The 120102-nt window shown below is 44.2% G+C and overlaps 5 protein-coding genes, 1 long non-coding RNA gene and 2 pseudogenes across 8 annotated transcripts; all 8 read left to right on the forward strand.

Annotated features, from left to right (window-relative positions):
• The first annotated feature begins 5742 nt into the window (after positions 1–5742).
• LOC101129681 (vomeronasal type-1 receptor 4-like) lies at positions 5743–6650 on the forward strand. The gene is given in 2 exon segments (XM_031004659.2): positions 5743–6505; positions 6508–6650. Coding segments are annotated over 2 exon segments (906 nt in total).
• A 17326-nt stretch (positions 6651–23976) lies between these two features.
• On the forward strand, positions 23977–44972 carry LOC115931654 (zinc finger protein 845). Of its 3 annotated transcripts, XM_031004624.3 has the most exons (5): positions 23978–24038; positions 31201–31302; positions 31613–31694; positions 35909–36035; positions 41243–44972. In XM_031004624.3, the coding sequence occupies exons 3-5, from the start codon at positions 31680–31682 to the stop codon at positions 44011–44013; spliced, it is 2913 nt and encodes a 970-aa protein (XP_030860484.2). In that variant the 5' UTR covers positions 23978–24038; positions 31201–31302; positions 31613–31679; the 3' UTR covers positions 44014–44972. The 3 variants fall into 3 exon arrangements, with proteins under 3 accessions (XP_055226380.1, XP_030860484.2, XP_055226382.1); XM_055370405.2 differs by lacking the exon at positions 31201–31302 and having other exon boundaries at positions 23977–24038; XM_055370407.2 differs by lacking the exons at positions 23978–24038; positions 31201–31302 and having other exon boundaries at positions 31627–31694; positions 41243–44008; positions 44176–44972.
• A 3042-nt stretch (positions 44973–48014) lies between these two features.
• On the forward strand, positions 48015–49357 carry LOC129528846 (endogenous retrovirus group K member 25 Env polyprotein-like; annotated as a pseudogene).
• An 8208-nt stretch (positions 49358–57565) lies between these two features.
• LOC109024216 (zinc finger protein 813) lies at positions 57566–70068 on the forward strand. Its single transcript, XM_063701888.1, is given in 6 exon segments — positions 57566–57646; positions 61116–61242; positions 66079–67927; positions 67981–68873; positions 68939–69262; positions 69265–70068. Coding segments are annotated over 6 exon segments (3498 nt in total). The 5' UTR covers positions 57566–57631; the 3' UTR covers positions 69555–70068.
• On the forward strand, positions 61172–100496 carry LOC101133546 (zinc finger protein 765). The gene is given in 6 exon segments (XM_055370414.2): positions 61172–61242; positions 86521–86608; positions 90644–90770; positions 96273–97692; positions 97694–97857; positions 97860–100496. Coding segments are annotated over 5 exon segments (2439 nt in total). The 5' UTR covers positions 61172–61242; positions 86521–86593; the 3' UTR covers positions 98573–100496.
• LOC101140029 (large ribosomal subunit protein eL39-like) lies at positions 73784–74613 on the forward strand. The gene is made up of 2 exons (XM_055370437.2): positions 73784–73803; positions 74152–74613. The coding sequence occupies exons 1-2, from the start codon at positions 73784–73786 to the stop codon at positions 74405–74407; spliced, it is 276 nt and encodes a 91-aa protein (XP_055226412.2). The 3' UTR covers positions 74408–74613.
• On the forward strand, positions 98598–100496 carry LOC101134823 (putative zinc finger protein 137; annotated as a pseudogene).
• Positions 100497–110832: 10336 nt separating this feature from the next.
• LOC129528676 (uncharacterized) lies at positions 110833–118143 on the forward strand. Its single transcript, XR_008673956.2, has 7 exons — positions 110833–111857; positions 113439–113515; positions 113700–113821; positions 114491–114676; positions 115129–115577; positions 115728–115860; positions 117740–118143. It is a non-coding gene; the product is annotated as an uncharacterized lncRNA (long non-coding RNA).
• Positions 118144–120102: the final 1959 nt, after the last annotated feature.

A 120102-nucleotide genomic window follows, 5' to 3' on the forward strand; every position in this document is an offset into this window, starting at 1 on the left:
GAACTCATCCTGTTAGCTGTCCCTCTCATCCCCGCCCCTGCAACCTGAGTTTCCCAGATTCCTCACGTCCCGCAATGTCCGAGTTGATGCGCTGAAAGAGCAAAGAGATCAAAAAAAGAAAGGTGGGAGAACCGCGCCACACATTGGTTGGGATATTAGGTTTTACAGCCGTTGGCGAAGGCAATTTAGCAATTATCCAACCATAGAAGCAACGTGCAATCGGCCGGGCACGGTGGCTCACGCCTGTAATCCCAGCACTTTGGGAGGCCGGAGTGGGCGGATCACGAGGTCAGGAGTTCGAGACCAGCCTGGCCAACATGGTGAAACCCCATGTCTACTAAAAACACAAAAATGACCGGTTGCGGTGGCTCTCGCCCGTAATCCCAACACTTTGGGAGGCCAAGGCAGGCGGATCAGGAGGTAAGGAATTCAAGACCAGCATGACCAACATGGTGAAACCCCGTCTCTACTAAAAAATACAAAAATTAGTCAGGCGTGGTGGTGCGCATCTGTAATCCCAGCTACTCAGGAGGCTGAGGCAGAAGAATCGCTTGAACCCAGGAGGCGGAGGTTGCAGTGAGCAGAGGTCGCCCCATTATACTCCAGCCTGGGCGACAGAGCGAGACTCTGTCTCAAAAACAAAAACAAACAAAAAAAATACACACAAAAATTAGCCGGGCATGGTGGTGGGCGCCTGTAGTCCCTGCTACTCAGGAGGCTGAGGCGGGAGAATCACTTGAACCTGGGAGGCAGAGGTTGCAATGAGCCGAGATTGTGCCACTGCACTCCAGCCTGAGCGACAGAGCAAGACTCCGTCTAAAAAAAAAAAAAAGAAAGAAAAGAAAGAAAGAAAGAAACAACGTGCAATCACGGTGGAGCAACAATACACGTGTCAGAACCACCCAATAATCTGCATGTTCGCACATCAGTGTGTTCAGCCACCTACACTCCCTGCAGCGTTTCACAGCAGGAGACAGACAAGCACTTGCGACTCTGTACAGGGGTAAACAGGAGCGATTCAGTGACATGCTTCATTCATACGCACCAGGAAATAGGATGCAGTGTTTCCAAGAAGGAGGTATAGAAACATCTTCCACACTCTTCACTGACTGGGTGAAGCAACACGAACAATGACTCCAACATGAACATATTTATATGAATTTTGAAGGAAGACAAAATGCCTTAATCATGTATATGTGTATGTATATATACAAATAGACCTATGTCTATATGTCCATCTATGCAAACATATATGTGTGTCTACATAGAGATTTGTCTATATTTGTATCTATGTCTATCTCTATAGATCTATGTCTCTGTAACTCTACATTTAGATATAGATATGAAGATATAGATCTATATCTGTCTATATATAAGATCTTTGTACATGTATCTATATAGAGAGATGTATTTATTTATACAGAGATATCAATATATAAAGGAGGATACACCTCAAACTGGTAACAATTGTTATGCCTGGGATCAGCCTTGTATCTTTGCTGGGGTATTTATAGCTCACTTTATTTAACTGTTTAAACATTTTATCATTAAATTGGATCCTGTACATATCTGTTTCCCATGACTCCACCATTACACAACGTCAGCGCCTTACAACAGCACCCATTTATTTTCTCCCCGTAGGTCAGAAGCCCACAGTGCTTGGCTGTGTCCTCCACTCAGGGTCTCACAAGGACCGAATCCCGGGGTCAGCTGCCTGGGCTTTTCTCTCCAAGCTCGGGGGAGAATCTGCTTCCACGATCATTTAGGCGGCTGACAAATCTCCTTTTCTTCTCATGATTTCCACCTGCCTATCCTCTTCACAGCCAGCAGCAGCCTGCGAAATCCCCCTCTTCCCTCTAAGCCATGACTTCCTCTTCTGCGGTGTCTCTAACTTCTTTGTCTGCTTTAAGGGCTCACTTGATTACGTTAGACTCCTGGATCATCCAGGATAATCTCCCGAGTTCATTTCAGCTGATTGTTAATTACATCCACAAAGTCTCTTTTGCCTACGTGGAACTTAACATAACCACACGATAACATCAGGGATTGGAGAACCAACCAATGCATTTTTTTATGGTAAAATATTATTGAAAAAATATTCTCAAAGTATCAGCAAAATGATTACCACTCTTTATCTCTTGTGACGGTTTCTGGCAAGAGAAAAGCAAGGGGAAAGAATACTAGAATGTTGAATTCTGTGTTTTATTTTCTTAATAAAGCATGTGCTATATTTTGGAAATACCACAGTAAGTAAAAGGAGCTCATTCTTTCGAACTTGGGACACAAAATAAACTCCTTTCATTCCATGACCCTGGCACCCCTTGTCCCCACAGCATCTAGTATCCCCCATATGCTTAGCTCCTTGCACGCTTTTCCCCTGTGCACCCTTAAAACCTGCAGCGTACTCTACTGTCTGAAAATTAACCTCCTTGTGCCTTTAAGCCTCTGTGCTCTGTCTCCTGTTCACTATCAGTTCCCTGCATTTACAGGCACTCTGTCTCAACGGCATCCTTTCCATGAGCCCCCAGATTTACCCTATGTCACAAACCCGTGCAATGTCACACTCTCTGTCACACACTCATGCAATGTCAGACCCTCTGTCACACACCCAGGCAATGTCGACCCCAATACTCCAGCTTTTCTACTTAATGCCTTGGGCCAAATTAGCAACGTGCACATTATTTTAGGCATTGCACATGGCGACGTCATCATCATGAGTGGTGCAAAGTGGGAAGAATTATAAAGGCTGAATCACAATAAAGGCATGACCGCCACTATTCTCCAGATAGGAACCTGGTGTCAAGATACAAATACGTGTGCTGACTCTGCGAGTGTGGTGTTTAAAGGTCAGTGGGACTGTGTGAGTCTGTGTGAGTGCAGGGCATAGTGAGTGTGTTTGAATATGAGTGTGGGTTTGTGGTGGGTGTGTGGGTGGGTGTGAGCCTGTGGTGGAATGTGTATGTGAGGGTGAGTGTCCAGTTGTGTATATGTATGTGATGTTCCTTTGATTTGTGCTGCTGTGCATGTATGTATGTGTTTGCACCTGTGTGTGTACATCTGTATGTGAATATATGTGTGTGTGTGTATTATACTGATTGTTAATCTTATGGCTCTAATCCCTGATGTGGAAATTGAGAAGCACTGAATGCCAGACAAGAATAAAATTGACTTTTCTTTGTAGGAAAAAAGAAAGCATTAGTTTGAGCTCATATTTCATATTTCTTATTTTATTACAAAAGCAACCAGTGATCATTGCTGAAAACTTAGCAAAAACCAAGTGCAGAGGACCGTGGCAACCATCCAATGCTCTTGAATCAAGTAAGCAGCATTTGCTTCCCTGGATTGATCAAGAAGTGACTTTTTAGCCACCTGATCCACATCATCTAGATTCCAAATTAATTGGCATTGAGCCATTGGCATCCTGTTTGTCCTTTTACTTGTATCCCTTTGAAAATCCTTCTCAGGCACTCTGTCTGGGTTCACGTCTCTGCACATAATCTAATGATGCTGCAGCTGAGTGGCGTGAAGATTAGGAAAGAGCTCGCCTTGGGGCAGAACCTCCCAGCAAAGCGGAGCATCCAGGGACACTCGTCCCTCACTGTGAGTGTGTCACAGGTCAGAACTCAGGGTTTCCTGCTCCCTCCATGTAAGACTGTGTCTCTCCAGGGGATGGAGATGAAAGAGCCTCTCCCAAACACTCCTCATAGTCTCTGAAGAGATGCTGGCCAGAAACTTGTCATTGCTTTTGGTGATTAGCAATTGGGAAGAAAAGTTGTTCTGAAACGTTCTCAGCTCCCCAAGGCTGCACTGTCGTTGCCACTGCAGGTGAAAAGATAATTGCAGTTCTGAGGGGGAGGTGAGGTCACAGAACCACAAACCCGTATCTCAGGGTCTGGCTGCTTCCCTCCCACACGATCCTGGCTGTGGCAACCTTCGCACTGAGCCCACCGTCCTAGCAGCAAGATGGAGCTGGGGAGAAAGTTTCTGTTTCAGTCTGTAGGGAAGGGTGCCTCCCAGGAGCCAGGGTAAGTTATCCTATTATAATAAGAAATTGTTCTAGATTGAAAACTGGTCTAGTTCCCAAGTCACAGAAAAAAGAGGAATAGTTCGGAGGCATGAGCTGAGCCAGCAAACTGAAATGGCGTCCTAGCCCCACGCCAATCCCCGGGGGGTCCTGATGTGATTTAGGAGAATCCACCCTGACCCACATTGTTGATGTTTCACCAAATAATAGTGAAAGCTGACTACGTTCTTAAGGATTAACGTTCTTAAATCAATCTGTCGTGATAGGGAAACCTGGTTGCATTCTTAAGGACTGTGGTACTAAAATCAATCTGCTGTTCCGCCTACCCAACAGGAATCATAGACTAAAATTTCAGGATTGCTGAGGATGTGACTATAATGTCACCACGCTTGTAATGAATAGATTGACTCTACAGGAGTCATGTAATTCCTTACAGAAACAGTGTATCTAATTAGTAGTTGCTGGAATGAAAATGTTTTCTCTAATTCTGAGAGTGTGCAGGGCTTAATGGGAGCATTAATTGTGTCTCTACTGAAAACTGCCATAGTCTGTTGATTATGGTTGAGACTGTCTTTTCTCTTGATGTTAAGGAGGCAGCATTTAAGGAAAAGGTAACTTTATAATAACAAGCTAAAGAGAGCAGCTATCAGACCCAAATGTGTCCTCTGATGTGTTCTCTGCTTCAAATAGATTCTAACATCACCCAAACTCTCTAATTTCCGTTTATCAAGTATATATAATATACACCCACTAGAGTTTCCAATTTTCATGTTTGTCACACTTTAATTATGCAAATATTGTCCTAAGGATAATAATTTCTTTAACTCAGTTACTAATGGCTCTAGATATGTCATCTAAGATTTGTAAGAATTTGGTTATTACCTTACACTATTTTATCCCATATTGGTGTTTCACATCCTATTGTTTTGGGTAAGACATGATTATGGTAGGTGCCTTTATGCCTTTGTCCTTGGCACAAAAGCAAATGCTCACAATGTTTTTTACTCTCTTTTCATTCTAATATTGATCCGTGCTTGCAGTCATTAAATCCAATTTGTTATGGCACAGGTTTCTATACTATTAAACTGTAATTCATTCATCTACGTTTTTTAAGATCTCTAAGCCTTTATTTATTCAGATATTGACAAATAGAATAAATTTTTGCACATGATATAAAATCATTACAATATACAGTAACCTACTACAAGACTAAAATATAATGACAAGGAATAAAAACAAAGGTCTGTGTATGTGTGTGTCTTATTCAAAGAACACAGCTATGTAGCTTTGTTAGTAAACTATAATGGCTAAATGCACTCTCTGTGCAAAAATACAAGGCAGGTTCAAGTTCGTGCTTGCCTGTAAGTAGGGTGGAAATGTCACTAGCCACTTCACCTCTCTGTGTGTATGTCCTTCTCATATTTACAATGGAAGTAATAGTAATGCCTGCCTCATAGCTTTGTGAAAAAAGAAGTTGCCGCACATATGATCTGCACAGCACCGATTCCCACATTGGAAGTGCTCTTTAAATATTACGCATTCAACTCTCAAAAGCCTCTTAATAGAAGAGCGACTTTAAGTATTTCTAAGGGTAGAGCAATGGGAGGTGGAGAATGCTGGGTTGCAGGTGACACTATAAACGTAGCTCATGCCTCCTATTTCCATGCAGGACCTCCCAGCCCTGAAGACAAACATCAGTGACAGACATCAGTGGCAGAATGGCCTCCCGGTATGTGGCAGTGGGAATGATCTTCTTATCACAGACCGTGGTGGGAGTCCTGGGGAGCTTCTCTCTTCCTCTCCATTATCTCTCCCTTTACTGCACTGGGTGCAGGTTAAGGTCCACAGATTTGATTGTTAAGCACCTGATTGTAGCCAACTTCTTAGCTCTCCTCTGTAAAGGAGTCCCCCAGACAATGGCAGCTTTTGGGGTTAGATATTTTCTCAGTGCTATTGGGTGCAAACTTGTTTTCTATCTCCATAGAGTGGGCAGGGGAGTGTCCATTGGCACCACCTGCCTCTTGAGTGTCTTCCAGGTGATCACGGTCAGCTCCAGGAAATCCAGGTGGGCAAAACTCAAAGAGAAAGCCCCCAAGCATGTTGGCTTTTCTGTTCTCCCGTGCTGGATCGTGTGCATGTTGGTAAACATCATCTTTCCCACGTATGTGACTGGCAAACGGAACTACACAAACATCACAGTGAACAAGGATTTGGGATACTGTTCTGGGGGAGGCAACAACAAAATCGCACAGACACTGCGTGCAATGTTGTTATCATTCCCTGATGTGTTGTGTCTGGGGCTCATGCTCTGGGCCAGAAGCTCCATGGTTTGCATCCTGCACAGGCACAAGCAGCGGGTCCAGCACATTGATAGGAGCAATCTCTCCCCCAGAGCCTCCCCAGAGAACAGAGCTACGCAGAGCATCCTCATCCTGGTGAGCACCTTTGTGTCTTCTTACACTCTCTCCTGCCTTTTCCAAGTTCGATGGCTCTCTTGGATAATCCCAATAGTTTACTGGTGAACACTTCAGCCTTAATGAGTGTATGCTTCCCAACTCTCAGCCCCTTTGTTCTCATGAGCTGTGACCCCAGGGTATACAGGCTTTGCTTTGCTTGGAAAAGATGACAAGATCCCCTAAACTGATCATAAACATGTAAAAACATGTAAGTTGTATATATTTGCTCATTGTTTAATTGATGATTCCCTCTTCCCTGCAGTAATGTACACATGATTATGAACCTGTCACAATTATGAGAAGGTGATGAACAAGACAGGGTGAACTTCCATCCCAATGGTAAACAATATCTAGTAAGAACAATTATAAATGAAACGATGAAATTATTATGTAAATACTCATATTATTAAAGCTTTATTAATACCTGCAGTAGAGTCATTAGAGGTCTATGCAATTTAAATTAGGTCATGAATCATGATGAAATTATTATGTAAATACTCATTATTACAGTTTTATTAATGTCTGCAGTGGAGTCATTAGACGTCTATGCAATTGAAAAAAATTAGGTCCTGAATCAAACTGGAAATTATGGGGATCTTTTTGAGTGTGCAACCTTCAGTCTGATATAATAAATCTATGCAGAAATGAAGTAAGCATGAGATTGCTGAAGAAAGTTACATGGGGAAGTAGCAATGTGTGAGGTGATCATTCAAGAAACTGAAGAAGGAAATGTTCTCGGGTAGTGATGACGTAGCATGGAGATAAGGTTTTGGTCGATACCAGAACTGGGGGCCAAGTTATAAAATCAGACAGATAGTAGTCATTTAAAATATGATTATATGGAAGGAAATTAGTATAGCATATTTAAATCACTTACATGTATAAACAGTTAGACTGATTGACAGTAAGACAAAGGAGAGTACAAAAAATATATTTATGCCAAAATAAAAACATCAGGTGAGTGCTGTCTGTTAAAAAACCAATGCTGGCTGGGTGCAGTGGCTCATGCCTGTAGTCCCAGGACTGTCGGAGGCCAAGGCAGAAGGATGGCTCGAGCTCAGGAGTTTGAGACTAGCCTGGGCAATATGTAGGAACCTCGTCTCTACTGAAAATACAAAAAAAAAAAAAAAAAAAAAATTAGCCAGGCGTGTTAGCACACGCCTGTAGTCCCAGGCACTTGGGAGGCTGAGATGAGAAGATCACTTGAGCCCAGGAAGTGGAGGCTGCAGTGAGCTGTGATCACACCACTGCACTCCAGCCTGGGCTAAGGGAGTGATACCCTGTCTCACAAAAAAAAGAAAAAAAAAGCAGATATTCAGGATCTAAATCAGTAGAGGGTAGTTTTTTTTTTCTTTATCATGTGACGATGCCAATTGATCATGTTAGAAAGAAAGAGATTTTGGGGTGGGTGTCCTCATATCCCTAAGGTGAGCAAGCAAGCACAACCACTCATTTTATTAAAATTTACTTGAAATAACAGAGCACTAAACAAACAAAAGAATTAAGAATGAAATATCTTATAAATACAAGCATTTATTTTAAATAGATGACAACTTATCTAAGATCACAAAAAAGAATAGAAACAAAGAAAAACTGAAAAACATCTTTACACTTGAATTTTATCCCAGCCACTTTTGACTTACGTGCTCTCCATCTATATATTTTTGTATTGCCTAACTCTTAACAGGTTGCTGTAGGTATTACTGTTTTTGATAGACTTGGCCTTTGGGTTTCATGCTAGAGTTATGAGTGGACTGCAAGCCACAATTACAGTATTAGAGTATTCTGGGCTTCCTTTTATACTTCATTTTACCAGTGAGTGTTGTGCCTTCAATTTTTGTGTGTGTGCCAATTGGTGTTTAGTTCATGTTGAATAACTCCTTGTAGCATTTCTTGTCCGCTGGATCTGACGGTGATGAATGCTGTCAACTTTTGTTTGTCTGGGAAAGACAGTTTCCTTTTCCTATTTGAAGGGTAGCTTTGCTGTATAATATTTTTGGATGGCAGCTTTTTTTTTCTTTCAGCACTTTGAAAATGTTGCCCCACTTCCTCTTGGTCTGTACAGTTTTTGTTGAAAAGTCTGTTGTGAGACAATTTGGAGCGCCCTTGAGTGTTATTTGCCTCTTTTCTCTCGCAGGATACTTCTTACATAAGTAAGAATAGTGACTGGTCTGCAGTAATCTCAGATTTAAAAACCTCTTGATTCTAGGAAACCAAATCAAGGCAGATTTCAGACTTTGTCTGCAGTACCCAAAAACAATTTAAATATAATATCACAGTCAAAACCTTGGTAATATAATCAATGTTTTAAATTCTATCCTGTTACAAAGAAAGCAGATTCTTATTGAACTTATGCAAACAACTCTATTGCCATAAAATAAAAATACACATGAAGAGCTTCAAATTTTAGGCAGATCAAATAGGGATCACATTTCCACCTCTGTTCATAAAAGTATATATTACCAAATTGCTGTAAACTTTAGGTAGCTTAAGAGAGAACATTTTCTGAAATCTGGAAAACAAATCTTTTAGGTTAAATAACCAAAACTGTATCCAAAAAGTCATTAAAATATGATCTTCATAAGTTATTCAGTCTCCTGTAATTATTTTTTGTTGTATTTGATCTCAATTAGCAGTTTCATGAAGCCGTTAGTTCCCTTATTAGAGTTCCGAAAATTTTTACTCAGTCCATCGCTTTTAAGGTTATCAGAAACCTGTCTTCAGGAGTATTTGTCAGAGTCTTCTCCATGAATCCGATTGCAAATGCCATTAGAGAAGAATTAAAACAGTGGATGGCAAAGACTTAGACTAGCTACAATGAAGAATCTAGGCTGGGCACGGTGGCTCATGCCTGTAATCCCAGAACTTTGGGAGGCCGAGGCGGGCGGATCACCTGAGCTCGGGAGTGGGACACCAGCCTGACCAACATGGAGAAACCCCCTCTCTACTAAAAATACAAAATTAGCCGAGTGTGCTGGCACATGCCTGTAATCGCAGCTACTCGGGAGGCTGAGGCAGGAGAATCACGTGAACACGGGAGGCAGAGGTTGCCGTGAGCCGAGATAGCGCCATTGCACTCCAGCCTAGGCAACGCAAGCGAAACTCTGTCTCAAAAAAAAAAAGAATCTAATGATATTTAGCCATCGATGAGGAAGTTTAGTTATTTCTATTTCATGCATCATGGATTCACTAGAATCATGAATTATAAGTTGACGCCAAGACCACTAGACTTCTATAAATTTTACATAATTTTTGGAACACTCACATCAATAATAAATTATTCACTTAACCAGCGTGACCATTAAAATATTTAACAAATAAATACAGAAAATTACATGGATGTTAAATTTTTAAAAATACCCTTAACTTTATTTAAAGCTCAACATTGCTGAGTAATTAAAGCATAATGACGATAACAGGAAGTGCACAGGAGATCATCTTGATGAAACACAACATGTTTGTTCTCTAGGCCAGTTACCAAAAGGTAAAGAAAAACTTCCTGCAATGTGATTGCTTCTCCCTATGGGAAGCCTGTTCAGATAACCTGGAATTTGAACCTGAAGAAAAGGTACTTAAATTCAATTAGATACTGGAAGAGTGTCTGTCCAAAGTTATAAGCATACACCCTATTACAGAATAAGTAAACAAAACAACTAGTACCTTGGGCAGGGGAGCATGTGGCTTTTGGAAAAAGTAAAATTATGTGAAATTTGCTGGTTACATGGAAAAAACTCAGACACATTAAGAAAAACCAAGAACATAGAATCAAGTTACACTGGAGGAAGATAAATATTTTCAGTGTCAGGTCAATAGCAGAGTCAGAACTGAAAAAAAAAAAAAAGGCTGTAGAAGCAGATGAAAAGTTGAGAGAGAGAGTTATTTATTTCAACCAAGCAAAAAGTTGTACCCCCTCAAGAAGAAAAGGAGGAAGAGCTGAAGGCAATGATGCATGAGATGCAGCAAAAGTTGTATTTCTGAAATATGAATCTGAAAAGCTTCAAAATCCCTCTATTTTGAGAAATGAAATTACTATTTAAACGGAGAAGATCACATTTTAAATCTGGAATTAAGTAGATTAAATGTAAACTGTAAAACAGGAAAAAACCTTGCAATTCAGACGATGGTTGAAAATGGATAGAAACAGATTTCAGAACTAAAAATCAAATCCTATTGTAATTTTTATTAAGAGCAGGTCAACATTTCAAGAAAACCCCGTTGCTCCACACATAATAGACCAGATTCTGAATTACATCAGTGCACCCCTGACATCAATGCTCAATTCTTAGGAAAACTTATAAACAATTTCCTCTCAATGCCAGCCAACCCCATCACACAAAAATTCTTTCCCAAGACCCATCCTTCAGAAACCCTCCACGTTGCTGGGCGCAGTGGCTCACACCTGTAATCCCAAGACTTTGGGAGGCTGAGGTGTGTGGATCACTTGAGGTCAGGAGTTTGAGACCAGACTGGCCAACATGGTGAAACCCTGTCTCTTACCAAAACCTCAAAAATTACCCAGGCGTGGTGGCACACGCCTGTAATCCCAGCTACTTGGAAGGCCAAGGCACAAGAATTGCTTGAATCCAGGAGGCGGAGGCTGCAGTGAGCCAAGATTGCGCCACTGCACTCCAACCTGGGTGACAGAGTGATACTCCATCTCAAAAAAAAAAAAAAAAGAAGAAGAAGAAGAAAGAAAGAAAGAAAGAAACCCTCCATGTCTTGCTCAGACTTTCCATTATTTTTAAAAACCCCAGACTTTTTCGTACCTTTCTCCTTTTTTATACTGGAACAACCAATCACTCTATTCTGGCACAAAAATTGACTTTCTGTTTTCTGTTATAATTGAGACCACACAAGATACTTTCTCAGACAAAAATACTTTTAGTGTACATTTTGTATTCATAATTACATGTACTAATTAGAACTTTTAATTCTTAGGAACACTAAATTTTAATAAAAACAGTAATTTTGAGCTGCTAAATATTAACATTTTATGAATGTATTTCATAATAGCTGGAAAATATTGTAGGAAACAATTTTTAATGTGGAACTGACATGTAATTGATTGACCTATTTTTCCTGACAACTTACTTGATCTTAGTGCTTCTCTCCCTCTTTAACCCAATAGTGCTTGTTCATCTATTTTGGCAGAAAAATATATATGAATAACATATAGACAGGAAAAAGTACAAACACAAAGACAAACAAAAACAAAGACTTTATAGTTTTTAAAAATTTATTTTGTTCTTACATTATATTTGTACATATTTATGGGATATGTGTGAAATGCTGTTACGTGCATAGATTGTGTAATGATCAAATTGGAATATTTAGAGTATCCATCACCTGAGTATTTATCATTTCTATGGGTTGGGAACATTTCAAGTCTTCTCTAGCTATTTTGAAATATACAATAGAGTGTTGTTAACTATAGCCACTATACTCTGCTATGAAACCTTAGAACTTATTCCTTCTATCTAACGGTGTGGTTGTTCCCATTAACCAACCTCTCTTCATCCCCCACTCCCACACACACCCTTTCCAGTCTCATGTCTATCATTCCACTCTCTACCTCCTTGTGAACAACTTTTTTAGCTCCCACATATGAGTGAGAACATGGGATATTTGTCTTTCTGTCTGGCTTATTTCAATGAACAGAATGACCTCCAGTTCCATTCTCTCTTTGTCTCAAAGAGACAAAGTTTCTTTGTAATACGTCATATGTCATATATGGCATATGACAGTTTGACTATCATATGCTATATAGATGATCTTTGTGGCTTATACCTATATGGAAATCTCTAAGCCTCCTGTATTTCAATGTCTAATTCTCTTGCTAGACTTGGAAAGTTTTCAGCTATTATTTTGTTAGTGTTTTTATGCCTTTGGCCTTCTCATTTTCTAGAATACTCAAAATTTGAAATACTTAGTCGCTTTATGGTGTCCTCTATGTCACATAGGTTTTGTTCATTCTTGTTTTTTTTTTCTTTCTCTCTCTCTCTCTTATCTGGGTTATTTCAAAAGACTTCTGCTTGGTCTAGTCTATTGCTGTGCCTCTCAAGTGTATTTTTTATTTTGTGTATTGAATTCTTCAGTTCCAGAACTTTGCTTTAGTTCTTTTTTATAAAATCTATCTCTTTGATGAATTTCTCATTCACATTTTGAACTGTTTTTCTGATTTCTTTTTGTTGTTTATCTGCATTCTCTTTTACCTCAGTGAAATTTCTTAATATCATAATTTTGAAATCTTTTTCTGGCATTTCATGAATTTATTTTTATTGGAATTTGCTGTTGGAGAATTATTCTGATCCTTTGTCAAATTGCCTTGGTTGTTCACGTTTCTGGTGTCTTTATGTAGATATCCATGCAGCTGGTGTAACGATCACTCCTTTCAATTTTTCATTGACTTTCGTAGAGGAAGACTTTTTCCTGAAGATGTTTCTATGATGATAATTGGGAAGGATACTTTAGCTTTGCACAGACCATGGTGAGGCTTTCCTAGGAATAAGAACGGCAGCTGGGCCAGCCTTAGGCCTCTGTGGTAGCAGCAGCGAGCCATGCATGCTTTCCTTGGGCCCTTAAGAGGCATATGCAGGCACCAACGTTAGTGAGTCCAGGTGGACCAATTCTCAGGCCTTCAGGCAGCTTGCTCAGATGCCGGCAGTGGCAGTGGTAAGCCAGATGGGTAAGTAGAACTTTGAGCTTCCAAGCAGCTGTAAAATCAGTAACCTAAGATTGCACCTTATGGAACTGGGAAAAGAAGACCAAACTAAACTCATAGCTAGCAGAAGGATGGAAATAATAAATATTAAAAGACAGATAAATAGACAACAGAAAAACAGTAGAGGAAAACAATGAAATAAAAATGTCATTCTTTAAAAGATCAGCTAAACATTAATAAATCTCTAGCTAGACTGACTAAAAAATAAAAAATAAGAGAAACATGCAGATAACCCAAATCAGAAATGAAAATGGGAACATTCTACTTACTTTTAAAGATTATTAAGAATAAAGATAAATTCAGCAATTGAAGTAGAAAGTGGTTAAAAAGATCATAAAAGAATATTATGAACAATTGTACAACAAGTTAGATAACCTGGATTAAATGAATAAATTTCTAGAAACACAACTAGCAAACGTGACTCAGAAGAAATACTAATTCTGAATAGACCTATTCTACTATGATCTGTTTCTACTCACAGCACTCCTGATACCAAGTGTGTAGGGGTTTTTCCCACTAACAACAAACTCTCCAACTCTCCAGACACCAACTGCTTGTCCAATTATTCAGTTCAATTTGACATGACCTGCAATTAGGGCAGCTCCATAGGTTAAGGATTCAGTTCCACAAGACTGCCCTGCACATCAGACACCAATCACAAGTCCAGACCACCCATACTTCTGATTAACTGGCTATAAATCAAGGTGCCGTGAAATCCTATAATTTTATGTTGCCTTAGCATCCATTCTAAATACAAGCTATATTTTCCCATACCAGTAGTAGGGCTTAGTCACCCTTGACCCAGTTTCCAGCTCTCTGCCTCCTCACAGTTCCTCAGTGTGGTCAATCCAGACATTTGCTTTATATAATTGCCTGCTGGTCACCACCCCTCTACAGAGGAGCTACATACACCTACTTGCCTCACCCACTGACCCCTCCCCCAACAACTTCTGCACTGGGCATGGACTGTGCAGGTATGCCACAGTGACCACCTCTTGGTCACCGCATGACCCCATAGAACTCATGCTGCCTTGCTTTAAATCCACCAGTTGGCCTAGGCGCCGTGGCTCATGCCTGTAATCCTTCCACTTTGGGAGGCTGAGGTGGGTGGATCACCTGAGGTCAGGAGTTTGAGGCCAGCCTGGCCAACATGGTGAAACCCCGTCTCTACTAAAAATACAAAAATTAGCCGGGCGTGGTGGCACGCACTTGTATTCCCAGCTACTCAGGAGGCTGAGGCAGGAGAATCGCTTGAACCTGTGAGGCGGAGGTTGCAGTGAGCCGAGATCGTGCCATTGCACTCCAGCCTGGGCGACAAGAACAAAACTTCGTCTCAAATAAATAAATAATAAATCCACCAATTAGAATTCCCCTCCAAAATCTGCTTGGGTAATTTCCCAGTCCCTAGTTAAGGCTTTAGGGCCACAAATCCTCTCTCTGTGTCACTCCCCACCCACTGGTTGCACATGCATGTCTTGAATGGCTTCCCACTTCCCACTGGCCCTGCAATGTGTGCTGCTGTCTTCTCTCGGATCTGTAAGTAATAGATGGCTTCTGATGTTTCATACGTATGATTGTGCTGCCTTCTCTGTGTCTTACCTGGCCAACACACTCGAACCTCACTTTTTTCATGGTTAGAGCTTTCCTAGAGAGTGGTTATCAAGAGTTATCTTGTCTGACATCAATCAGACAAGAGCCACAAGGGCATCTGCCAGTATAAACAAGTTTCCTGTTAGCGGAACACCTGGCCACAGGTCACACACTTAGGCATTAGGCAGTCTGCCAGGATAAAGCAGTATCCCACGAAACGCACACTGTAAACATCCACAGTCATCTTCCCTAGAGCCCCATCAGGGCAGGCCTAGAATTTAAGCCACTTTTCAGAGAGAGATCTGAAGACCAAATTAGAAAGAATTTTTACAACATGAGTGTTCTCACAACTCCCTCCTTGGGTTCAATAATTTGCTAGAATGGCTCACACATCTCAGGGAAAACAGTATACTTATTACCAGTTTATGTTGAAGGATATTATAAAGCAGGGGTCCCCAGCCCCCAGGCTGTGGACCGGTACCAGTCTATGGCCTGTTAGGAACTGGGCTGCACAACAGGAGGTGAGCAGCGGGGGAGTGAGCATTACCACCTGAGCACTGCCTTCAGGTGAGTGGCAACATGAGATTCTCATAGAAGCATTAACCCTATTGTGAACTGCACATGCGGGGGATCTAGGTTGCCCATTCCTTAGGAGAATCTAATGCCTGATGATCTGAGGTGGAACAGTTTCATCCTGAAACCATCCCCCTTCTGCCATCCATGGAAAAACTGTCTTCCATGAAACCAGTCCCTGGAGCCAGAATGATTGGGGACCACTTTTATAAAGCATACAAATTTATAGCCAGATGAAGAAGTACGTAGGGTGGGGTCCAAAAGGGTCAGAAGTGCAGGACCTTCTGTTCCATGGAGTTGGATTGCACCACCCTCCTTGCAAATAGGTGCATTCATCAACCCAGAGGCTCCCTGAACCTTGTTTCAGGTTTCCATGAAGGTTCCCTTATGTAGGCATGACTGACTAAGTCACTGGCCATTGGTGATTAACTCAAACTTTTTTGGCCCTTCTTCCTTCCCTGGAGAGGAAAAAGGGGCGTACAGCTGAAAGTTCCAACCCTTTAATCACATGGTTGGTTCCTCTGGCAAGGGGCCCACCAAGCGTCATCTCAACAAAAACTCAGGTATGGTTGAGGCTTAATATAATAACAAAAGACTTACTCCTATCACTCAAGAAGTTTCAACGGTTTTACAGTCTCTCTGCCAGGAACCTGGGACCTAGATCAAACATATATTTTTTATTTTATATCACAATCTATAACAAGAAAAGAGAGGGAATAATTTTAGAACTACTCACAAAGAAAAGGGCAGGACCAGATATCTTCCTTGATGATGTCTATCAAACATTTAAAGAAGAGTTAACACCAATCTTTCCCCAACTCTCCCAAAAAGTAGAAGGGGGGAACATTTCTTAATTTATCCTATGAAGCCAGCATTACCTTTTTTATCAAAGCCAGACAATGAAATAACAAGAAAGGCAAACCACGGGCCAATAGCCCTCATGCATACAGGTGCAAAAATCCTCAGCAGCATACAAGCAAATCCTATGCAGTAGCTTACCAAAAGGATTATACACCATGAACAAGTGAGATTTATCCCAGGAAAACAGGAATGCTTCAACATATGAAAATGAATTATAATGCACCGCATTAATAAGATGAAGCAAACCACATGGTCATTTCGGTTGATGCAGAAAAAGCATTTTACAATATTTTACAGCCTTTCATGATTAAAAAACACGCAACAAACTGGGAATATAAGAGACTTCTTCAACATGATAAAGAGCACTTATGAAAAACCCACACCTAGCATTATACTCAAGGGTGAAAGACTGAAAACTTACCCCCTAAGATCACAAGACAAGCCCAATTTTGACAGTTCTATTCAACACTGTATTAGAAATTCTAGCCAAAGAAATTAGACAAGAAAAAAATTTCAAATTTGAAAAAAGATGAAATCTATCTTTATTAGCAGATGGATATAGAAAATCCTAAAGAATCCACACACAACAAACTATTAAAGCTAAAGAATAAATTCAGCAAAGTTGCTGATACAAGATGGGCACACAAAAATCAGTTGTATTTCTGTGCTAGCAATGAACAATCTAAAGAGGAAATTAAGAAAACAACTTTATAATAGCATAAAAATTATAAAGTACATAATAATAAACAACCAAGAAAATTGCAAGACTTATACATAGAAAACTACAAAACATTGCCTTGACCTCCCTCAGTTACCTTGTGATTCTGTGTGTTGTGTTGCGACAAATGGGGAGGTGACAGAGAGAGGCCAATATGGTGTAACCATGTAACCAGCACTGACATTTCCTCAAGAATATTCCCCCAAAGATAAGCCTTTGAACTGCATAGTTGCTGTGGGTGGTGTCTGCACATTCTTTATTGGGATAATGTGTGCTCCTAAGCCAGGGACCCCAATACCCCTCTTTAGTTGCGCCCAGAGACCCATCCCTAGGAAACCCTCCTCCAGTGAAAACTATCAGTTTCCTGAGTCTTAGCCCCTCACTCTTTACCTTCTGGACTCACACAATCCTGGAAGCTCCATGGGGTCCAATTCACTCTTGAGAGCCCATAATGATTCCCCCATTCTGCTATGAAATCCCACAGCACATTGCAAGCCCTAATAACATATCTATTCATGTTGTAATAACACACATAAATTGACCCATGGACCCAATGATCCAGGAGCCCATATTTCCACTTATAACACCCTCTCCCAAAGTCATACACCTCTGTAATATCCTAATCAAAGAGATATTCCTATGATGGTAAAGTACTTTGAAAGTAATTTAGAAATTATAAAGAAAAATCGAATGAATTCAGGATCCAAGTTAAATTTGTGAATATAGGAATGGAATATAGGCTGCTGGGGAATAGCAATTTCTGGTGGGGAATTGAGACCGCAACACACCACAGTTGTTACCAGTGGAGGGTGTCCAGGTTCTTGGTGTCTTGAACAAAGAATTGGACAAAATGCATAAATTAAGGAAGGAATAAATAGATTTATTGAAAATGAAAGTACACACCACAGTGTGGGAGCTGGCCCAAGCATAGGGTCTCAAGGGCCCTGTTACAGAATTTTCAGGAGTTAAATACCATCTAGAGGATTCCAGTGGTTACTTGGTGTATGCCCTATGTAAATAAAAAGGATGAAGTAAAGTTACAAAGTCATTTACTCGGTGTACGCCCTATGGAGGGGCTATTTCCTGTCACAGCTGAAGTGTGAAGTGGCCTTATGTTCCATGCCTCCAGACCCTATTTGCCTGCCTCACAGCTAACGTATGTGATTCGGGACAGAAGAAACTCATGGTGTCACAGGACAGGAGTCTGTCATCTCCCGAGACCCAGGGGACTCCTGAAGACAACGACCTCGTGTGAAGGGGAGTTCTAGGGAGAGGCAGATGCTGACCCAGGGAGGACTTCAGGATAGGGACTTTCAGGGAAGCAGTAAGGCCTGCAGAATCCTAGGCCCAGGAAGAAGATGCAGCATTCAGGGCTGCACTTGAGAGGCCTAAAACGGTGAGGGAGGCAGAGCTCAAGAGCTTGACTCCATCTCCTGAGTCAGGGATTTATAGGGCATAAGGCAGGGGAGGGAAGACAGTGAAGGGATTGAAGTAGGAAAATGACTCAGCAGTGTGAAGAGGCTTAATTCTCCCTGTTGAAAACGAGATGCCCTACCGTCCTTTTTCTTAGAACATTTACTTTAGAAAACTTGTAAGTACTTCTCTCTTAGACATGCATTTGAATGCCTCTGAAAACTGGGTCGTTCTTTTGCCAGCTTTATGACCCAGTGATGTCTTTCTAAAGAACCTGGGAAACTTCTCTTTGAAATGTAAACATTAAGGAAAATAGCACCCCATCTCCTAGTTTCTGTGGGAGTGTAGGAGCCTCGCATCAGGCTCTTGGAGCCTTAATCCAAGCTGCAAAACGACTTCTTGTCATAAAGTATATGAAGTTTGTGTTTCCTCTGGATAAAGCCAATTAGCGATAACAGATGGTCACCCCAACTACCAGGTGAATCCAGGATGATCTATGTGTGACCAATGGGGCAGTCAAGTCCTCTTACTTGAGAACTAGCTATTATTTGCCTTGAAGACAAGTATGTTCTACTTGGCTACATAAAAGTGCGAGATTTCTTTGCGTCTTTGCAATGGCTTAGCGGCTTGCCTGTGACGCACATCACATTTGGGTTTAATGCTTTTTCAAACTATTTTCTTTCTCTACCATCTTTGTAGAGAGGTTTTCTACACTGGGAAAGGATTTTGTTTTTAATTGTGTCTCTCCAACAGCAGGCAGTGTCTACAGAGCTTCGAGGCACAAAGGTCGTTTCAAGGACCTAGCCTGAGGACGACTTTAAGGGGATACAGATGCGCAGGGGAGCAACTGGATTCCCAGCGTCTCATAATGACGCCGGGACTCTCAAGAGGAATGGGTGTGCAGATTTTAAAGTCTAGAGGAGCCCGGACATCGGTGCGGAACACTGTAGAATAGGAGTGCAAGTTTGAAAGAGGAAGACGGAAACCCTTCTCACTGACGCGTGACCTCTCCATCCGCTTCCGGGTCTGCGGGCAATCCCTCTCATGGCAGGGCGGGGTCGCAGCGTCCCGGACCAGCGCCTAGACCCTGGCTGCTCTCGCAATGGAGAGGGCTGGATCCGAGCTGGGAGCCGAGATAGGGGCGGGTCTGGGAAAGGGGCGGAGCCTGGCCTTCCCTAGTTTCGCCCCGCCCCAGGGAGTTTCCCGGTCTGTGGGTTATTTTTCTGCCCGACTACTTGATGGTCCTCATTTGCAGCCATTTGAATCTCTGTGATGTCTTCCTTTTTCTACATAGACACAGTAACAGTCTGATCTCTCTTTCCACCACAATCTTACAAGTGTAATAAATGTGGCAAATTTTTCAGACATCGTTCATACGTTGCAGTTCATCAGTGAACTCAAACTGGAGAGAAACCTTACAAATGTCATGACTGTGGCAAGGTCTTCAGTCAAGCTCCATCCTATGCAAAACATAGGAGAATTCATACAGGAGAGAAACCTCACAAGTGTGATAATTATGGCAAAGCGTTTACTTCACGTTCACACCTCATTAGACATCAGAGAATCCATACTGGACAGAAATCTTACAAATGTCGTAAAGGTGGCAAGGTCTTCAGTCTGTGGGCACTCCATGCAGAACATCAGAAAATTCTTTTTTTTTTTTTCTTTTTTTTTTGAGACGGAGTCTCGCTCTGTTGCCCAGGCTGGAGTGCAGTGGCACGATCTCAACTCACTGGAACCTCCGCCTCCTGCATTCAAGCAATTCTCCTGCCTCAGTCTCCTGAGTAGCTGGGATTAGTGGTGTGTGCCAACACACCACGCTAATTTTTGTATTTTTATTTATTTTTATTTTGTATTTTATTTTATTTTTGTCTTCAGATGGAGTCTCGCTCTTGTCACCCAGGCTGGAGTACAGTGGTGTGATGTCACTGCAACCTTTGCTTCCTAGGTTCAAGCAATTGTCCTGCCTCAGCCTCCTGAGTAAGCTGGGATTACAGGTGCCTGCCGCCATGCCTGGCTAATTTTTGTATTTTTAGTAGAAAGGGGGTTTCTCCATGTTGGTCAGGCTGGTCTAGAACTCCTGACCCCAGCTGATCCACCCGCCTCAGCCTCCCAAAGTGGAAGGATTACAGGCATGAGCCACTGCGACTGACTTTTTTTTTTTTTTTTTTTTTTTGAGCCTGTTTTGCAGCGTTTACAAATATCAGGGTTTTCCCACGAGATCATGAAGATTTTCACATAAGAGATTTCTGGCCATTTCTGTTGGTGTTGGCAGTAAAGGTCAAGCAGGAATATGTAATAACATTCAAGCTCCCCACCTTTGGCCACATTCCTACATTTATAGTTCCTATCTTGACCAAACTCAGCTACTTGGGAGGCTGAGGCAGGAGAATCGCTGGAACCCAGAAGGTGGAGGTTGCAGTGAGCTGAGATTGCACCATTGCACTCCAGCCTGGGCAAAAAAAAAAAAAAAAAAAGAAAAGAAAAGAAACTTAGTCTAAAAAAAAAGTCATGCCTCTTCTCCTCCTCTTTCCGTCATCGTGGTATGTGCTTGACTCCGCTTCTCGCCATGTCTTCTCACAAGACTTTCAGGATTAAGCGAGTCCTGGCCAAGAAAAGCAAAATTGTCCCATTTCCCAGTGGACTTGCATGAAAACTGGTAATAAGGTCACAATCATGTTACCATATCAAGCTGAAAGTGTCACCACTACCTGGAGAGTTGGACATGTTTTATTGGGAATATATTTTTTAATCTCTGAATCTGTTATGAATGCATTGGTTGGCTGGGTTCAGTAATAAATATGTAAACATTTCATTTCAAAAAAAATGTCAAATGAAGTAATTCAATAGAGTACCTTGATCTTTGTTTTGTTTTTTTGAGCTGGAGACTCCACTGTGTTCAGTGGATCACACCTGTGGTCCCCGCACCTTGGGAGGCTGAGGTGGGAGGATTGCTTGAGACCGAGTCTCCTGGGAATCTTCTCGTCTCTTCTAACCCAGTTTATGACAGACCCTTGGACTTTACTTTGTTATCTACCTGTGACCCGGAAGCCCCCCAATTCCAGTTATTCCACCTTTCCAGACCGAACCAATATATATCTTACATGTTTTGATTGATGTATTATGTCTCCCTGAAATGTGTAAAACCAAACTGCAGCCTGAACACCTTGGGCACACGTCATCAGGACCTCCTGAGGCTGTGTCTTGGGGGCATTTTTAACCTTGGCAAAATAGATTTCTAAATTGAGTGAGACCCAGTAGATACTTTTGGTTCATGAGCTCATGAACACAGAAAAAATCAAGAGAAAAAAATTAAGGGAGAATAGGAAAAAAACTAGATGTAATGGAAAGCACAAAGTCAGGTCCAAAATCTGAACTCTTTCATATGTACTCAACATAAGGAAATGCTCTTCAACTTTGTGTGAAAGATAGATTACGAACATTTGATTAAAATAAAAACCCATTCTATGTGATTTTAGCCAATTTAACCCTGCAAATAATGATCAATTATATACATACATAAAACTTCCTAATATTTCACTTAGTGTTGCTATTTCTATGTTCTTGGGGCAGAAGCTCAGCCTGTCAGATACATTACAAGACAGTGGTGTCTCCATAATTGTGCTCAGGACTCTGTGTTGCATAAGTGGACAAACTGTTAAGCAGGAACCTAGGAGAGCTAGGGTGTCAAAGTTCAAGCCCATTAAAACTAGCAAGACGTAGGCCAGGCGCGGTGGCTCACGCCTATAATCCCAGCACTTTGGGAGGCCGAGGCGGGTGGATCACGAGGTCAGGGGTTCGAGACCAGCCTGATCAATATGGTGAAACCCCGTCTCTACTAAAAATACAAAAAAAATAGTTGGGCATGGTGGCGGGCGCCTATAGTCCCAGCTACTCAGGAGGCTGAGGCAGGAGAATTGCTTGAACCCGGGAGGCGGAGGTTGCAGTGAGCCGAGATCGCGCCACTGCACTCCAGCCTGGGCGACAGAGCAAGACTCTGTCTCAAAAAAAAAAAAAATAAAAAAACCCACTAGCAAGATGTATTCCTTACTGCTCACTCATGAGTCACGGTTATAAGATGTTTACGGTTAAGGAAAGCAGCTTATTGATACCTGCAAGGACAAACTCCTACAGAAAGACAATGTCCAGAAGACCCAATATCTCATGACAGCGTATTCTTTTAAGATAGCAGGCTGGGGTTGAACTCCTGACCTCCAGTGATCCGCCCGCCTCGGCCTTCCAAAGTGGTGGGATTACAGGCGTGAGCCACCGCACCTGGCCTGAAGTGGTATTTTTTAGAAACCACGTAATCCTTTTTTCAGCTTAATAACCCATAGATGTATTTCTGAAGGACTTGGGGTCTCTCTTTGAAAGGCAAAGAACAAGGGAGACAGTACCTGTATCTCGGTAGGAAATTAACTATTTCAAACATCAAATAATTCCAATGTAAATGTATGGATCTTTAAATAATTCTGAGCCTTGAAAGGAATGTGGTCATGCAAGCTGAGTCCAGTGGTATGCAGGCGCAACTTCTAAGAGTTTTCCTGGCCAGACGCGGTGGCTAACGCCTGTAATCCCAACACTTCGGGAGGCCAAAGCAGGTGGATCACTTGACGTCAGGAGTTCGAATCCAGCCTGGCCAACGTGGTGAAACCCAGTCTCTACTAAAAATACAAAACAATTAGCCAGGCTTGGTGGCGCGCGTCTGTAATCCCAGCTAGTTGGGAGGCTGAGGCAAGAGAACTACTTTAACCCGGGAGGTGAAGGTTGCAGTGAGCCGAGATCTCGCCACTGCACTCCAGCCTGGGTGACAGAGAAATACTCTGTCTCAAAAAAGAAAAGAAAAGAAAAGAAAAATGTAAATATAAAAATGAAAGTAATAGATCTCTTCCACAAATGTGCTGGGACAACTAACTGGATATCCACGTGAAAATGAATAATGTTGGATCCCTATCTCACAAAATCAAAAATTTTATTTAAAGAAATTTTAAAAAAGGAGAGAGAGAGAGACGAGGAAGGGAGCGCTGCCGGAGGAGGTGTTACTTTGTCGCCCAGGCTAACTTGGACCCCCCGGCTCAGCGATCCTCCTGCCACTGCTTCCTGAGTAGCTGGGACCTCAGGCTTTTCGCCCCGCGCCCGCATCTCTGCTGTGTTTAAGCAGCAGATGGTGACCTCACTCCTCCCTGGCCTGAGCACTCCGTCCCGCATCCCAGGGGGAGGCCCTAGGGAAGTCTCTGAAGCTGAGGACAGGGTGGACTCTCCTTTCCCAGTGAATGGAGAATAGGAAGGGAGAGGATTTCTATTCTGTTCTGTGGGCCGTCAGCATGAAATCGTATGTTCCGCCCAGGCAGGGCTTTGCATTTCACATTCTAGTTTGCATCCCCGTTTCAGACAATTCCAGGGCTTTTGAATCATGCCTCAGCCTTCCTGTCCGGTCTCGCCTCCAAAGCTCGAAAACAAGAGGCGCTGGGAGCGAAGTTGAGAGACGAACCGGTCCCGCCCCGGCCCCGCCTTCTGCCAATTCTAAAGGGGAAGGTCTCTCCGCCTCGCGCCCCGCCCCTACCTCGCTCAGGCCCCGCCCACCTCCTCGCGGGTCCCTCCCAGGCCTGGCTTCTGTCCTGCGCGCGCAGATTCGCGCAAACCCGGAAGCGGATCGCATGGAGTGATGGTCCCACCGCAGCGGTGAGTTTTGCTCTGTGTTGTGTTAAGTCTGCGCTTCCCAAGTCCCCGGCGCTTCTGTACCTGGGACGTGGGGTCCACATAGACCTGGAAATTCTCACCCGTCTTCCTTCACCTAGAGCAAATTTAGACGTCCTCGTGAGAGTCCAGGGGTCGCTTCCTTTTGGGTTTAAAGTCGCCCTGAGGATGGTCCCTTCCCGGGTCTTTCTGCTATAGGGCAATGTATACACTTCCCATCGCGTAGTTTCCCTGCTCAAAACCTTTTTCTGACTCCTCCCGACCCGCACTTTTTAAAGTCCTTACCGCGAGGCGGATTCCCGCCCTTGGCGCCTCCCAGTCTTGTCTTAAGGCGCCGTCGCCCCCCACCTCTCTCCTCGTTCCAGGCCCTTATGCTCCCCAGGTCTCCCCACCGCAGTCACCGCTTACCCTGAGCCCGCGTTGGGGAGGTGCCCGGGGCTGTCCTATGACACCGGGTGTTCTTGCCTGCCCTGCACCAGCCCCTGGAAAATGCGCTCCTCCGGGATGCAGGCGTCTTACTCCAAAGCCCTCCTGTGATTGTGTTGGCCAAAGGGATCAGGAGACTGAGAGAGAGAGCAGTAGAAAACCTGAGACAGAGAAAAGAAGAATGAGAAAGACAATAACAGATGGCAAAGTAGAGGATGGGTGAGGGATTTGCCAAGAGAGAGCAAAAATGAAAAACAAAACAAAACAAAACAAAAAACAGCAGGAGGAGCAGATCCCAGGGAAAAAGAAAAGAAAACAAGAGCTAGAGAGAGAAGGGGAGAATGAGAGATATGTACAGAATTAGGGAGGGAAGCACAGTAATGAAGAAAGAGGGGCTGGGCGCAGTGGCTCATGCCTGTAATCCCAGCACTTTAGGAGACTGAGGCAGAGGGATTGCTTGAGTCCAGGAGTTCAAGACCGGCCTGGGCAAAATAGTGAGACCCACCCCCATCTCTGTCAAAAAAAAAAAAAAAAAATTTAACCGGGCGTGATGGTGCACACCTGTAATCCCAGCTGCTCTGGAGGCTGAGGCAGGAGGATCACTTGAGCCCAGGAGGTCCAGGCTGCAGTGAGCAGAGATCATGCCACTGCACTCCAGCCTGGACAACAGAGCAGAGCCTGTCTCAAAAGATTAAAAGGGGTTGGGGACTTTGGGTTCAGATGAGTGGGTGAGTTCATTGGATATGATTAGTTGTGACATGTTGACTTCTGTGTATATAATCTAATAACTTAAAACTTGTTTAAATTATACAGATGAGATTGAGAATTTTAAAATTCGTATCTATAAGACACATACATTCTGTAAATCTTGGCATTAGAGGTCAGCTTCCGCTTGGAATCACTATTCAGCCAGAGGGTAGTGACTTAATTCAATTGTGAGAGCCTCTCTTCCCTCTTCCCATGGTGAGGTAGGAAATGGGGCAGTGAAGTGGGAGAAAAAAATCACTTTCTGTTATTATGTAATAATTTTAATTTAATTAATTAATTTATATTTTGAGACAGGGTCTGGCACTGTCACCCAGGCTGGGGTGCAGTGGTGTGATCTCCTCTAACTGCAGCCTCGACCTCCTAGGCTCAAGCGATCCTCCTACCTCAGCCTCCTGAGTAGCTGGGACCACAGGCGTGAGCCACCAAGTCCGGCTAGGTTTTGTATTTTTTTTTTGTAGAAATGGGGTTTCACTGTTTCCCAGGCTGGTCTCAATTCTGGCCTCAAAGGATCGTTCTGCCTTGGCCTCCCAAATTACTGGGATTACAGGTGGAATTACAGAGAGGAGCCACCGTGCCTGGCCTACATAGTCGTTTTTTGTTTTTTGTTTTTGTTTTTGTTTTTGTTTTTGTTTTTTGAAATGGAATCTCACTCTTGTCCAGGGTGGATGGAGTGCAATGGCACAATCTCAGCTCACTGCAATTTCCGCTTCCCAGGTTCAGACTGATTCTACTGCCTCAGCCTCCTGAGTAGCTGGGATTACAGGCATGAGCCACTGCATCCAGCTAATTTTGTGTTTTTAGTAGAGATGGGGTTTCTCCATGTTGGTCAGGCTGGTCTCAAACTCCCAACCTCAGATGATCCACCCGCCTTGGCCCCCCAAATGCTGGGATTACAGGCATGAGCCACCACGCCCGGCCCATAGTACTTTTTAAAAGGGACATCAGGGCGTGGTGGCTCATGCCTGTAATCCCAGCACTTTGGGAGGCGGAGGCGGGTGGATCACAAGGATCACAAGGTCAGGAGTTCAAGACCAGCCTGACCAACATGGTGAAATCCCATTGCTCCTAAAAATTCAAAAATTAGTTGGGCATGGTGGCATGCACCTCTAATTCCAGCTACTTAGGAGGCTGAGGCAGGAGAATCACTTGAACCCAGGAGGCAGAGGTTGCAGTGAGCCAAGATTGCGCCACTGCATTCCATCCTGGGCGAGAGTGAGACTCCATCTCAAAAAAAAAAAAAAAAAAGGAACATCAAAGCTGGGCGTGGTGGCTCATGCCTGTAATCCCAGCACTTTGGGAGCCAATCACCTAAGGTCAGTAGTTTGAGACCATTCTGGCCAACATGGTGAAACCCCGTGTCTAGTAAAAATACTAAAAAAGTAAGCTGGGCGTGGTGGCGTGCATCTGTAGTTCCAGCTGCTCGGGAGGCTGAGGCATGAGAATCACATGAACTTGGGAGGGAGAGGTTGCAGTGAACCGAAATGGTACCACTGCACTGCAGCCTGGGGGGCAGAGCGAGGCTTCATCTCAAAAAAACAAAGAAACACCACCACCAAAAAATGAAAGCAAAAGGGACATCAAAAGTGCTTTTGTTCTCGTTGTGTAACATATTTTCTTTTTTTTCTTTCTGGTTCCTCTTCCTTCCTTTCTTTCTTTTTTATTTTTTTTGCAGTTTTACTTTGAGATAAATCTTAGTTTTAAATTTTTCTTTTTTAATGCATAATCACTTCTGAAAGATGCATTTGCAGCATCCTATAACCAGCTCACATCATTCAGTTATTTTCCCGTTGACATCTGAATTTGTTCGATTTTTTAAAAAACAATTTCCAAATAGTTTCTGTTTGAAATTAGTTGCGTCCGGTTCAGATCGAGGTCTGCATGCTTTCTAGTCTTTATTATTTATTGGAAACCTTTGACATCAAAACGTAGTTTAACCAGTTAGCCTGTTTTTCCGTTTTCTTTCCTTATGTCATTGTTAAAATCTTGAGCTGTGAGCTATTAAGTGCATGTTTCCCTCAAGGCCTTCTGGTCCATGTGGACAAATGTTGAAAGCCCAACTCCTCACTGTGGCTCCACAGCCCTGTGTCCAGGGCCCCTGCCAGTGTGCCACCTCCTCCTGGGAGCTTGCCCTCATCGCATGACTGTCTCTGCCCCAGTCATATTTGCTTTTCTCTTTTCCCAAACACTAAAACCCTTCCTGTCTCAGGTTGCTGTCCCTGCTCTTACCCTGTGTCCCTAAATGATCACGGCCCTGTGCCTTTCTTCTCCTTCAGGTCTAGGCTCAGAGATGTCTCCCGTGCCCTCCCACCCCCATCTGGAGTTCCCTATGCCCGTCAGTCTCTATCACGTTACTCAGATTTTATTATCTCTGCATCAGTCACATCAGAAACACTCTTTTTATTTTATTTTATTTTTTTTAGGCAGAGTCTCACTCTGTCGTCCAGGCTGTGAGTGTAGTCTCGTGACCTTCTCTCCCTGCAACCTCTGTCTTCTAGGTTCAGGCAATTCTTCTGCCTCACCCTTGCAAGCAGCTGAAATTAAATGTGTGTGCCACCACAGCCGGCTAATTTTTGTATTTTAATTTTAATTTAATTTTACTTTTGAGTTTCAATCTGTCTCCCAGGCTGGAGTGCAGTGGCGTAATCATGGTTCACTGCAACCTCCTCCTCCCGGGTTAAAGTGATTCTTCTGCCTCAGCCTCCTGAGTAGCTGGGATTACAGAGTCGCACCAAGCCCAGCTACTTTTTGTATTTTTAGTAGAGATGGAGTTTCACCATCTTGGTCAGGCTGGTCTCGAACTCCAGACCTCAAGTAATCCACCTGCCTTGGCCTCCCAGAATGCTAGGGTTACAGGCATGAGCCACCGCGCCCGCCCCAATTTTTGTATTTTTAGTAGAGACAGGGTTTCACCTTGTTGGCCAGGCTTATCTCAAGCTCATGACCTCAGGTGATCCGTCTGCCTAGGCCTACCCGTGTGCTGGAATTACAGGCAAGAGCCACAGTGCTCGCCCAGAGATGCCTTTCTGCATGGATTATTTTGAGTGTTTTGTGTCTCCCTTCTTTGGAGGATGCACAGTTCTCATCTTGGCCACAGGACAACTGCAGCACCTACTCTGGGGTTGTGGTTCAGATGCTGAGGCGTCCTCAGGGAAGACTCAGGGCCTGGGGCAAGTGCAAGGATGGTCCCATATTTCTTCTGGAAATTTCAACTCTAATTGATCTGAAATTCCTGTGGCTATTTATTTCAGTCAAAATAAGAGGAGAAGGCCTCACTAGGGTCAGAAAAGCCTTACAGACCAGACCCTGTGTCCTCAGGCAGTGCCGAGGCATCCCCATTTTTGTCATCTGTGTCACTGCCTCACTCCAGCTCCCGGGTCTCCGTGCTCTGCACATCACCAGGACCCAGTTTGGCCATTATGGGCAGGGGCTTTGCCACCAGTAGGTGATGCGCTCAGAGTGAAGGGTCCTGGATTCCCTTCAGGAAGGGTGGGGAGAAGGTCAGGGACCTGAGGGGCATGAAGGACACACTCCTACACAACTAGTTCTGTTCTGGAGGAGCTGGAGGCTCCATGACTTCAGGAAAGATTCTTCCAAGGATCAGAGTGCAAACAGCACAGTGAACTGCAGCCCGAGGGCCACCTCCTCCTGCCAGGCCAGTGGCGATGACACTCTACTGGCTTTTCCTTGCCTGTCACAACACGTGAGCACGCGCACACACACACACACACACACACACACACTCCCACACACACAGTCACAAGGCAGCTGGGGAGTCGAAGGTCAAGATGCTATAATGTAAATGTGTGGCCGTGTGTGGTGGCTCACGCCTGTAGTCCTACAGCTTTGGGAGGCTAAGGCAGGCAGATGATGAAGTCAGGAGTTCGAGACCAGCCTGGCCAACATAGTGAAATCCCATCTCTACTAAAAAAAAAAAGAAAGAAAAAAAAATGAGCCAGGCATGGTGGTGCACATCTGCAATCCCAGCTACTCGGGAAACTGAAGCAGGACAATGGCTTGAACCCGGGATGCAGAGGTTGCAGTGAGCCAAGATCGCGCCATTGCACTACAGCATGGTGACAGAGCAAGACTCCATCTCTAAATAAATAAATAAATGTGCTATAATGTAAATGTGGAGCACAGATATTTTTTCCACAGAGAGGGGCCACTGGTTCCTGGGAAGGGAGTTTGAGGGTTATAGCCCTGGTCATGGCCAGAAGACTTAGGAACTGGAGGAAGGAAACGCTGTATTTATCCTCACAGGATGCCCCTGTGAACAGATGGGCTGATCTATTGGAGTGACATTTAGAAAAAGGGGTTTTTCTCTCCACCCAGCACACACCGTCACCCACCCTATGCACAGTCCTCCCTTTCCCATTGTCTTCTCTAGAATGTCAAGTTGATGCTTCCCCAGGTGGGCGTCTGAGGGAGGGGAGTGGTTTCTCTGCCTGTCCTTGATCCCCTCCCTCAAGTCTTCCACCTTCCTGTCCACTGTTCTGTTCTGACGCTCATTGCCTGCAATTCTATCAGTTTGCACCATCCCAAGACCCAACTAAGACCCAAGGATTTGAGTCTGGGAATATTTAAGCCAATGTCATTGCCAAGTCAGAAGTCTTAGACCCCAGGAATTTTTCTTCATTGAGAGTCTGGGCACCAGGAAGCCTCTCCTCTTTCTGCAGAGTTTAGGTCAACCAGGACCCTGGCACACATGAGACCCCAGAGGGGACGTACTAGTATCACTCAGTCATTCTCATTCATTCACTCATTCAGTAGCTATGGAGCTATAGTATATGCCAGGGGACACAAATAGAGGTGCTGTCTGTGCCAGGGATCAAAATGTTAAACCAACAGACTATCCTTCCCTGCTTTATCCAGGTTATTTTTCATTTTTTATTTATTTGAGGTGGAGTCTCACTCTGACACCAGGCTGAAGTGCAGTGGTGCAATCTTGGCTCACTGCAACCTCCACCCTCTGGGTTCAAACGATTCTCGTGCGTCAGCCTCCCAAGTAGCTGGGGCTACAGGCACACGCCACCATGCCTGGCTAATTATTTGTTTATTTATTTTGAGACAGAGTTTTGCTCTTGTGTCCCAGGCTGGAGTGCAGTGCCGTGATCTCGGCTCACTGCAACCTCTGCCTCTGGAGTTTTAAGCGATTCTCATGCCTCAGCCTCCTGAGCAGCAGCGATTACAGGCGTGTGCTACCATGCCCAGCTAATTTTTGTATTTTTGGTAGAGACAGGGTTTCACCATGTTGGTCAGGCTGGTGTTGAACTCCTGACCTCGTGATATGCCTGCCTCAGCCTCCCAAAGTGTTGGGATTACAGGCATGAGTCACTGCACCTGGCCTCATTTTTGTATTTTTAGTAGAGATGGGGTTTCACCATGTTGGCCAGGCTGGTTTCGAACTTCTGACGTCAAGTGATCTGTCCGCTTTGGCCTCCCAACGTGCTGGGATTGCAGGTGTGAGCCACTGTGCCCAGCCTCATCTCGTGGCTTTAAACTTTACCCCCATGGCCCCATGGCCACTGCAGACCTCTCCCCTGAACGCTACAGTCCTGTGTCCAGTTGACTCCTTAACTCTCTGCTGGGAGGATGAACAGGCATCTCCACCTTCATGTGTCCGAAGGTGACTTCCCGAACTTCCGTAAACGCATTCCCCCATGCTCCTGCCCTTCTCAGATGAGGGTGACCTTGTGCCTCCTAGGATATCGCTAAAATCTCAGCATGCTTTTAAAATGTAAAGGATAATTACATATTTGGAAGGGTTTTAATTTGTAATATAAAGAAAAAATTACATGTTTACTCACAATGGGTGAAGAAATTCCTCATTTTAAAAATTCTTTGGAGGTGTGGGAGAAAAATGTTAGAAGACCTCGTCCCTGCCTGATCTGCCCTCCCAGGACCTCTCTGACCTCATCTCCTGCCTGTGTCCTCCTCCCTCCCTCTGCTCCAGCCATGCAGGCGTCTTTCCTGTTCCTGGGCCGAGGTTGCTCCTGCCTCAAGGCGTTCATGTGGGCTGACCCTCTGCTGGAACTCGCTGGCCCCTCAGCTGCAGGTGCAAACACCCCTCCTTCCCCAGGTCTCTGTTCTGATATCACTTTCTCAGTGGGGACTTCTGTGACCCACCTCCCATTTCACACTCCAGCTACACCCTCACCCCCGCCTCTGGTCCATATTGGCTGCTCTGCATGCTTCTTTTTGTTTTTTTCACCTTCCACTGCCTGTAGGAGTTTATCGTCCCTGGTACAGTGGGCAGCAGAGGGGACCATATTTCCTCAGGGTGAGGTCTCCTTTGTATGTTTCATTGTGTTAACGGAGGGGGTGTGTTGATTCTGAGCAATAAACAACATATTTTTAACATTCAGGATTGACTTCTAAAGACTCTTGGTACGTGAGGAAGAAACCCAGAAGAGGAAAGCAAAGGAGTCAGGGATGGCTCTTTCTCAGGTGAGATGATATGTTGGGTGGATTGTTCTGTCTCCTTCCTCTCAGAAATCCTGGGCCTTGGAGTTTGGAATCTTCTCTGAGTCTGAAGCATCCTGCCTGACAGGTTTGCTCTCACTCACCCATGCCTTCCCTCCGTCCCTCTCATCTCGCTTAGATTCCATCTCTTGTGACACAGTGACATCAACTTGGGAAGAGGCTGCACTGGGCATGGTCCTGGGAAGGGCTCACACCCAGACATGGATGGAGATGGGATGAGGGCCCCATGGTGTCAGTGCTGTTGGGCAGCAGGGATTGTTCAGGGGCCACATCTGGATGCACTGTCAGCTCTCTGTGGACCAGGATTAGAGCAGCTGCCACTGGAAGTCATGTATTCATGTGCACAAAGTAGGTGGTAAATTCTAGAAAAGGAGACCAATAAGGGGAAATGTTTTCTGCCTGATTTTATGCTACATTTTTAGGTAATGGAGTGAGTTACTGTGTTTCTGACTCCAAATATCTTACTAATTAGAATGGAAAGTTCATACACAGACATGAATGATAGAAGATGTTTTATTCCATCTTTATTTTAAGAATAGGAAATCAACCTGAATAATAGCAGGAGATTCATTCAACCATTCGTAGCACATTAAGCTCGTGGAGACTGTGGGGTTACTGTGGAGAGGCTTGTGAAACAGGTGTTTTCAGGAAAAATGGTTACAATTTTTCTCAAATATGGGAGCAGTACTTCATTTTTATCCTAGAGGATGGTGCCATATTCTCATTCCACCTATTATTATTTTTATATTATTATTATTATATTTTAAATATACAAAGTCTTGCTCTGTTGCCCAGGCTGAAGTGCAGTGGCATGATCTTGGCTCACGGCAACCTCCACCTCCCGGGTTCAAGAGATTCTCCTGCCTCAGCCTCCCAAGTATCTGGGATTATAGGCACGCACCACCACACCCAGATAATTTAGTTGCATTTTTATCAGTGACGGGCTATCACCATGTTGGCCAGGCTGGTCTCAAACTTCTGACCTAAGGTGATCTGCCTGCCTCAGCCTCCCAGAGTGCTGGGATTACAGGCACGAGCCGTGCCCAGCCCCACCAATTATTATTAAATATATATTTTTATATGTAAACATCACATGATATATATATTTGTTTTCTGGTAAAACTCCAAGGAAAGCTGCAGCTTGGACCCATTACCATAAAGCATCTCTTTTCCCTGTCACGTCCTCCACCCTCCTTCCAGCCTCACTGTGGAGCCGCTACCGTCAGTTCTGTGCCATGGGTCAGAGCAAGTCTCGCGCGTCTGTATTTCTGCATCGTTATGAGACTGTAGAAAAAATTCTGCGGTAAATTTAAAAAATATATATTTATGGTTTTACTTTAGGTTTGGGGCTCCATGTTCAGGTTTGTTACATAGGTAAACTAGGGTCATCGGGGTTTGTTGTACAGATTATTTCATCACTCTGGTATTAATCCCCGTATCCAATAGTTATTTATTTATTTATTTATTTATTTGAGACTGAGTTTTGCTCTTGTTGCCCACGCTGGAGTATAATGGCATGATCTCGGCTCACTGCAACCACTGCCTCCCAGGTTCAGGCGATTCTCCTGCCTCAGCCTCCCGAGTAGGTGACATTACAGGTGCCTGCCACCACTCCTGGCTAGTTTTTGTATTCTTACTAGAGACAGGGTTTCACCATGTTGGCCAGGCTGGTCTTGAACTCCTGACCTCAGGTTTTCCACCCACCTTGGCCTCCCAAAGTGCTGGGATTACAAGCGTGATCCACCGCGCCCAGCCCCCAATAGTTATTTTTTTCTAGTCTTCTCCTTCCTCCCACCCTCCACCCTCAAGTAGACCCCAATGTCTGTTGTTTTCTTCTTTGTGTCCCAGTAAATATTTTACTTTGATATTTGATCCTACTGGTTGTGAAAATTTACATGTTGTCATGTTAGTTAACATGGCTAGCTTGCCCTTTGACATCTGCATTGGAAATTGACTGGATGACATGTGTGTTCTTTGCAATTTTTCCCTATATAAAGAGTGCCATAGTGGCTGCTTCTGTGCACACCTGCGTTACTACAGATATCTGAAGATTCCTCCAGGTCAGACAGTTGAAAGGGTGATTGCTTCTTCTAGGATAGGGCATTCCCTGTTTTCTTAGATCTGACAAGATTCCCCCCTGCCCCCACCTGCCAATGTATCCTCTTCTACCAAGATGTGATTCTTCTTAAGTTAAACAAAACTTGCCACTTTTTATATTTTTAAAACCTTTCTATATATGCACACCCATATACACAAGTATATACACACATATGCATATACACACATATATACACACATGTATATACTTTGAACATCTTTTATTTTTTGAATATCTGGGGGAAATGACAATCCTTTGTATTAACATCTAGTTTTTTGTGAGTCTGTGTAGGGTTTATTATTTTGTGGACATATGTATATATAAAATGGATTTTCATACTTTGAGTAATCTAGTTTTCATGTATTTTCTTTTATTTTGAGACTGGATCTCACTGTATTGCCAAGGCTGGAGTACAGTAGCGCGATCTTAGTTCACTGCAACCTCCACCCTCAGGCTCAAACGATCCTTCTACCTCAGGCTCCCAAGTAGCTGCAACCACAGGTGCGTGCCACCATGCCCGGCTAATTTTTTTTTTTTTTTTTGAGATGGAGTCTCTGTTACCCAGGCTGGAGTGCAATGGTGAGATTTAGGATCACTGCAACCTCTGCCTCCTGGGATCAAGCAATTCTGCGACAGCCTCCTGGGTAACTGGGATAACAGGCATGTGCCACTGTGCCAGGCTGGATTTTAGTTTCTGATCCTGATCTTTCACTGCGGACGTTGTCATCTCTGAAGACATCACTCATACCCTGTCTCATCTAGATACTGAATGTCACTTGCATTGTCAATAAAAGTTTCTGGGCCAGGCACGGTGGATCACGCCTGTAATCCTAGCACTTTGAGAGGCTGAGGCAGGCAGATCATGAAGTCAGGAGTTTGAGACCAACCTGGCCAATATGGTGAAACCCCGTTTCTACTAAAAATACAAAAATTAGCTAAGAATAGTGGTGCGTGCCAGGAATCCCAGCTACTCAGGAGACTGAGGCAGGAGAATCACTTGATCCTGGGAGGTGGAGGTTGCAGTGAACTGAGATGGCACCTTTGCATTCCAGCCTGGGTGACAGAGCGAGACTCTGTCTCAAAAAGAAAAAAAAAGTTTCTAACATTTCTATAACGAGAACCCTACATTGATTTTTATTTTATTTTATTTTATTTTATTTTTGTTATTTTATGTTACGTTTTATGTTATGTTATGTTATGTTATGTTATGTTATTTTGGGATGGAGTTTCACTCTTGTTGCCCAGGCTGGAGTGTAATGGCGCAATCTCAGCTCACCACAACCTCCGCCTCCCTGCTTCAAGCAATTCTCCTTCCTCAGCCTCCCAGGTAGCTGGGATTACAGGCATGCGCCACAACGCCTGGATGATTTTTGTATTTTTTCTTTTTTAGTAGAAACGGGATTTCTCCATGTTGGTCAGGCAAGTCTTGAACTCCCGACTTCAGGTGATCTGCCTGCCTCAGCCTCCCAAAATGCTGAAATTATAAGCATGAGGCACTGTGCCCGGCTCCTGCATTGATTTCTTCTGTGTGTATTTTTAGTATTATCCACAAACATCAGAAATTCATACTGAGAGGGTATTGTGACCTCTTCAAAAGGTATAATAAGGCCGGGTGTGGTGGCTCATGCCTGTAATCTCAGCACTTTGTGAGGCCGAGGCAGGTGGATCACGAGGTCAGGAGTTCGAGATGAGCCTGACCAACATGGTGAAACTCCGTCTCTACTAAAAATAGAAAAATTAGCCAGGTGTGGTGGCACCAGCCTGTAATTCCAGCTACTCATGAGGCTGAGGCAAGAGAATTGCTTGAACCTGGGAGGCAGAGGTTGCTGTGAGCCGAGATCGTGCCACTGCACTCCAGCCTGGGTGACAGAGCGAGACTCCGTCTCAAAAAGAAAAAAAAAAAAAGAAGTGTAATAAAACACAACTCAGAAGACATCATGTGGTGAAAAATCCCTTACTTGGATTTGTCAGAACATTCACTACAATTAAATCCATGCTTTCCCCTCTCTCCTCTTCTCATTTTCTGTAAAGATAAGAACTCCTCCCATAACCATTTCCTTAAAATGTGTTTTCATTTCAGGGTCTATTGACATTCAGGGATGTGGCCATAGAATTCTCTCAGGAAGAGTGGAAGTGCCTGGACCCTGCTCAGAGGACTCTATACAGGGACGTGATGCTGGAGAATTATAGGAACCTAGTCTCCCTGGGTGAGGATAACTTCCTTCCAGAAATGGGGATGTGCCCTTGCGTATCTTTGTATTTTCTCTTGTTTTTAGATACAATGTCTTGCTCTTCCACCCAGGGTGGAGTGAAATGGTGTGATCATGGCTCACTGCAATCTTGAATTCCTGGGCTCATGTGATTGTCCCACCTCAGCCTCCCCCAGTAGCTGGTACAGGTGCATGCCACTATGCCGGGCTACTTTTTTAGTGTTTTTTTCTTTTTTTTTTTTTTTGTAGTTGTTGTTTTTGTTTTTGTTTACAGACAAGGTCTTCCTGTGTTGTTGAAGCTGGTCTTGGTCTCCTGGGCTCAAGAGATCCTCCTTGGCCTCCTGAGTAGCTGGGATTACAGGCGCCAACCCCCATACCTAATTATTGGTTTTTATTTTTTAAATTGTAGCATATGTGTGTCCTTAGGGCTTATATGAGTTTTCTTTGGACAACATGTAGTTGGTTCCTGTTGATTGAGCCAGTCTTTGCCTTCTGAGTGCAGAGTTAAATATTTACATTTGAAGTATTACTGATGGAGAAGACCTTACCGTTGTGATTTTGTTTCATATTATCTGTATCTCTTGTAGGTTTTTTTGGTTATTCATTTCTCATTTATTACTTTTTATTACTTTTTGTGTTTAATTGCTTTTCTGTGTAGACATGCTTTGACTCCCTTCTTACTGACTTTTGTTTATGATGGAGTCTCACTCTGTCGCCAAGGCAGCAGTGCCGTGTGTGATCTTGGCTCACCACAGCGGGCTTCGCCTCTCGTGCTCAAAAAATTCTCGTGCCCCAGTGGCTCATGCCTGTAATCCCAGCACTTTGGGAGGCCGAGGCAGGCAAATCACCTGAGGTCAGGAGTTCAAAACCAGCCTGGCTAGCATAGCGAAATTCTGTCTCTACTAAAAATACAAAAATTAGCCAGACACGATGGTGGGTGCCTGTAATCTCAGTTACTCAGGAGGCTGATGCAGGAGAGTTGCTTGAACCTGGGAGGCGGAGGTTGCAGTGAACCAAGATCATGCCACTGCACTAGAGTCTGAGAGACAGAGCGACACTCTGTCTCAAAAAAATATTTTCATCACCTGCGAAAACTATTCTTTCTCCACTAGAACTCTTTGTTCTTTATGTTAGAATTATTTCTGTGTGTGTTGCATTTTCAATATCACGTACAGTGTTTTCTCATGCTGTTTTCCTCTAAATAATAGGAAAGTTGTGTTATGAAGAAAAGGTACACTTATACAAGTTTCTGTGTCTATCCTTTTATTTGCTTATTTATTTATTTATTTATTTATTTGACGAAGTTTTCTTCTGTCGCCCAGGCTGGAGTGCAATGGCACAATCTCAGGTCACTGCAACCTCCGACTTCTGGGTTTAAGTGATTCTCCTGCCTCAGTTTTCCGAGTAGCTGGGATTACAGGCATGTGCCACCATGCCTGGCTAATTTTGTATTTTTAGTAGAGACAGGGTTTCTCCTTGTTGGTCAGACTGGTCTCGAACTTCTGCCCTCAGGTGGTGATCCACCTGCCTCGGCCTCTTAAAGTGCTGGGATTACAGGTGTGAACCGCCGCACCCAGCCTATCTGTCTTTTTATTTACCTTTACTGGAGAACTTTTTGTATATTTGTGGGTTGGAGTTACTCTTTAGACTTCTTTCATTTCTTTCTTTCTTTTTTTTTTTTTTTTTTTTGAGAAGCAGTCTGTCTGTTGCCCAGGCTGGAGTGCAGTGGCGTAATCTTGGCTAACTCCAACCTCTGCCTCCCAGGTTCAAGTGATTCTCCTGCCTCAGTCTCCCAAGCAGCTGGGACTACAGGCACGTGCCACCACACCTGGCTGTTTTTTTTTTTTTTTCTGTAGAGGTGGGGTTTCACTGTGTTAGCCAGAAAGGTGCTGAAAGGATGGTGCTGATCTCCTGATCTTGTGATCCTCCTCCCTCAGCCTCCCAAAGTGCTGAGATTACAGGCATGAACCACCGTGCCCAGCCAGCCTCAAAGTTTTAAAAACATGTTATTGTTATTAGATTGGCTTCAAGTATTGCAATAGTACAGTCTCTAAACTCCCTTTGTTTAATAAGATTTGTCAGCCTTCGGTGATGTTGATGATGAGATGCTCCTGTTCCTGTCTCAGTCATTTCACTGTCCTCTCAGAAATAGCTTAGACTGGCCAGCCGAGGTGGCTCACACCTCTAATCCCAGCAGTTTGGGAGGCAGAGGTGAGTGGATCACTTGAAGTCAGGAGTTTGAAACCAGTCTGGCCAACATGGTGAAACATCAAATCTACTAAATACAAAAAATTGGCCAAGTGACCCCACAGACTCACGCCTGTAATCCCAGTTCTTTGGGATGCTGAGACGGGCGGATCATCTGAGTTAAGGAGTTTGAGGCCACCCTGGCCAACATGGTGAAACCCCGTCTCCACTAAAAATACGAAAATTAGCTGGGCATGGTGGCGGGCACCTGTTATCCCAAGTACTCGGGAGGCTGAGGCAGGAGAATCACTTGAACCTGGGAGGTGGAGGTTGCAGTGAGCCGACATTGTGCCACTTCACTCCATCGCGGGTGACAGAGTGAGACTCCGGGCTGAGGTGGGAGAATCTCTTCAGGCAGGAGAATCATGCCACTACACTCCAGCCTGGGTGATAGAGCGTGACTCAATCTCAAAAACAAACAAAAAAGGTAGTAGCTTAAACTGGGAGGCTTACGGCACAGACATTTATTTCTCATGAGTTTGGAAAGTGGGAAATCCAAGAGCAAGGTGCCAGCCAAATTGGTTCCTGGTGAGAGCATTCTTCATGGGTTAGCCCAGCCATCTTCCTGCTGTGTCCTGACATGGGGGAAAGAGGAACAGGAAACAAGCTCTTTAATATCTGTTTTTATAAAAGCACTAGTCCTAGTCATGAGTAGTCAACACCTTCCATGACCAAATTCTCTCAAAGGCCCCATCTGCAGGAACATCCTATTGGAGAATAAGAACTTTGAACCTGGCTTTTGGCCAATAAGAACATTCAGACCAGGGAGCCTGCATCATCTTGTTAATGTTTTTATTGTGCAATTTGTTAAATACAATGTTATCTCTGATCTCAGTTTATACATTTTCCCAGTACACATTCTGTGTTTTATATTAGTGCATAGTGAACTAGATAACTAAGGCCAATGCATATGTATGGAATTGCTGTATTGTCTGGCTGTTTCATAAATGTAGTTGTGATATCGTAGTTGCACCTTCTGACATTGTTAGTCAATTCTTTTTTTTTTTTTGAGACGGAGTCTCACCCTGTCACCCAGGCTGGAGTGCAGTGATGCCATCTCGTCTCACTACAGCCTCTGCCTCCTGGGTTCAAATGATTCTCCTGCCTCAGCCTCCCGAGTAGTTGGGATTACAGGCTCCCGCCACCATGCCCAACTAATTTTTTTTGTATTTTTAGTAGAGTTAGGGTTTCACCATATTGGCCAGGCTGCTCTTGAACTCCTGACCTCGTATCCACCTGCCTCGGACTCCCAAAGTGCTGGGATTACAGGCATGAGCCACAGCACCCAGCCGTTAGTCACTTCTTATTCCTTATAATGCTGTGTATTTTTTTGACCTCATACATCGGAAGGTAATGATCTTAACATGTATTTCAGTTCTTATATTGTATGCTGCTGGTAAGTAGAAATTGTGGCTTTTTTTCTGTTTTTTGTTTTTGTTTTTGTTTGGAGACAGAGTGGCGCGATCTCGGCTCACTGCAAGCTCCACCTCCTGGGTTGATGCCATTCTCCTGCCTCAGCCTCCTGAGTAGCTGGGACTACTGCCACCCGCCACACACCCGGCTAATTTTTTTTTTTTTATTTTTAGTAGAGATGGGGTTTCACCTTGTTAGCTAGGATGGTCTCGATCTCCTGACCTCATGATCTGCCCGCCTCAGCCTCCCAAAGTGTTGGGATTACAGGCGTGAACCACCGTGCCCGGCTGTGGCTTTTTTCTTAGTAGGAAATTGTTTAGAATTCTGCAGGCTGTATAAATGTATTTATTATTTGCTTGCTGATTTTATGGGTTATGTTATTTTACTAATTAATTTTTATGATTTTACATAAGGCTTTTTGGTATGTGGTATGCAATATAATTGACACAGTCCACTCATTAATGTCACAAAGTGCTGCCCGGCACTATGGCTCACACCTATAATCCCAGGAGTTTGGGAGGCTCAGGCGGCTAAATTGCTGGAGTCCAAAGTTCGAGGCCAGCCTGTCCAACATGGTGAAACCCCATCTCTACTAAAAATACAAAAATTGGCCAAGCATGGTGATGCATGCCTTTAATCCCAGCTACTCAGGAGGCTGAGGCAGGAGAATGGCTTGGACCCAGCAGGCGGAGGTTACAGTGAGACAAGATTGGGCCATTGCACTCCAGCCTGTTGTGACGGAGCGAGACTTCATCTCAAAAATATAAAAATACAAACAATTTCTTAAAATGTCACAACTTGCCTTTTCTGCATGAATATAAGTAATTTTATAACAGTTATTCAGAAAAATATTGTATTAACTTTTTAATTTTTTTTTCGAGATGGACTCTCACTTTGTCACCCAGGCTGAAGTACAGTGGTGCAATCTCAGCTCACTGCAACCTCTGCCTCTTGGGCTCAAGCAATTCTAGTGCCTCAGCCTCCTGAGTAGCTGGGACTACAGGCATGGGCCACCATGCCTTGCTTAATTTTGTAATGTTTTCTTATCTTCTCAGTGCTATGATTGTTTGACGATACAGAATTTCCATTGATTTTGGTTATCCTTACATGAGCTTGTTGTGGATTATTTACCAATATAGTATATTGTGTGGTCTTTTAGCATTTATTTGTATATAGCAAATATGCTGTAAATATGAAGAATATATGCTTTTCTCCTCATTGATGTGACAGTGATATGTTTTTTGCAAAGTCTTATACACTTTAGGGTCACAGTGGAAAAATACTCCTTACTTTAGGCTTATATACATTTGTGCGCTGTCAGCGTTTTGACATGATATTGGAAATAGGCTTCCATAGAAATGATTTCAAGTACATGTAATCGCCCTTTATTTATTGAAGAATCTTACCCTTTTGCGTTCCTAAACTTTCAAGATAATGTTTGGGAAGTTTAAAATAAGTATTGTTTTTAGTGTCACATTTACACATTTCAGTTTTATTTACCATCTGTACTTAAGTGGAAACCTATTGGTGTTTATATTTTCTAGATATCTCTTCCAAATGCATGATGAAGGAGGTCTCATCAACAGCACAAGGCAATACAGAAGTGATCCACACAGGGACATTGCAGAGACATGAACATCATCACATTGGAGATTTTTGCTTCCAGGAAATGGAGAAAGATATTCATGATTTTGAGTTTCAGTGGAAAGAAGATGAAAGAAATAGCCATGAAGCACCCATGACAGAAATCAAACAGTTGACGGGTAGTACAAACCGACACGATCAAAGGCATGCTGGAAACAAGCCTATTAAAGATCAGCTTGGATCAAGCTTTCATTCGCATCTGCCTGAACTCCACATGTTTCAGACCGAAGGGAAAATTGGTAATCAAGTTGAGAAGTCTATCAACAATGCTTCCTCGGTTTCAACATCCCAAAGAATTTCTTGTAGGCCTAAAACCCACATTTCTAATAACTATGGGAATAATTTCCTGAATTCTTCATTACTCACACAAAAGCAGGAAGTACACATGAGAGAAAAATCTTTCCAATGTAATGAGAGTGGCAAAGCCTTTAATTATAGCTCAGTCTTAAGGAAACATCAGATAATCCATTTAAGAGCGAAACAATATAAATGTGATGTGTGTGGCAAGGTCTTTAATCAAAAGCGATACCTTACATGTCATCGTAGATGTCACACTGGCAAGAAACCTTACAAGTGTAATGATTGTGGCAAGACCTTCAGTCAGGAGTTAACCCTTACATGCCATCATAGACTTCATACTGGAGAGAAACATTACAAGTGCAGTGAGTGTGGCAAGACCTTCAGTCGAAATTCAGCCCTTGTAATTCATAAGGCAATTCATACTGGAGAGAAATCTTACAAGTGTAATGAATGTGGCAAGACCTTCAGTCAAACATCATACCTTGTATACCATCGTAGACTTCATACTGGAGAGAAACCTTACAAATGTGAAGAATGTGACAAAGCTTTCAGTTTCAAATCAAACCTTGAAAGACATAGGAAAATTCATACTGGAGAGAAACCTTACAAGTGTAATGAATGCAGCAGGACCTTTAGTCGGAAGTCATCCCTTACACGCCATCGTAGACTTCATACTGGAGAGAAACCTTATAAGTGTAATGATTGTGGCAAGACCTTCAGTCAGATGTCATCCCTTGTATACCATCGTAGACTTCATACTGGAGAGAAACCTTACAAATGTGAAGAATGTGGTGAAGCTTTCAGTTTCAAATCGAACCTTGAAAGACATAGGAGAATTCATACTGGAGAGAAACCTTACAAGTGTAATGAATGTGGCAAGACCTTCAGTCAGACATCATCCCTTGTATACCATCGTAGACTTCATACTGGAGAGAAACCTTACAAATGTGAAGAGTGTGATGAAGCTTTCAGTTTCAAATCAAACCTTGAAAGACATAGGATAATTCATACTGGAGAGAAACTTTACAAGTGTAATGAATGTGGCAAGACCTTTAGTCGGAAGTCATCCCTTACACGCCATCGTAGACTTCATACTGGAGAGAAACCTTACCAGTGTAATGAGTGTGGCAAAGCCTTTCGTGGGCAGTCAGCACTTATTTACCATCAAGCAATCCACGGTATAGGGAAACTTTACAAATGTAATGATTGTCACCAAGTCTTTAGTAATGCTACAACCATTGCAAATCATTGGAGAATCCATAATGAAGAGAGATCGTACAAGTGTAATAGATGTGGCAAATTTTTCAGACATCGTTCATACCTTGCAGTTCATTGGCGAACTCATAGCGGAGAGAAACCTTACAAATGTGAAGAATGTGATGAAGCTTTCAGTTTCAAATCAAACCTTCAAAGACATAGGAGAATTCATACTGGAGAGAAACCTTACAGGTGTAATGAATGTGGCAAGACCTTTAGTCGGAAGTCATACCTTACATGCCATCGTAGACTTCATACTGGAGAGAAACCTTACAAGTGTAATGAGTGTGGCAAGACCTTCGGTCGAAATTCAGCCCTTATAATTCACAAGGCAATTCATACTGGAGAGAAACCTTACAAGTGTAATGAGTGTGGCAAGGCCTTCAGTCAGAAGTCATCCCTTACATGCCATCATAGACTTCATACTGGAGAGAAACCTTACAAATGTGAAGAATGTGACAAAGTTTTCAGTCGCAAATCAAGCCTTGAAAAACACAGGAGAATTCATACTGGAGAGAAACCATACAAATGTAAGGTTTGTGACAAAGCTTTTGGGCGTGATTCACACCTGGCACAACATACTAGAATTCACACTGGAGAGAAACCTTACAAGTGTAATGAATGTGGCAAGAACTTCCGTCACAATTCAGCCCTTGTAATTCATAAGGCAATTCATAGTGGAGAGAAACCTTACAAGTGTAATGAGTGTGGCAAGACCTTCCGTCACAATTCAGCCCTTGAAATTCATAAGGCAATTCATACTGGAGAAAAACCTTACAAGTGTAGTGAATGTGGCAAGGTTTTTAATCGAAAAGCAAACCTTTCACGTCATCATAGACTTCATACTGGAGAGAAACCTTACAAGTGTAATAAATGTGGTAAGGTTTTTAATCAACAAGCACACCTTGCATGTCATCATAGAATTCATACTGGAGAGAAACCTTACAAGTGTAATGAGTGTGGCAAAACCTTCCGTCACAATTCAGTCCTTGTAATTCATAAGACAATTCATACTGGAGAGAAACCTTACAAGTGTAATGAATGTGGCAAGGTTTTTAATCGAAAAGCAAAACTTGCACGTCATCATAGAATTCATACTGGAAAGAAACATTAGAAATGTGAAGAATGTGACAAAGTTTACAGTTGTAAATCAAGTCTTGAAAGACAGGAGAATTCATACTGGAGAGAAAGCTTACAAATGTAAGCGTTTGTGACAAGAATCTTGGGCGTGATTCACACCTGGCCCAACAAACTAGAAGTCACACTGGAGAGAAACCTTACAAGTGTACTGAGTGTGGCAAAGCCTTTAGTGGGCAGTCAGCACTTATTCACCATCAGGCAATCCATGGTATAGGGAAACTTTACTAATGTAATGATTATCACAAAATCTTCAGTAACACTACAACCATTTCGATCATTGGAGAATCCATAATGAAGAGAGATTTTGAAAGTGTAATAAATGTGGCAGATTTTTCAGACATTGTTCATACCTTGCAGTTCATCGGTGAACTCATGCTGGAGAGAAACCTTACAAATGTCATGATTGTGGCAAGGTCTTCAGTCTAGCTTCATCTTATGCAAAACAGGAGAATTCATACAGGAGACAAACTTCACAAGTCTGATGATTGCAGCAACGCCTTTACTTCACGTTCACACCTAATTAGACATCAGAGAATCCATACTGGACAGAAATCTTACAAATGTCATCAGTGTGGCAAGGTCTTCAGTCTGAGATCACCCCTTGAGGAACATCAGAAAATTCATTTTTGAGATGACTGTTCCAAATGCAATGAGTATGGCAAACCATCAAGCATTAATTGGCATTAGAGTCAATTCAGCATTGACTTGAGTTTGAATTGACTTAACATTGAGTTCAAGCATTAATTGACATTAGTGTTTATGTTAAGAAGATTGGGCCAGGCGGGGTGGCTCACGCCTGTAATCCCAGCACTTTGGGAGGCCAAGACCAATAGATCACTTGAGGTCAGGAGTTTGAGACCAGACTGGCCAACAGACATGAGTCACTTTTCCCACCCTGTATTTTGTTTCTTTAATAAAAAACTGTTGCGGGTTTTTATGGGTATGTGTTGAATCTAAATCACATTTGTTTGTATAATCATTCAACAATATTAAGACTTCCAATCCATCAATATGGGTTGTATGTCTATTTAGTTTTTTTGATCAATGTAGATTTCAAGGTACAAGCTTCTCACCTCCTTAATTCAGTTTATTTGTAAGTATTAAGTTTCATAGCAAATTGAAGTGTGTTCATAAGTTTCTTTAAACATTATTTATTGTTAATGTAAGGAAATTCAACTAATTTTGGGTGCTGATTTTGTATTCTGCAGATACACTGAGTGGGTTTATTAGTATCAGTAAAATCTTGGTTGATTCTTTGTGATTTTCTTTCTTTCTTTTTTTTTTTTGAGACAGTCTCGCTCTGTTACCCAGGCTCTTTTCTTTTTTTTTTTTTTGAGAAGGAGTCTCACTCTTGTCACTTGGACTGGAGTACAATGGCACGATCTTGGCTCATTGCAACCTCTGCCTTTCGGGTTCAAGTGATTCTCCTGCCTCAGCCTACCGACTAGCTGAGATTACAGGTACCTGCCACCATGTCCGTATAATTTTTTTGTATTTTCAGTAGAGACGGGGTTTCACCATGTTGACCAGGTTTTTCTTGAACTCCTGACTTCAGGTGATCCGCCCCCGTCAGCTTCCCAAAGTGCTGGGATTACGGGTGTGAGCCACCGCACCCAGCCAGTGATTTTCTATATGGAATGTCATATCATCTACAAAGAAATAATTTTTTTTTTTTTTGAGACAATGTCTCTCTCTGTCGCCAGGCTAGAGTGCCGTGGAATGATCTTTGCTCACCGCAACCTCTATCTCCCACGTCCAAGCAATTCTCCTGTCTCAGCCTCCTGAGTAGCTGGGACTACAGGCACATGTCGCCACACCTGGCTAATTTATTTATTTTTTTTATTTTAGTAAAGATGGGGTTTCACCATGTTGGCCCAGATGGTGGGCCAACATGGTGAGAACCTTGAAGAGAACTTGAAAGAATCTATGTTAGATCTCCTAACCTCATTATCCTCCTACTTCGGGCTTGCAAATTGCTGGGATTATGGGTGTGAGCCATGAGCCCAGCCGCAACAAATATAATATTACTTCTGTCTTTCTGATTTGGATGAGTTTTATTTCTTTTGCTATTTAATTGCTCTGCCTAGGACAGCCAGTATTTATTGAATATCAGGGGTGAGAGCATTCTTGCATCATGTGATATCCTACAGGAAAACCATTCCATTTTCCTTCATTGGTTATTTCAGCTGTGGTCATTTCATGGATGATTTTTATATTTTTGAGGTAAAACTCTACCTATATTGTTTAGGATTTTTACGAAAAATGAATATTGAGTTCTGTGAAATGCTTTTTCTCTGTCTATTGAGATAATGTGTTTTTTATCTGTCATTCTGTGCAAGTGTGTATCCCATTGATTTGAGTATGTTGAATCATCCTTGCATCCTATGAATAGGTAGCACTTGGATATTTTCAATCCCTTTTTATATTCTCTGGAATACAGTTTGCTAGTATAAGGGTCTTCAAGAAGTTCATGGAAAAATACATATTATGAAAAATTTGTGCGTAAATTTCACACTTTTTGTACCAAAATAAACCAGTATAAACTCGTTATAACGTCTGAACAGGCTCTAGTTTGAGGCACTCAGAAGGATAAGATGTCAGTTTGAAAAGAACCTCTATCACAGCAATACAAATTCTGTTAAAATTAAAACAAGAAGAAACATCAAATTTGTTTTCCCTTGACATTTACGCTATCGCTAGACCTTGGTCCGCCTGGCAACGGGCATCTTCCCAGACTCTGGCATCACCGCTAGACCAAGGAGCCCTCTGGTGGCCCTGTCTGGGCATAACAGAAGGCTCGCACTCTTGTCTTCTGGTCACACCTCACTATGTCCCCTCAGCTCCTATCTCTGTATGGCCTGGTTTTTCCTAGATTATGATTATAGAGCGAGGATTATTATAATGTTGGAATAAAGAGTAATTGCTACAAACTAATGATTAATAATATTCATATATAATCATGTCTATGATCTAGATCTGGTATAACTATTTTTATATTTTATTATACTGGAACAGCTCGTGTCCTTGGTCTCTTGCCTCAGCGCCTGGGTGGCTTGCCGCCCACAGATGTCACATGGAAACAGGCAAAAAATATTGTACAACATTGTACCCAGTGTCAAGTCCTACACCTGCCCACTCAAGAGGCAGGAGTTAATCCCAGAGGTCTGTGTCCTAATGCCTTATGGCAAATGGATGTCACACATGTACCTTCATTTGGAAGATTATCATGTGTCCATATAACAGTTGATACTTATTCACATTTCATATGGGCAACCTGTCAAACAGGAGAAAGTACTTCCCATGTTAAAAAACAATTATTATCTTGTTTTGCTGTAATGGGAGTTCCAGAAAAAATTAAAACTGACAATGGACCAGGATACTATAGTAAAGCTTTCCAAAAATTCTTAAATCAGTAGAAAATTACACACACCACAGGAATTCCCTATAATTCCCAAGGACAGGCCATAGTTAAAAAAAACTAATAGAACACTCAAAACTCAATTAGTTAAAGAGAAGGGGGAGACAGTAAGAAGTGTACCACTCCTCAGATGCAACTTAGTCTAGCACTCTATACTTTAAATGTTTTAAACATTTATAGAAATCAGACTACTACCTCTGCAGAACAACATCTTACTGGTAAAAAGAACAGCCCCCATGAAGGAAAACTGATTTGATAAAAAGAAAACAAAAATAAGACATGAGAAATAGGGAAGGTGGTAACGTGGGGGAGAGGTTTTGCTTGGGTTTCACCAGGAGAAAATCAGCTTCCTGTTTAGATACCCACTAAACATTGGAAGTTCTACAATGAACCCACCAGAGATGCAAAGAAAAGCCCCTCCACGGAGATGGAAACACCACAATCGAACACCATCGATTCACAAGATGAACAAAATGGTGATGTCAGAAGAACAGATGAAGCTGCCATCCACCAACAAAGCGGAGCCGCCGACTTGGGCACAATTAAAGAAGCTGACATAGTTACCGAAAAAAAGCCTAGAGAACACAAAGGTGATACAAACTCCAGAGAACATGCTGCTTGCAGCTTTGATGATTGTATCAACGGTGGTAAGTCTCCCCAAGCCTACAGAAGCAGCTGCAGCTAATTATACTTACTGGGCCTATGTGTCTTTCCTGCCCTTAATTTGGGCAGTCACATGGATGGATAATCCTATTGAAGTATATGTTAATAATAGTGTATGGGTACCTGGCCCCACAGATGATCGTTGCCCTGCCAAACCTGAGGAAGAAGGAATGATGATAAATATTTCCACTGTGTATCGTTATCCTCCTATTTGCCTAGGGAGAGCACCAGGATGTTTAATGCCTGCAATCCAAAATTGGTTGGTAGAAGTACCTGCTGTCGGAACCACCAGTAGATTTACTTATCACATGGTAAGTAGAATGTCACTCAGGCCACAGGTAAATTATTTACAGGACTTTTCTTATCAATGATCATTAAAATTTAGGCCTAAACGAAAGCCTTGCCCCAAGGTAATTCCCAAAGGATCAAAAGGCACAGAAGTTTTAGTTTGGGAAGAATGTGTGGCCGATAGTGCGGTGATATTACAAAACAATGAATTCGGAACTATTATAGATTGGACATGTCGAGGTCAATTCTACCACAATTGCACAGGACAAACTCAATCGTGTCCCAGTGCACAAGTGAGTCCAGCTGTTAACAGTGACTTAACAGAAAGTTTAGACAAACAGCACAAAAATTAGTCTTTCTACCCTTTGGAATGGGGAGAAAAAGGAATCTCTACTCCAAGACTAAAAATAATAAGTCCTGTTTCTGGTCCTGAACATCCACAATTAGGGATGCTTACTATGGCCTCTGTGGCAGGAGTTTCATTGTACTCTTCTGCTCAGATAGTAAACTTTTTAAATTATTGGCAAAAGAATTCTACAAGACTGTGGAATTCACAATCTGGTATTGACCAAAAATTGGCAAATCAAATTAATGATCTTAGACACAATGTTGTTTGGATGGGAGATAGGCTCACGAGCTTGGAACATCATTTCTGGTTACACTGTGACTGGAATATGTCACATTTTTGTATTACACCCTATGCCTATACTGAGTCTGAGCATCATTGGGACATGGTTAGATGCCATCTACAAGGAAGAGAAGATAATCTTACTTTAGACATTTCAAAATTAAAAGAAAAATTTTTGAGGCATCAAAAACCCATTTAAATTTGGTGCCAGGAACTGAGGCAATCGCGAAAGCTGCTGATGGCCTCGCAAATCTTAACCCGGTCACTTGGGTTAAAACCATCGGAAGTTCCACTATTGTAAATTTCATATTAATCCTTGTGTTCCTGTTCTGTCTGTTGTTGGTCTGCAGGTGTACCCAGCAGCTCCGAAGAGACAGCGACCATTGAGAATGGGTGATGACGACGATGGTGGTTTTGTCAAAAAGAAGGGGGAAATGTAGGGAAAAGAAAGAGAGATCAGACTGTTACTGTGTCTATGTAGAAAAGGAAGACATAAGAAACTCCATTTTGATCTGTATTAAGAAAAATTGTTCTGCTTTGAGATGCTGTTAATCTGTAACTTTAACCCCAACCCTGTGCTCACAGAAACATGTGCTGTATTGAATCAAGGTTTAATGGATTTAGGGCTGTGCAGGGTGTGCCTTGTTAACAATATGTTTGCAGGCAGTATGCCCGGTAAAAGTCATCACCATTCTCCATTCTCTGTTAACCAGGGACACAATGCACTGCAGAAAGCCACAGGGACCTCTACCCTAGAAAGCCTGGGTATTGTCCAAGTTTCCCCCCACTGAGACAGCCTGAGATATGGCCTCGTGGGAAAGGAAAGACCTTACATCCCCCAACCTGACACCCATGAAGGGTCTGTGCTGAGGAGGAGTAGTGAAAGAGGGAGGCCTCTTTGCAGTCAAGATAAGAGGAAGGCTACTGTCTCCTGCTCATTTCTGGGAATGGAATGCCTCGGTGTAAAGCCGACCATTCATTCTATTCTGAGATAGGAGAAAACCGCCCTGTGGCTGGAGGTGAGATATGCTGGCAGCAATACTTCTCTGTGACTCTTTGCTACACTGAGATGTTTGTGTGAAGAGAAACATAAATCTAGCCTACGTGCACATCCAGGCACAGTACCTTTCCTTGAACTTATTCATGATACAGATTCCTTTGCTCACATTTCCCTGCTGACCTTCTCGCCACCATCACCCTGTTGCCCTGCCACACTCCCCTCACAAAGATAGTAAAAATAGTGATCAATAAATACTGAGGGAACTCAGAGACCAGCGCCGGTGCAGGTACTTGCACACTGAGCTCTGGTTGTCTGGGCCCACTGCTGTCTCTCTATACTTTGTCTCTGTGTCTTATTTCTTTTCTCAGTTTCTCATCTCCACCTGATGAGAAATACCCGCAGGTGTGGAGGGGCAGGCCCCCTTCAGGCTGAGGCAGGGGAGTCACTTGAACCCAGGAAGCAGAAGCTTGCAGTGAGTCGAGATCCCACCACTGCACTGCAGCCTGGACGACAGAGAAATACTCTGTCTCAAAACAAAAGAAAAGAAATAAGTAAATACATAAAAGAAAGTAACAGATCTCTTCCACAAATGTGGAATGGACAATTAACTGGATATCCACATGGAAAAGAACAATGTTGGATCCCTATCTCACACAATCAACCTCTTATTTTAAAACTTAAAAAAAAACAACGAAAAATAGAGAAAGAGAGAAACGAGGAAGGGAGCCCTGCGGGAGGGGGTGTTACTTTGTCGCCCAGGCTGGCCTGGACCCCCAGGTTCAGCGATCCTCCCGCCGCTGCTTCCTGAGTAGCTGGGACCTCAGGCTCCCGCGCCCGCGTCCGCATCCTTGCTGCATTTATCTGGCAGGTGGTGACCTCACTCCTCCCTGGCCTGAGCACCCCGTCCAGCATCCCAGGCGGTGGCTTTAGGGAAGTCTCTGCAGCTGAGCAAAGGGTGGACTCTCCCTCCGGAGTGAATGGAGAATAGAAAGGGAGAGGATTTCTATTCTATTCTCTGGGCCGTCAGCATGAAATTGTAAGTTCTGCCCAAGCAGGGCTTTGCATTTCACATTCTACTTTGCATCCGCGTTTCAGACAATTCCAGGGCTTTTGAATCATGGCTCGGCCTTCCTGGCCATCTCGCCTCCAAAACCCAAAAACAGGCGGTGGGAGGGAGGCTGAGAGACTCACAGACCCCGCCCCAGCCCCGCCCCGCCCTCTGCCGGTACTAAAGGGCAAGGTCTCTCCGCCTCTACCCCTACCTGGCCCAGGCCCCGCCCACCTCCTCGCAGGTCCCGCCCAGGCCTGGCTTCTGTCCTTCCCCGCTCAGGCGCGCGCAAACCCGGAAGCAGATCGCGTGGAGTGAAGGTTCCACAGCAGCGCGTGAGTTTCGCTCCATCTTGTATGAAGTCTGCTCTTCCCAGGTCCCCGGCGCTTCTGTCCCTGGGACGTGGGGTCCCTACAGACCTGGAAATTCTCGCCCGTCTTCCTTCGCCCAGAGCAAATTGAGACGTCCCCGTGAGAGCCCGGGGGTCACTTCCTTTTGGGTTTAAGGTCCCCCTGAGGCTGGTCCCGTTCCGGATCTTTCTGCTATAGGGCAATGTATACACTTTCTATCGCGTAGTTTTCCTGCTCTAAACCTTTTTCTGACTCCTCCCGCCCCGCGCTTTTTAAAGTCTTTACCCGAGAGGTGAATTCCCGCCCTGGGCGCCTCCCAGCCTCGCCCTCGTCGGCCCCTAGAGCGCAGCGTCGCAGCCCCGGTCCCAGGGAGCCGAGTTCTCTGCCTGTCCTGGGATCCTACAAACCCCACCCTTGTCTTAAGGCGCCGTCGCCCCCCACGTCCCTCCTCGTGCCGGGCCGTGCTGCTCCCCAGGTCTCCCAGCCGCAGTCACAGCTTGCCCTGAGCCTGCGTTAGGGGGGTGCCCGGGGCCTGTTCTGTGACACGGGGTGTTCTTGCCTCCTTAGCTCCAGCCCCTGGAAAATGGGCTCTTCCGGGATGCAGGCGTCTTACTCCAAACTCTCCTGTGATTGTGTGGGCCAAAGGGATCAGGAGACAGACAGCAGTAGAAAACCTGAGACAGAGAAAAGAAGAATGAGAAAGACCCATAACGGATGGCAAAGTAGAGGATGGGTGAGGGATTTGCCAAGAGACAGCAAAAGTGAAAGAAAAAAAAAAGCAGGAGGAGAAAAGCAACTGGAGAAATGTAGAGAAAAGCTAGATGTACAGAGAGAGGAAGGACAGCAAGGTAGGGAGAGGGACAGCAAAGAGGGAGGCTCATCAGAGTGAGGGAGAGGAGGAGGGATTTGGAGCCAGGGCAGACAGAGCAGAGTGGTGCTGGTGGCAAGGAGAACAGAGGGAGAAGCACAGCAGGGAGGACACCTGGGGATCTAGGCTGCCAGAGAGTGGGGACAAGGGGTATAACAGGGAAGAGAGAATTTAACGGGAAGAGCAAGGAGGCACAGAGATGGTGTTGCAGGAAACTGAGGACTAGAGAGACTGATATGGGGGAGACAGGAGGATGTTTATTTAAGGTACGCACCGGCTCGGTGGATTTACATCTAAAAAGCTGAGCACCGGCTCAGCGGATTTACATCTAAAAAGCTGAGCATTTCAACAAACACAGAGTGGGTTTTTTTGCTTTCAGAGGCAGAGTAGAAGCAGTTAATCATACAATAGGTCACGTAATCTATAGCATAGCGTAACTTGTGTCCTTCCATAGCTGGTGGCCTTGTAGCTGCATTGAAAGAAAAACAAGAACACCTAAATACACACATTTGTCCTTTTTTTTTTCTTCACCCTTGTTCTGGAGGTGGGGGTGTCAGGAGCCCATTCCTTTGGCTTCAACTTCTCAAACAGCGTCTCATAACTGTTCTTGAAGTGGGCTTGCTAGGCAGAGAAAAACTTCCTCTTTTCTTTTTAACCCTTGCTTTGCCTGTTACTATTCTTGGAGTGAGTGAATACATTTTTTTTTAATTTCTGCTTCAGTTTCTTCCCTTAGATGCTTTTTATAATCAAGATTTTAATAGAAAGCATCACTATTACTGGATTCTTCATGAAAGAGCAGGTTTTCTTCTTTAGGCACAGGCTGATATTTATACAGAGCTATTAGCTGAGTGGTAGTCTGCCTGGTTACAATTGCTTCTATAGTTGATTGAATGTTCTTAACAAGGAGAGGTAAGAGGCAAGGGAGTATTAAACCAATTCTTAGTATTTCTAGAACCACTCCTATTAAGGTTTTGAATCTACTGAAGGAGGAAAACCAGCGTCTAAAGAGGGACTCGGGAGTCTACTTTGTCTAAGTCTGGACTGGAACATGGGATAATTTTTTCATTCTTGCAGTTATTTCTATAACAGCCTTCCTATTGTCATTGATTTCTAGGCAGCAATTAGTTAGATTAAACTTTCTACATACTCCTCCTTCCTAGGCTAGGAGGTAGTCTAAAGCTAATCTATTTTGGTAGATGGCATTTCTCATTTTCATGGCTTACTGGGCCAGTTTCATTAGTGATGATTTCAAGTACTGCTTGCAAATTTATGATGTGGTTAAGCGTGTAAATCGGGGTGCGATACCTTTATGACTTATCTCGTGCCCAGGTAGCTGGCCTAGAGTACAGAATTAGTCTTTCAGGGGGCCAGTCTGTATCTTTCTAATCTTCTATTTTTATGTCTTTTCTTATGTCTATATTTCTTTTCTTTTTTCTTTAATTTTGTTGTAGACAGGATACCTTAAAATTCCTCCTTGTTGCAATGGGAGTAAGAAGAAAGATGGTCTGATTGTTTTAAGTACACAAGCCCTTGTCCATTTGGCTGGCAACTGTCAGTAGGCCTGTGGCACTCAGTTCTAATAGAGACCAGAGGGTGCTTGCCAGGTATTTGGAGGTTCAAGCTGATACTAGGTGTGGTTTAGAGAAGAGAAACGGGATAATGGGTTTGGATGAGGTGATCTGGAGTCATCTTTGCCTTGCCACAAAGTTTTCTTTAGTGTTTTATTATAATATTGCTGTCTTAAACAAGTTAATTCTTCTAGTGAGTATGTAAAAGCTTTTCCTTAGTGAGCAACCCAGTATCTCCTGATAATAGAAGTTTTTAAGAGCTAGGGGCTTGAAATTGTGGGCATCGGTTTGGGGGAAGAGTCAGTTAGAATTAAATTATCTTGTGGCATTAACGCTTTTGCTTCTTAAGGCCAGTGGTCTCCTATGTTAGTCCTTCTACAAACGTAACATGAGGAAATGCTTATGCTGCTAGCAATGTTTTCAGCTAGCCAAGCAAACAGGTTTTTAGCTAAAGGAGGAGGCTCTGGTAACTTCTGGTCTACCTGCTTATAGAATAATTTAAAGATTTGGAATTGTTGCTGGGCCAGAAGGGTCGGGGTTCCTTTTTTGATAACATATAGGTAGGTTGCTGGGTAGGTGTGTGTGGAGACATGTATGGGGTAACCTGCAGTCCACACGGGTAAGTCTGGCTTTAGAATGGTGAAATTTACAGGATGACAGATTTTTGTTTCACAATCTGGTTTTACCGGCATTTTGGTAAGCATGATTGTCCTTTGTTGTGTGCTGGGGTGCCACGATATGCAATACTGAGAATCTTTTTCTGGGGTCTCAGAGGGACAAGGTGGCATGCATACGTATCTTAGTCATTTCTATAGTATCTTTTTATAGGTAGGTTACCACAGACAGATGAGTCTAGGTCTGCTGATGACAGGCATCAAAATACAGAGAAATAGGCCCTCGGTAAAAGGGAAGGACCTTGGTTTGGTTTAAAAGGGAACTTTTTTTTGACCTCACGTGAATTTTAAACTATTCACCAGGTGAAAACTTGGAGTTATAAGATACATAAGGTTGGTTATTTTCTCGGTCACAAATTGAGTAGATTGTCTATGTACAAGTTCTTTTTTTTTTTTGAGCTGGAGTTTCACCCTTGTTGCCCAGGCTGGAGTGCAATGGCACGATCTTGGCCCACCGCAACCTCCACCTCCCAGGTTCAAGTGATCCTCCTGCCTCAGCCTCTCAGGCACCCACCACCATGCCCAGCTAATTTTTTGTATTTTTAGTAGAGACGGGTTTCACCATGTTGGCCAGGTTGGTCTCAAACTCCTGAACTCAGGTGATCCACCCGCCTCAACCTCCTAAAGTACTGTGATTATAAGCATGATCTATTGCTCCCGGCCACCCATGTGTTCTTGATGGAAACAATTTGCTTATGTCTTAGTTCTACAGCTGACCTTCTTTTCACTGTTTTTAAGGTCAATAGCTGTGGGTTCGCACTTCTGCATTTTATAAATGTTACTGTGATTTTCTTGTAAGGAAGAATTAAATGTCGGGAACCAAAGGCAACAGAACCTTGCAAAAGAAGTTTCTTTAGCCCAGATATGTGAAAGATACCTTTCTAATTTTCAAGGATAGGGGTGATAAAGACCAACACTTCCATAAGCTCTTCCAGGCCCCCATGTAATAATTCAGGTAGCTGGGTGCGGTGGCTCACGCCTGTAATCCTAGCACTTTGGGAGGCTGAGGCGGGCAGATCAGGAGGTCAGGAGATCGAGATTATCCTGGCTAACTTGGTGAAACCCCTTCTCTACTAAAAATACAAAAAATTAGCCAGATGTTGTGGTGGATGCCTGTAGTCCCAGCTACTCGAAAGGCTGAGGCAGGAGAATGGTGTGAACATGGGAAGCGGAGTTTGCACCGAGTTCCTGCCACTGCTCTCCAGCCTGGGAGACAGAGCAAGACTCCATGTCAAAAAAAAAAAAAAAGAACAGGCACACCTTCTCACTCATCTCAGACCTTCTCAGGGTAACTTGGTGAAAATTTCCCCACTCTGACCCCAGTGAGCCTTCCTGCAACTTGGAGATGAGGGGCTAGACCAGAAAACCTTAACCCAAGTGACCCTGGCCCCTTAAATGGTTGGCAAAATAGAGTACATGTCTGGGTGTGGCTTTTCTTCTGGGAGAGGGGAGTGCCCAGTTGTAATTAGAATTTTAAATGGGATGCAGTACCCCAAAAATGAAAAAAAATAATAAAATGCAGAAGAATGGAAGAAACAGAGTTGCAGACTCAGACACAGAGACTATCTTCGGGGCCTTTCTCTGTATGAGGACATCACAGCGAAATCTAAAGCAGTCATGTCAGTCCCTGGCAGGGAACCCTCCACCGGCTTCCTGTGTTCCCCAGGACAAAAGCCCAACTCCTCACTGTGGCTCCACAGCCCTGTGACCAGGGCCCCTGCCAGTGTCCAGCCTCCTCCTGGGAGCTTGCCCTCATCTCATGACTCCCTTTGCCCCAGTCACATTTGCTTTTCGCTTTTCCCAAACATCAGAACCTTTCCTGTCTCAAGTCGTTGTCCCTGCTCTTAACCTATGTCCCTAAATAATCATGGCCCTGTCCCTTTCCTCTGCGTTCAGGTCTAGGCTCAGAGCTGTCTCCCATGCCCTCCACCCCATCTGAAGTTCCCTCTGCCCATCAGTCTCTATCACATTACTCAGGTTTTATTATCTCTGCATCAATCATATCAGAAACGCTTTTTGTTTTTTTTTTTTTAGACAGAGTCTCACTCTGTCGCACAGGCTGTGAGTGCAGTCTCATGATCTTGGCTCACTGCAACCTACGTCTCCTGGGCTCAAGCGATTCTTGTGTCTCAGCCTCCCAATTAGCTGAGATTACAGGTGTGTGCCACCACACTCAGCTAATTATTGTATTTTTATTTTTAGTTTAGTTTTGAGTCTCATTCTGTCACCCAGGCTGGAGTGCAGTGACATGATCTCGGCTCACTGCAACCACCACCTCCAGGGTTCAAGCGATTGTCCTGCCTCAGTCTCCCGAGTAACTGGGATTACAGACACCTACCAAGCCCAGTTACTTTTTGTATTTTTAATAGAGACAGGGTTTCACCATGTTGACCATGCTGGTCTCAAACTTCTGACCTCAAGTAATCCGCGCGCCTCGGCCTTCCAGAGTGCTAGTATTACAGGCGTGAGCCACTGTGACTGGCTCAATTTTTGTATTTTTAGTAAAGGCAGGGTTTCACTATATTGGCCAGGCTGGTCTCGAACTCCTGAGCTCAAGTGATTCTCCCACCTCAACCTCCTAAGTAGCTGGGAGCACAGACACACAGACATGCACCACTATGCCTGGCTAAGTTTTTGTATTTTTGGTAGAGATGGGGTTTCACCATGTTGCCTAGGCTGGTCTCAAACTCCTGAGCTCAAGCGATCTACCCCTCTCAGCCTCCCACAGTGCTGGGATGACAGCTGTGAGCCACTGCACCCAGCCTCTGTATGAAGTTTGGTCAGGTCTGGGTCGGTGCCCTGAAGAGCTCATTCCAGCCCAGCTCCCCACTGCTGCAGCGTGTGTGTAGGCTTCCCCAGGAGGGGAGTGGGAGTTTTCCTGTAGTTTATTGTACCTGGTGTGGAGGGCAGTAGAGGGGACTGTATTTCATCAGGGTGAGGTCTCCTTTGTATGTGTCATTGTGTTACAGGGAGGGTGTGTGTTGATTCTGAGCAATAAACAACATATTTTTATCACTCAGGATTGACATCTAAAGACTCTTGGTACGTGAGGAAGAAACCCGGAAAAGGAAAGCAAAGGAGTCAGGGATGGCTCTTCCTCAGGTGAGATGATATTCTCAGTGGATTGTTCTGTCTCCTTCCTTTCAGAAATGCTGACCTTGGAGTTGGGAATCTTCTGAGTCTGAAGCATCCTGCCTGACAGGTTTGCTCACCCTCACCCATGCCTTCCCTCAGTCCCTCTCATCTCACTTAGATTTTATCTCTTGTGACTCAGTGACATGAAGTTGGGAAGAGGCTGCACTGGGCATCCTCCTGGGAAGGGCTCACACCCAGACATAGATGGAGACGGGGTGAGGGTCCCGTGGTGTCAGTGCTGTTGGGCAGCAGGGTTTGTTCAGGGGCCACATCTGGATGCACTGTCAGCTCTCTGTGGACCAGGATTAGAGCAGCTGCCACTGGAAGTCATGCATTAATGTGCACAAAGTACGTGGTAAATTCCAGAAAAGGAGACCAATATTGGGAAATCCTTTCTCCCTGATTTTATACTACATTTTTAGGTAATTGAATGAGTTGCTGTGTTTCTGACTCCAAAATCTTAGTAATTAGAATGGAAAGTTCATACACAGACATGAATGATACAAGATGTTTGATTCCATCATTATTTTAAGAATATGAAATCAACCTAAATAATAGCAGGAGATTCATTAATCCATTTGCAGCATATTAAGCTCATGGAGACCGTGGGGTTACTGTGGAGAGGCTTGTGAAACAGGTGTTTTCGGTAAAAATAGTTATAACTTTTCTCACTTATGAGAGCAGTACTTCATTTTTATCCTAGAGGATGGAGCCATATTCTCATTCCACCTGTTACAATTATTATTATTATGATATTCTGATAATATTATTATATTTTAAATATCAGAAGTCTTTCTCTGTCACCCAGGCTGAAGTGCAGTGGCATGATCTTGGCTCATGGCAACCTCCACCTCCCAGGTTCAAGCGATTCTCCTGCTTCAGCCTCCCCAGTAGCTGAGATTATAGGCATGCACCACCATGCCAAGCTAATTTTGTTGTATTTTTATTAGTGATGGGTTATCACCATGTTGGCCAGTCTGGTCTCAAACTCTTAACCTCAGGTGATCTGCCTGCCTCAGCCTCCAGGAGTGCTGAGATTACAGGCATGAGTCACCATGCCCAGCCCCATCAATTATTATTAAATATATATTTTTATATTTAAACATCACATGATGAATATATTTGTTTTGTGGTAAAACTCCAAGCAAAGCTGCAGCTTATACCCTTTGCCATAAAGCATCTTCTTTTCTCTGTCATGTCCTCCACCCTCCTTCCAGCCTCACTGGGGAGCCGCTACTGTCAGTTCTGTGTCAGGTGTCAGGTGTGGTACTCATGTATTTCTGTATCGTTATGAGACTTCGGAAAAATTCTGCAGTAAATTACAAAATTTTTTTTTTACAAAAATTAACCAGGCATGGTGGTGCATGCCTGTAATCCCAGCTACTCAGGAGGCTGAGGCAAGAGAATCACTTGAACCTGGGAGGCGGAGGTTGCAGTGAGATGAGATTGTGCCACTGCACTCCAGCCTGGGCACAGAGAAAGACTTCGTCTCAAAAAAAAAAAATTGTTTTTATATTTATGTTTTTACTTTAGGTTTGGGGCTGCATGTGCAGGTTTGTTACATAGGTAAACTAGGGTCATCAGGGTTTGTTGTACAAATTATTTCATCACTCTGGTATTAAGCCCAACTGCAACCTCTGCATCCCGAGCTCAAGCGATTCTCCTGCCTCAGCCTCCTGGGTAGCTGAAATTACTGGGGCCTGCTACCACACCTGGCTAATTTTTGTATTTTTAGTAGAGATAGGGTTTCACCATGTTAGCCAGGCTGATCTTGAACTTCTGACCTAAGATGATCCACACACCTCGGCCTCCCAAACAGCTGGGATTACAGGTGTGAGCCTCCTTGCCCAGCCCCCAATAGTTATTTTTTCTGCTCCTCTCCTTCCTCCCACCCTCCACTCTCAAGCAGACCTCAGTGTGTGTTGTTTTCTTCTTTGTGTTCCAGGAAATATTTTACTTTGATATTTGATCCTGCTAGTTGTGAATTTACATGTTGTCACGTTAGTAAACATGGCTAGCTTGCTCTTCGACATCTGCATTGGAAATTAGCTGAATGACAACATGTGGGTCCTTTGTGATTTTTCCCTGTATAAAGAGTGCCATAGTGGCTGCCTCTGCACATGCCTGCATTACTACAGGTATCTGAAGCTTCCTCCAGGTCAGGCAGTTGAAAGGGTGATTGCTTCTTCTAGGATGGCGCATTTCCTGTTTTCTTAGATCTGACAAGATTCCCCTCTGCCTCCAACTGCCATGGTATCCTTTTCCAGCAAGATGAGATTCCTCTTCAGTTAAACAAAACTTGCTATTTTATATTTTTACAACCTGTATATATATATACATACACACACATATACATATACATACATATAGACACACACAAATGTATATTATTTTGAACAACTTTTACATTTTGAAAATCTGGGAAAAATGACAACCCTTTGTATTAACATCTAGTTTTTTGTGAGTCTGTATAGGTTTCATTATTTTGTTGACAAATATATCTATATAATGGATTTTCATACTTTGAGTAATCTAGTTTTCATGTATTTTCTTTTATTTTGAGACTGGGTCTCACTGTGTTGCTGAGGCTGGAGCACAGTGGTGTGATCTTAGCTCACTGTAATCTCCACCCTCAGGCTCAAACCATCCTCCTACCTCAGGCTCCCAAGTAGCTGGAACCACAGGTGCCTGCCACCATGCCCAGCTAATTTTTTTTTTTTTTGAGGTGGAGTCTCTGTTGCCCTGGCTGGATTGGTGCAATTTTGGATCATTGCAACCTCTGCCTACTGGGATCAAGCAGTTCTGCATCACCCTCCCGGGTAGCTGGGATAACAGGCATGCGCCACCGTGCCTGGGTGGATTTTAGTTTCTGATCTTTCATTGTGGACGTTGTAATCTCTGAAGACATCACTCATACTCTGTCTCATCTAGATACTGAATGTCACTTAGTGTATCAACAAAAGTTTCTGGGCCAGGCAGGGCCCAGAATTGGGCCTGCATTTCCAGCACTTTGAGAGACTGTATCAGGCAGATCATGAGGTCAGGAGTCTGAGACAAACCTGGCCAGTATGGTGAAACTCCGTTTCTACTAAAAATACAAAAATTAAATTGGTGTGGTGGCATGCGCCTGTAATTTCAACTACTCAGGAGGCTAAGGCAGGAGAATTGCTTGATCCTGGGAGGTGGAGGTTGCAGTGAGCGGAGACTATGCCATTGCACTCCAGCCTGAGTGACAGAGTGAGACTCTGTCTCAAAAAAATAAAAGTATAACAAAACACAACTGGGAAGACAAAATGCAGTGAAAAACCCCTTACTCGGATTTGTCAGAACATTCACTGCAATTAAATCCATGCTTTCCCCTCTCTCCTCTTCTCATTTTCTGTAAAGATAAGAACTCCTCCCATAACCATTTGGTTAAAATGTGTTTTCATTTCAGGGTCTATTGACATTCAGGGATGTGGCCATAGAATTCTCTCAGGAGGAGTGGAAATGCCTGGACCCTGCTCAGAGGACTCTATACAGGGACGTGATGTTGGAGAATTATAGGAACCTGGTCTCCCTGGGTGAGGATAACTTCCCTCCAGAAGTGGGGATGTGTCCTTTCATATCTTTGTATGTTCTCTTTTTTTAGATAGAGTGTCTCTCTCTCTGTCCCCAAGGGTGGAGTGCAATGGTGTGATCATGGCTCACTGCAATCTTGAATTCCTGGGCTCAAGTGATTGTCCCACCTCAGCCTCCCCCTGTAGTGGTACAGGTGCATGCGACCATGTTGGGATACTTTTTTAGTTTCTTTTTTTAGAGACAGGTTCTTGCTGTGTGGTTGAAGTTGGTCTTGATCTCCTGGGCTCAAGACATCCTCCTCGGCCTCCCAAGAAGCTGGGATTACAGGCGCCAACCCCCGTACCTAACTATTGGCTTTTGTTTTTAAACTTTTTGCATATGTGTGTCTTTTGTCCTTAGGGCTAATATGAGTCTTCTGTGGACAACAAGTAGTTGGTTCCTGTTGATTGAATCAGTCTTTGCCTTCTGAGTGCAGAGTTAAATATTTGCATTTGAAATATTACTGATGCAGAAGACCTTACCATTGCTTTTTTGTTAGATATTATCTGTATTTCTTGATTTTTTTTTTTTTGTTATTTTGTTCTTATTTTGTTTTTTCAGGTTTTTTTTTGTTCTTCATTCTCCATTTCCTACTTATTGTGTTTAATTGCTTTTTTGTGTAGACACGCTTTGACTCCTTTCTTCTTTACTTTTGTTTGTTTGTTTGTTTATGATGGAGTCTCACTCTGTGGCCAAGGCTACAGTGCAGTGGGGTGATCTTGGCTCACCGCAGACGGCTCCGCATCTTGGGCTCAAACAATTCTTGTGCCCCAGTGGCTTATGCCTGTAATCCCAGCACTTTGGAAGGCCAGGGGTGGGCAAATCACCTGAGGTCAGGAGTTCAAAACCAGCCTGTCTAACGTGGTGAAACTCCGTCTCTCCTAAAAATACAAAAATTAGCCAGACACGGTCGTGGGTGCCTGTAATCCCTGCTACTCAAGAGGCTAACGCAGGAGAGTCACTTGAACCCTGGAGGCGGAGGTTGTGGTGAGCTGAGATTGTGCCATGCACTCCAGCCTGGGCAACACAGTGAGACTCTGTCTCAAAGAAAAAAAGATTCCACAACCTGCAAAAGCTTCTCTTTCTCCACCAGAACTTTATTTATGTTGGAATTATTTCTGTATATGCTGCATTTTCATTAACATATATGTACAGCGTTTTTTCATGCTTTTTTCTTCTAAATAATAGGAAAAAAAGTTGAATTATGAAGGGACACGTATACCAGTTTCTGTATCTGTCCTTTTATTTGCCTATTTATTTATTAATGAGACAAAGTTTTGTTCTTGTCACCCATGCTAGAGTGCAATGGCACAATCTCGGGTCACTGCAACCTCCAACTCCTGGGTTCAAGCGATTTTCCTGCCTCAGTTTCCCGAGTAGCTGGGATTATAGGCATATGCTACCATGCCTGGCTAATTTTGTATTTTAATAGACACGGGATTTCTCCTTTTTGGTCAGGCTGTTCTTGAACTCCCACCCTCAGGTGATCTGCCAACCTCGGCCTCCTAATCTGCTGGAATTACAGGTTTGAACCACTGTGCCTGGCCTATCTGTCTTTTTATTTACCTTTACTGGAGAATTTTATATATATCTGTGGGTTGGAGTTACTCTTTAGGCTTCTTTCATTTCTTTCTTTTTTTTTTTTTTGAGATGGAGTCTCGGTCTGTCACTCAGGCTGGAGTGCAGTGGCACAATCTTGGCTAACTGCAACCTCTGCCTCCCAGGTTCAAGCGATTCTCCTGCCTCAGTTTCCCAAGTAGCTGGGACTACAGGCATGTGCCACCACACCCGGCTAATTTTTTGTATTTTTGTTTTTTGTAGAGACGGGGTTTCACTGTGTTAGCGAGGATGGTCTCGATCTCCTGACCTTGTGATCCTCCTCCCTCAGCCTCCCAAAGTGCTGGGATTACAGGTGTGAACCACCTCACTCAGCCGGCCTCAAAGTTTTTAAAACATGTTATTGCTATTAGATGGCTTCAAGTATTGCAAGATTTATAGTACAGGCCCTAAACTTCCTTTGTTTAATTAGATTTGTCAGCCTTCAGTGATGTTGATCATGAGATGCTCCCTTTCATGTCTCAGTCATTTCACTGTCATGTCAGAAATAGCTTAGACTGGCCAGCTGAGGTGGGTCATGCCTTAATCCCAGCAGTTTGGGATGCCGAGGTGGGCAGATCTCTTGAAGTCAGGAGTTTGAGACCAGTCTGGCCAACATGGTGAAACCTCGAATCTACTAAATACAAGAAATTGGCCAGGTGTAGTGGCTCAAGCCTGTAATCCCAGCACTTTGGGAGGCCGAGAGGGGCGGATCACCTGAGTTCAGGAATTTGAGACCAGCCTGGCCAACATGGTGAAACTCTGTCTCTACTAAAAATACAAGAATTAGCTGGGCGTGGTGGCACATGGCTGTTATCCCAAGTACTCGAGAGGCTGAGGAAGGAGAATGACTTGAACCCAGGAGGTGGAGGTTGTAGTGAGCCAAGGTTGCACCACTGCACTCCAGTCTGGGCACCAAAGTGAGACTACAGGCTGAGGCGGGAGAATCTCTTGAGGCAGGAGAATCATGCCACTACACTCCAATGTGGGTGACAGAGTGTGACTCGGTCTCAAACACAAACAAAAAAAGAAATAGCTTAAACTGGGAGGCTTCAGACACAGAAATTTATTTCTCATGAGTTTGGAAAGTGGGAAATCCAAGAGCAAGGTGCCAGCCAAATTGGTTCCTGCTGAGAGCATTCTTCATGGTTTAGCCAGCCATCTTCCTGCCGTGTCCTGACATGGGGGAAAGAGGAACAGGAAAGTAGCTCTTTAATATCTCTTTTTATGAAAGCACAAGCCCTATTCACGAGTAGTCAACACCCGTGACCAAATTGTCTCAAAGGCCCCATCTGCAGTAACATCCTATTGGAGAAAAAGAACTCTGAACATGGCATTTGGCCAATAAGAACATTCAGACCAGGGAGCCTGCATCATATTTTTTATGTTTTTATTGTTTCATTTGTTTTATACAATGTTTTCTCTGATCTCAGTTTATAAGTTTTCCCAGTACACATTCTATGTTTTATATTTTATGCATAGTGAACTAGATACATAGGGCAATGTATATATATATATAGAATTGCTGTATTGCCTGGCTGTTTCATAAATGTAGTTGTGACATCATAATTGCACCCTCCGGCACTATTAGTGAATTCTTTTTTTTTTCTTTGAGACGAAGTCTCACCCTGTCACTCAGGCTAGAGTGCAGTGGTGGGACCTTGGCTCACTACAACCTCTACCTCCTGGGTTCAAACGATTCTCTTACCTCAGCCTTCTGAGTAGCTGAGATTACAGGCACCCGCCACCACACCCAGCTAATTTTTTTGTATTTTTAGTAGAGTTACGGTTTCACCACGTTGGCCAGGCTATTCTTGAACTCCTGACCTCATGGTCTTCCCACCTCGGCCTCCCAAAGTGCCGGAATTGCAGGCATGAGCCACTGCACCCGGCTGTTAGTGAATTCTTATTCATTATAATGCTGCATATTTTTTTGACCTCATACATCAGAAGGTAGTGATCTTAACATGTATTTCAGTTCTTATATTGTGTGCTGGTGGTAAGTAGAAGTTGTGCTTTTTTCTTAACAGGGAATTGTTTAGAATTCTGCAGTTTGTATAAATGTACTTATGATTTGCTTGCTGGTTTTATGGGTTACAGTATTTTACCAGTTCATTTCTATGATTTTACATAAAGCTTTTTGGTATGTGGTATGCAATATAACTGACACAGTTTACTAGTTAATGTCACAAAGTGCCACCGGGTGCTGTGGCTCACGCCTGCAATCCCAGGACTTTGGGAGGCTGAGGCGGGTGGATCACTTGAGGTCAAAAGTTCAAGGCCAGCCTGGCCAATATGATGAAACCCTATCTCTACTAAAAATACAAAAATTAGCCAAGCATGCTGGCATGTGCCTGTAATCCCATGTACTCAGGAGGCTGAGGCAGGAGAATGGCTTGAACCCAAAAGGTGGAGGTTGCAGTGAGCCGAGATCAGGCCATTGCCCTCCAGCCTGTTGTGACACAGTGAAACATTGTCTCAAAAATACAAAAATAAAAAAAAATTTTTTAAATGTTACAATATGCCTTTTCTGCATGGATATAGGTAATTTTATGACAGTTATTCAGAAAAAAAAATTTTTTTTTTTTTTTGAGATGGAGTCTCACTTTCTCATCCAGGCTGAAGTACAGTGGTGCGATCTCGACTCATGCAACCTCTGCCTCTTGGGTTCAAGCAATTCTTGTACCTCACCCTTGCGAGTAGCTGGGAGTACAGACGTGCGCCACCATGCCTTGCTAAATTTTGTAATCTTTTCTTATCTTGTCAGTGCTATGATTATTTAACAATACAGAATTTCCATTGATTTTGGTTATCCTTACATGAGCTTGCTGTGGATTATTTACCAGTATAGTATATTGTGTGGTCCTTTAGTATTTATTTGTATACAGTAAATATGCTGTAAATATGAAGAATATATACTTTTCATTGATGTGACAGTGATATGTCTTTTGCAAACTGTTAGACACTTTAGGGTCACAGTGGAAAAATACTCCTTACTTTAGGCTTACACATGTTTGTGCCTTTCAGTGTTTTGTCATGATATTGGAAATAAGCTTCCATAATAATAATTTGAAGCACATGTAATCGCCCTTTATTTATTAAAGAATCTTACGATTTTGTGTTCCTAAACTTTGAAGATCATGTTTGGGAAGTTTAAAATCAGTATTGTCTTTTGTGTACCTATTAGTGTTTATATTTTGTAGGTATCTCTTCCAAATGCACAATGAAGGAGTTCTCATCAACAGCACAAGGCAATACAGAAGTGATCCACACAGGGACATTGCAAAGACATGAAAGTCATCACACTGGAGATTTTTCCTTCCAGGAAATTGAGAAAGAAATTCATAACTTTGAGTTTCAGTGGCAAGAAGATGAAAGAAATGGCCATGAAGCACCCATGACAAAAATCAAAAAATTGATGGGTAGTACAGAGCAATATGATCAAAGGCATGCTGGAAACAATCCTATTAAAGATCAGCTTGGATCAAGCTTTCATTCACATCTGTCTGAACTCCACATATTTCAGCCCAAAGGGAAAATTAATAATCAAGTTGTGAAGTCTATCAACAATGCTTCCTCGGTTTCAACAGGCCAAAGAATTTCTTGTAGGCCCAAAACCCATATATCTAATAACTATGGGAATAATTTCCTGAATTCTTCATTACTCACACAAAGACAGGAAGTATGCATGAGAGAAAAATCTTTCCAATGTATTGAGAGTGGCAACGCCTTTAATTATAGCTCACTCTTAAGGAAACATCAGATTATTCATCTAGGAGAGAAACGATATAAATGTGATGTATGTGACAAGGTCTTTATTCGGAAGCGATACCTTGCACGCCATCATAGATGTCACACTGGTGAGAAACCTTACAAGTGTAATGAGTGTGGCAAGTCCTTCAGTCAGATGTCATCCCTTACATATCATCATCGACTTCATACTGGAGAGAAACCTTACAAATGTGAAGAATGTGACAAAGCTTTCAGACACAATTCAGCCCTTCAAAGACATAGGAGAATTCATACTGGAGAGAAACCACACAAGTGTAATGAGTGTGGCAAGACCTTTAGTCAGAAGTCATACCTTGCATGCCATCGTAGCATTCATACTGGAAAGAAACCTTACGAATGTGAAGAATGTGACAAAGCTTTCAGTTTCAAATCAAACCTTGAAAGTCATAGGATAACTCATACTGGAGAGAAACCATACAAGTGTAATGATTGTGGCAAGACCTTCAGTCATATGTCAACCCTTACATGCCATCGTAGACTTCATACTGGAGAGAAACCTTACAAGTGTGAAGAATGTGATGAAGCTTTCCGTTTCAAATCAAGTCTTGAAAGACATAGGAGAATTCATAATGGAGAGAAACTGTACAAATGTAATGAGTGTGGCAAGACCTTCAGTCAGGAGTTATCCCTTACATGCCATCATAGACTTCATACTGAAGAGAAAACTTACAAATGTAACGATTGTGGCAAGACCTTCAATCAGGAGTTAACCCTCACATGCCATTGTAGACTTCATAGTGGAGAGAAACCTTGCAAGTGTGAAGAATGTGACAAGGCTTGCAGTTTCAAATAAAATCTTGAAATATGTCAGAAAATTCATACTGGAGAGAAATGTTACAAGTGTAATGATTGTGGCAAGATCTTCAGTCATATGTCATCCATTGTATACCATCATAAATTTCATAGTGGAGAGAAACCTTACAAATGTGAAGAATGTGATGAAGCTTTCAGTTTCAAACCAAACCTTGAAAGACATAGGAGAATTCACACTGGTGAGAAACCTTACAGGTGTAATAGGTGTGGCAAGACCTTCAGTCATACGTCATCCCTTACATGCCATCATAGACTTCATACTGGAGAGAAACCTTACAAATGTGAAGAATGTGATGAAACTTTCAGATACAAATCAAACCTTGAAAGACATAGGAGAATTCATAGTGGAGAGAAACCGTACAAGTGTAATGAGTGTGGCAAGACCTTCAGTCAGAAGTCATGCCTTACACGCCATCATAGACTTCATACTGGAAATAAATCTTAGAAGTGTAATGAGTGTGGCAAGACCTTCAGTAAGGAGTTAACACATGCCATCATAGACGTCATACTGGAGAGAAACCTTAGAAGTGCAATGAGTGTGGCAAAACCTTTCATAGGCAGTCAGCGCTTATTTACCATCAAGCAATCCATGGCAGAGGGAAACTTTACAAATGTAATGATTGTCACCACGTCTTCAGTAATACTACAACTATTGCAAATCATTGGAGAATCCATAATAAAGAGAGATCTTACAAGTGTGATAAATGTGGCAAATTTTTCAGACATCGTTCATACCTTGCAGTTCATGGGCGAACTCATGCTGGAGAGAAACCTTACAAATGTGAAGAATGTGATAAAGCTTTCAGATTCAAATCAAACCTTGAAAATCATAGGAGAATTCATACTAGAGAGAAACCTTACAAGTGTAATGAGTGTGGCAGGATGTTTAGTCAAAATTTAGCCCTTGTAATTCATAAGGCAATTCATACTGGAGAGGAACCTTACAAGTGTAATGAATGTGGCAAGGTTTTTAATCGCAAAGCAAAGCTTGCACATCATCATAGACTTCATACTGGAGAGAACGCTTACAAGTGTAATAAATGTGGCAAGGTTTTTAATCAACAAGCACACCTTGCACGCCATCATAGAACTCATACTGGAGAGAAACATTACAAGTGTAATGAGTGTGGCAAGACCTACTCTCACAATTCAGTCCTTGTAATTCATAAGACAATTCACACTGGGGAGAAACCTTACAAGTGTAATGAGTGTGGCAAAACCTTCCGTCACAATTCAGTCCTTGTAATTCATAAAACAATTCATACTGGAGAGAAACCTTACAAGTGTAATGAATGTGGCGAGGTTTTCAATCAACAAGCACACCTTGCACGTCATCATAGAAGTCATACTGGAGAGAAACCTTAGAAATGTGAAGAATGTGACAAAGTTTACAGTCGCAAATCAAGCCTCGAAAGACAGGAGAATTCATACTGGAGAGAAACCATAAAAATGTAAGAGTTTTTGACGGGGCTTTCGGACGTGATTCACACCTGGCACAACATCCTGGAGTTCACACTGGAGAGAAACCTTACCAGTGTAATGAGTGTGTCAAAGCCTTTAGTGGGCAGTCAACACTTATTCACCATCAGGCAATCCATAGTGTAGGGAAACTTTACTAACGTAATGATTCTCACAACGTCTTCAGTAATGCTACAACCATTGTAAATCAGTGGAGAAGCCATAATGAAGAGAGATCTTACAAATGTAATAATTGTGGCAAATTTTTCAGACATCGTTCATACATTGCAGTTCATTGGCGAACTCATGCTGGAGAGAAACCTTACAATGTCATGATTGTGGCAAGGTCTTCAGTCAAGCTTCATCCTATGCAAAACATAGGAGAATTCATACAGGAGAGAAACCTCACAAGTGGGATGATCGTGGCAAAGCCTTTACTTCACATTCTCACCTCATTAGACATCAGAGAATCCATACTGGACAGAAATCTTACAAATGTCATCAGTGTGGCAAGGTCTTTAGTCCGACTTCACTCCTTGCAGAATATCAGAAAATTCATTTTTCAGGTAATTGTTCCCAATGCAATGAATATAGCAAACCTTCAAGCACTGATTGACATTAGAGTCAGTTCAGCATTGACTTGAGTGAGTTGACTTAACGTTGACTTCAAGCATTACTTGACATTAAAGTGTTTATGTTAAGAGGACTGGGCTGTGTGGCATGGCTCACGCCTGTAATCCCAGCACTTTGGTAGGCCAAGGTGGGTAAATCACTTGAGGTCAGGAGTTTGAGATCAGCCTGGACAACAGACCTGATCCACTTTTCCCAGCCTGTTTTTTGTTTCTTTGACAAAAACTGATAGGGATTTTTATGGGTATCGTATTGAATCTAAATTACATTGGGTTATATAATCATTTAACATATTAATTTTTCCAAACCATCAATATGGGTTGTGTCTCTATATATGTTTTTAATCATTTTGATCAATTTTTGTTGATTTCAAGGTACAAACGTCTCACCTTTTTACGTTTATTCCTAAGTATTTCTTATTTTAAGTTCTCCAGCAAATGGAAGTGTGTTAAAATTTTCTTTTAAAATTGTTTATTATTAAAGTATGGAAATTCAACTAATTTTTGGTGCTGATACTGTATTGTGCAAATCCACTGAATATGTTTGTTAGTTCCAGTACTATTTTGGTTGAGTCTGTGATTTTCTACACAGAAGGTCATGTCGTCTACAAACAAATGTAATTTTACTTCTTTCTTTCTGATTTGGATGAGTTTGATTTCTTTTGCTATTTATTTATTTATTTTTTATTTTTTTATTTTTTTATTGATCATTCTTGGGTGTTTCTCGCAGAGGGGGATTTGGCAGGGTCATAGGACAGTAGTGGAGGGAAGGTCAGCAGACAAACAAGTGAGCAAAGGTCTCTGGTTTTCCTAGGCAGAGTGTTTGTGTCCCTGGGTACTTGAGATTAGGGAGTGGTGATGACTCTTAACGAGCATGCTGCCTTCAAGCATCTGTTTAACAAAGCACATCTTGCACCGCCCTTAATCCATTTAACCCTGAGTGGACACAGCACATGTTTCAGAGAGCACAGGGTTGGGGGTAAGGTCATAGATCAACAGGATCCCAAGGCAGAAGAATTTTTCTTAGTACAGAACAAAATGAAAAGTCTCCCATATCTACTTCTTTCTACACAGACACAGCAACCTTCCGATTTCTCAATCTTTTCCCCACCTTGCCCCCTTTTCTATTCCACAAAACCGCCATTGTCATCATGGCCCGTTCTCAATGAGCTGTTGGGTACACCTCCTAGACGGGGTGGTGGCCGGGCAGAGGGGCTCCTCACTTCCCAGTGGGGGCGGCCGGGCAGAGGCGCCCCTCACCTCCCGGACGGGGCGGCTGGCCGGGTGGGGGGCTGACCCCCCCCACCTCCCTCCCAGACAGGGCAGCTGGCCAGGCGGGGGGCTGACCCCCCACCTCCCTCCCAGATGGGGCGGCTGGCCGGGTGGGGGGCTGACCCCCCACCTCCCTCCCGGACGGGGCGGCTGGCCGGGTGGGGTCTGACCCCCCCACCTCCCTCCCGGACGGGGCGGCTGGCCGGGCAGAGGGGCTCCTCACTTCCCAGTAGGGGCGGCCGGGCAGAGGCGCCCCTCACCTCCCGGACGGGGGGGCTGGCCGGGCGGGGGGCTGACCCCCCCACCTCCCTCCCGGATGGGGCGGCTGGCCGGGCAGAGGGGCTCCTCACTTCCCAGTAGGGGCGGCCGGGCAGAGGCGCCCCTCACCTCCCGGACGGGGCGGCTGGCCGGGCGGGGGGCTGACCCCCCCACCTCCCTCCCGGACAGGGCGGCTGGCCGGGCAGGGGGCTGACCCCCCACCTCCCTCCCGGACGGGGCGGCTGGCCGGGTGGGGGGCTGACCCCCCCACCTCCCTCCCGGACGGGGCGGCTGGCCGGGCAGAGGGGCTCCTCACTTCCCAGTAGGGGCGGCCGGGCAGAGGTGCCCCTCACCTCCCGGACGGGGCGGCTGGCCGGGCGGGGGGCTGACCCCCCCACCTCCCTCCCAGACGGGGCGGCTGGCCGGGCGGGGGGGCTGACCCCCCACCTCCCTCCCGGACGGGGCGGCTGGCCGGGCGGGGGGGCTGACCCCCCCACCTCCCTCCCGGACGGGGCGGCTGGCCGGGTGGGGGGCTGACTCCCCCCACCTCCCTCCCGGACGGGGCGGCTGGCCGGGTGGGGGGCTGACCCCCCCACCTCCCTCCCGGACGGGGCGGCTGGCTGGGCGGGGGGGCTGACTCCCCCACCTCCCTCCCGGACGGGGTGGCTGGCCGGGCAGAGGGGCTCCTCACTTCCCAGTAGGGGCGGCCGGGCAGAGGCGCCCCTCACCTCCCGGACGGGGAGGCTGGCCGGGTGGGGGGCTGACCCCCCCACCTCCCTCCCGGACGGGGCAGCTGGCCTGGCGGGGGCTGACCCCCACCTCCCTCCCAGACGGGGTGGCTGCCGGGCAGAGACGCTCCTCACTTCCCAGATGGGGTGGCAGCTGGGCGGAGGGGCTCCTCACTTCTCAGACGGGGCGGCCGGGCAGAGACGCTCTTCACCTCCCAGATGGGGTTGCGGCCGGGCAGAGGCGCTCCCCACATCTCAGACGATGGGCGGGCGGGCAGAGATGCTCCTCACTTCCTAGATGGGATGGCGGCCGGGAAGAGGCACTCCTCACTTCCCAGGTGGGATGGCGGCCGGGCAGAGACGCTCCTCACTTTCTTGACTGGGCAGCCAGGCAGAGGGGCTCCTCACATCCCAGACGATGGGCGGCCAGGCAGAGACGCTCCTCACTTTCTTGACTGGGCAGCCAGGCAGAGGGGCTCCTCACATCCCAGACGATGGGCGGCCAGGCAGAGATGCTCCTCACTTCCCAGACGGGGTGGCAGCCGGGCAGAGGCTGCAATCTCCGTACTTTGGGGGGCCAAGGCAGGCGGCTGGGAGGTGGAGGTTGTAGCGAGCCGAGATCACGCCACTGCACTCCAGCCTGGGCGCCATTGAGCACTGAGTTAACGAGACTCCGTCTGCAATCCTGGCACCTCGGGAGGTGGAGGCTGGGGGATCACTCGCGGTTAGGAGCTGGAGACCAGCCCGGCCAACACAGCGAAACCCCGTCTCCACCAAAAAAATTCGAAAACCAGTCAGGTGTGGCAGTGCGCGCCTGCAATCGCAGGCACTCGGCAGGCTGAGGCAGGAGAATCAGGCAGGGAGGTTGCAGTGAGCCGAGATGGCACCAGCGCAGTCCAGCTTTGGCTCGGCATGAGAGGGAGACCGTGGAAAGGGGAGAGGGAGAGGGAGATGGAGAGGGAGAGGGAGAGGGAGCTTCTTTTGCTATTTAATTGCTCTGGCTAGGACAGGCAGTATTGATTGAATAGAAGGGGTGACACTTACATCATGTGAGATCGTACAGGAAAGCATTCCATTTTCCCTGCTTGGTTATTTACTCATTTGTCATTTCATGGATGTTCTTTCTATTGTTGAGGTAAATTTCCTTTTCTATTTTGTTTCGGATTTCTATGATGACTGGATTTTGAATTTTGTGGAACGCTTTTTCTCCATCTACTAAGGTGATGTGGTTTTAATCTTTCATTCTGTTCTAGTGGTATATAACATTGATTTGCTTGAATATGTTGAACCATCCTTGCATCCCAGAAATAACTGGCACTTGAATATCTACATTTTTTAAATATCCTCTTGAATACAGTTTTCTAGGACAAGGGATCTTCAAGAAGTTCTGGAAAAATACATATTATGAGAAAATTGTGCATGAATTTCACAATTTTTGCACCAAAATAAACTAGTGCTAGTCTGTTATAACATGTCTGAACAGGCTCTAGTTTGATGCCCTCAAAAGGATAAGACATGAGTATGAAAAGAGACTCCATCAAAGCAATATAAATTCTGATGAAATTCAAACAAGAAGAAACATTAAATTTATGATGAGACCAGATGCAGTGGCTCAGGCCTGTAATCCCAGCATTTTCAGAGGCTGAGACAGGTGGGCCACATGAGCCCAGGTATTCAAGACCAGCCTGGGAAACGTGGGGAAATCCCCTTTTCTACAAAAAATACAAAAATTAGCTGGGCATGGTGGCACATGCCTGCCGTCTCAGTTATTGTGGAGTCTGTGCAGGGAGGATGGCATGAACCTGGGAGGTCAATATTGCAGTGAGCTATGATCATGCCACTGCACTCCAGCATGGGTGATGGAGAGAGATACTGTCTCAAAAAAAGAATACTTGTGGTAATGTTTGGGTAGAGGAATAATGAAATCATTCATGCTTTATAAAAAGGTTATGGGGACAATGCCCAAAAGAAATAAACAGTTTGTAAACTGATAACTTATTTTGAGTTAGGGCAAGACAATGTTGACAGTTATGCATGAAGCAGCAGGCAGACCTGCCACATCATTTTTACAGAAAAAAAAGTAATCTTGTTCGTGCTGCAATGAAGAGGACTGACAGCTAACAGCAGAAACATAGTCAGAATTTAGAGAACAGCCTGGTTAACATGGTGAAACACCATCTCTAGTAAAAATACAAAAATTAGCTCAGCATGGTGGCATGCACCTGTAATCCCAGCTACTCAGGAGGCTGAGGCAGGGGAATCTCTTGAACCCAGGAGGTGGAGGATGCAGTGAACGGAGATGGCAACATTACACTCTAGCCTGAGCAACAAGAGCAAAACTCTATCTCAAAAAAAAAAAAAAATTGTCAAGTTCCTTCTCTTCAATTCTTTGCCATCGTGATGTGTGCTTGACTCTGCTTCTTGCCACATCTTCTCAGAAGACTTTCAGGATTAAGCGATTCCTGGCCAAGAAACAAAAGCAAAACCATCCCACTCCCCTGTGGATTCAGATCAAAACCGGTAATAAAATCAGATATGACTCCAAAAGGAGACATTGGAGAAGAACCAAGCTGGGTCTATAAGGAATTGCACGTGAGATGGTACACATATTTATGCTGTCTGAGCATCACAATCACGTTACCATATCAAGCTGAAAATGTCACCACTATCTGGACAGTTGGACATGTTTTATTGGGAATATGTTTTTTCTCTGTAAATGTGTTATAAATGCATTGGTTGGCTGTCTTCAGTAATAAATGTGAGATTTTTCAAAACAAAAGTCAAATGATGTAATTCCATAGAGTACCTTAATTTCTGTTTTTTGTTTTGTTTTGAGATCGAGACTCCACTGGGTTCAGTGGATCACACCTGTGGTCCTGCCACTTTGGGAGGCTGAGGTGGGAGGATTGGTTGAGACCAGGAGTCTCCTGGGAATCTTCTCGTCTCCCCTAACCCAGTTAATGACAGACCTTTGTCCTTTCTGTTATGGAAAAGTCTATAGAAAACAATATCAGTGTGTCAAAGCATTATGTCTGTCACAAGCTCATGAAAGGAAAATAAAAATGACTAAGCCAGAGAGAAAAGTCAAGCTGGGAACTGTATCAGATAAACCTACCTCCCATTTTGTTTCTAAACGAGACAGCTACAAAGACTAAAAGAAAGCTACATACAGACTGGGCGCAGTGGCTCATGCCTCTAATCCTAGCACTTTGGGAGGCCGAGGCGGGCAAACCACAGTACGTCAGGAGTTCCAGACCAGCCTGACTAATATGGAGAAACCCCGTCTCTACTAAAAATACAAAATTAGCCAGGCGTGGTGGCGCATGCCTGTAATCCCAGCTACTCAGGAGGCTGAGGCAGGAGAATTGCTTGAACCCAGGAGGCAGAGGTTGTGGTGAGCCGAGATTGCGCTATTGCACTCCAGCCTGGGCAACAAGAGTGAAATTCCATCTCAAAACAAAACAAAGCTATAGACTCCCCTCACAAACTGGGGACCTCAAGATCTCCACCCTAAAATAGATCTTTTGAATTTCCCACTGCCAATGTAAACTAATAGCTTATCTTCACAGGTGTGGGACAGAACCCATCCCTCTGCACACCTGAGACAAATGCCTATCTGATCGCTTCCCCTGTCCTATTTATGTAAAAATGTAGAGTCACTGAGGCAGTCTAAGGCATAAGTGACTATTCCTCCACCCCCTCTCACATGTAAATTGTGTATTCAGAGCCAGGCATGGTGGTGGCTCACGCCTGTAATCCCAGCACTTTGGGAGGCCGAGGTGGGTGGATCCTGAGGTCAGGAGATCGAGACCATCCTGGCAAACATGAACACAGTAAAACCCTGTCTCTACTGAAAATACAAAAAATTAGCCAGGCGTGGTGGTGGAAGCCTGTAGTCCAGCTACTCGGGAGGCTGAGGCAGGAGAATGGCGTGAACCTAGGAGGCGGAGCTTGCAGTGAGTGGAGATGGGCCACTGCACTCCAGCCTGGGTGACAGAGCGAGACTCTGTCACGGAAAAAAAAAAAAAAATTGTGTATTCAGTGAAAGGCTGATGAAAGACTCAATGTGATCATTTGTTATCTACGTGTGACCCAGAAGCCCCCCAATTCCAGTTATTCCACCTTTCCAGACCAAACCAATGTATAACTTACATGTTTTGATTGATGTATTATGTCTCCCTAAAATGTGTAAAACCAAACTGCAGCCTGAACACCTTGGGCACACGTTGTCAGGACCTCCTGAGGCTTTGTCACGGGGGCATTTTTAACCTTGGCAAAATAGATTTCTAAACTGATTGAGACCTAGTAGATACTTTTGGTTCACAAGCTCATGAACGCAGAAGAAATCAAGATAGAATAAGAAAAAAATGAGGTGTAGTGGAAAGCACAATATCAGTTCCAAAATCTGAACTCCTTCATATTTATTCAACATAGGGAAATGCTCTTCAACTTTGTGTGGTTAGATTCCATTTGTGAAAGATACATATTTCTAATGTAGCAGGATGAGTCACAGACAAAACTCCTCAGACACTGGATTAAAGGAAGAGGTTTTTTTATTCAGCCGGGAGCGTCAGCAGACTCTCATCTTAAGAGCCAAGCTCCCCAAAAAAGAAATTCCTAGCCCTTTTAAGGGATTACAGCTCTAAGGGGTCCACGTGAAAAGGTCATAATCAAGTAAGTGTGAGGAATGTGACTGGGGGCTACATACATCAGCTAACAGAACAAAAAGTTTTACAGTACTTTCTCATACAATGTCTGAAATTTACAGATAACACCAGTAGTTTTGGTCAGGGGTTATTATTATTATTATTTTCACCACCAGGGTCAGGTGGTGGCACCAAGGTCGTCTAGCTATTTATCTTACTTCTGTTTCTTTCCAACTTTTTGCTTTCTCCCTTTTCTCCTGTCTTATAAACTAGGGAAAAGGGGAGGTTGGGGAGAAGCTGGGAAGGACAACAGGAGAAGTGGTGGCCTCATTCCATACTAATATTTGATTAAAATAACCAATTCTATGTAATTTTAGCCAATTTAAATGGCAAATAATAAATGATCAATTATATACATACATAAAACTTCCTAATATTTCACTTAGTATTGCTGTTACTATGTTCTTGGGACAGAAGCTCAGCCTGTCAGATACAAGAGAGTGGTGTCTCCATAATTGTGCTTAGAACTGCGTGCTGCATGAATGGATAAACTGTTAAGCAGGAACCTAAGAGAGCTAGGATGACAAAGTTCAAGTTTATTAAAACTAGCAAAACATATTCCTTACTGCTCATGAATGAGTCATGGTCATAAGATGTTTACAGTTAAGGAAAGCAGCTTCATGATACCTGCAAGGACGAACTCCTAAAGAAACACAATGTCCAAGATAACCTAATATCCGATGACAATGTATGCTTTTAAGAAGCAGGCTGGTCTCAAACTCCTGACCTCAGGTGATCCGCCCACCTCAGCCTTCTAAAGTTCTGTCATTACAGGCTTGGGCCACTGTGCCCGGCCAAAGATAGCTTTAAATCAACAAAGTAATAAGTTTTGTCACACTGTCAGCTCACCGGCAGGTAGACGTAACTTAGCTTTTACTTAGGCCCCTATGTAAGAAAAACTTCATGAGGAGGCACTCCCCCAGCCTTCTGAGGACACCCTACTGTGTAACTGGTAGCTTTCAATAAACTCTCCTCACTGCATTCGGACACTCGCCTTGAATTCTTTACTGCGCAAGATCCAAGAATGTTAACATGGGGTGTAGACTGTGACCTCGTTTTAGGCAACAAAATGACTGAACGTTATACAAAAACAACAATTGATCCAATTCTCATAAAAGTAGGAATTTTGTAGTACTCATCCACCACGCCAAGCAAAGATCGACACTGTGGAGTCACCGCTCATGAGAACAAAGGGGCTGACAGCTGGGAAACATGGGTAGATGAGGGTGAGGCGCTCAGCAGCTGCCAACTGGGATTATTGAAAAGGGCAATAGGATCTTGGAAGGGGGAGAACACAGTATAAAGCGACACAAACGCTGCAGAGGCACTGGGCCTGCAAGCTTCGCATGGGGGAGCTGGAAATCCCTGACAACTGCACAATCTTGCGTGTGGATTTCAACATCCCGAAGCAACCAGATTCCTGGTGTGGCTGGACTCGGAGATAAGGTGCTGCGAAAGACAGGTTTGAAGCAGAAAGACCAAGAAAACACTCACCTGAGCCAGCCCTGGGCGCTGCAGAACAACCGTGGGCAGGCCCTCCACCTGTCTGGGCGGATTCTGGACAGTAGGCGGTGACCCGGAGGGAGAAGGGAAAGGTCGTCGAGGGGGCGGAGCCTGAACAGGTGCTTGGGCGGGGCCAGAAGGTGGAGGCCGCTTTGGAAGCCGGGCCTGGTTAGAGGGTGGGGGTGGGACCTGGAACGGGACTGGGGCGGGGCAAGAGGGAGGAGGCTGCCTTTGTGCCGCCCAGGACAGCGAGAAGGGCTGGGGCCAGAGGGTTACCATTTTCGGGGCGGGGTCTGAAAGGGGTTTTGTTCTGAAGGGCGGGGCCTGAAGGGGGGCGGATCCGGGTTCTTTCCTCAGCTGGGCCATGGCTGTCGCCTGCTGTCATACTCTTGCCCTCCAGGACTGGGTCCTCCGGGTTCTGATTGGTGGATTGTTTGTGATGTGCTGTGATATTACCCCTAATATTACATGCAGTGAGCCACCTGTACCGAACGCTTAATCGTTTTTCCTCTTAAGTTGAAAATAGTTTTAATGCAAAGAGCCTTTTTGGAGCAGGTAGAGTCATGCGTCCTGCAGGCGGGGCACGATCCCCTCAGTCTGAAGCAGGGCGGGGTAGAGGGGCAGGGACCTCGGTAAAGGACTGGAATAGGGCGCTGGTTGCAGCTGGGACTGACAACAAGAAGGCTTATTAAACTAAGCAGGATCCTGGGTTGAGTGGATAATGGGAACTGAAAGGTGACATGCAAAACTGCCTATTACACACAGGAGGTGAAGGACAATTCGTATTTCATGGAAATAAAGTCAGGACCCAGAGTAGTGGCTCACATCTGTAATCCCAGTGTGTCTGGAATTGGTTCCCTCTGGTGGGTTCTTGGTCTCGCTGACTTTAAGAGTAAAGCCACAGACCCTCGCGGTGAGTGTTACAGTTCTTAAAGATGGCATGTCCAGAGTTTGTTCCTTCAGATGTTCAGATGTGTCCAGGGTTTTTTCCTTCTGGTGGGTTGTGGTCTCGCTTGACTTCAGGATTGAAGCGGCAGACCTTTGCAGTGAGTGTTACAGCTCTTAAAACTATTGCGTTTGGGGTTGTTTTTTCCTCTTGGTGTGTTCGTGGTCTCGCTGACTTCAGGAGTGAAGCTGCAGACCTTCGCAGTAAGTGTTACAGCTCTTAAAGTTGGCACGTCTGAAGTTGTTTGTTTTCCCAGTGGGTTCGTGGTCTCGCTGACTTCAGGAGTGAAGCCGCAGACCTTGGCAGTGACTGTTACAGCTCATAGAGGTTGTGCAGGCCCAAAGAGGGAGCAGCAGCAAGACTCACTGTGAAAAGCGAAAGAACAAAGCTTCCACAGTGTGGAAGGAGACCTGAGCAGGTTGCCGGCTGCTGGCTAGGGTGGCCAGCTTTTATTCCCTTATTTGGCCCTGCCCATGTCCTGCTAATGGGTCCATTTTACAGAGTGCTGATTGGTCCATTTTTACAGAGTGCTGATTGGTGATTTTCAAACCTTTAACTAGACACAGAGCACTGATTGGTGCATTTTTTTTTTTTTTTTTTTTTTTTTTTTTGAGACAGAGTCTCGCTCTGTCGCCCAGGCTGGAGTGCAGTGGCGCGATCTCGGCTCACTGCAAGCTCCGCCTCCCGGGTTCACGCCATTCTCCTGCCTCAGCCTCCCGCGTAGCTGGGACTACAGGCGCCCGCCACCACGCCCGGCTAATTTTTTGTATTTTTTAGTAGAGACGGGGTTTCACTGTGTTAGCCAGGATGGTCTCGATCTCCTGACCTCGTGATCCGCCCGCCTCGGCCTCCCAAAGTGCTGGGATTACAGGCGTGAGCCACCGCGCCCGGCCTGATTGGTGCATTTTTACAGAGTGCTGATTGGTGCGTTTACAAACTTTTAGCTAGACACAGAGGCCTGATTGGTGTGTTTACAATCCTTTAGCTAGTCAGAAAAGTTCTCCAAGTCCCCACCCAACCCAGAAGCCCAGCCGGCTTAACCTCTCACCAGCACTTTGAGAGGCAGAGGTGGGAGGATCTCTTGAGCCAAAGAGTTCAAGATCAGCCTGGGCAACATGATGAGACCTTGTCTCTACTAAGAAAAAACAAAACAGCCTGGTGTGGTGGTGCACGCCTGTGGCCCCAGCTGCTCGGGGCACTTAGGTGGGAGGATCACTTGAGCCAGGGAGTTGGAGGCTGCAGTGCCCTGATCTCGCCACCACACTCTAGCTTCAGTGACAGAGCTAGACCCTGTCTCAAACAAACACGTAAATAAATGAGAGGTGTAATTCCTCCCTTGAAAATAAAGGAAGAGATTTTCTTTCCTTTCATCTCTTTTCTTAGGACACTGATTTAGAAAGTTTGCAAATGGATTTTGTCTGTCTTCTGAGTTTTTTTTTTTTCCCAGATGGAGTTTTGCTCTAGTTGTTTAGGATGGAGTGCAATTGCACGATCTTGGCTCACCGCAACCTCCGACTCCCGGGTACAAGCCTGGTTTTGAACTCCTGACCTCAAGTGATTTGCCCACCTTGGCCTCTCAATGTGCTGGGATTACAGGCATGAGCCACCGCGCCTGGTCTGAAGTGGTATTTTTTAGAAACTAACTAAACCTTTTTTCAGCTTAATGACCCAGGGATGTATTTCTGAAGGACTTGGGAGCTCTCTTTGAAAGGCAAAATACAAGGGAGACAGTACCTGTATCTCAGTAGGAAATTAAATAATTCAAACATCAAATAATTCCAATTTAAAGCTATGGCCTTTAAATAATTCTGAGCCTTTGAGGAGAGAGGCCATTTCTCTTACTGTCTCCTGTCTCTGAAGAGGAGGAGGAAGTAAAAGCTGAAAAACAACAGGAGTGAATTCAGTGACAAGATCAGCCAGCGCCACTGATGACCAGGCCTGAGGTTAAAAGATTAACTGCCCTCCAACTCTAACCACATGTGCTCTTGATCTGTCATGACCTTTTCCCGTGGAACCCCTTAGAGCTGTAAGCCCTTAAAAGGGCCAGGAACTCTTTCTTCGGGGAGTTCAATTCTTGAGAGGCGGGTCTGCCGACACTCCCGGCCAAATAAAGTCTTCAAAGAGCTCGGTTCCTGAGACGTGAGTCGGCCGATGCTCCCGGCTGAATAAAGCCACTTCTTTCTTTAACCGGGTGTCTGAGGGCTTTTATCCGCGGCTGGTCCTGCTACACCTTGAGAGGAATGTGCTCATGCAACCTGAGTCCAGCGGAACGCAGGCGTAACTTCTACGAGTTTTCCTGGCTGGCTGCCGTGGCTTATGCCTGTAATCCCAGCACATTGGGAGGTCAAGGCGGGCAGATCACTTGAGGTCAGAAGTTCGAAACCAGCCTGGCCAACATGGTAAAACCCACTCTCTACTAAATATGCAAAACAAAAGGCGAGGCGCGGTGACTCACGCCTGTAATCCCAGCATTTTGGAAGGCTGAGGCGGGCGGATCACAAGGTCAGGAGTTTGAGACCAGCCTGCCCAACATGGTGAAACCCCGTCACTACTAAAAATACAAAATTTAGCGGCTGGGCCAGGAGAATCGCTTGAACCCGGGAGGTGGAGGTTGCAGTGAGCAGGTGAGATCGTGTCACTGCACTCCAGCCTAGGCAACAGAGCGAGACTCTGTCTCAAACAAACAAACAAAAAATTAGACAGGCATGGTGGCGTGTGCCTGTAATCCCAGTTACTTGGGAGGCTGAGGCAGGAGAACTGCTGGAATCCAAGAGGTGGAGGTTGTAGTGAGCCGAGATCGCCCCACTGCGCTCCAGCCTGGGCGAGTCTTGCCCTTATTTACAGGAAAAGAGTTCTCCTGTAAATAACTAGGAAGACTAAGCAGCCCCAGAGATAAGGCCTCCTGGGATCATTGTCCCTATTTATGGAGTGATAACATAACCTTCCTTGAAGTGTATGACTCCGTCACCAATCAAGTTGTGGCAGCCTGTGCACTGGTCTTGAATGGAAAACGTGATGATTCTGCTAAAACTTCTCTGTCTTTCCCTGTGTGTGAAATCTTAACGTCTCTACTTGGGAACGTTGATCCCATTCATTAGGAGTTGATGTTTGCTGGTGGCTATCCTCATGCTTTGTGTTCAGATAAACTCTATACTTAATCATAAATTCTAAATGTTATTATTTACTGCTGACATCAGTTTCTGTCACATTGTAGGAGCCTCACCAGAGAGGGCACCTGTAGCCATGTTGTAAAACTCACACTTGTCAAAAAGACATGGGTTAGTGTTTCTCCCCCTCCCTCTGCATGAAGCTAATTAGCTGACACAGATGGTCACCTCCATTACCAACTAGAGCCAGGATGAACTATGTGTGACCAAGGGTGTTGTCAAGTCCTTTTCCCTGAGGACTGATTAGTGTTTATCTTGAAAACATGTACTTAATGGGTTGTATAGAACTGTGAAGTGTCTTTCTCTTTTTTCACCCTCTTAGCTGTTTGCCTCTGTTTCCCATCACATTCTGGTCTAAGGCTTACTTATTAATAAAATGGTTTTTATTTCTTTCTCTATTATCGTCATGGAGATGTTTTGTCATTTGGGGGAAGATTTTTTTGTTTTGTTTTCAATTGTATTTTCTCAACAATTAGAAAGTGAAGTAAAAAGTATTTGGCCAGGCGCGGTGGCTCCCGCCTGTGATCCCAGCACTTTAAGGAGGCCCAGGCAGGTGGATCCCTTGAAGTCAAGAGTTTGAGGCCAGACTGGCCAACATGGTGAAACTTGTCTACAAAAATACAGAAATTAGCCGGGCATGGTGGCACGCGCCTGTAATTGCAGATACTCTGGAGGTTGAGGCAGGGGAATTGCTGAAACCCAGGAGGCAGAGGCTGCAGTGATCCGAGATCCCATCACTGCACTCTAACCTGGGCGACAGAGAAATACTCTGTCTCAAAACAAAAGAAATAAGTAAATAAATAAAGGAATAAATCTCTTCCAAAAATGTTCTGAGGCAACTAACTGGATATCCACATGGAAAAGAATACTGTTAGATCGCTATCTCACACAATCAAACTCTTATTTTAAAACGTTAAAAAAAAAAAAAAAAGGAAAAAAAGGAGAGAGAGAGAGACGAGGAAGGGAGCCCTGCGGGAGGGGGTGTTACATTGTCGCCCAGGCTGGCCTGGACCCCCAGGCTCAGCGATCCTCCCGCCGCTGCTTCCTGAGTAACTGGGACCTCAGGCTCCCGCGCCCGCGCCCACATCCCTGCTGTGTTTATCCAGCAGGTGGTGACCTCACTCCTCGCTGGCCTGAGCATTCCGTCCCACATCCCAGGCGGTGGCCCTAGGGAAGTCTCTGCAGCTGACCACAGGGTGGACTCTCCCTCCCAAGTGAATGGAGACTAGAAAGGGAGAGGATTTCTATTCTGTTTTGTGGGCTGTCAGCATGAAATCGTACGTTCCATCCAGGCAGGGCTTTGCGTTTTACATTCCAGTTTGCATCCCCGTTCCAGACAATTCCAGGGCTTTTGAATCATGCCTCAGCCTTCCTGGCCGGTCTCGCCTCCAAAACCCGAAAACAGAGGCTCTGGGAGCCAGGCTGAGAGACTCACAGGTCCCGCCACAGCCCCGCCCTCTGTCGGTTCTAAAGGGTAAAGTCTCTCTGCCCCGCCCCTACCTCGCCCAGGCCCCGCCCACCTCCTCGCGGGTCCCGCCCAGGCCTGGCTTCTTTCCTGCGCGCGCAGCTTCGCGCAGACCCGGAAGCGGACCGCGTGGAGTGACTGTCCCACCGCCGCGGGTGAGTTTCTCTCTGTTTTGTATTAAGTCTGTGCTTCCCAGGTCCCTGGCGCTTCTGTACCTGGGGCGTGGGGTCTCCACTAACCTGGAAATTCTCAGCCGTCTTCCTTAACCCAGAGCAAGTTGAGACGACCCCGTGAGAGTCCAGGAGTCGCTTCCTTTTGGGTTTAAGGTCCCCCTGAGGCTGGTCCCGTCCCGGGTGTTTCTGCTATAGGGCAATGTATACACTTTCTTACACGTAGTTTTCCTGCTCTGAAACTTTTTCTGACTCCTCCCGTCCCGCGCTTTTTAAAGTCCTCACCCGAGAGGTGAATTCCCGCCCTGAGCGCCTCCCAGTCTCGCCCTCGTTGGCAGCTGGAGCGCAGCGCAGCGCGGCGGCCCCAGCCCCAAGGCGGCCGCGTCCTCTGTCTGGTCCTGGGATCCTGCAGACCCCACCCTTGTCTTAAGGCGCCGTCGCGCCGCCGCCTCCCTCCTTTTGCGGGCCCTGCTGCTCCCCAGGTTCGCCTCCACAGTCACTGCTTTCCCTGAGCCCGAGTTAGGGAGGTGCCCGGGGCCTGTCCTGTGACACGAGGTGTTCTTGCCTGCCCAGCTCCAGCCCCTGGAAAATGCGCTCCCCCCGGATGCAGGCGTTTTGCTCCAAACCCTCCTGTGTCTTATCCAAAGCCTCCGGTGCTTGTGTAGGCTAAAGGGATCAGGAGACAGACGTAGAGCAGTAGAAAACCTGAGACAGAAAAGAAGAATAAAAAAGACTCATAACAGATGGCAAAGTAGAGGATGGGTGAGGGATTTGCCAGACACAGCAAATGTGGAAAAAAAAAAAAGGAGGAGAAAAGCAACTGGAGAAATGTAGAGAAAAGCTAGATGTATAGAGAGATGAAGGACAGAGAGCAAGGTAGGGAGGGGGGCAGCAAAGAGGGAGGCTCATCAGAGTGAGGGAGAGGAGGAGGGGTTTGGAGCCAGGGCAGACAGAGCAGAGTGGTGCTGGTGGCAAGGAGAACAGAGGGAGAAGCACAGCAGGGAGGACACCTGGGGATCTGGGGTACCAGAGAGTGGAGACAGCGGGGTATAACAGGGAAGAGAGAATTTAACAGGGAGAGCAAAGGAGGCGCAGAGATGGTGTTGCGGGAAACTAAGTACTAGAGAGACCGGTATGCGGGAGACAGAACGATGTTTATTTAAGGTACGCACCGGTTCAGTGGATTTACATCTAAAAAGCTGAGCATTTCAACAAAGACAGAGTGGGGTTTTTATAAGCAGGCTTACAGAAGCAAAATAAAAGCAGTTAATCATGTAATGATTCGTCACATAATCTATAGCATAGCATAACTTGTGGCCTTGCATAGCTGGTGGTCTTGTAGCTGCATTGAAAGAAAAACAAGAACAGCTAAATACAGACTTTTTTTTTCTTCACTGTTGTTCTAAAGTGGGGTTGTCTGGAGCTCATTCCTTTGGCTTCAACTGCACAAAAAGCATTATCTTATAACTGTCCTTGAAGTGAGCTTGCTAGGCAGAGGAAAACTTGTTCTTCTTTTCTTTTTAACCCTTGCCTTGCCTGTTAGTTTTTTGGAGTGAATGAATGCATATTGATTTTTTAAATTTCTGCCTCAGTTTTCTCCCTTTGCTGCTTTTTATAAATAAGATTTTAATAGAAAGCACCACTATTACTGGATTCTTCATGAAAGAGCAGGTTTTCTTCTTTGGGCACAGGCTGATATTCATATGGAGCTATTAGCTGAGTGGTAGTCTGCCTAGTCACAATTGCTTCTATAGTTGATTGAACGTTCTTAACAAGGAGAGGTGAGGCAAGGGAGTATTAAACAAATTCTTAGTATGGCTAGAACTACTCCTGTTAAGGTTTTGAATCTACTGAAGGAGGAAAACCAGCCTCTAAAGAGGGACTCGGGAGTCTACTTTGTCTAAGTCTGGACTGGAACATGGGATAATTTTTTCATTCTTGCAGTTATTTCTATAACAGCATTCCTATTGTCATCGATTTCTAGGCAGCAATTAGTTAGATTAAACTTTCTACATACTCCTCCTTCCTGGGCTAGGAGGTAGTCGAAAGCTAATCTGTTTTGGTAGATGGCATTTCTCATTTTTGTGGCTTGCTGGGCCAGTAAGTCTAATGCATTTGCTGTTTCATTAGTGATGATTCCAAGTACTGCTTGCAACTTTATGATGCGGTTAAGCGTGTAAACTTAAGTGTGCCCGGCTCAATTTTTGAATTTTTAGTAGAGACAGGGTTTCACCATGTTGGCCAGGCTGGTCTCGAACTCCTGAGCTCAAGCAATCCTCACACCTCAGCCTCCTAAGTAACTGGGACCACAGACACACAGACGTGCACAACCATGCCTGGCTAAGTTTTTGTATTTTTGGTAGAGATGGGGTTTCACCACGTTGCCCAGGCTGGTCTCAAACCTGAGCTCAAGAGATCTACGTACCTCAGCCTCCCAGAGTGCTGGGATGACAGGCACGAGCCACCGCACCCAGCCTTTGCATGAGGTTTGGTCAGGCCTGGGTCTGTGCCCTAAAGGGGAGCTCATCCCACCCCAGCTCCCCACTGCTGCAGCGTGTGTGTGGGCTTCTCCGGGAGGGGAGTGGGAGTTTTCCTGTAGGAGTTTATTGTGCCTGGTGTGGTCGGCAGCATAGGGGACCGTATGTCCTCAGGATGAGGTCTCCTTTGTATGTGTTGTTGTGTTACAGGGAGGGGATGTGTTGATTCTGAGCAATAAACAACATATTTCTAACATTCAGGATTGACTTCTAAAGACTCTTGGTATGTGAGGAAGAAACCTGGAAGAGGAAGAGGAAAGCAAAGGAGTCAGGGATGGCTCTTCCTCAGGTGAGATGATATTCTTGGTGGATTGTTCTGTCTCCTTCTTTTCAGAAATGCTGACCTTGGAGTTTGGAATCTTCTCTGAGTCTGAAGCATTCTCCCTGACAGGTTTGCTCGCACTCACCCATGCCTTCCTCATTCCCTCTTATCTTGCTTAGATTCCATCTCCCATGATCCAGTGACATGAACTTGGGAAGAGGCTGCACTGGGCATGGTCCTGGGAAGGGCTCACACCCAGACATGGATGGAGATGGGGTGAGGGTCCCATGGTGTCAGTGCTGTTGGGCAGCAGGGAATGTTCAGGGGCTACATCTGGATGCTCTGTCAGCTCTCCGTAGACCAGGATTAGAGCAACTGCCAATGGAAGTCGTGTATTAATATGCACAAAGTACGTGGTAAATTCTAGAAAAGGTGACCAATATGGAGCAATGTTTTCTGCCTGATTTTATACTACATTTTTAGGTAATTGAGTGAGTTACTGTGTTTCTGACTCCAACTATCTTACTAATTAGAATGGAAAGTTCATACACAGACATGAATGATACAAGATGTTTTATTCCATCTTTATTTTAAGAATAGGAAATCAACCTGAATAATAGCAGGAGATTCATTCAACCATTCTTAGCACATTAAGCTCATGGAGACTGTGGGGTTACTGCGGAGAGGCTTGTGAAACAGGTGTTTTGGTTATAATTTTTATTATCAGTATTATTATATTATGATAATATTATTATATTTCAAATATATGAAGTCTTGCTTTGTCACCCAGGCTGAAGTGCAGTGGCATGATCTTGGCTCATGGCAACCTCCATCTTGCGGGTTCAAGTGATTCTCCTGCCTCAGCCTCCCGAGTAGCTGGGATTATAGGCACGCATCACCATGCCCAGCTAATTTTGTTGTATTTTTATTAGTGACGAGTATCACCATGTTGGCCAGGCTGGTCTCAAACTACTGACTTCAGGTGATCTGCCTGCCTCAGCCTTCTGGAGGGCTGGGATTACAGGTATAAGCCACCATGCCCAGCCCCAATGATTATTATTAAATATATATTTTTCTTTTTTTTAATTATTATTATACTTTAAGTTTTAGGGTACATGTGCACAATGTGCAGGTTAGTTACATATGTGTACATGTGCCATGCTGGTGTGCTGCACCCATTAACTCATCATTTAGCATTAGGTATATCTCCTAATGCTATCCCTCCCCCCTCCCCCACCCCACAACAGTCCCCAAAATATATATTTTTCTATTTAAACATCACATAGTGAATATATTTGTTTTGTGGTAAAACTCCAAGCAAAGCTGAAGCTTAGACCCTTTGCCATCAGGCAACTCCCTTCCCTGTTACATCCTCCACCCTCCTTCCAAACTCACTGGGGAGTCGCTACTGTCAGTTCTGTGCCAGGCGTCAGAGCAAGTCTCATACACATGTATTTCTGCATCATATGAGACTTTAGAAAAAATTATTCAATAAATTGAAAAAAAAATAACTTTTTTACAAAAATTAGCCTGGCGTGATGGCACGTGCCCCTAATCCCAGCTACTCAGGAAGCTGAGGCAGGAGAATCACTTGAACCTGGGAAGCAGACATTGCAGTGAGCTGAGATTGTGCCACTGCACCCCAGCCTGGGCACAGAGCAAGACTCCATCTCAAAAAAAAAAAAAAAAAAAATTTAGGTTTGGGGCCACATGTTCAGGTTTCTTACATAGGTAAACTAGGGTCATCGGGGTTTGTTGTTCAGGTTATTTCATCACTCTGGTGTTAAGCCCCGTACCCAATAGTTATTTTTTATTTATTTATTTTTTTGAGACTGAGTTTTGCTCTTTTTGTCCAGGCTGGAGTATAATGGCATGATCTCAACTCACTGCAACGTCTGCCTCCCGGGTTCAAGTGATTCTCCTGCCTCAGCCTCCTGAGTAGCTGAAATTACAGGGGCCTGCTACCATGCCTTGATAATTTTTGTATTTTTAGTAGAGACAGGGTTTCACCATGTGGGCCAGGCTGATCTTGAACTCCTGACATTTGATCCACCTGCCTCAGCCACTCAAAGTGGTGGGATTACAGGCATGAGCCACCGCATCTGGCCCCCAATCGTAATTTTTTCTGCTCCTCTCCTTCCTCCCACCCTCCACCCTCAAGTAGACGCCAGTGTCTGTTGTTTTCTTTGTGCTCCAGTAAATATTTTACTTTGATATTTGATCCTGCTAGTTGTGAAAATTTACATGTTCTCATGTTAGTAAACGTGGATAGCTTGCTCTTTGACATCTGCATTGGAAATTGGCTGAATGACAAACGGGCCTTTGCAACTTTTCCCTGTATAAAGAGTGCCATAGTGGCTGCCTCTGTGCACACCCACGTTACTACAGATATCTCACGATTCCTCCAGATCAGGCAGTTGAAAGGGTGATTGCTTCCTCTAGGATGAGGCATTTCCTGTTTTCTTAGATCTGACAAGATTCCCCCTGCCCCCAACTGCCAATGTATCCTTTTGCAGCAAGATGAGATTCCTCTTCAGTTCAACAAAACTTGCTACTTTTTATATTTTTAAAGCCTTTATATGTATACACACCCACACACACAATATACACACACACATATACATATACATACATATACACATGCACAAATATGTATATTTTGAACAACTTTTCCATTTTGAAAATCTGGGGAAAATGACAACCCTTTGTATTAACATCTAGTTTTTTGTGAGTCTGTGTAGGTTTCATTATTTGTTGACATATATATATATGTATATATATATATACACATACACATACATAAAATGGATTTTCATACTTTGAGTAATCTAGTTTTCATATATTTTCTTTTGTTTTGAGACTGGGTCTTACTGTGTTGCCCAGGCTGGAGCACAGTGGCACGATCTTAGCTCACTGAAACCTCCATCCTGAGGCTCAAGCCATCCTCCTACCTCAGGCTCCCAAGTAGCTGGGAACCACAGGTGCCTGCCACCATGCCTCGCTAATTCGCTAATTTTTTTTTTTTTTGGAGATGGAGTGTCTGTTGCCCAGACTGTAGTGCAGTGGTGCGATTTCGGATCATTGCAACCTCTGCCTCCTGGGATCAAGCAATTCTCCTGCGTCAGCCTCCCAGGTAGCTGGGATAACAGGCATGTGCCACTGCGCCCAGCCAGATTTTAGTTTCTCATCTTTCACTGTGAACGTTGTCACCTCTGAAGACATCACTCATACTCTGCCTCATCTAGATACTGAATGTCACTTGGTGTGTCAATAAATGTTTCTGGGCCGGGCACGGTGTCTGACGCCTGTAATCCCAGCACTTTGGGAGGCCGAGGTGGGCGGATCACGAGATCAGGAGATCAAGACCATCCTGGCTAACACGGTGAAACCCCGTCTCTACTAAAAATACAAAAAATTAGCCGGGCGTGGTGGTGGGCGCCTGTAGTCCCAGCTACTCGGGAGGCTGAGGCAGGAGAATGGCGTGAACCCGGGAGGCGGAGCTTGCAGTGAGCCGAGATCGCGCCACTGCACTCCAGCCTGGGTGACAGAGTGAGACTCCGTCTCAAAAAAATAAAAATTAAAAAATAAATGTTTCTAGGCCGGGCATGGTGGATCATGCATGTAATTCCAGCACTTTGAGAGGCTGAGTCAGGCAGATCAGGAGGTCAGGAGTTTGAGACCAAACTGGGCAATATGGTGAAACCCCGTTTCTGCTAAAAATACAAAAATTAACCGGTCGTGGTGGCACGTGCGTATAATTTCAGCTACTCAGGAGGCTAAGGCAGGAGAATCGTTTGATCCTGGGACTTGGAGGTTGCATTGAGCAGAGACTGTGCCATTGCACTCCAGGCTGGGCAACAGAGTGAGACTCCACCTTTAAAAAAAAAAAAAAAGAACTTTAGTAAACACAACTGGGACGACAAAATGCGGTGAAAAATCCCTTACTCAGATTTGTTAGAATATTCACTGCATTTAAATCCTTGCTTTCCCCTCTCTTCTCATTTTCTGTAAAGATAAGAACTCCTCTCATAACCATTTGGTTAAAATGTGTTTTCATTTCAGGGTCTATTGACATTCAGGGACGTGGCCATAGAATTCTCTCAGGAGGAGTGGAAATGCCTGGACCCTGCTCAGAGGACTCTATACAGGGACGTGATGCTGGAGAATTATAGGAACCTGGTCTCCCTGGGTGAGGATGACTTCCCTCCTGGGGATGTGCCCTTGCTTATCTTTGTATTTTCTCTCCTTTTTTTTTTTTTTTTTTTTTTGAGGTGGAGTCTCGCTCTGTCGCCCAGGCTGGAGTGCTGTGGCATGATCTCAGCTCACGGCCAGCTCCGCCTCCCGGGTTCACGCCATTCTCCTACCTCAGCCTCCCAAGTAGCTGGGACTACAGGCGCCCACCAACATGCCTGGCTAATTTTTTGTACTATTTTTTACTAGAGACGGAGTTTCACCATGTTAGCCAGGATGGCCTCGAAATCCTGACCTTGTGATCCACACACCTCGGCCTCCCAAAGTGCTGGGACTACAGGCATAAGCCACCGTGCCCGGCCCATATTTTCTCTTGTTTTTAGATAAAGTGTCTCTGTCAGCCCGGGTGGAGTACAATGGTGTGATCATGGCTCACTGCAATCTTGAATTCCTTGGCTCAAGTGATTGTCCCACCTGAGCCTCCCCTGGTAGCTGGTACAGGTGCATGCCACCATGTCGGGCAACTTTTTTAGTTTGTTTTTTTCCAGACAGGGTCTTGCTGTGTTGTTGAAATTCAACCTGATCTCCTGGGCTCCAGAGATCCTCCTTAGTCTCCCAAGTAGCTGGGATTACAGGCGCCAAACTCCATACCTAATTATTGGCTTTTATGTTAAAAATTTTTGCATATGTGCGGCTGGGCATGGTGGCTCACACCTGTAATCCCAGCACTTTGGGAGGCTGAGGTGGGTGGATCACGAGGTCAGGAGATCAAGACCACCCTGGCCAACAGGGTGAAACCCCCTCTCTACTAAAAATACAAAAATTAGCCGGGTGTGGTGGCACGTGCCTGTAGTCCAGGCTGAGACAACAAAATCACATGAACCCGGGAGTCAGAGGTTGCAGTGAGCCAAGATTGCCACTGCACTCCAGACTGGTGACAGAGCGGGACTCTGTCTCAAAAAAAAAAAAAAGAAAAAAAAATTGCATATGTGTGTCCTTAAGGCTGAGTCTGTGAGTCTTGTAGACAACATGTAGTTGATTCCTGTTGATTCAGCCAGTCTTTGCCTTCTGAGTGCAGATTAAATACTTACAGTTGAAGTATTACTGATGGAGAAGACCTTACCCTTGTGATTTTGTTATGTATTATCTGTATTTCTTGTAGGTTTTTTGTTCTTCATTTCTCATTTACTACTTTTTGTGTTTATTTGCTTTTTTGTGTAGACATGCTTTGACTCCCTTCTTATTGACTTTTTTTTGTTTGTTTGTTTATGATGGAGTCTTACTCTGTCCCCAAGGCTACAGTTCAATGGTACGATCATGGCTCACCACAGCCAGCTCTGCCTTTCAGGCTCAAACAATTTTTGTGCCCCAGTGGCTCACGCCTGTAATCCCAGCACTTCGGGAGGCCGAGGCAGGCAAATCACCTGAGGTCAGGAGTTCAAAACCAGCCTGCCTAACATGGCAAAACTCCGTCTCTACTAAAACACAAAAATTAGCCGGACACTGTGGTGGGCGCCTGTAATCCTGCTACTCAAGAGTCTAATGCAGGAGAGTTGCTTGAACCCTGGAGGTGGAGGTTGAAGTGAGCCGAGATTGTGCCGCTGCCCTCCAGCCTGGGTGACAGCACGAGACTCTGTCTAAAAAAAAAAAAAAAAACAAAAAACAAAATTCCATAACCTGCAAAAGCCACTCTTTCTCTACTAGAACTCTGTATTTATGTCAGAATTATTTCTCTGTATGTTGCATTCGCATTAACATATATGTAGTGTTTTTTCATGCTTTTTTCTTCTAAATAACAGAAAAAAGGTTGAATTATCTAGAGAAGGTATACTTATACCAGTTTCTGTATGTGTCCTGTTATTTGCCTATTCATTTATTTATTTCTTTGTTGATGAGGTGAAGTTTTGTTCTTGTCGCCCATGCTAGAGTGCAATGGCACAATCTCGGGTCACTCCAACCTCCAACTCCCGGGTTCAAGCGATTCTCCTGCCTCAGTGTCCTGAGTAGCTGGGATTACAGGCATGTGCCACCACACCTAGCTAATTTTGTATTTTAATAGACACAGGCTTTCTCCTTTTTGGTCAGGCTGGTCTCGAACCCCTGCCCTAAAGTGATTCACCAACCTCGGCCTCCTAAACTACTGGGATTATAGGTGTGAACCACCGTGCCCGGCCTGTCTGTCTTTTTATTTACCTTTACTGGAGAACTTTATATATATTTATGGGTTGGAGATATTCTTTAGAATTCTTTCATTTCTTTCTTTTTTTCTTTTTAAGACAGAGTCTCGGTCTGTCACCCAGGCTGGAGTGCGGTGGTGCGATCTTGGCTCACTGCAGCCTCTGCCTCCCAGGTTCAAGTGATTCTCCTGCTTCAGTCTCCCAAGTAGCTGGGACTACAGGCACATGCCACCACACCTGGCTAATTTGTGTGTGTGTGTGTGTGTGTGTGTGTGTGTGTGTGTGTGTGTGTGTGTGTGTGTGTGTGTGTTTGTGTAGAAATGGGGTTTCACCCTGTTAGCCAGGATGTTCTTCATCTCCTGACCTCGTGATCCTCCTGCCTCAGCCTCCCAAAGTGCTGGGATTACAGGCGTGAACCACCATGCCTGGCCAGCCTCAAAGTTTTTAAAACATGTAATTGCTGTAGATGGCTTCAAGTATTGCAGGATTTATGGTACAGGCTCTAAACTTCCTTTGTTTAATCAGATTTGTCAGCCTTCAGTGATGTTGATGATGAGATGCTCCTGTTCCTGCCTCAGTCATTTCACTGTCAGAAATAGCTTAGACTGGCCACCCGAGGTGGCTCACACCTCTAATCCCAACAGTTTGGGATGCCAAGGTGGGCAGATCACTTGAAGTCAGGAGTTTGAGACCAGTCTTGCCAACGTGGTGAAACCTCACATCTACTAAATACAAGAATTTGGCCGGGCACGGTGGCTCAAGCCAGTTATCCCAGCACTTTGGGAGGCCAAGAAGGGCAGATCACCTGAGGTCAGGAGTTCAAGACCAGCCTGGCCAACATGGTGAAACCCCGTCTCTACTAAAAATACAAAAATTAGCTGAGCGTGGTGGCGCACGGCTGTTATCCCAAGTACTCGAGAGGCCGAGGCAGGAGAATCACTAGAACCCGGGAGGTGGAGGTTGCAGTGAGCCAAGATTGCCCCACTACACTCCAGTCCAGGCAACAAAGTAAGACTCCGGGCTGAGGTGGGAGAATCATGCCACTACACTCCAGCATGGGTGATAACGTGTGACTCAGTCTCAAACACAAACAAAAAGAGAAATAGCTTAAACTGGGAGGCTTCAGACACAGAAATTTATTTCTCATGAATTTGGAAAGTGGGAAATCCAAGAGCAAGGTGCCAGCCAAATTGGTTCCTGGTGAGAGCATTCTTCATGGTTTAGCCAGCCATCTTCCTGCTGTGTCCTGACATGGGGGAAAGAGGAACAGGAAACAAGCTCTTTAATATCTCTTTTTATGAAAGCACAGGTCCTATTCATGAGTAGTCAACACCCATGACCAAATTGTCTCAAAGGCCCCATCTGCAGAACATCCTTTTGGAGAATAAGAACTCTGAACATGGCTTTTGGCCAATATGAACATTCAGACCAGGGAGGCTGCATCATATTGTTTATGTTTTTATTGTACGATTTGATTTATAAAATGTTTTCACTGATCTCAGTTTAAAAATTTTCCCAGTACACATTCTATGTTTTATATTTTGTGCATAGTGAACTAGATAATTAATACCAACAATGCATATATATAAAAAATTGCTGTATTGCCTGGCTGTTTCATAAATGTAGTTGTGACATCATAATTGCACCCTCTGACACCGTTAGTCAATTTCTTTTTTTTTTTTTGGAGATGAAATCTCACTCTGCCACTCAGCTGGAGTGCAATGGTGCAATCTCCGCTCACTACAACTTCCACCTCCTGGGTTCAAATGATTCTCCTTCCTCAGCCTTCCAAGTAGCTGAGATTACAGGCACCCGCCACCATGCCCAGCTAATTTTTTTGTATTTTTAGTAGAGTGGGGATTTCACCATGTTGGCCAGGCTACTCTTGAACTCCTCACCTCATGATCTGCCCACCTCAGCCTCCCAAAGTGCTGGGATTACAGACCTGAGCCACCGTGTCCAGCCGTTAGTCAATTCTTATTCCTTATAATGCTGTGTATTTTTTTGACCTCATAAGTCAGAAGGTAGTGATCTTAACATGTATTTCAGTTCTTATATTGTGTGCTGGTGGCAAGTAGAAGTTGTGGCATTTTTCTTAACAGGGAATTGTTTAGAATTTTGCATGTTGTATAAATGTACTTATTATTTGCTTCCTGGTTTTCTGGGTTACAATATTTTACTAATTAATTTTTATGATTGTACATGAGGCTTTTCAGTATGTGGTATGCAATATAACTGACACAGTCCACTAGTTAATGTCACACAGTGCCGCCAGACCGTGTGGCTCACGCCTGCAATCCCAGGACTTTGGGAAGCTGAGGTGGCTGGATCACTTGAGGTCATAAGTTCGAGGCCAGCCTGGCCAACATGTTGAAACCCTATCTCTACTAAAAATACAAAAATTAGCCAAACGTGCTAGTGTGTGCCTGTAATCACAGGTACTCAGGAGGCTGAGGCAGGAGAATGGCTTGAACCCAAAAGGTGGAGGTTGCAGTGAGCTGAGATCGGGCCATTGAACTCCAGGCGGTTGTGACAGAGTGAAACTTCATCTCAAAAATATAAAAATAAAAAATTTGTTTAAAAATGTCAAAACGTGCCCTTTCTGCAAGGATATAGGTAATTTTATGACAGTTATTCAGAAAAACATTGTATTAACATTTTTTTTCAAGATGGAATCTCACTTTGTCACCCAGGCTGAAGTACAGTGGTGCAGTCTCAGCTCACTGCAACCTCTGCCTCTTGGGTTCAAACGATTCTTGTGCCTCGTGAGTCCCACGAGTACGTGGGACTAAAAATGTGGGCCACCACGCCTGGCTACATTTTGTAGTCTTATCTTCTCAGTGCTATGATTGTTTGACGATACAGAATTTCCATTGATTTTGGTTATCCTTACATGATCTTGTTGTGGATTATTTTCCAACACAGTACATCATGTGGTCCTTTAGCATCTATTTGTATACAGTAAATATGCTGTAAATATGAAGAATATATACTTTTCATTGATGTGACAGTGTATGTTTTTTACAAACTGTTAGACACTTTAGGGTCACAATGGAAAAATATTCTTTACTTTAGGCTACACGTTTTTGTGCCCTGTCAGTGTTTTGTCACGATATTGGAAATAGACTTCCGTAAAAATAATTTGAAGCACATGTAATCGCCCTTTATTTGTTAAAGAATCTTATGCTTTTCTGTTCCTAAACTTTGAGGGTCATGTTTGGAAAGTTTAAAATAACTATTGTTTTTTGTGTCTTATTTACACATTTCAGCATTATTTACCATCTGTACTTAATTTGAAAGGTTTTGGTGTTTATATTTTGTAGATATCTCTTCCAAATGCACGATGAAGGAATTCTTGTCAACAGCACAAGGCAACAGAGAAGTGTTCCATGCAGGGACATCGCAAAGACATGAAAGTCATCACAATGGAGATTTTTGTTTCCAGGATATTGATAAAGATATTCATGACATTGAGTTTCAGTGGCAAGAAGATGAAAGAAATGGCCATGAAGCACCCATGACAAAAATCAAAAAGTTGACAGGTAGTGCAGAGCGATATGATCAAAATTATGCTGGAAACAAGCCTATTAAATATCAGCTTGGATTCAGCTTTCATTCGCATCTGCCTGAACTGCACATATTTCACACTGAAGAGAAAATTGATAATCATGTTGAGAAGTCTATCAACGATGCTTCCTCAGTTTCAACAGCCCAAAGAATTTATTGTAGGCCTGAAACCCATATTTCTAATGACTATGGGAATAATTTCCTGAATTCTTCATTATTCACACAAAAACAGGAAGTACACATGAGAGAAAAATCTTTCCAATGCAATGACAGTGGCAAAGCCTATAATTATAGCTCACTCTTAAGGAAACATCAGTTAATCCATTTAGGAGAGAAACAATATAAATGTGATATATGTGGCAAGGTCTTTAATTCAAAGCGATACGTTGCACGCCATCGTAGATGTCACACTGGTGAGAAACCTTACAAGTGTAATGAGTGTGGCAAGACCTTCAGTCAGACATATTACCTAACATGCCATCGTAGACTTCATACTGGAGAGAAACCTTACAAATGTGAAGAATGTGACAAAGCTTTCCATTTCAAATCAAAGCTTCAAATACATAGGAGAATTCATACTGGAGAGAAACCGTACAAGTGTAATGAGTGTGGCAAGACCTTTAGTCAGAAGTCGTACCTTACATGCCATCGTAGGCTTCATACTGGAGAGAAACCTTACAAGTGTAATGAGTGTGGCAAGACCTTTAGTCGGAAGTCACATTTTACATGCCATCATAGAGTTCATACCGGAGAGAAACCTTACAAGTGTAATGAGTGTGGCAAGACCTTTAGTCACAAGTCATCTCTTACATACCATCGTAGACTTCATACTGAAGAGAAACCTTACAAGTGTAATGAGTGTGGCAAGACCTTCAATCAGCAGTTAACCCTTAAATGCCATTGTAGACTTCATAGTGGAGAGAAACCTTACGAATGTGAAGAATGTGACAAAGCCTACAGTTTCAAATCAAACCTTGAAATACATCAGAAAATTCATACTGAAGAGAATCCTTACAAGTGTAATGAGTGTGGCAAGACCTTCAGCCGGACGTCATCCCTTACATACCATCGTAGACTTCATACTGGACAGAAACCTTACAAATGTGAAGATTGTGATGAAGCTTTCAGTTTCAAATCAAACCTTGAAAGACATAGGAGAATTTATACTGGAGAGAAACTACACGTGTAATGAGTGTGGTAAGACCTTCAATCAGGAGTTAACCCTTACATGCCATCGTAGGCTTCATAGTGGAGAGAAACCTTACAAATATGAATAACTTGACAAAGCTTACAATTTCAAATCAAACCTTGAAATACATCAGAAAATTCGTACTGAAGAGAATCTTACAAGTGTAATGAGTGTGGCAAGACCTTGAGTCACACGTCATCCTTTGTGTACCATCGTAAACTTCATAGTGGAGAGAAACCTTACAAATGTGAAGAATGTGAAGAAGCTTTCTGTTTCAAATCCAACCTTGAAAGACATAGGAGAATTCACACTGGTGAGAAACCTTACAGGTGTAATGAGTGTGGCAAGACCTTCAGCCAGACCTCATCCCTTACATGCCATTGTAGACTTCATACTGGAGAGAAACCTTACAAATGTGAAGAATTTGACAAAGTTTTCCATTTCAAATCAAACCTTGAAAGACAAAGGAGAATTCATACTGGAGAGAAACCATACAAGTGTAATGAGTGTGGCAAGACCTTTAGTCAGAACTCATACCTTACATGCCATCATAGACTTCATACTGGAGAGATACCTTAAAAGTGTAGTGAGTGTGGCAAGACCTTTAGTCAGAAGTCATACCTTACACACCATCGTAGACTTCATACTGGAGAGGTACATTACAAGGATAATGAGTGTAGAAAAACGTTTCATGGGCAGTCAGCATTTTACAAATGTAATGATTGTCACCAAGTCTTGAGTAATGCTACAACTATTGCAAATCATTGGAGAATCCATAATGAAGAGAGATTTTACAAGTGTGATAAATGCAGAAAATTTTTCAGACATCCTTCATACCTTTGCAGTTCATGGGTGAAGTCATATTAGAAACCTTACAAATGTGAAGAATGTGATGAAGCTTTCAGATTCAAATCAAACCTTGATAGTCATAGAATTCATACTAGAGAGAAACCTTAGCAGTGTAATGAACGTGGCAAGGTTTTAAATCAAAAAGCAAAGCTTGCACATCATCATAGAATTCATACTGGAGATAAACGTTACAAATGTGAAGCATGTGACAAAGTTTACATTCGCAAATCAAGCCTCGAAAGACAGGAGAATTCATACTGGAGAGAAAGCTTACATATGTGAAGAATGTCACCAAGTTTTCAGTCGCACTCAAACCTTGAAAGACACAGGAGAATTCATACTGGAGAGATAGCATAAAAATGTAAGAGTTTGTGACAAGGCTTTTGGGCGTAATTCACACCTGGCACAACATCCTAGAATTCACATTGGAGAGAAAGCTTACAAGTATAATGAGTGTGACATGTCTTTAGTGGGCAGTCAACACTTGTTTACCATCAGGCAATCCATGGTGTAGGGAAACTTTACTTATGTAATGATTGTCACAAAGTCTTCAGTTACACTACAACCATTGCGAATCATTGGAGAATCCATAATGAGAGATCATACTAGTTTAATAAATTTGGCAAATTTTTCAGACATTGTTCATAACTTGCAGTTCATCGGCGAACTCATACTGGAGAGAAACCTTACAAATGTCATGATTGTGACAAGGTCTCAGTCAAGCTTCATTCTATGCAAAACATAGGAGAATTCATACAGGAGAGAAACCTCACAAGTGTGATGATTATGGCAAAGCCTTTAATTCACATTCACACCTCACTAGACATCAGAGAATCCATACTGGACAGAAATCTTACAAATGTCATCAGTGTGCCAAAGTCTTCAGTCTGAGCTCGCTCCTTGCAGGATATCAGAAAATTCATTTTGGAGATAGTTGTTCCAAATGCAATGTGTATAGCAAACCATCAAGCATTAATTGACACGAGTCAGTTCAGCATTGACTTGAGTTTGACTTGACTTAACATTGAGTTCAAGCCTTAATTGACATTAAAGTGTTTATGTTAAGAGGACTGGGCCAGGAACAGTGGCTCACACCTGTAATCTGAGCACTTTGGGAGGCCAGCACGGGTAGATCACTTGAGTTCAGGAGTTTGAGATCAGCCTGGCCAACAGACGTGAGCCATTTTCCCAGCCTGTTTTTTGTTTCTTTAACAAAAACTGATAGGGATTTTTTTTTTTGAGATGGAGTTTCACTCTTGTTGCCCAGGCTGGACTGCAATGGAGCGATCCCAGTTCACTACAACCTCTGCCTCCCAGGTTCAAGCAATTCTCCTGCCTCAGCCTCCAGAGTAGCTAGGATTACAGGCATGAGCCACCACGCCCAGCTAATTTTGTATTTTTAGTAGAGATGGGGTTTCTCCATGTTGGTTAGGCTGGTCTTGAACTCCCAGCCTCAGATGATCCACCCACCTCGGCCTCCCAAAGTGCTGGGATTACAGGCGTGAGCCACTGCGCCCAGCCCCAGTGATAAGGATTTTTATGGGTACCGTGTTGAATCTAAATCACATTGGGTTATTATATAATCATTTAACAATATTAATTTTTCCAAACCATCAGTATGGGTTGTAGCTCTATGTTTCTAATCATTTTGATCAATGTTTGTAGATTTCAAGGTAAAAACTTCTGACCTTTTTACGTTTATTTCTAAGTATTTCTTACTTTAAGTTCTCCAGCCAATGGAAGTGTTTTAAAATTTTCTTTTAAAGTTGTGTATTGTTAAAAGTATGGAAATTCAACTAATTTTTGGTGCTGATACTGTATTGTGCAAATCCACTGAATATGTTACTTAGTTCCAGTAGTATTTCGGTTGACTCTTTGTGATTTTCTGCACAGAAGATCATGTCGTCTACAAACAAATATAATTTTACTTCTTTCTTTCTGATTTCGATGAGTTTGATTTCTTCTGCTATTTAATTGCTCTAGCTAGGACAGGCAGTATTGATTGAATAGAAGGGGTGAGAGCACTCTTGCATCATGTGAGATCCTCCAGGAAAGGCATTCCATTTTCCCTACTTGATTATTCACTCATTGGTCATTTCATGGATGGTCTTTCTATTATTTAGGTAAATTTCCTTTCTATCTATTTTGTTTAGGATTTCTATGATGACTGGAGTTTGAATTTTGTGAAATGCTTTTTCTCCCTCTATTAAGATGATGTGGTTTTCATCTTTCATTCTGTTCAAGTGGCATATCACATTGATTTGCTTGAATATGTTGAACCATCCTTGCATCCCAGAAATAAGTGGCACTTGAATATCTACAATCCCTTTTACATCCTCTTGAATATAGTTTTCTAGTACAAGGGATCTTGATGAAGTTCAAGGAAAAATACGTATTATGAGAAAATTGTGCATGAATTTCACAGTTTTTGCACCAAATTAAACTGGTACAAGTCTGTTATGTCTGAACAGGCTGTAGTTGAAGGCACTCAGAAGGATAAGACATAAGTTTGAAAAGAGACTCTATCAAAGTAAAATAAATTCTGCTAAAATTGAAACAGAAACATCAAATTTATGATGAGATCAGATGCAGTGTCACCACACCCTGCTAATTTTTGTATTTTTAGTAGAGATGGGGTTTCAGCATATTGGCCAGGCTGGTCTTGAACTCCTGACCTCGTGATCCACCTGCCTCAGCCTCCCAAAGTGCTGGGATTACAGGCCTGAGCCACCGCACCTGGCCCACATCAGTTTTACAAAAAAAAAATTAACCTTGTTTGTGCTGCAATGAAGAGAACTGACAGGTAACAGCAGAAATAGTAGTCAGGAGTTCGAGAACAGGCTGGTTAACATGGTGAAACCCCGTCTCTACTAAAAATACAAAAATTAACTGGGTATGGTGGCAGATGCCAGTAATCCCAGTTACTGGGAAGGCTGAAGCCGGAGAATCGCTTGAACCTCAGAGGGGGAGGTTGCAGTGAGCCGAGATGGCGCCATTGCACTCCAGCCTGCGCAACAAGAGCGAAACTTTGTCTCAAGAAGAAAAAAAAAAAGATGTCAAGCCTCTTCTCTTCGTCTCTCCCCTTGTGATGTGTACTTGACTCTGCTTCTCACCAGATCTTCTTATAAGACTTTCACAATTAAGCGATTCCTGGCCAAGAAACAAAAGCAAAATCGTTCCATTCCCCAGTGGATTCAGATGAAAACTGGTAATAAAATCAGGTACAACTTTAAAAGGAGACATTGGAGAAGAATCAAGCTGGGTCTATAAGGAATTGCACGTGAGATGGCACACATATTTATGCTGTCTGAGCATTACAATCATGTTACCATATCAAGCTGAAAATGTCACCACTATCTGGAGAGTTGGACATGTTTTATTGGGAATATATTTTTTCTCTCTGCATCTGTTATGAACATGTTGGTTGGCTGGGTTCAGTAATAAATATGTGAGGCTTTTCATTAAAAAAAAAGTCAAATGATGTAATTGCATAGAGTACCTTAGTTTCTGTATTGCTTTTTAGGTTTTTTTTTTTTTTTTTTTTTTTTTTTTAACTCCACTGGGTCAGTGGATCACACCTGTGATCCTTGCACTTTGGGAGGCTGAGGTGAGAGGATTGGCTGAGACCAGGTGTCTCCTGGGAATCTTCTTGTCTCTTGTAACCCAGTTCATGACAGACCCTTGGACTTTACTATATTGGAAAAATCTACATAAAACAATGTCAATGTGTCAAAGCATTATGTCTGTCACAAGCTTGTGAAAGGAAAATAAAAATTACTAAGCCAAAGAGAAAAGTCAAGCTGGGAACTGCAGCAGACAAACCTGCCTTCCATTTTATTCTTAAACGAGATAGCTAGAAAGACAAAAAAAAAAAAAAAAAGCTACATAGAGGCCGGGCACGGTGGCTCATGCGGCTAATCCCACCACGTTGGGAGGCTGAGGCGGGCGGATCACCTGAGGTTGGGACTTTGAGACCAGCCTGACTAACATGGAGATATCCCGTCTCTACTAAAAACACAAAACTTAGCAAGGCACGGTGGCACATGCCTGTCATCCCAGCTACTCGGGAGGGTGAGGCAGGAGAATCGCTTGAACCCAGGAGGCGGAAGTTGCAGTGAGCCGAGATCGCGCTACTGCACTCCAACCTGGGTGACAGTGAGACTCCATCTCAAAAAAAAAAAAAAAAAAGAAACTTGCAGCAAACATCATATGATATAAAAATCCTTTGCCACAGGAGAGAATCAGGTATGATAAGTTGCTACATGGAGAGCAAAATGTGAGTTTCTACTCTGTCTTCAGGTGCCTTCCCAGAGATGCCCCCACATTTTCCTACAGCAGTGGGGATGTAGGGTGGACTGACCCTCCCCACCACACACACACACACACACACCCTGGGGAAAAGCCCATATAAAGCAGTTCCCATTTCCCTCCACAAACTGCGGGCTCCCAGTGAAAACTACCTTATAGACTTTCTTGCACATCCCATTCTTTTCTGGCCTTCTATGGGATGACAGGGGCCTAGAGAAGGCAGTACTGGGTGGAGTTACCTGGGTGCGCATTTGTTGGGATGCGGCATTTTATGGCTATTCTAAGGTCTGTTATCAGTTGTCTGTCTTGGGGAGAATGTGCAGTCGCCATGGTGCAATAATCCTCTATCCAAGGACCACACAGGTCACCACAGGTGCTCAATCAGCGTGATCCACATGGTATGATGTGTGCTCTGGCAGGGCACAGACGGACACACTCAGCTCTGTCAATGTGTAAACAGGGAGTGTTGCAATGACATGGTTTATTCACAATCACCATGGAATCTGATGTGGCATTTTAAAAAATGCATAGATCTGTTGCAACTGGTATAAAAACATCACTGATTGGCCGGGCACGGTGGCTCACACCTGTAATCCCAGCACTTTGGGAGGTCGAGGCAGGCAGATCACCTGAGGTCGGGAGTTTGAGACCAGCCTGACCAACACGGTGAAACTCGTCTCTACTAAAAGTACAAAATTAGCCTGGCATAGCGGCACACGCCTGTAATCCCAGCTTCTCCAGAGGCTGAGGCAGGAGAATCGCTTAAAGCCAGTTGGCAGAGGTTGAGGTGAGCTGAAATCACGCCATTGCACTCCAGCCTGGGCAACAAGAGTGAAACTCCATCTCAAAAAAAAAAAAAAAAAAGAAAAGAAAAAGGAAACATCACTGATTGGTGAAAGCTATTGAATTTGACAGAAATGTAACTCTGCAAATATATATTTAAATATTTAATAGTGAACAGAATATCTGAATGGTGTGTATATACATATATATGTTGTATGTGATTTCAGATGCAATTTTAGATATTCTATGAAATTGTATAGGCAGAAGGATACACCTCAAACTGGTGAAAATTATGGCTAGATATGACTACTTTTTATTTTAGTGTTTAAATATTTTATTACATTTGTTGAGGTGTGTATTAATTTTCTATTATGAATTACCACAGTGTAGCCAGCAGTTTATTAAAGGAATCATTTATTTTCTCACAGTTCACAGATGAGAAATGTGTCAGGTTTTTCTGGGTACTCTGGTCTCACCAGGCCAAAATCAAGGTCAAAGCCATGGGATCGACTCTTGAGACTGTGGGGGCAGAATTCTCTTCTAAGCTCATTCAGATTGTTGTCAGAATTCATTTCTTTCTCCTGGTTCCCATATATTCAAAATACAGCACGTGAAATCACCCTCGTGCTCCTGAGTCCTAACTTCCTCCGCGATTGCATCTCCCTGACATATATTTCTGCTTCAAGGACACATAGGACCCACCCGGATAATCCAGGATAACTTTCTTTTCTTTTTTTTTTTTGTTTTGAGACTGAGTCTGGCTGTGTCAAGCAGGCTGCAGTGCAGTGGTGCATTCTCTGCTCACTGCAACCTCTGCCTCCCGGGTTAAAGTGATTCTCCTGCCTCAGCCCCCCAAGTAGCTGGGATTACAGGTGTGCACCACCGTGCTGGCTAATTTTTATATTTTTAGGAGAGATGGGGTTTCACCATGTTGGCCAGGCTGGTCTTGAACTCCTGACCTCAAGTGATCCACCCACCTTGGCCTTTCAAAATGCTGGCATTACACACAGTTTTTTCTTTCAAAGTCAAATGAGGCCAGGCATGGTGGTGGGTGCCTTTAATCCTACCTACTCAGGAGGCTGAGGTAGGAGGATCGCTTGAACGCAAGAGGCAGAGGATGCAGTGAGCCGAGATCGCACCAATGCACTCCCACCTGGCCGACAGAGCGAAACTCAGTCTCAAAAAATAAAATAAAATTCAAATGACTAGTAGCCTTCATTAATTAATAAATTACCAGACAAATTCCTTTTTGCGGGTAACATAACATAAACACAAGATTAGCACCAGGAGTTGGAGACCTGCCTACAACATTATAGGACCAGTAAACTTTTTTGCACTGAGAAAATAATTTGTCAATCTAGCTAGAAAATTATTACCATCTGGGATATTTCTGTTAAGAGAAATTTGTATACTATATATTGATAAACTGTATTTGTAATACTCTATTTTACATAGTTATATAACTATACATCAATATAATTATACATCAATATAATTATATAGTTATATATTTAAATATTGGTAAACTCTACGTTTCTATGAAATTTCTATATTATTTGGTATTCAGTTGTGCTCACGTGTCCATTGATTTCTTTTCTTTTTTTTTTTTTCTGAGACCAAGTCTCGCTTTGTAGCCCAGGCTGGGGAGCAGTGTTGTGATCTCGGCTCACTGCAACCTTTGCCTCCCAGGTTCAAGCAATTCTCCTCTCTCAGCCTTCCAGGTAGCTGGGATTACAGGCGCGCACCACCACGTCCAGCTAATTTTTGTCTTTTTGGTAGAGATGAGGTTTCACCATATTGGCCAGGCCGGTCCCTAACTCTTGACCTCAGGTGATCTGCCTACCTAGGCCTCCCAAAGTGCTAGGATTACAGGCGTGAGCCACTATGCCCGACCAGGTTTCTTTCATTTTTAAAAGACTTTTAAGTTCAGGGATACATGTGCAGGTCTGTTACATAGGTAAACGTGTGTCATGGGAGTTTGTTGTACAGATCACTTCATCACCAGGATATAAATTCTAGTGCCCACTAATCATATTTCCTGATCCTCTCCCTTCTCTCACCCTGCACCCTCCAATAGGCCCCAGTGTGTGTTGTTCCCCTCTATGTATCTGTCTTCTCATCATTTACCTCCCACTTACAGATGAGAACGTGGCATTTGGGTTTGTGTTCCTGTGTTACTTTGCTAAGGAAAATGGCCTCCAGCTCCATCCATGTCCCTGCAAAGGACATGATCTCGGTTCTTTTTTATGGCTGCATAGTATTCCATGGTGTAGAGGTACCACATTTTCTTTATCCAGTCCATGGGTGACGGGCGTTTTGGTTGACTTCATGTTTGCTATTGTGAATAGTGCTGCAACGAACATACACGTGCATGTGTCTTTATAATAGAACAATTTATATTCCTTTAGGCATATATCCTGTAATGAGATCGCTGGGTCGAAGGATATATCTCTCTTTAGGTCTATTTTGTGGAAGGCAGAGTGGGAGTTCAAGAATTTCTAAGGTAAACTAATGGCTTCGTGTTCTTCCTTTTACTTCCTTTCATGTCTTTCAAGATCCTTCTTAGGTATTTTGCCTGATTCCATTTATCTGCATATAACTTAAATGATCAAAGGTTCAAATATTATAAGGAAATCTACTTTGGGTGGAAAGACTTCTCAGGGAGGCAGAGAATCCACTGAGACATACGTAGTGTGTGTTCAGTCCCTGATGTACCAGACCTCAGTATTTCCTGCTTCCTTCTTGTGAGAACCTCTCTGCCTCCAGGGATCAAGGAGAAGAAAGAATCTCCCCAGACACTCTAAAATCCCTTTGGAGATGCTACCCGGGAATTAGTACATGTTTTCTTGCTAATTATAACAGGGAAATAAAGTTTTAAAAATATAATAGCGTCCTGGCTGGGCACGGTGACTCAAGCCTGTAATCCCAGCACTTTGGGAGGCCAAGGGGGGAGGATCACGAGGTCAGAAGATCGAGACCATCCTGGCTAACATGGTGAAACCCCTTCTCTACTGAAAATAGAAAAAATTAGCTGGGCGTGGTGGCGGGTGCCTGTGGTCCCAGCTATTCAGGAGGCTGAGGCAGGAGAATGGCATGAACTCGGGAGGCGGAGTTTGCAGTGAGCAGAGATCGGGCCACTGCATTCCAGCCTGGGTGACAGAGTGAGACTCCGTCTCTAAATAAATAAATAAAAATATAGTAGCTTCCTAGGACTGCACTGTTATAGCTGTGACAGGTAAAATGATCATTGCGGTTGTGACAGCAGGTGAGGTCACAGAACCACAATCCCATATCTAGCAGCCTGGCTGCTGCCCTCTCATATAATACTGACTAGCATGACCAGCACACTGAGCTCACCATCCAGACAGAAGGATGGGTGAGGTGACTGTTTTATACTTCACTTTGACAGGTAGAGTATGGAATAGAAGGAGGTATATAAGAAGTCCGGATATGGCTGGGCATTGTGGCTCATGCCCATAATCCTAACACTTTGGGAGGCCAATGGCAGGGGGAGGGTGGATCACCTGAGGTCAGGAGTTCAAGACCAGCCTGCCCAACATGGCAAAACCCATCTCTACTAAAAATACAAAAATTAGCCGGGCTTGGTGGTGGGCCCCTGTAATCCCAGCTACTCTGGAGGCTGAGACAGGAGAATCGCTAGAACCTGGAGGGCGGAGGTTGCTGTGAGCCGAGATCACTCTACTTCACTCCAGCCTGGGCATAAGAGCGAAACTCCGTTTTGGGAGGAAAAAAAAAAAAGAAGTCCAGATAAGTGATCACATCAAGAAAAGGGAATCTTAGGGGTTTGAAACTAGTTTAATGTCAAAGCCACACAGGAAGGAGGAATAATTCCTGAGGCATGAGCTGAGCCAGGAAAGAGAGTTGGGGACTGTAGACCCTATACCAGTCCCTGATAGCTCCTAATGTAGTTTAGTTTAATCCTTCAATAATAATGATTTTTTGGTGTTTAATCCACATGATAATGAAACCTGGGTTTTAAGGTGCTTGAAGACTGGAATTCTAAAATCTATCTGTGGTTCAGCCTACTTTACACAAATCATAGAGTTTTAAGGATAATTAGAAGTATGCCCTTATGACCCACATACTGGAAATGGTTGGAATAAATCCACAAGAATTACCTAATTCTGTGCAGAATCCACACCCTCAAGTGGCAGTTCTGGGGCTAGAAATGTTATCTCAAAGTCTCCTCTTTGAAGGGCTAAATGGAGAGTCATTGTTTCTCTATTGAAAACATAAGGAGTCTGTTGATTATGGTGAGACTGTTTTCAGTCTTGAAGTTAGGAAGGCAACATTTAGGGAACAGGAAAGTTTTAATAATCAGTTTTAGATAGCAGTTGTCAGTCTTGAATTGTAATGCTGTTGTCTGGCTTAAAAGAAAGTCTAATATCCGGTTCTGATCACAACAATTCGGTAAGTTGGTGAGGTGATGCATACATTAATTAGCTTGATTGAATCTTTCTACAATGTATACAGAGATCAAAACATCCCATTATATCCCCTAAATAGACACAATTATTGGCCAATTAAAAATAAATAAATGTGGCCGGGGCAGTGGCTCACACCTGTAATCCCAGCACTTTAGGAGGCCGAGGCGGGTGGATCACCTGAGGTCAGGAGTTCGAGACCAGCCTTGCCAACATGGCGAAACCCCATCTCCACTAAAACTACAAAAGATTACCTGGGCATGGTGGCAGGCACCTGTAATCCCAGCTAGTTGAGAGGATGAAGCAGGGAGAATTTCTTGAACCCAGGAAGGCGAAGGTTGTGGTGAGCCGAGACCATGCCACTGCACTCCAGCCTGGGCAACACAGCCAGATTCCGTCTCAAAAATAATAATAAAATAAATAAATAAATAAATGTGGCCGGGTGCAGTGGCTCATGCCTGTAATCCCAGCACTTTGGGAGACCGAGGCGGGCAGATCACGAGGTCAGGAGATCGAGACCACCCTGGCCAACATGGTGAATCCCCGTCTCTACTAAAAATACAAAAATTAGCTTGGCGTGGTGGCGCATGCCTATAATCCCAGCTACTCAGGAGGCTGAGGCAGGAGAAACGCTTAAACCAGGGAGTCAGAAGTTGCGGTGAGCCAAGATCGCACCACTGCACTCCAGCCTGGTGACAGAGCAAGTATCCATCTCAAAAAATAAAATATAAATAAATAAATGTAATCAAATCCAAATCTACCGTTTCAGTTTATCAAATGCACAAGATTCCATGCCTTACAGATTTAATTTTTTATATATGTTCTATATGAACACCTTTTACAAAACTCACCTCAACACTTATTGTTTTACTCAATTTATGTATTCATTAATTGATGAGTATATGAACTGAAAATTGTGGGGAAAAGAAGGAGAGATCAGACTGTTACTGTGTCTATGTAGAAAGAAGTAGACATAAGAGACTCCATTTTGTTCTGTACTTAGAAAAATTCCTCTGCCTTGAAATGCTGTTAATCTGTAACCCTAGCCCCAACTCTGTCATTGCAGAGACGTATGCTGTGTTGACTCAAGGTTTAATGGATTTAGGGCTGTGCAGGGTGTGCTTTGTTAAAAAAGTGCTTGCAGGCAGTATGCTTGGTAAAAGTCATCACCATTCTCCAGTCTCGAGTACCCAGGGACACAATGCACTGCACAAGGCCACAGGGACCTCTGCCCAGGAAAGCCAGGTATTGTCCAAGGTTTCTCCCCATGTGATAGCCTGAGATATGGCCTCATGGGAAGGGAAAGACCTGACCATCCCCCAGCCTGGAACCCATAAAGGGTCTGTGCTGAGGATTAGTGAAAGAGGAAGGCCTCTTTGCAGTTGAGATAAGAGGAAGGCATCTGGCTCCTGCTCATCCCTGGGAATGGAATGTCTCAGTGTAAAACCTGGTTGTATGTTCTATTTACTGAGATAGGAGAAAACTGCCTTAGGGCTGGGGGTGAGACATGCAGGCGGCAATACTGCTCTTTACTGCACTGAGATGTTTGTGTACGTGCACATCAAGGCACAGCACCTTTCCTTAAACTTACTTATGACAGAGACACCTTTGCTCACATGTTTTCCTGCTGACCCTCTCCCCACTATTACCCTATTGTCCCGCCACATCCCCCTCTCGGAGATGGTAGAGACAGTGATCAACAAATACTGAGGGAACTCAGCGACCAGTGCTGGCGCAGGACCTCCGTATGCTGAGCGCCGGTCCCCTGGGTCCACTGTTCTTTTTCTATACTTTGTCTCTGTCTCTTATTTCTTTTCTCAGCCTCTCGTCCCAACTGACAAGAAACATCCACAGGTGTAGAGGGGCTGGCCCCCTTCAGAAAATAGAGATAATTTAATTTTATTTATTTATTTTTTTGTTGAGAAGGAGTTTCACTCTTGTTACCCGGGCTGGAGTGCAGTGGCACGATCTCAGTTCACTGCTACCTCTGCCTTCTGGTTTCAAGCAATTCTCCTGCCTCTGCCTCCCTAGTAGCTGGGCTTACAGGTGCCCGCCACTATTCCCGGCTAATTTTTGTGTTTTAGTAGAGATGGGGTTTCTCCATGTTGGTCAGGCTGGTCTCAAACTCCCAACCTCAGGTGATCCGCCCACCTTTGCCTCCCAAAGTGCTGGGATTACAGGCATGAGCCACCGCGCCCAGCCATGATAATTTAATTTCTACCCTACTTTATTTTATGATGCCCTAGTGTTTCACGTCATGTAGTTAAGACATGATATCAGAATGTCCATTAATTCCTGTGGTAGGTGCCATCTTACTTTCCTTCCTGGCATAAGAAGAAATGAGTCTCTGTGTGGCTGTCCTGATATGGGGTCGACTTTTTAAACCTACTTTAGTCATGAGGCAGATTCCTGTAATTTTATACTCCAATCAGTGTATCTACATTTTATCAAGGTCTTTAAAGATTTATTCATAATTGCTATCAGTCTATGGGCTAATATTTTATACATCAATGGAAACTGGTCAAAACCAAAATTATAAAATTAAATGTCACCTGCGTAAAATATAGAGACAAGGTATAAAATAGAAATTAAATATTCACACAAATCATGTCATCTCTCTGTGCTTGAGTCCTCTTTGTCTTTATAATGGTGGTACCTGGCTCATCGATTATGAATATGGAGGTGATTACATGTCTGTTCTTCACAGCAAAGAGCAATTCATTGCAAATACACTTAAAATGGGACACATCCAAATACGGTGAATTCTTCATACTAGAAAGTAACTTTATTATTTCTATTGCATTTCAGCTGGGTTTATTTTTATTTTTATTTTTATATATTTACTTATTTATTTATTTTGATACGGTGTCACTTTGTCATCCAGGCTGGCGTGCAGTGGCGCGATCTTGCCTCACTGCAGCCTCAACCTCCTGAGTTCAAGGGATCCTCCTACCTCAGCCCCCACCAAGTACCAGCTGCCTTTTTAATGTCGCTCATGCATCACGTTCCCTGCAGGATCCTGTGTCTCTGAAGATAAGTAGCAGGCTGTGAGAACTGACAGAATGGCTGCTGGGATGTGGCCATGGGAATGATCTTCTTATCACAGACTGTACTTGGAATCCTGGGAATTTCTCTCTTATTTAGCATTATCTGTCCTTTTACATCACTGGGTGCAGGTTAAGGTCCACAGATTTGATGATCAGACACCTAATTGTAGCCAACACCTTATTCCTCCTCCCTAGAGGAGTCCCACGGACAATGGCAGCTTTTGAGTTTAGACATTTCCTGAATGATTCCGGATGTAAATTTCTTTTTTGTGTCCACAGAGTAGGCAGGGGAGTGTCCATTGGCAGCACCTGCCTCCTGAGTGTCTCCCAGGCCATCACCATCAGCCCCAGGAGCTCAGGTGGGCAGAGCTTAAAGGGAAAGCCCCCAAGCACGCTGGCTCCTGTGTGTTCCTCAGCTGGCTCCTCCCTGCTCAGTATCATTGTTCTTATGCACGTGACTGACAAGTGGAGCAACAAAAATACCACAAAGACAAAAGATCTGGGATACTGTTCTGCTGGTCATCACGAGGACACCAGAGAGTCGCTGACGCGGCACTGCTGTCCTTCCCTGATGTGATCTGCCTGGGGCTCATGCTCTGGGGCAGCAGCTCCATCGTTTGCATCCTGCACAGGCACAAGCGGCGGGTCCAGCACATTCATAGGACCAGCGTCTCCCCCACATCCTCCCCCGAGTCCAGAGCTACCAAAACCATCCTCCTGGTGAGCACGTTTGCGTCCTTTTACACTCTCTCTTCACCTTTCAAGTTTGTTTGGTTCTTTTAAATAATCCCAGTCAGTTGATGGTGAACATCTCTGCAATGATCAGTGCAGGTTTCCCAACTGTCATCCCCTTTCTTCTCATGAGTGGAGACTCCAGTGTATCCAAGCTTTGCTTTGCTTGGATAAGTAACACAAAACCCCCTAATCTTATCAGAAATATGTGAATTGGATATGTCTGTACAATGTTTATGTTTCTTCATTGATCTCTATAGACCCATAAACACGGTTATGGAACGAGCCTTGTTAGTGCTGTGCTTGCCAGCAGGGGCCACTGTTTTATTCTGTACCTCCTGATCCCCGCTCCACCCACACCGCCCTGGAGCAGCTCTGTGGAAAAAGTGGAATCAGCTTAGAGGCTTTGGAGAGGAAGATACTGAAACGTAAACGATATAAGAAAGTCACGGTGCACAAATATACATACCTCATTTCTGTGTCCCTTGGGGTAGATGGGGGAATGTGTGCAGATGCGAAGCTCTTGCTGTAATTTATGTGACAAATAATAAAATATATGTTTTGTCAGATCCAGAAATCTCATGCCTTCAGCCAACATCCATAAACTGACAGTCTAACTTGTTGGCTTGCAAGTAAGGTAAAAATCTAAAACTGGCCAGGCGCGGTGGCTCACGCCTGTAATCCCAGCTCTTTGGAGGGCCGAAGCAGACGGATTAACTGAGGTCGAGAATTTGAGACCAGCCTGACAAACATGGAGAAACCCCGTCTCTACTAAAAAAAAAAAAAAAAAGAAAAGAAAAAAGAAAAAAAATTAGCCAGGCATGGTGGCACGTGCCTGTAATCTGAGCTACTTGGGAGGCTGAGGCAGCAGAATCACTTGAATCCAGGAGGCGGTGGTTGCAGTGAGCCGAGATCGCGCCACAGCACTCCATTCTGTGTGACAAGAGTGATACTCTGTCTCAAAAAAAAAAAAAAAATCTAAAACATTTTGCAATTTCTGATAGTTTTGGTGATGCTGAGACAGATATGACTTTGTGTAAGAGGAAGGTAGAAAGATTCTTCACTGGCGTGGTTAGCAGGCAGAAAATGGCTCTCTGGAACAAGCAGTGAATTCTCACCCAAACTGAGGTGAAATGAGAGTAAGATTTCTCCATTCTTTTTTTTTTTTTTTTTTTTTTTGAGACGGAGTTTCATTCTTGTTGCCTAGGCTGGAGTGCAATGGTATGATCTCGGCTCACTGCAACCTCTGCCTCCCAGGTTCAAGTGATTCTCCTGCCTCAGCCTCCCAAATAGCTGGGATTACAGGCATGTGCCACCACGCCCAGCTAATTTTGTATTTTTTAGTAGAGACGGGGTTTCACCATGTTGTTCAGGCTGGTCTCAAACTCTTGACCTCAGGTGATCCGCCCACCTCAGCCTCCCAAAGTGCTGGGATAACAGGCTTGAGCTACAGCGCCCGACCAAGATTCCTCCATTCTATAACCCTTGAATGGGACTGTTGTCTGAGAGGGAGGATTGAAATGAACTGTCCGAATGTGATTTATCTGTTGTTCATTCTCTTCCTGGCAGGAGCAGGAAAGGACAAGGAGTCCCCGAAGCTGATACTGAGTTCATGGGGTTGAGCTGACAGCGGCCAACAGGCTGTGGTAAACGCTAATGAAACGAGGCTTGTTAGTGCTGTGCTTGCCAGCAGGGGTCACTGTTTCCTTCTGTACCTCCTGATCCCTCCCTCCACCCACACAGCACTGCAGCAGCTCTGGGGAAAAAGTGGAATCAGCTTAGAAGTTTTTGGGAGGAAGACACTGAAAGTCCTACTTTTTTTTTTTTTAGATGGGATCTCACTCTGTCGGCCAGGCTGGAATGCAATGGTGCCAACTTGGCTCAGTGCAACCTCCCCACCCCGGGCTCCAACAATCCTCCCATCTCAGCCTCTGAAGTAGCTGGGACTACAGGTGTGCCTCATCACCATGGGCTATTTTTATTTTTGTATTTTGTAGAGGCAAGGTCTTGCCATGTTTCTCAGGCTGGTCTCAAACTCCTGGGCTCAAGTGATCTGCCCACTTGGGCCTCCCAAAGTGCTGGGATTACAGATGTGAGCCACCGTACCTGGCCTAAAACTCTTTTACTTCTGTTGCATGCAAGGATTTAAGTCACCAACATACGTGGTTTCCGGGAAGAAGGGTCAGTAGGTGCAGGGGTGGGTGAAGGTGCTAAGGATGGTAGGGTGAAGTGTGGCTGCAAACAGGCAGAAAGAGACAAGCTTCTGACCCTGAATAGTCACCAAATGCTGGGTGGTGCAATGCTAAGAATGCAGCACAGGCCAGGCATGGTGGCTCACACCTTTAATCCCACCACTTTGGGAGGCCAAGGTGGGTGGATCATGAGGTCAAGAGATCGAAACCATCCTGGCCAACATGGTGAAACCCCGTGTCTACTAAAAATACAAAAATTAGCTGGGCATGATGGCATCTCTTTATCTGTGTCTTTATTTATTACAATCTCTCATCTCCGCATACAGGGAGAATATCCATTAAGCCCCGTAGGGCTGGACCCTATATGAAACACAGAGTTCACCATTCTGAGTATATCATTCAAGTTATTTTCCGATTTTCCTTCCACAGGTTCTAGCACATATTAACACCGTGTGTCTAAAGTCATTCCTGCTGGTCATCTGGAGGAATCTGAGAAGGGGCAGGTCTTTCTTCTGACTCTCAGAGCAGCACCCTCTACAGGACAGGGCCGGGCACCTCATCTCAAGCCCAATCTGATCCACCAACAGAGTCCGTTATCTCCTGTCCGGGGAAGAGGTGGGCCTCTCTTCATCCTGGGAGGAGTGCTGAGCTTCTCCTTCATCCAGGGATGGGTCCCAGGGACCTGCCAGTGGGGCTGGGAGAAGCCCCCCTCAGCAGGGAAGACAGAGGTGCCTGGGTGGCCGAGGCCTGGAAGGTCTGCACCATGGTGCACAGAGGCCCCGGAGCTGGGTGAGGCCAGAAAGCTGCTCTGGGGTCAGCGGGGAATGTGCCTGCTGAATCTGCAAGCACCTGAGCTACGTCTTCACAAATGGCCTCAGACCTAGAGTGCAGGGAGATCCCCTGGCTTTTCTGAAGTGGTGGCAGGTGGTCTCCTGGGGAGCAGGACCTGGGCTTCTTACTGCCCTTACCCAGTGAGGGCCCGCGGGGAGCTCTTAAGTTGGGCATCATGGGTCTGCGTGATGTGGCTGCTGTGCCCACATCAGAGGGTTTTTGTTTCTTTTCCAAAGTCAAGCTGCACTAATCTAGACCAGGGATCCCCACCCCTGGGCTGCGGACCGGTCCCCATGGGTGGCCTGTTAGGAACTGGACCGCACAGCAGGAGGTGAGCAGTGGGTGAGGGCGCGTGACCACCTGAGCTCTGCCTCCTGTGAGATCAGCAGCGCCACTGCATCTCAGAGGAGTGCCAACCCTACTGTGAACTGTGCACGCGAGGGATCTGGGTTGCATGCTCTTTATGAGAATCTAACTAATGCCTGATGATCTCAGGTGGAACAGTTTAATCCTGAAACCATTCCCCCCATCTGTGGAAAAACTGTCTTCCACCAAACCAGTCCCTGGTGCCAAAAACACTGGGAACCACTAATCTAGACAGTTCTCTGCTAAGGAAGCACGTGGTTGAGAAGCATCAGAATCGTTCCCACGGACCATGCTCCGGAGTCTCAGCAGGCTCCTGCAGGTGAGCCCCACTGGCCTCTCCTCTTCCTTCCGGACCTCCTCAGCTTTGGTAATGAAAAGCTGCATCCTCTTCTGTCCCCAATTCCTCTCTGGGTGTCAGGATCTCTAAAACCCTCTCAGCCGCTGAGAAATCTGTCTGTCTGTCTCACAGTGTGTTTATCCGTGCGTCATGAAGGACCCTCATACGGCTGACGTGCCTTGGCTGATGCGAGTAACACTGCAGCAAGCGTGGGAGTGCAGATAGCTCTTGGAAATACCCATTTCCTTCAGATGCATACTCAGAGGTAGGATTGCTGGATTGTTTGGTCATTTTGATTTTTAAAATTAAAAAGAATTTTAATTCTCATTATTTTGAGTAAAATTAAATTATAACTTGTAAGGCAACTCCATGTTTTTTATAATTTTTTAAGAAATAATTGCTCTGCCAATTGACTGTCCCAACAACGGTGTACAGGGGTATTTTTTTTTCTCTGCATCCTCACCACTTGTTACCTTTTGTCTTTTTAATAATAGCAATCCTAAGACATGTGAAGTGATACCTCACTGTGATTTTGATTCACATTTTCCTGATGATTAGTCTATTCAGGCCCTTTACTTTTTTTTTTTTTTTTTTTTTTTGAGATGGATTCTCACTCTGTTGCCCAGGCTGGAGTGCAATGGCACGATCTCGGCTCACTGCAACCTCTGCCTCCTGGGGAGGCGTGATTAGCCGCCACGCCCAGCTAATTTTTGTATTTTAGTAGAGATGAGGTTTCACCATGTTGGCCAGGCTGGTCTCGAACTCCTGATCTCAGGTGGTCCACTTTGCTTGGCCTCCCAAAGTGCTGGGATTACAGGTGTGAGCCACCACGCCCAGCCCCTTTGCTCATTTTTAATAGGGTTATTACTATTACCATATTTGCTTTTGAGTTGTGAGTGTTCCTTATATATTTTGGATATAAACTCCTTATCACAGGTATGGTATATATGGTTTGAAATATTTTCTCCCATTATCATGCCCCAATATCACTAAGTTACATTTCACAGCTCCCTCTTGAACACCTGAAAGAATTTCCTATTTCTATGTGTCTGTATCCAGATTGTCACTTTTACCTGAAGACACATTTATGTATGCTGATATTCCCCAATAACTAATATATTTTTACTCTTTTTTTTTTTTTTGAGATGGAGTCCTGCCCTGTCACCCAGGCTGGAGTGCAGTGGCATGATCTCAGCTCACTGCAACCTCTGCCTCCCAGGTTCAAGTGATTCTCCTGCCTCAGCCTCCCAGGTTGCTGGGATTACAGGCATATGCCACCACCACTGGCTAATTTTTTTGTATTTTTATTAGAGATGCGGATTCACCATATGGGTCAGGCTGGTCTTGAACTCCTGACCTCATATGATCCACCCGCCTTGGTCTCCCAAAGTCCTGGGATTATAGGCATGAGCCGCTGCACCCGGCCCTAACTAATATATTTTAAATAACTTTTTGCTCTTGGCACATGGACTAAAACCACATCACCAGGCCTTCAATGATGTCCAATGTCTGACATCTTATTTCCACTTCAGCTCTGCCCCAGGCATAGTTGTTTTTCTTTTTATTGAAGCCTTCTCCTTGCCAAGTTAATTAAAGAGAATGTTTTCTTCATCAAATTGGAAATTACATCCTCAGATAAGCTTTCCAGTATTTGTAGTTCTTACAGGCCACATTTATTACAAGTGTATAGACTCCAAACTTCTCCACTGAACAGTTAATAAAAAGGACACAGGCTTATTGTAAAATAATTCATTTAGTGCCTGCCATTCTGATTACACTAGAAATTTAGTTCTCCTGCTCCGCGTTCTGTTAAGTGACTGTTCAATGCATTACTTAAAACTGCAAGATTGAATAGAGAGATCAGCTTCTGACATTGATGAATGCAAACCACAAGAAACCAAGTCTCCTCTGCAAAATGATGAAAACACTAGCAACGCCACTAAAATCAATCATTTCAGACTTCTGAAATTTACCAAAGCCACAGAACAAAGTGAAAAGTATCTATCCCACAGAAAGTACCAAACTTCAGTAAGACAGCAGCATTTGTGTCATTTTAATGTGGAGGCATTTCTGTCACCCTCCATCCTTTGTTCAGTGTAGAGCACTGACCTCTTTTGAAGCTCCTTTTAAACCCCTCCTATCAGGCCAGTCGCGGTGGCTCAAGCCTGTAATCCCAGCACTTTGGACGACAGAGCGAGACTCCATCTGAAAAAAAGAAAGAAAGAAAAAAAAAGAAAGTGACTTTTCAAGACTGTGATTTATGGTCTCCCCTGGGAACCAACAGTATCTGTGCTGAGAGCAGATATTTGGGTGGAAGGGGCTCTGGTGTGCAGGGCATGCCTTCTGTAGCTCAGTGCTTCTGACAATGGGTCCAAGGGGAGAAACATTGGCATTAACAGGGAACTTGTTAAAGATGCCAATTTATAAATGCTACCTCAAACCTGCAGAATCAAACATTATTACAGTGGGTTGTGGAGTGCCAGATGACTTATATTCACCTTAAAGCTTGAGAGTCAGTGCTTAGCTAAGAGGCTTTCAGCCCAGGCTTCCAGTTGGATCAAATGGTCATATTCAGTTACTACCATCACCTGTGCCCTCCCCATTGAAACATCCATGCTGTTTCAATTAACTACCCTGCCCCCAGGTGACTCTAGGGTGAGGACAAGTCCAGCATGAGGGCTTCCATATGCATTTGTGAAGGTTGACGGCAGACTGTTCCAAATGAGAATAGTGGTTTCCATGATATCATAAAAGCAATGCTATTGAATATGATGATGACTGATGAGAAGTTTTGCATAGCATTCGCTGTAAAGAAGCCACTTATAGGCTGGGCACGGTGGCTCACGCCTGTAATTCCAGCATTTTGGGAGGCTGAGGTGAGCAGATCACCTGAGGTCAAGAGTTCGAGACCAGCCTGGCTAACATGGTGAAACCCTGTCTCAACTAAAAATGCAAAAATTAGCCAGACGTGGTGGTGGATGCCTGTAATCCCAGCTACTTGGGAGGCTGAGGCAGGAGAACTGCTTGAATCTGAGAGGTGTAGGTTGCAGTGAGCTGACATCATGCCTCTGCACTCCAGCCTGGGTGAGAGAGCAAGAATCCGTCCAAAAAAAAAAAAAAAAAAAAGAGAGTTTTTTCCTGTAAATAATTAAAAAGACTAAGCAGCCCCAGAGATAAGACCTCCTGGGATCATTGTCCCTTTATATCGAGTGATAAAGTAACCTTCCTTGAAGTATATCAATCCATAACCAATCAACTTGCTGCACTCTATGTACTGGTCTTGAATGGAAAATGTGGTGATTCTTCTAAAGCTTCTCTGTCTTTCCGTGTGTGTGAAACCTAAGGGAACGCCGATCCCATTCATTTGGAGTTGATGTTTCCAGGTGGCTATCCTCACGCTTTGTGTTCAAATAAACTCTACGCTTAATCATATATTCTAAATTTTATTATTTACTGCTGACATCAGTTTCTGTCGGATTGTAGGAGCCTCACCAGAGAGGGCACCTGTCGCCATGTTGTAAAACTCACACTTGTCAAAAAGACATGGGTTAGTGTTTCTCCCCCTCCCTCGGGATGAAGCTAATTAGCTGACACAGATGGTCACCTCCGTTACCAAGTAGAGCCAGGATGAACTATGTGTGACCAAGGGTGTTGTCAAGTCCTCTTCCCTGAGGACTGATTAGTGTTTATCTTGAAAACATGTCCTTAATGGGGTGTATAGAACAGTCAAGTTTCTTTCTCTTTTTTCAACCTCTTAGCTGTTTGCCTGTATTTCGCATCACAATCTGGTCTAAGGCTTATTTATTAATGAAATGGTTTTAATTTCTTTCTCTATTATCCTCGTGGAGATGATTTCTCATTTGGAGGAAGACTTTTTGTTTGTTTTCAATTATATTTTCTCAACAATTAGTGAAGTAAAAAGTATTTTTGGGGGGCCAGGCACAGTGGCTCACGCCTGTAATCCCAGCACTTTGGGAGGCCGAGGCAGGTGGATCACTTGAAGTCAGGAGGTTGAGACCAGCTGGCCAACATGGGGAACCCACCTACAAAAATACAAAAATACAAAAATTAGCCGGGCATGGTGGCACGCGCCTGTAATGGCAGGTACTCCGGAGGCTGAGGCAGGGGAATCGCTTGAACCCAGGAGGCAGAGGCTGCAGTGAGCCAAGTTCGTGCCACTGCACTCCAGCCTGGGCGACAGAGAAATGCTCTGTCTCAAAATAAAAGAAAAGAAATAAGTAAATAAATAAAAGAAAGTAATAGATCTCTTCTACAAATGTGCTGGGACAACTAACTGGATATCCACATGGAAAATAATGTATCCCTATCTCACACAATCAAAATTTTATTTTAACGTTAAAAGAAAATGGAGAAAAAAAGAGAGAGACGAGGGAGGGAGTCCTGAGGGAGGGGTGTTACTTTGTCGCCCAGGCTGGCCTGGACCCCCAGGCTCAGCGATCCTCTCGCCGCTGCTTCCTGAGTAGCTGGGAACTCAGGCTCCCGCCCC

The sequence above is a fragment of the Gorilla gorilla genome, chromosome 20 (assembly GCF_029281585.2).
Source record: "Gorilla gorilla gorilla isolate KB3781 chromosome 20, NHGRI_mGorGor1-v2.1_pri, whole genome shotgun sequence".
NCBI classification, from domain to species: domain Eukaryota; kingdom Metazoa; phylum Chordata; class Mammalia; order Primates; family Hominidae; genus Gorilla; species Gorilla gorilla.

Bases quoted from the DNA above. Each gene is read 5' to 3' on its own strand.
- LOC115931654 (XM_055370407.2), top strand. The intron at 36,036-41,242 runs GTGAGGATAACT...TATATTTTCTAG, and splicing joins TAGGAACCTAGTCTCCCTGG to ATATCTCTTCCAAATGCATG. The intron at 44,009-44,175 runs ATTAGAAATGTG...CTGGAGAGAAAC, and splicing joins AATTCATACTGGAAAGAAAC to CTTACAAGTGTACTGAGTGT.
- LOC101140029 (XM_055370437.2), top strand. From the start codon at position 73,784: ATGCCCAAAAGAAATAAACA. The intron at 73,804-74,151 runs GTTTGTAAACTG...TCTAGCCTGAGC, and splicing joins ATGCCCAAAAGAAATAAACA to AACAAGAGCAAAACTCTATC.